General features: G+C 38.8%; 3 protein-coding genes across 4 annotated transcripts; 1 reads left to right on the top strand and 2 right to left on the bottom strand.

Annotated features, from left to right (window-relative positions):
* Positions 1-44,942: 44,942 nt before the first annotated feature.
* On the bottom strand, positions 44,943-45,980 carry ARF6 (ADP ribosylation factor 6). The gene has a single exon (XM_045069193.1). It carries the CDS (start codon positions 45,970-45,972, stop codon positions 45,445-45,447), a length of 528 nt encoding a protein of 175 aa, XP_044925128.1. The 5' UTR covers positions 45,973-45,980; the 3' UTR covers positions 44,943-45,444.
* Positions 45,981-78,161: 32,181 nt separating this feature from the next.
* On the top strand, positions 78,162-131,077 carry NEMF (nuclear export mediator factor). The gene is made up of 33 exons (XM_004738736.3): positions 78,162-78,461; positions 79,291-79,359; positions 79,502-79,604; positions 82,438-82,563; positions 90,691-90,839; positions 91,823-91,890; positions 92,817-92,903; positions 94,947-95,020; positions 96,139-96,209; positions 96,288-96,363; positions 96,801-96,863; positions 98,932-99,009; positions 99,166-99,374; positions 99,862-100,053; positions 100,344-100,407; positions 102,968-103,056; positions 108,626-108,729; positions 110,321-110,383; positions 116,622-116,734; positions 118,731-118,788; positions 119,269-119,327; positions 119,419-119,539; positions 120,654-120,933; positions 121,653-121,695; positions 121,838-121,887; positions 123,462-123,615; positions 124,821-124,898; positions 125,491-125,688; positions 127,167-127,199; positions 128,056-128,156; positions 128,256-128,299; positions 128,381-128,460; positions 128,734-131,077. Exons 1-33 carry the CDS (start codon positions 78,403-78,405, stop codon positions 128,809-128,811), a joined length of 3,234 nt encoding a protein of 1,077 aa, XP_004738793.2. The 5' UTR covers positions 78,162-78,402; the 3' UTR covers positions 128,812-131,077.
* On the bottom strand, positions 130,031-141,608 carry KLHDC2 (kelch domain containing 2). Of its 2 annotated transcripts, XM_045069187.1 has the most exons (14): positions 141,085-141,223; positions 138,413-138,492; positions 136,889-136,943; positions 135,991-136,108; positions 134,123-134,238; positions 133,734-133,815; positions 133,492-133,575; positions 132,907-132,987; positions 132,774-132,832; positions 132,287-132,396; positions 131,810-131,882; positions 130,689-130,776; positions 130,540-130,592; positions 130,031-130,341 (listed from the first exon to the last, which is right to left on the bottom strand). In XM_045069187.1, the coding sequence occupies exons 2-14, from the start codon at positions 138,468-138,470 to the stop codon at positions 130,218-130,220; spliced, it is 1,101 nt and encodes a 366-aa protein (XP_044925122.1). In that variant the 5' UTR covers positions 138,471-138,492; positions 141,085-141,223; the 3' UTR covers positions 130,031-130,217. The 2 variants fall into 2 exon arrangements, with proteins under 2 accessions (XP_044925122.1, XP_004738794.1); XM_004738737.2 differs by lacking the exon at positions 136,889-136,943 and having other exon boundaries at positions 141,085-141,608.
* Between the last annotated feature and the right edge of the window lie 654 nt (positions 141,609-142,262).

The following is a 142,262-nucleotide window of genomic DNA, read 5'->3' as shown; positions in this document are numbered from 1 at the left end:
ATTCATCATTGACCCCATCTCCTAAAGAAGCCACATTTCTAATAGTGCAGGGCCAAGAGAGAACCACCCTCCCCTGTCATCCCCAAAAGCAGTGCTGGAGAAAATACAATAAACCAGGCGTGACATTACTGAGCTGAGATGAGCGCACCCACAGGTGAGGGCGATTTCAGAGCAGGGTGTAGGAAGTGATGAGCAGAGCTCCCAGCGTGTAAGGAAACTTAAGTCACAGAACTGTTGTACTTCGGAAACTCCCAGACTGTCACCAAAGAGCTGATAATTATGTCAATGAACATTCTACCTTCTTTTTATTGCACTCCTCTGTTCACTTACAGAACTAAAACTTCTAGGATTTCTTCCCCGAAGCGGTAGGTTTCCAAAAAATGTGGAGAGTTTCACCAGAAAGAGAACACTGGGCTGCAGAAAAGCATTTTATTTTCATAATGTTTTTATTTATAGGTGTTCGTTCATCATCTTTAGGGGAAATGGGTTATTTGGTTCATTATTTTCATAAAATTAAAATGCGACATATAAGAGGGAGATTAAAGCAAAACTATAAATTGTGGTCCGAGTAGCTGTGATGACGGTGAACTTCAGCACACTAGGAAAGTCTCCTTTAATTCCCTTTAGCCAACCATTATCAAAAACACTATGTGCCAAACCAACACCATACTGGATACAAGAAGGCAACATAATAAATAGTCTATGCCCTCAAGGCATTTTTTTAGTTTAACTGGAGAAAGCAATGATATATAGATGTAAATATAAATATCAACTATTCTAGAGGCACCTGGGTGGTTCAGTCGGTTAAGCATTCGACTCTTGACTTCAGCTCAGGTCATGATCTCAGGATCATGGGCTCGAGCTCCACATCAGCCTCCACACCAGATGTGAAGTCTGCCTAAGATTCTCTCTCTCCCTCTCCCTCTGCTCATCCACCCCACCTTCTCTTAAAAAAAAAAAAAAATTGAGTTATAGGACATGAGTAGTGTAATGGTTAAGAATACAGACCTAGAACCAGACTGCCTTGGTTTGAATCCCAGTTCTGCCACCGAAGGCCAGGATGAGAGTGAGGCACTCACCTGGGGCACAGAATTTAAGAGGAAGCCCCCCAAAACAAAACAAAACCAAAAAACCCCTCTGTAATGAAGATAAATAATATTTTAATACACTATTTTAAAAATTCATGATGTACAAAATAGCAGAAGTGTAAATACAGACAGGCTCTAAAAATGCTATGCCAAGGAACACCTGGGTGGCTCAATGGGTTAAAGCCTCTGCCTTTGGCTCAGGTCATGATCTCAGGGTCCTGAGATCGAGTCCCGCATCGGGCTCTCTGCTCAGCAGGGAGCCTGCTTCCCTCTCTCTCTCTCTCTCTCTGCCTGCCTCTCCATCTACTTGTGATTTCTCTCTGTCAAATAAATAAATAAAATCTTTAAAAAAAAATTCATGATGTACAAAATAGCAGAAGTGTAAATACAGACAGTCTCTAAAAATGCTATGCCAAGGAACACCTGGGTGGCTCAATGGGTTAAAGCCTCTGCCTTTGGCTCAGGTCATGGTCCCAGGGTCCTGGGATGGAGCCCAGCATCGGGCTCTCTGCTCATCGGGAAGCCCACTTCCTCTTCGCTCTCTCTGCCTGCCTCTCCACCTACTTGAGATCTCTGTCTGTCAAATAAACAAATAAAATCTTAAAAAAAAAATGCTATGCTGAGTCATACTGGAGCTCAAGGCAAAAGAAAATATGTGCAACCACATATACATGTTTCAGTGTATTTTGTAATGGTTCATTTTGTCCCAGGACATCAGTATAGTTGAGAAAATATTGAAAATCAAAAAGCAGGTGTACTAAAACTCACATTATTTTAAGTTTAAACATTTTATTCTTGCCCCAAACAGTATTTGTTAAAATTTTTTACTTTCCTGGCTTTCAAGGAAGCAAACTCCTCACTTACTAGCTTTGAAAGCCCAGGTGAGTTTCTTCACCTCTCTAGGTCTTAGTTCCCTCTTCTGTAAAAAGAGTAAACGGTGCCCCCTCACAGGGGTACTGTGAAGAGTAAATGAGTTATTATGTGGTAAGCATGCAGAACGCCCTGCCTGTGTAGCAAATATTCAAGGTAAGCCTTTGTTCTACTGTATCTTCATTATGTAGGTGGTGTAAGTTCTAGAAGATCAGAGACAAGAGATGGGCTCCAGCTGAGATGACTCCTCACTCATATCCTTATATCCAGAAGCGCATGCTCCATGGGAGCTAGGACCTCACGGCTTGTCCACCACTCTATACCCAGCTCTGTAGCAGCTCAGGTCCCCTAACAGGCTCTCGATACATACAGTTATTGGATAAATGATAATCAGAAAGTGCTTATGGGTTTATGAAGATCCGTCCTTCCCTCTTCCAGGGATTTACCAATTCTACTGGAAGCTAGCCTTCCTCTGTGTGGAGTGAACTAGACCTCCAAATTCCCACAAATGTGGATTCTTTGCTTCTTGGAATCAGTGTCTACAACGAATTTTTAATTAGCATCTACTTATTTTATTTTAGTTTTCGTAAGTTTTTTGAATATAGCTAATATACAATATTACATTGTTTTCAGAGGTACAGCACAGTGCTTTAGCTTGTCTATACGTTGTGCTACTTCACTGTGGGTGTAGCCATGGTCCATCACCATCCAATGTTATTACAGTACCATCAACTGTGTTCCCCATGCTGTGTGTGCTCTTTGCTTCTCTGACTTATCCATTCCGTAACTGGAAGCCTCTAGCTCCCTCTCCATTTTACCCATTTTGCCCATCTTCCCACTTGTTCCCCTCGGGCAGCCATCAGTTTCTTCTCTGTCTGTACAGGTCTGATTCTGCTTTTCATGGACTTACCCATCTTGTTTTGGTTTTCTTTTTAGAGTCCACATATGAGCAAAATCAGGTGGGATTTGTCAGTCTTGATCTGACTTATTTCACTTAGCGTAATACCCTCCAGGTCCATTCATGTTGTCACAAATGGCAAGATCTCGTCCTTTTTATGGCTGTGTGATATTGCATGAAATCTACATTTTCCTTATCCATTCATCTGCGACTGGACACTTGGGTTGTTTCCATATCTTGGCTCTTATAAATAATGTTGCACTAAACATAGGGGTGCACACATCTTTTCAAATTAGAGTTTTTATTTTCTTTGGGTAAATACCCAGTGGTAGAATTATTGGATCATATGATATTTCTGTTTTTAATTTTTAGCATATACTTATTTTAAATGTGTCAGTGAATTACTAGGCTCTCATACCAGCAGAGACAGTTCACTTAAGCCACCTTATTACCCAAGACTGGAAAACCTATAGTAAGTGGATTCTATTCCAAGAAGCAGGAACATGGGACTCAATAGGAAACTTGATTATGGATTACACACTATTTCATTTGTAACATAAATATTTGCTTCCAGCTGGAGTGGAAGTCCCATATTAATTAGAGCTAGAATTGCTGACTTGGCTTACAGAATATAGACAAGAAATACTCCTCATTCCTGATGCTGAAAAGTTGAGATGGAAAGGGAGGGAGTGACATTATTCATACCAGAATAGCTCTGAATGAGACTGAATCTCTTATGAAACTTTTAGAAATCACAGAAGGTGGTGACACCAGATACAAATCCAATTAGCCCCTCTCTTCAACAGCTGATAGCATTCTAGCACTACTTTATTTTTCCCCTTATTAATTTTAAGTGTTGACAAGCCTTTTTTAAATCTATGAATGTGTTTTTATTCCACTCTCACACCGTAGTGACCCCTCTCTCTTCTCCTATTTGAGCGAAGAACAGATTCTGTACTTCCTTGTCTCAAAGGAGGTTTGTGGCAGAGCAGAAAGTACATGGTACCTATGAGATGTTTCCCTTCTTGCCTTTTGTTTTCAAAAGCTTAAGTCATTGATTAGTATATTGGGGCTGGGGGTCCCATAAGGGGAAACATGAAGAAAGTGGCATGTTCATCAGACTAAAACATTCTGGCAGATGACAGAGAAAGACAGAGGTCCATGCATTCCTCAAACATCAGGGACCAGATTGCTCCATACCAGTGCCCCAAGGAGGCAACCAAATCCTCAATGGCTTAGCTTCATGGCACCCCTCAGGAGACAGAACCCTAGGCAGCCGACTCGCCAAAGAACCCCATGCTTCAAGTGCCTCAGGGGAGAAAACAGAACCAACATAACTGAAGGGACTACACTGGCCAGAACGAGGGGTGTCTCAGCAGTCACTGGTACAATTCAGTGACTGACGGCCAGAGGGCCTCCCCCCATACCTGGTCTCTCTGAGAGCCTGGGCTTCCAAATGACCCTCGGGGTACAGGGGCTCTAGACAAAGTCAGCTCTGCCTGGGGATACATTTCTTTCTTGCTGCTTAGGAAAATGTGAAGTTGAAATTCAGTTGATTTAAGTACATGAAAAAACTCAGTATCTCTTCCCACCTAGATTTGTGGCCTGGGATTCCCACCTGCAAACCCATACTTGACGAATTTTCTCTCCACATTGAGTTAGGTGTGTCCACTCTGGGAATATACTCCAAACCCTTGATTCTAGGTCTGTCTTAAAATCTCTACATAAAGCTGCTTTCATGTGAAGGAGTATACCAGGCTTACTTCCAGACCATTCTAAACAGAGGCCAACTAGGAACAGAGGGACCATCTCTTGGGATTTGAAGACAGGAACATCAGATGGCCCAGTCCAACTCTTGGTAACAGGCAACAGAAGCAAACCCTATCTGACTTTATCTAAGCTAGAATGGAGTGGAAAGATGTTGAATAGTTCACAGGATGGACGGGAGGGCTAGAGAACAAGGTTCAGGAAATGCACTGGAGGTCAAGAGAGAAGGCACAGTACAGACCACAGCCAAGGTCATGCCACAGGACAGTGTGCATGCCCACGGCTGTCCACAGCATGACACTGTCCCCACAAGTGGCTTCTGGACTATCCTTGAATCTTTGCTTCACTCCTTTGATATTCAAATTCCCTGAGAGAAGGGTCTGACTGGCTGGGCCTAGGTCTTGTGTCATATCCTGGATATCTAAGCTAGGGAGAGTGGGATCACCCTTGATACAAGGTAGACCACTGCATCTCCCCAATACTACATGCAATTGGGAACTCCCTCCAGAGCAGAAAATAATGTGAATGAGTGCCCACCATGTTCCCAACCACTTACGGAAAATAAAAGCGTGTTAGAGTTCTGAAAGCTCCAGACTTAAATTAACTATCTTAGAAATGTATTCTCTTTATTTCCTGGAATCAAGTCCTATGAAAGCTTTATGGAGGCTCATAATTTCACTCCCAGATCAATTTGTAACTCATGACCCTGATTCCTGCCATGCACTTAGCCCTGCTCATTGGCCCTGGATTTCTTCTGTTGAATTTAGATTACTGTTGCAGTCCCCCAGGCTCAGGGACTGAAATGCTTGGCAGACACCTAAGTTTAGAACAGTCTTTTCACTTTACCTCTCACCTCTTACCACCACCCTGAAGCACAAGGGTCGTGTTGCATTCCTGGTGAAGCTGAAGAGGGAAGATAAACCTAAGTACAATAGATTTAGAAAGTGTTTTTATGTCCTTACATATAGAAGAACTAAATTCTCAGAAAAAATAGAAATATGGTCCGTTTTTTAAGCTCTTCAGAAGCAGGAAAATAATATCCTTGATATACCCAATGATAAGACCCAAGCTGTGCTTGAAGATTCAGTAGAAAACAGAGAACACTTTAAACAGGAAAAAAGATGCTCACAGACTATCAAATCCATTCACGTGCCCAGGAGGAGGATGTATAAAGGATCATGACAATGGCTGGGGACATTTCACTCCCACATCTGTGATGGCTCTGCTGCTTCTCCAGCTTTGGGCAATGGACAGAGTGAGCAGACAGAGCTGGTGTCATAGGTCAAGCCAGGAAAAGAGCCCTCTCTTCCATCTGACAGCATTGGAGGAAAAAAACTCGGGATCTGTGTCTGACAAAAAAATCTCCTTTTTTCCTAGAGGTTCCTCAGGATCTAGGACAGGACAGAGGAGATAAATGTTCTGAAAAGGGAAAAACTCGACGAGGTCTAAGGGGACATTCAAACCTTTGTTGTGCCACGATGAGTGTTATGAAGTCTTAGAAAGTATTTATAAGCCACAAATGATCAGTACGCAGCAAGTGCTTCTTAGCTGATTTCCTTTAAAAGAGAAAAAGTTTGGGGGCACCTGGGTCAGTTAAGCATCCAACTCTTGGTTTCGGCTCAGGCCATGATCTCAGGGTCATGAGATCAAGCCCTGAGGTAAGGTCTGTGCTGGGTGTGGAGCCTGCTTGAGAGTCTCTCCCTCCCACTGCCCCTCCCCTAGCCTGCTCATGCTCTCGAACACTCTGTCTCAAGAAATAAATAAATAATCTTTAAAGAAAAAGAAAAGAAGTTTGGAAATTTAATTAAAGACAAAATCTTTCCATTTCTTCTTGTTTGAACTTTCCTTAACTCTGTCACTTTGTTCAGTTCATATTCACGGTTCTCATGTTGTTGGCTTGGCCAGAGGAAGGGCAAAGTTCCCTCTAGGCTGTGCCTCCCTGCCCTGTCCCCAACTAGTGTGTAAGTGACTGTGTCAGTGAGCAGGACCTTGGGAGCCACAGCACCAGTGGCCCCGAGGTCGGCTACTGGCGGGGAAGAAACAGGTTCTGGCGGCTGTACTTGGGGTTTTGAAAAGCTACTTTGTACCCAACCCTGAGGTGCTGTGTGAAGCCTGGACAAGAAAAGGCATGCTTCTGCTGAGTTCTGTGGATGTGTGGGGTGAGCCTGCTCTGGGCTGACTCCAGGTGAGGCTCCGAAATGGGAAACCTGAATCAAAAGTAAGAAGCCTCAAAGAGAAAGGAGAAAATTTGAAAATTCTAAGGGCTTCCCTAAGCCTCAGGAGCCTATGTCTGCCTATCCCCCTCCCCAAGCCCAGTTCCCTTCCCTCATGGCTGAGCACTCTGCAAAAAAAGAAGCTTCCACCTCATGCAGCGGCAACAATCTTAAACCAGCGGAAGAAAGTGAAACGACATAATTGTCTCAATTACATATATAGCATTTATAAGTATTACAAAAATTTTAAAATATTGATGTTCTTCACAACGTTTTCGTAAATATGATTGACAAAGGCTAAAGGTCATAGCATGAGGCTTTTCTGTGACTCACATTTATACTGTTTCTTAGCTGTCACACTCATCCATAATAAAAGGCCTTCCAGCCTATTATTACTTCAGGAACACCAACATTTCTCAGAGGACCTCCCTACCCCAAGGAGTTTTTACTCTATCTCCAAAGAAGATCCAACATTCTCAAAGAGTGAGTCGGTTTATCGGGTGAGTTAAGGCATAAATTACTCAGCCTGCCATCCTCCCATCTCAGGTCTGCACGGCTCTGCAGAGCTTTTGCCCTATTACACCAGGTTGCATCTGAAGGCAAGCCCTGGGCTCGTCAGAAATTCCCGGGATGAGTTTCACAAGCCATGGAAGTTTTACATCACTTCCGTGGCTTTTGGTTTAAGTTACTGACCCTTGATCATGATGTTTTAGCTCTCAGAAAGAAGTGAAAAGTGGCTCAGGTTCCAAAATGGAAATGTCATCTATGAGTTTGGCAAAATCTAGGTGCATCCCATTTTAATTTAGAAAGATGCTCCAAACTGCACCAAGCCGCCTTTCGTGCTCAGCGGATGCACGTTGTGCCTCATTGAGAGGGGGAAGGGCACCAAGATCTATGACTCTCTCAATTCCTCTGTTTTCTACTTTCTAACTTACAGTCTCACTCTCCTCCAGCCTTCCAGCTGCAGGCGTGCGGGGCCTTCCTCCCCGCGTCGGGCTCTACCGTGGTCTTCCTGAGACTGCCCCCGCCATCCTGAAACCCCAAGCCACCAACAAGCCCATTCTCTTTGCTCCTCAGTTCCCCCCTTGCCACCGGTTCCCCCATTCCTCTTCTCCCTAAGGAACCGATCAACATGCTCTATCCTGGCGAACCGCTCCGTTCCCTCCTCATCTTCTCACACACGGCCGGTCTCCTTGAGGGTGCTGGCCTCTCTCTTTGCCATTCGCACCTCACCCAAGTGTGCTTAACACCAGCCTTTTGTCCCCCTTTGGATATTTACATCTATTCTCATGGTTTCACGTGTCACTTATAAACCGATTATTCCAAAGATCTATCTTTAGCCCTGAACTCTCTTCTGAATCCCAAACCGTTTCTAAGTGTTTGATGGCTCTGTCTGGCTGGGGGTACCAGAAGCAGCTAAGAAAACAGGACTCAATCCAAACTCACCGACTCTAACTGACACCCCCAACCCCACCTTCACCCCCAGCAAATGCCTGCATCTCATCAAGCTAAGAGTTAATTTTCAAATATCAGAAATCTATAAGCAAGGAAAGATTATGGTTACCATAAATAACCACAAAAATGCAGAGTAGTGAGGGGGGAGGAATCTGTGACACCCATAAAACAAACAAGCAAACACAGTCGAGAATAACCTAAAGGATTATTGAATAGAGAAACCCCGAAGAAGTAAAAAAATATATTGAAATAGGGAACTGAAGTGATGTCTTAGAGACAACTGGTGAAGACCAGACACGTCTAACAATTAAGAAGTCATTAGCTGATCGTACTTGCTTGGATTTAATTTGCTTTGGCCGACCATTTGCAATGGAAGAGATCAAAAGACATCATTACCTGGACTATGGGATTACTGCTGGCAAAGTGGATTTGCCTGTTGGGTCTGGCCCACACAGCAGGAAAGTCTGCTTCTAGAAGAAGAGGACATATGATTTACAGCTTTCCATTCTCATTTCCGGGAAGAACCGACACCACAATAAGCAAGCCCTCAAAGTACCAGAGGGAAAAGCCAGGAGAAGATACATGTCAAAAATCGGCACTGATTCCATGAGCTAAACAAAGTTGCACACATCACAAATTACAGTCACTTGCTACAAGTAACTCTGAGATATAAGAGAACTGGATTCCAATCAATATTCAGCAGTTCCCAGCTCTAATTTGTATATTATTCAGTGACCCTTGGCAAATGACTTACATTTTCTGAGCTGATTTCCAGATCTAAAAAAGGACCGTCTCCCAGTGAAAAAATCACTTGACAAAATCAAGCTCAAGAGTGATAGTTAAGTGCTCGAAATTCCCAGCCCTGCCAACTGACTTGTAGAACGCTCAAATAGAACTTTACAGTTGCCAAAAGAGGGAATAATGTTAGCTTATATTTCTAGGAAATGTCAGATGAGGCAATTTGGAAAATCCACCTGCTGTGCCGAAGCCTGAGTCTAAAACAATACACGGTCCATTTTTCTCTAGAAGTTGAGTTCTACTGAATTAATCTTGTTACAAGACGAACGCCTGAAAGTAAATATGATGATTCACTCCTCCTACCATGTTTTCCTCTCGTGGTGCTAGCAGCGGTTCCCTGCTCAAGATCTCTCCAGCAGCATTCTAGTAAGGAGCCAAACGTCTGAAAGCAAAGTGTGATCAACAGATGCTCGTTTCCATAATTGGCACTTTTCCCATAGCCAACCTCAAATTTAATTAGCCACTTATCTGAAGCAGAAAGGGCTTTCTAAAGCATTCTAGTAATCTGTGCTTGTCCTGGCCACTGGTGCCTGCCCTGGCCCTGTGTGTCTCCTCACCCAGGAGTTTTTGGAGCAGGCGTAGCAAACGCAGGATGGGTGCTGATTCCTACTGTAAATAAACAATTCTCTCAAAGTGTGCGTGAGATTTCTCTACGAGGGAGAAAGAAAGATATTCTGTTGAACTGAAGCCCACACACAGCACATGGGAAGGACGCTGGAAATGAATCTGTACGAGTAGCTCAATATAGCAGGTCAGCATGTTAGCGGAGTGAAGTCACAGCTCTTCCACTGGGACCGACCCAGTGTCAGACTCCATCTACAGCCAGATCCCAAATGTCCTGGCTGCTGCATTCATTTAATACTGCCTGGGAAATATTGTCACTCCACCCTTCACTTTGCTGACCTTGTACTCAATGAATTCTGTCATAGCTCCAAATCCCTTGGAACAAAGCAACTGTCTACATTCAGTCCTCTTGACAACTGACTGCTATAAGATGGGGTTTCCAGGAACTTGTGTGATCACATGGCTCCACTATCACCTCAGGGGGTCCTGTTGGCTCAGGGGGCTGGTGTCAAGCTGAAACAGAAGGCATGCATGCCCGTGAGGCGATGGCAGATGGAGTGGGAGGTTAGGCACCGCACTACCCGCTGCGGCTGGCTGTGTTCCTCTTGCCTACCCAGCATCCTTTGCCCTGTCTGCTGGGAGCAAAACTCCTCTTGGTGGTGGTGAACCCACCCCTGTGGTTCAGTCAGCTGACCCTTCCCCGTGCACCCCAATTTCTCCGAGACCCCAGCAACTGGGAGAGAGTTGGACCAGTGACCCACGTCAAGCCAGAGACTTCTTTGAAATCTGGGTTCTCAGAAAAGGCTTTCTCCTGAGTCCCTGAGCTTAAAGAGTGTGAATCCTGCTGACCACATGGAGAGAATCTGTCTACCAGGTAGAGGTAGGGGCTCTTCCATTCCACATCTTTTTGAGCCCTGGATCCAGCCCTGCCTGGAGCCAAGCAAAATTAGCATGGATTTCACTTCCATGAGCTAATCTAATCAAGTCCTACTTTTACTTACACTGCATAGAATGTGGTTCTTTCCCCTGAAAGCTTCCCTGCTAACATCTAACCTCATCCCCCTTCTCAGCTTCTGCCTAACTTATTTAGAGGATTATCTTCCTTCTTTTTGTGGTCTTTGTCTAAAATTTTCCAATTCTCCCCTCCAGCCCTCAAGTCAAAGCCTAACTTTTTTTTTTTTTTTTTAAGAGAGAGGGAACACAAGCAGGGGGAGTGGGAAAGGGAGAGAGAGAACAGGCTTCAGGCAGAGCAGGGAGCCTGATGTGGGGCTCGAAGGCAGATGGTTAATGACTAAGCCACCCAGCTGCCCCCAAAAACTAACTCTTAAAGGGACCCTTCCTATATCAACCCATAGCTTCCAAAGACCTAGAGTCTTTGATGTATGCATATGTGGATATCTTTCCTCCCATAATCACGTCTTACCCATTCCATAAGACCTATTCTTCCTATAACACTGCTCTTTAAACAGGAAGTTTTTAATTATTGGGGGAAAAAAAAGAGGATCCTCATTTTAAAATGTCCTACCTATAAAGAATGGGCTCCCAGGGGAAAATGCAGTGAGGCTCCAAGGTGTATGTATGTGTTTTTTAATAAATGCTAAGCTTGCGGGGCGCCTGGGTGGCTCAGTGGGTTGAAGCCTCTGCCTTCGGCTCGGGTCATGATCCCGGGGTCCTGGGATCGAGCCCCACATCGGGCTCTCTGCTCAGCGGGAGCCTGCTTCCCCTCCTTTCTCTCTCTGCCTACTTGTGATCTCTGTCTGTCAAATAAATAAATAAAATCTTAAGAAAAAAAAAATGCTAAGCTTGTAATCTTATTATATGCCAGGCAATATGCTAAGTACCTTATACACATTTTTCACTGATTCTTACAACAACCTTACATGCCATGTACTTTTATCTCCTGTTCTGAAGAAGTGTTATTAAGACTTCAAGAGGTTAAATCATCTGCTCAAGGTCACACAGCTGGTAAGCCAAAGCAACTGCACAGACTGCTTTCAAAGGCCCTACTTATCATCCTTGACCCCCATCTACACACTAGGGACCAGGCGTTTGCCCTCTTGGAAGGGCCCCCAGTGAGGCTCCCTTTGCTGTTCCTCTGCACAAGGAACTCAGAACTAGCAGCTCAGTTAGCTGGGTTAGCTCAGTTAGCTGCCCTGGGTTAGCGCACAGCTCTGCTACTCTGACCTACCCAGCCCTGGACTCCCTCCAACCCAGGTGGTCCCAGGGGCTGCCTGCACTGAATACTGCCTGAGCAGCCTTCAGTGTTTCATTTTGTTAATAGTATTAATACCCATTTTTACACTTACATCAAATACCTCTTGGCTCTTTTGCTTCCTGGTCCACAGCAATTCAAAAAGAATAAAAACTTTGAAGTGACAGGGAGATGGAAGCTGCGCCCAGGGAGTGGTGATCGATAACTGGTAAAGTTAGAAGGAGGCTAGACAACAGCTAAAGGAAGACATGGGAGCCCTAGAGGAGTCCAGAGCTCACCCCACCCCTGGCTCTTAATTGGCTGATTCACAGCCCTCCAAGTAAGGAGTTTTCCTTCTGGGGACTCTGCAGGGTGGTATCTTGACATGAATTGGGTCCTCCAGCCTCCTCCATAGAGTTGGCAAGTGTCAGTCTACAAAAAAGCTTACATGAGGACGAAGTAAGTATACTTTGAATGAATATGCAATCATCAAACTGTCTTTACAAATATCTAAATTCTCCTTGGCTCTTCCATAGATGGTGGTGTTGAGGCAGGAGTCACACATAATAAATCTAACTTCATAATGTGTCATATGAGTGCTTGATTCCCCACATGTCTTTATTACATAGATAATGAATTCTATTTCTTTCTGTGATGAACGAGTTGTACACCCTGATTTTAAGCCCAAGTCTAAGTTGTACATGTTTGGGGTTAAATATCATTCCACAGAAATCGTTCCCTGAAATTTAAATATTTTACTTAGAGAAGGGCACCTCAGTGCCTTCATCAGTACTCTATACTTTCATTTGCCTACAAATCCGAGTATACAAGAATGTGAGTTAATAGTAGGGAGAGCATCTTAGAAATAGGTACATGGAATGGGGCAGGCAGTGAAAAAAAGTGAAGAGAGAGGAAAAATCTATATCAAAAGGAAGCATACCCAGGGTGTCTGGATGGCTCAGTGGGTTAAGACTCTGCCTTCAGCTCGGGTCATGATCTCAGTGTCCTGGGATCAAGTCCCACATCGGGCTCTCTCTGCTCAGTGGGGAGCCTGCTTCCTCCTCTCTCTCTGCCTACTTGTGATCTCTGTCAAATAAATAAATAAAATCTTTTTTTAAAAAAAGTAAGCGTACCCCCCCAAAATAGCTAAAATTAAAAATTATTATCTCAGGGGCGCCTGGGTGGCTCTGTTGGCTGAGCATGCAACTCTTGGTTTTGGCTCAGGTCATAATCTCGAGTGATGGGATGGAGCCCCAAATTGGGCTCCAAGCCACAGCATGGAATCTACTTGGGTTTCTTTCCTTCCACCTGCTGCCCCTTCCTCTGCGCTCTTGTGCTCTCTCTATATGTATTCTTCTAAAATTAAAAAAAAAAAAAAAATTATCTCAGGAGAGAAGGAAATCTCCCCACCCAGTACCACCTCCTTCAACCCCACCTCTACTCCACAGATGTGAGAGATTTGTATGTGCGTGTATCAAACTTTGCAGAACTCTGGGAGCCAGTCTCCAAGGTGACCCTGAAAATTCTTGTGTGGTGTTGTCCCCTTCCACAGTGAATAGGTCTGACTTGTATCATCAATAGACCATTTTGTGAATTGTGACTTCCGAGGCTAGATCATAAAAGAAATTGCAGCTTCCATCCTGCTCAGTTGATCTGAGGGAGGCCAGTTGTCATGTGTGAAGATACAAGCAGGCCTCTGGAGAAGTCCACATGGTGAAGAACTGAGCCTCCCTGCCAAAAGACAGCACCAACTTGCCAACCAGGAGAATGAGCTACTCAGACAAGCCTTCAAAATGTCTGCGGCCATGACCAACACCTTGACTACAATCTCATGAAAAGCCCTGAAAGACCCCAGAACCACCAGAAGCTTGTCCCAAATTCTTGGCCTAATAATGAGATAATAAGTATTTGTCATTGTTTTAAGCCATTGAATTTTCAGGTAATTTGTTACACAGCAATAGACAACTGGCACAAAAGATGATTTAACTCTATACTCTATCCTCACATAACTCTGATTTTAAAAATCCGAATCTTCTGTGTGATATTATTTTCTGGCATCCTCAACTGACATCAAAATGTAAGATCATGGACAAAATGATGGCTCATAAGTTCAGCTTGTATATACAAGAACCAAACTTTTTCAGACCTGGCACTTCAGTACTTAAATCTCAGGAGAACAATAAAGCAAGGACACTTGGATTCAGTACTTAGTTCTATATTCAATGTTTGGTTCAGCTTCAGTCTAGCCAAGAATTCAGCTATAAAAGGGGGTATAGGTATTGGCGGGGGGCAGGGAGCAGATAGGGACCAACCCATGATCATATGGCCACAATTGGAGGGGAAAAATCAGGGTTTAAAAGTGTAAAAGTAGTACATTCGTTAAATCAAAACATAAGTAGAAAACACTTCCTTGAAGTCCAGGCGCGAATAGAACCACAGCTCACATTTTTTTACTTCTTCCCATCATTTTGCCTATCCAGCCTTGTTCATGTGTACAGCACTAGGAGTTCTTGACAACGAGAAAAGAGGAATCAATGTCCAAGCCCAGCCTTAGCAATCTGTGCCAAAGCTTTGCTTGACTACATTTTTTTCTTTTAAAATTCATTCTCAAGGGTACAGAAATGAGTTATAAAAATGTATGTGTCCATAAATATGTATAAAGTGCACTTTAATAAAATACTTAACAAGCATTTTTCAGCACTTCCTGTGTACCCCACACCAGAGCAGCTGTTTCCGGGAATCCTGAAGAAGATAGTTTCCGCCCACAGAGTCTAAATCTTACTTCATGCCACTATGAGGCTAACATCAGAATTCATCTGTTTCATTGTGAGCAAGTGACCATATTGCTAATCGTTTGCTAAAACGGATAATTTTCTAAAAATGTAGATCTTCCATTATTCTATAATGCATAGAGATCGTGATTAGAATCACTATATATATTTATTTTTTAAAGTTATTTCTAGTTTTCACCTCACTGTTGGAGACAGGAAATACCAAACTGGCTTAAATTTAATCAGGTCAGATGCTCTGTCTTCAGTTAATAATGAGAAAAAGAATGGTTAGATAATATTAAGATTAAGATAATATTAAGACAATATTAACCCCATTTTACAGATGAGGAAAATGTAGTTCAAAATGGTTAAGCAACTTGAGGGGCACCTGGCTGGATCAGTCAGTAGAGCATGTGATTCTTGATATCAGGGTGGTGAGTTCAAGCCCCACGTTGGGCATAGAGCTTACTTAATAAATAAATAAATATAAATTAAAAACATACATATATATACATATATATATGTATATATATATATATATATATATATTTTTTTTTTTAAGGGTTAAATAATTTGCCTGAAATCCCCAGCTTGTAAATCTTGAAGCCTGGATTGGAAGCTCAGTCTAGAACTCCAAAACCTTTGTTCTTCTCATAGCACCACCCAACCTATTAAACAGGGCTCTTATTTTCCATCTGATCCCCAGGCCACCTATTACTTACACCAACATAGCTTTACAGGTCTTTTTCCTCCCACAAGAAAACTGAAATATCTCATGAGGAGCCATGAGGTGAGGTCTGTGGGAGGGGCTGGGGAGATGGACGGTCACAACCACCATACCTCAGCCTTCTCCACACCGAACTTTAGCTGTTAAAAATTCGTAGATTTTTGAAACTAAGAGGAAAAGGTTTTACTCACAAGAGTTAAAATATTCACAGAACAGAGTAGATAGAGCAACTTAATCTTATTACTTCATCTCTTTCATCTTATCTGGTTGCTTATTTCTTAGGCTAACAATTTTTCTATGCTTACAGACTCACGATTTGATCTCTTTCCATTAGAAACTATTCATTCCTTGGTGTTCAGGACCTTACCCTTCCTTCTCTGTGGTTGGAGTGAGGGGCTTAAACTTTCCCACTCTGAATCAGGGTCATTAACTCTTCAGATTCCCCTGACAGTTACATTGTACAGCTGTCACGGCGCTCATGTACCAGACATTGTTCTTGGAGCTCTGAGGTGCTTTCCCTCTCGAATGCAACTTCCTGTCTGGCAGTTACTGAGGTAAGAACTCCAGCTTGGTGTCTCTCCTTCACACACAACTCCTCCAGTCAGTGCCTTGTTTCAACAGGGGTTTCTGAACACCTACTAATCTCTAGGCTAGTGACTGCCAGGGTAGTTAGCCACTACTCTCCTAGTATAGCTGTGGGTCCAGGGAGTAGATGAAGACAATAACTAGTGCTTATCTCGATAGCTAGCACTCATACAGTGCTCAAAGTGGGCCAGGCACAGTTCAAAGCTCTTTACTTATGCTAACCCATGTAATCCAACACCAACCTTCATTTTACAGGTGAAGAAACTGAGGCACAGAGAGGTTAAGAAACTTGCCCAAGTTCACACAGCTTTTATTTTATTTTATTTTATTTTTATTTATTTACTTGATAGAGATCACAAGTAGGCAGAGAGGCCAGCAGAGAGAGAGAAGGAAGCAGGCCCCCTGCCAAGCAGAGATCCCGACACGGGGCTCGATCCCAGGACCCTGGGATCATGACCCAAGCCGAAGGCAGAGGCTTTAACCCACTGAACCACCCAGGCACCCCTCACACAGCTTTTAGAGCCAAGATCTGAACCCTGGCAGTGGGATTCCAAGTCCACATACTTAAAACACTGTGCTACATTGGTTCTGATGTGATTAGGTTAATGGTAGGCCAGGAGTGTTGTTATTCAAAAAGCAAACATTTTCCCCAGAGGCCAACTCTGGTAAAAATAACTTGTGTAACTACATTATACCTTTCCAAGTCCCAAGCAGACAAATGGTTAAAATGAGCTGTTTTATGTTCTGTAATTGTGAGCAGTTCTGTTAAGTCGACGGCCTCTATTACTTAGCAGAAAGTAACTGCTGACTCTGCCATTCAGAAGAATCACACAAAGCTGAAGAGGTAATAATTCAAATGACAAGCTTGGAGAAACTTGAAAAGTCAGGCTTGTTATTAGCGTTTAATGGAAAAAGTATTTAGTAGACTTAGTAGAAAGTATTACAAGAATAAATCTCAATAAATCAGCAGATTCCAGGAATATTTTGGAGCTAAGAATCTTTAAAGTATTCTATATATAAAGAGTGAATGGCTATTCCTGGAAATGAATCCCTTAAGTTGACACAATAGTTTTATATTTCTTACAATGTTTATTTTTAGAAAGGTTCAACTGGAGTAAAAATAATTTAAACCTCATAAAAAACTTTCAACACTATATAGTTCTAAAGACACAATACAGACTTTCTATACACTGAGAAAAAGAAATATTAGCTTTTTAATTGGCTATCCTATAATTAAAGAAGTGTAACACTGTTATATAAAAGGAAAAAATAATGACAACTGCATATCAGCTCAATACGATCCTTATGAAATATTTTTAAGTCTTAACATAAGCAAATATTATTAATCCCTATCTATGAGGCAACATGGGTAGAATTGGCATGCTAGACTGAGAATAAAAGGCTATTTTGATGAAATGAGTACTAAAAATAGTGTACATTCCTTTGTTGTTCAATTCATTGTGTCACTGACCCCTAAAGAATGAGGGACACCCAAGGCATTTCCGGTTTGAAGATGTCACATAAAATTGGCATTTCCATCATCTTTCAGAAACCACCCGGCAACAACAACAAAAAACACAACCAAGGAAATGGGGATGGGAATAAAAACCCCATCTTCAATAAATAATTTAGAACAGGTGAGGCTCTTAACCACAAAATAGGTAGAAGGAATACCAAAAGCAGTGGAATTTGAGCAGAGGCGTTGAAGGGAGCTAAGAGAGGGCACCCAAGGCTTCCTATCTCATGAGATGCATATGCTGAGGTGAAAAATCAGTAGTTCTGTTTGTACAATAATGAGAGTGAGGTGGTATTTTATGAGTTGAATTGTGTCCCCTCAAAAGATACGTTGAAGTCTTAATTCCTGGTACTTCTGAATTTGACTTTGTTTGGAAATAGAGTTTGCAGATGGAATTAAGATAAAATGAGGTCATCCTGGATCAGGGTGGGGCTAATCAAATGACTGGTGTTTTCCTAAGAAGACAGAAATCTGACTCGGGAGATAGAGAGGAGAACGCCACGCAAGGTTGAAGACAGAGATCGCAGCCATGCATTTATTTAACTGACGAGAAACACCAGGGTTGCCAGCAGCCACCAGGTGCTAGGATGGAGGCAAGGAAAAGATTCTTCCTCAGAGCCCCTAGAAGGAACCAACCCTACCAACACCTTGCCTTCAGAATGGCGAAAGAATATATTTCTGTTTAAAGTCGCCTAGTCTGTGGTACTTCATTATGGCGGCCCTGCCTGTCTAATACAGATAGGTAGGCTGGTATCATGAGTTTCCCTGGACCAGGATTGGTTTTGAGTAGCAGAAGAGGTGGGACTAAAGTGGAATCCCACAAACAAGCCATAGTCACAGAAAAGAGACTACACTGAAAAGCTCTGCTGTGGCTTCTCTTCATTGGCTGGGGAGAAGAAAAAGCTAAAATGTCTCACATGCCAAATCCTGGGTCAAAAGAAACGTTTTTCACTGATGGAGAAGGTGTCCATGTCCCCTTCAGAACACAAACATCCTATAAATACAGTTAATCTAGGAAAAATTCTCAGAGGCGAGGAATAAAAAAGGAACCAACAAAGGCATAAAGACAAAAATGAAAAACAAACAGAAGAACAAATGCAGATGAAGAGTTACCTCAGAGCAGATGAAAATGTTGAACACATATTTTGTCTTAAGTGTTTAAAAAATGTAACAAAGCCATTGTTTCTAGAGAGAAGACCCAAAGAACAACTCAGAGAAGTGGGCGTGAGATGACTAAAAGAGATGAAGCATATGCTGACAGAGGAAAGACGAGAAAGAAAAAGAAAAAAAGAAAACCATAGTAGAGATGTATGCAGAACTGGCCTAAGGACAAGGGTAAAAAGACAGGGTATGGGGCACCTGGCTAGCCCAGTCATGGACCGTGTGGCTCTTGATCTCAGGGATGTGAGTTCAAACCCCACATTGGGTATAGAGATTACTCAAAAATAAAATCTTTAAAAAAAAAAAGAAAGACATCATATAGAACATAGGGCTCAGAAATGAGAAAAAGGTACAAAAACGAAATGTAAATACAGACAAAAGTATCCAGGGAGAAATTCATAAATACAAAAGCAAGAGTAAGCAACTCAGCATGTGAAAAATAAGAGGACCTGAAGAGAACAGCATAAATACTGGAAGAAAACAAACATTTAAAGATATACTTTTAAAAACTTTCCTGGAATAAAAGGCAACTTGAACCTACAGATTGAAAGGGCATACCCTATCGCACAACAATCTCGACTCACTATAGTCATAGACAGTTTACTGGACTTTGAAGATAAAAGATTACTTAAAAGTAAAGACGCTTTGGGCAGCCAAGGTGGAAGGGTAGGGGGAGGGAGGAATCAAGTCATTTATAACAGTGAAAATTCAGATTAGCCTCAGATTTCTCCACGATGACATTCATTATTAGAGAGTAGAGCAGTATCTCCCAGAAAGAAATACATACTCCAAACTGTTCTTCACTTCTAAAGGCAATCAGCAATTTTCAACATGCAAACACTCAGGGAATATTATTCCCATGAGCTCTTTCTGAGGAAACTATCAGAGGGCAAATTTCAGTCAACCAAGACAAATGGAAAACCTGCATAGCAGGGAGCTGCCTGTGAGCATTGAATCTATTTAATTGTTGGACTTGAACTAAAACAAAAATGGGAATTACAGTTACAGAACCAAGTGCAAATGCTGTGAACTCTGACAAAGTGAAAACAATTTTTCTAAGAAAGTTGAGAGGAGAATGATGAAAAGGTAGGAAGTTAAAGAATAATGATTTCTTTATTTTTTTATACCTGGGGCCAAAATTTTCTTTTAAACTGAGAAATTGGGGTACCTGGGTGGCTCTGCCTTTGGCTCGGGTCATGATCCCAGGGTCCTGGGATTGAGCCCCTCATCCGGTTCTCTACTCAACAGGGAACCTGCTTCCCCCTCTCTCTGTCTGCCTCTCTGCCTACTTGTGATCTCTGTCAAATAAATAAATAAATAAAATCTTTAAAAATAAATAAACTGAGAAATTAATTAATGAAAATATATGCATAATTAATAGTTACAGAAAAGGTAACAATTTTTATAATAATATGACATGGATAATAGATAATATCACTAAAATTATGTGGCAAAATAAAGAGAAGGGATATAAAGAGGAAATAAAATAATCTCATCATTGTTCCTAGTGGAGAATTAATAAACATCAGATAAAGAAATAGAGGATCCAGGATAATATTGACTATCCTTTTTAAAGTTTATTTAAATAATCTTTATCCCCAATACAGGGCTCAAACTCAAGATCCCAACAAGATCAAGAATCACACGCTCTTCTGACTACACCAGCCAGGCATCCCGTATCAACCATCCTAGACAACTCTTAGATCAAAAAATATCTGATCTATAAGAGCAATGAAACACTCCAAATCAGATCCTAAACACATCTAAACAGTGGTCCTGGGAGGCTCATAGCCTTGGGTAATAGTTATGTCTACGTAAAAAGGAAAGAAAAAAGAAAAACTTTAATTTCTGACAACTCCATATGTTACGTTTATTTATCCTTGTTTGTTTCTTTTCTAAGGAAAACAAAATAAAGCAATAAGGATAAAAGTAGACATTAATTAATTAAAAAACAAAGAAAAAATAGAACTAGTCCCAAAAGCTGGTGCTTTAAAGCAAAAAAAGGCAAATAAAACCTTATCTAACAAATCAAGGGGGAAAAGAGAAATCTTGAATATACAAAATAAATGAAACTTAAGGAAAAATCACCACAGATACAGAAGAAATTAAAACATTCATAAAAGTTGGCTTTTCTCAAGTCTTCCGAAGAAATCTGAAAAATCTCAATGATATAAATACTTACCTAAGGAAGTATAATTTAACTAAACTTCCCAAGAAGAGACAGAAAATCTAAGCAGATCAACTATAGAGAAGAAACAGAAAAAGTGGTCAAACAGCTTTCCCACTCAAAAAGCACAGAACCCAGATGGTTTCACTGGGAGAGTACTATTAAACCAATGGCTCTCAACTGTGGCTACACATTACAGTCACCTGGGAAGCTTTGGAATCATCCAGGAGTCCAGGCTGTGCCCCCAGCCAATTAAATTAGCACCTCTGGGGGGCACGTGGGTGGTTCAATGGATTAAGCCCCTGCCTTCAATTTAGGATCTGAGGGTCCTGCTTGGGACCTGCTCCATGGGGAGCCTGCTTCTCCTTCTTTCCCTGCTTGTGCCCTCTCTCACTATCTTTCTCTTTCTCTCAAATAAATAAATCTTTAAAAAAGATTTTTTTTAAGAAATTAACATCTCTGGGAGATATCGATAATTTTTAAGCTCCCCAGGTGATTCCAGCATGCAGTCAAGGTTCAGAACTACAATATCAAATTGTCAAAGATATTTATGATGCTATTTAAACTTCTCCTTTGTGTAGAAAATAAAGGAAATTATTAATTGTTAATAACTTACAAAGTAAATTCTTACTTTGTAATGTTACTATTAACAGTATTCCCTTGTATGTTTAGTGATAATAATTATAATTATTTATATTAAATAAGAATGAACTTATAATAATGTTATTAGTAGTGTCATTTTGTTATAATATCAATGACTAAAAAACTGACACCAAATATGATAAAGATAGCACCAAAAACCACTACAGACCAACAGCACTAATGATCATCAATGCCACAAAGCCTAGATTGACTGTCAGCAAACAGAATCCAACAGCACATTAAAATAATGATATACCAAGTAGGTTTCCTTCTAGGAATGTTGGCTTGTTTTAATGTTAGAAAATCTCTTCATGTGGGGTACCTGGGTGGCTCAGTTGGTTGGGCCTGACTCTTGATTTTAGTTCAGGCTCAGGTCACAATCTCACGGTCATGAGAGTCCGCTTCTCCCCCTCTTCTACTCTTTGTCCCCCCACCCCCACCCCACTCGTTCATGCTTGTGCATACACTCTCTCAAATAGATAAATCTTTATTTTCTTATTTTTATTATTTTTTAAGACTTTATCCATCTGACACAGAGAGAGAGAACATGCATGAGTGGGGGAAAGGGGAGGGAGAGGGAGAAGCAGGCTCCCCACTGAGCGGGGAGCCCCATGCGGGGCTGGATCCAGGATCCTGGGGTCATGACCTAAGCCAAAGGCAGATGCTTAACTGAGCCACTCAGACACCCCTCAAATAGATAAATCTTTTTTTAAAAAAGGAAAAATCGGGGCGCCTGGGTGGCTCAGTGGATTAAGCCGCTGCCTTCAGCTCAGGTCATGATCTCAGGGTCCTGGGATCGAGCCCGCATCGGGCCCTCTGCTCTGCAGGGAGCCTGCTTCCCCCACTGTCTCTGCCTGCCTCTCTGCCTACTTGTGATCTCTCTCTCTGTCAAATAAAATAAATAAAATCTTTAAAAAAAAAAAAAAAAGGAAAAATCGATTACTGTAACTTACCATAACAGATCTAGGGAGAAAAATCATATATATAGCCCTCTCTACAGATGCCATTAAAGGATTTGTCAAAAATACAATATCTTCTCTTTTTTAAAGATTTTATTTATTTATTTGACAGATCACAAATAGGCAGAGAGACAGGCAGAAAGAGAGGAGGGGAACCTGATGCGGGGGCTTGATCCCAAAACCCTGGGATCACGACCTGAGCTGAAAGCAGAGGCTTTAACCCACTGAGCCACTCAGGCACCCCATACAACATCATCTTTTGATTAAAAACTCTCACTGAAATAGAAGTAGATGGATATTTCCTTAATGTAAAAAAATGATCTCTCACCCAGTCCCAAAGCTGTACAATGGGGACACACTGGCTCTTCTTCCCACTCAGGATCTTTACACTTGTTGTGTTCTCATTAAACACTTTGCTCCCAGATCTTCTCAAGGCTGATTCCTCCTCCATGTTTGGGTTCCAGTTCCTCTGAAGGGCTTCCCATGACCATTCAGAGGAAGTGGTTCACTCTTCCAAAATATCCATTTATTCACTTCCTTATTCACTGTCTTCCCTCATTAGATTTTAAACTCTAGATAAGCAGGATTTGGCCTGCTTTAGCAGAGAAACTATCCTTTAGAGAGAAACTTATCCTTTAGAGAGAAACTATCCTTCTGGGATACTAACCCCAGAGCACAGGCTGTGGTGAGCAACACAAAGGCCTATTTATGAAAAATAAAATACCTGTGGTTTGTGAGGGTGTTTTTGAATATTTAAAATCAGACAATGCATTATCTACAACTCCTTTAAGTTGTAGAAATCCTTTATTTCCTTGTTATGCATTTCCTCTCTGTCACTCAAGGGTTCTTCTTCGGCTAAGTCCACCTGCTTTGAAGCATAGGATTTTCACCAGCTATTTTTATTCTTGAAAGTAGATATAACAGTAGATTTAAGTAGATAAATCTACTATAAAGTAGACAGTAGATTAACAGTAGATTTAAGTAGATAAATCTACTATAAAGTAGATTTAAGTAGAGCTTAAATTTGATTGGTTTAATTTTTTTAAATTTTATTTTTTCAAGAGAGAGAGAGCACATGGGGAGAGAAGCAGTTGGAGGGGGAGTGGGGGAAGGAAGAAGAAGGAGAAAATCTCAAGCAGACTCCACACCCAGCACAGAGCCCGACCTGAGGCTCCATCTCATGACCCTGAGATCATAACCTGAACAGAAGCCAAGAGTCCAATGCTTAACCAATTGAGCCACTCAGGTACCCCTTAAATTTGATTTAGGCAAGAGTCGGCCTTACTCACACCATCATCACCTTAGTTCTCTTCTCCACCCTCCATTTCCTCCTAGACACAGTCAGCAGGCACCTCAGCCATCCCAACCGACCCATCTTTCTCTCTTTGTTGACCTCGGTAGTCGGTATGTGCTAAATCAAAACTAAACCTCAGAGAGGAAACAAACTGGAATGGTTCTGGCTTAACTTGGCCTTTCCTGGGACAAAGATGTCCCACAACCTATACTCTTGACCTATTAGGCTATGGAATTCCAGACTAGTGAAGTGAAAAGAGTGCAGCCAGCTGGTGAAATGTGTATTGACACCAGTATTATCGATGTACCAAGTCTTCTAGAAGCTAACATAACAGGAACTTTTCTCAGTCTTTTAAAAAAAGTCGCTAAGGCTGAGTTTATTTAGAGACCATAAGAGATTTGGAAAATCTTGAATACCGCGTAGGGCATGCATCTAGCTTCATTCCTGATACCTCTAGGAACAGGTCTAGATGGCTTCCATAGCTCCCTTTTACTCCTAAGCTCTGTTGTTTTTTAGGGCTTTTGATAATCTTTAAAAAGAAAAATATGCCTAGCAAATTACCCATCATAACATTCAATACTGGAAAAAATGCAGAGAGGTTGGCATTCACATACAACTCTTGGGGCATACATTGGTTTAATACTCTTTGAAAACAACTTGGTATTATGTCAGTGGTCTTTTTTTTTTTTAAATTAATATTCTAACAAAAAAATAATGACATTGTAATCCTGAAAATGGATCATATAGTACCATTTAAAATTACATTTAAGAGTTTTTGATGTGGGAAAATAAAATTTTTCATGCTAAGAGAAAATCGAAAAAGAATAGAAATATCTATGATATAGTTTTCTTTGGGTGGTGGAATTACAAACTATTTTCCTCTTGCCTCCTGTTAGTTTTTGCATCTTCCAAATTTTTCACTTTCATAATTTTAAAACCTTAATGAAATACTAGAGGAGGTAAGATTCTAAGAGGAAAATTGTAAACGAATGAAGAAAATTAAGGAAAAAAATTCAAGTGGGTGACTTTGGATAAGCTAAATAAGCCAGGATCACTTGTGAGTAGCTTGGAGTTTGATCAAGAGCAGATGTTGGCAGTCAGATAGGCTATTGAAAGGGGAAGCAGTTTGGTGAGGCTATGACTTGGAAAATTGGATTAAGAAATAATCAAACATAATATTGCACAAACCCAAGAGGAATAGTTTAGAGAGTCCTAGGAGTCAAGGCCAATAGGAAGTTAAAAAATGAATCATAGGGGCACCTGGGTGGCTCAGTGGGTTAAAGCCTCTGCCTTTGGCTCAGGTCATGATCCCAGGGTCCTGGGATGGAGCCCTGATCAGGCTCTCTGCTCAGTGGGGAGCCTGCTTCCCTTCCTCTCTCTCTGCCTGCCTCTCTGCCTACTTGTGATCTCTGTCTGTCAAATAAATAAATAAAATCTCTTTAAATTTTTCAAAAAAATAAAAAATGAAACATAGAACAGAATATATGAGCACAGTGATCACCTAAAGAACAAGTGGGAGGGGAAGACTCATGTAAACACTCCGTTTAGGTGTTGCTACGGGAACCTATTTGGGACAGTCCACAGACCACAAAATACACATAGTGACGTATAAGTGCTAGGCTATAAATAATAGGAAATCAATATTTAGAACATAGTTGTTAGCTTTGCCTCTAATTAGATTTTATATGATAACATCACTTCTGTGGTTAGTGAACATAAAGAGGGATTGAATATCCTGCTTGATACTCACTTTCCCTCTGTGGGAGCTGAGTGTAGTCAAGAGACCAAAGATGAGCATAGGCAAAAACATTCATAGAAAGTGACAAAGGAAAAAAACGTGACAAAGGGACTGGGACTGTGTCAACTTGGCAAGTGTCTAGGAAGGAACTTACCCCTGGGACTCTTAGATTCAGGCGTTTTCCCTTTGTATGCCTCCTCACCAAATTAAAATTGATTTGTTCTTCAGTACAAAAACCTATAGGTTGAATAACTTTAAGAAAATACAATAGTACTTATAAGTACTTATATTTCTGTTCAGAAACTATAAGTCAGAGTATTAGAGAAAAGCTTGGCTTTAGATACCTGGACTGGATGTAACCGGGAGACAAGTTCAGCCAAAACAAATACATTACTAGCTTAACATACCAGCGTATTTCCTTATACCCAGTAGAGTGTCCTATAGGTTGCTAAGTGAATGATTCTTGCCTGGTCTCACTGATTACATTCTATTGTTGTTGTTTTTTTCCTCCACCCTCTAATTATGAGTGTCCCCTTGGATCAGTTGTGCTCCCCGTCCCAGTCTTTCCTCTGGGACAACTTAGCCACATTCTGGCAATGCACTGAACAGATACGGATTAAGGACCAACTCTGAACCAGGACACTCCAACACCACATTGTCCACGAACCAGAGGAAAACTCTTGAGTAATGACAATACAATGTGATAAGCCCTCAGTGTACATTACCACGGGAGAAAAAAGAAGGGTATGACGGACATCTGAGACGTCTTCGTAGAAGGAGATATTAGTAAAAGATGACCAAAATGTTGAAAAGACGGACATGACAATTTGAGGCTAAGGAAACATTAAGTGCAAAGGCATGGAATCGTGACATTTCCCTTTTTGGAAAAGGACAGGAAGTCTGGCATGGAGGAATTTAGGGGGGTTCAAGTGCATGTACAGAAGTGAAGCTGGAAATAAAGTGAGTGTTGTGGAGGGTGCTTCTAAGCCCTGGTAATAAGTTCCAATTTTATTCATTGTGTATTGAAAGCTAGTAAAAAGGGTTAAGCAAGAAAGAGACAAGGTCATATTTGCACCTTAAAATGGTCCCTTAGGTAGCAGTTTGGATGTTCGCCTGCAAAGAGCCAAGCAAGTAAGGGGGCATCTTCATGATCCAGAAGAGAAGAGATGGGACGAAGGACAGGAGAGGAGATGGAGAGGAAGGATGGATTCAAGAGGCAGAATTGATCAGGTGTATGAATAAGAGGATGGAGGGGGTAAAGAGAAGGACTGACCAAAGGCAAATTCAAAGTTTTTAGCATAGTCAGCAAGTTAGACGTTGATATCACTCAATGAAAACAAAAAATACGAGGCAAATATGAAAGAGATGAAGCAAAGGGAAGGAAGAAAAATGATACCTATTTTGACAAGATGAGTTGGAAGAGTCCATGGAATATCAGAAGGTAGAGCTCCAGTGAGCAGTTGAATATGAGAGTGTGGAGCTTACAAGTAAATGTGGGGTTAAAGCCGTTAGCAAGTGACAGCTTCAGCCTTGACAGGAAATGAAATCATTCAGGAAATATAGAATGGAAAGTACCTACTTTTATCTAGATACTCACATTTTTCTCTAATACTTTACTCTCAGAAAGTCTATGTCTTCCAGCTTCATGTACTTACCAGTCCTCTCCATTGGGACATCCTACCATCCATTCAAACGAGAATTAATCTAATGATGTTGCAGGTCAAAAGTGGTTGCCTATTGGAATTACATGTGATTCAGTTCTAGTAACTGGCATTTCACACTGCATCATCACAGCGATTTCCTGGCTTCTTTACCTTCCAGTGCACCTTCTTCTAATTCATATTGGCAAATATTTCTCATTCCCTTCTTCATATATTATTCTGCTCAAAACCCTTCAATAGGGTCCTATTAATTATTACAGCAATGTAAGCCCCACACTCAATTCTATCACCTTTTAAAATTATTATTAAAGATTTTATTTATTTGACAGAGAGAAACACAGCGAAAGGGAACACAAGCAGAGGGAATGGAGAAGGAGAAGCAGGCTTCCTGCCGAGCAGGGAGCCTGATGCAGAGGTCAAACCCAGGACCCTGGGATCATGACCTGAGCCAAAGGCAGACACTCAACGACTGAGCCACCCAGGAGCCCCAATTCTATCACTTTGCAACATTATTCTCCACCTAATAGGGCTGGGCTCCTCAGTGAACTGTGAACCAACCCACAGTGTTTGTTCAATTCTTGGTTCATGTTGTACTGCTAATTTTTAATTTCCTGCTCTAAACTTATCCAAATCCTGATGAACATTTAAAGCAGCACTTGTCAACTTTTTGACCATGATTACAATCAATAAAGCTAACTCAAAACCAATTCTTGACCCTTTTCATCCCTGTCCTGTTCTACCAGGAAGGTTGGAGAAGTTCAGTGCCCTTTTTCTGAGCCTCCTTTGGAACCAGGAGAGGCCATGGGGTACTGCTCTCTTTATCTCCCTGCCTTAAAAATGGGCACAGGTGGGGCACGTCAGCATCTGTCAGATCATGACCCCAGCGCCCTGGGATGAACCTAGTACCTGGCTCCCGCTCACTGGGGACTCTGCTTCTTCCTCTGCCACTCCCCCTGCTCATGCTCTCACTCACTCACCCTCCCATATTCTCTCTCAAATAAATGAAAAAATCCTTAAAAACAAAAACTGGGCACAGGTATGTAGAGCTTCAGCAACCATGGTGGGAGGATCAATCAACAAGTCGGCACACTAAGGATTACAAGTGGTGAAACACAGATTCCTGGGACCTTGAGTCTAGACCCAGGCTAGTCCAGGCCAGGACCACCTACCTCTGGACTTAAACCTTCAGAGAAAATAAGCCCTGAATTGTTTAAGCTACAGTCTTGTTTGTTTGTTTGTGTTTGTTTGTTGTTTGCTATTGCAGAAGATATTCCAAATTGATACACATGGCATGCTCACATTATATATTTTCAAACAGTAGCATGCTCTAATAGCCAATAAATTTGTGTAAATTTGTCTTTATGCACAAAATTAACATTCCCCTGATAGTTCAAACAAGTCTCTAATAAAAAGCCTGCAAAGATATGTAGTCACACATATTCCACCGATTATGGCTTTTTGCAGCAGCTACTCTCTCCTAAAATCACAGAAACTAGGAGAGGCAACAATTAAGCCCTTAATTTGCATTAAAGAGAGAGTTTCAGTTTGTCAAAGCTATATGTTGAGGTTAGTCTGTAAGCATTTAGTTTCCCTTTATTGCAACTGCAAAGGGAGTTCTAAATTTTCAGATTTATTTTTTTTAAGATTTTATTTATTTATTTGACAGACGGAGATCACAAGTAGGCAGAGAGGCAGGCAGAGAGAGAAGAGGAAGCAGGCTCCCCACTGAGCAGAGAGCCTGTTGCGGGGCTAGATACCAGGACCCTGGGATCATGACGCAAGCCCAAGGCAGAGGCTTTAACCCACTGAGCCACCCAGGCGCCCCTAAATTTTCAGATTTTTATATTTTAACACTCTGCATTCCCTCTGAAAAGAGATGAGCAACCCCTCAGAACGGGGTACTGCCAGTCCTCTGTCCTGACGTGGAGGGATGGCCGTTCCACGCTGTGGGAGACTTCCTCCGAAATGGCCTCGAGAGTCTGCGCCTCTCCATATTTCCGGTGTTTGATCTGCTGCCCTAGAGCATGGGCAGGATTAGTTGCCAGGTCATTTGATAACTTCATATTTACCATTTTTAGGAACTGTCAGGCAGTTTTTCTGAAGTGGTTGCAGAATTTTGTAATCTAAACTATTTTTTAATCTATACAATACGTGCAGATGATTTAACCTGAGTTTTCCATCACTGATGGGACAGGATAATTGCAAAAATAAAGACTAACATTTATTGAGCACTTACACATACCAGTACTGTTCAAGGCAATTTCTCAAATTTCCTTAATTTAATCCCCTGCAATAAGGATATCAGATAAAATAAAGGACACTCAGTTAAATTTAAATTTCAGATTAAAAAAAAAAGAAGAAGAACGATTATGTCCTATGCGATCTTTGCCCAAGGTCTCACATACCAGGATGGGAAACTAGGCTGTTTATTTCTGGAACAACTGCTCTTAATTTTTAGTAATGTCAAGCAGTTTTTGTAAGACAAATAAAGTACATGAAAGGATTTTGTACCCACAGTAGTGAATTTTCAATAGATGTTAGTTCTTTTCCAGGTCTCTTCTTTCCCTGTCTTCCTTCTTCCCTCTTTGCTTCTCAATCTTATTTTAATTTTATCCTTCCTTTGGGGGCCCACAGCACTTTGGGTACCCATACCTCCTTCATAGTAATATTCTACAGGTGAGTGTCATTGTTCAATGATCATGATTCCTGAACTGAGACTTTAATGAAAAGTTATTTAAATATTAATTTGCTATGTCAAGTTATGGTAAGGACATCCTTGAGGAAAGCTTTAAGAAATAAATAATTACTCTATAAACACAGACAGGGAAAGTGAAAGTCCCGGTTCTCTCTAAATTGACACATAACGTCTAATTTTGTTCTTTAAAAATAGGTAATTAATGATCAAGAACATCAAGTTTGATTGAAATACTGAATACATTAATTATATAGTCCTATATCATGAATGTTATCCCAATTGCTTAGGTGACTCTTTTTTCCCAGGAATGGTTTTCTCAAATGCATTAAGCTCTAGAATTCACCCCAACAAGATTTGCAGGGATTTTTTAAAAAGTAGATCTTTAGTTTTCTGCAGTTATCAATGTGCCTTCAATCAATCATGAAACACAAAACAGTCATACTTTTTTTCCTTCTACCTTTCAGTGCTGTATAAAACTATCATATCCCTGTGTGTAAGTAGTCCACATTTGTTTGATCTCTGGAATTTATTCAGTTATATTTGTAACTCAGTATAAATTCATTCTTAGAAAATTAATATGGTTTAGGGGAAAAAATGTTGGTTCGTCTATACTAAGATAACAGAGAAAATGTCAGTATATAAAGCTAGTTCCCATAGCATAGAGGTCATTTTGGTTACTATGTTTCTTGACCTAACTGGTCTTTCTCCTACTGAAAATTATGTTGGCTGTGAGCCATGCCCCAGCACCTCTACCCGAAGGAGTGACTCAGATAATTAGAAAAAAAGCACTTAAGCCTCTTCAGGATTTTTTCAGGCTTCCCTTTTGACATTTCTTCCTCTTAGTCAAAGAACTATTCATTTTGTGAGTTGTTTGTTGAGAGGGAAAAAACTACCACCATTCATAAACCAGCAGTGCCTATTCTCAATCATCATCTTCAAAAAGGTATAATCAACAAGTAGATGGCTCCTCATCACCTTGAGAAAGCCTTTGTTCACTGGATATTTTTTGTATACAGTACAATTTTTAGAACTTTTTTCCCAAGATTTATTTATTTATTTTGGAGAGAGAGTGCAAGAGCAGGGGGTGGGGGCAGAAGGAGAGGGAGAGAAAAAATCCTCAAGTAGACTCCCTGCTGAGCTTGGAGCCTGACATGGGGCTCCATCTCAGGACTCTGAGGCCATGACCTGAGCTGAAATCAAGAGTCAGTCACTTAACCAACTGAGCCACCCAGGTGCTGCTAAAGTTGTTTTTTGTTTGTTTGTTTGTTTAGCTTTTCATTGTGGATAATTTCAAACATATAAATGATGAGTACCCATGTACCTACACACTTGACTTGAACAATTGCAATTGTATAGATTTTCATCTGTGATCCCACTCCCAGATTATTTACTACAAATCCCAGTTGTATAATTTCATATTTAAATGTTTCAATGATACTAGCATAAATCTTGAATTTTATTTCTGCTTTAGGGTTTTTTAAATTATTAAACTAGAGGGGAAAAAGAGAAAAGAACTAACTTTTACTGAGTGCTTACCATGCTGGAGACTTTCTCTTAATTACTGCTTTTAGTGATCAAACCCAGCAAGGCGAACATTACCACTCCCATTTTTAGAAAAGAAAAAAGATAAAGAGGGGCTGCCTGGGTAGCTCAGTGGGTTAAGTGTCTGCCCTTAGCTCAGGTCATGATCCCAGGTTCCTGGGATAAAGCCCCACATCAGGCTCCCTGCTGGAATGGGGCTTTGCTTCTCCCTCTGCCTTCCCCCTTTGTATTCATGCTCTCTCTTACTCTGAAATAAGTAACTAAATAAGAAACTAGATAAAAGAGATAAATTTTGCGATGTCACTTAGCTATTGAGTAGCAGGCTGGGATGCAAATCTAAGTCAGCTTACTGGACACCCTATGCTCTTTCCCCACATCAACCCTGTCAGACAGGGAAGTAAAATGTGGTGAAAAGATTAAGTGTCTTATATGATGCTTTGAAGAAAGGGGGATCTCTTCTACCTTCAGTATTCCCTCCATGCTATGAATAGCATTCACAACATCATACATGGGATGTTTCCAGATCCTAATTTCTCTAATATTACTAGTATCGTAATTTGGAATCCAAAAGCCACATGGTTTCGAAACCCACTGTTTGGATACTCAGCAAAGCTACATGGAGTCTGAGGTGTACCAGCAGGCAACATACTTTAGGTTTTATTAGGATGGGACAGGCAGCAAGAAAAAAGGGAAAAGGAAAGAAACACCTAGCTATCACCAAAGGTATGCTCGGAGAAAAATTAACATGTCTAAGCGTATGCAAACAATAGCCCTGCCAACTTAATAATTAGGAAGAATAAGTTATTTAGAAGTTTTGTCATGCTAGTCTAAAATCTCCATTCAATGACATATCCCACAAATAATAAAAGAAGAGTACCTATTAACATTTATTTAAATATTTTCTCCAAGATGCCAGTAGCATATATTATACAAAGTAAAAAAAAAAAAAGAAAGAAAAGAAAAGAATCAAAAATGTAGTGTTTCATTGTCTATTTCTAGTTTGTCTTGATGACAAAAACAGGACTTAAGAAACCTCAAGTAGCTTTCTAAATACCAGGTTTTTACATGAAATTCATTCAGTACCTTAAACTAAGTGTTACTCATGAATTGGAAAGAATAAAAAATGCCATCCAACTGCATAAAAAGTTCAACTCAAACAACCAACCACAAAAAGCTGAAAGTTTCACATAATGGCACTAGTGTTTACTTCAAGATACCTAGTTGTCTTTACTCTTAAACCCGATAATTACAGTTCAGATTTTTAAGGTTTCAAAAAGAGGCCATAAAACAATGTGTTCATTTCAGTCATGGGCTCAAGGTTCCTAAGAAACAATTCATGGCTTAGGAAAAAACTCAAGGGTATCAGATAGAAATATGATGTGTCAATAAATGAGTCACCAGTTATTAACCTCAAAAATCTTGTTTTAAAAGCTGATTAAGAATCACTATTGGTTGGGGGCCTGGGTGGTTCAGTCAGTTAAGCAGCTGACTCTTGGTTTCGGCTCAGGTCATGATCTCTGGGTGCTGGTATCAAGCCCTGTGTTGAGCCCCCAACCACCTTCCCACCCTTGCCAAGCTCCAGCTCTGTGCTCAGCCGGGAGTCTGCTTGAGATTCTCTCGCTCTCCCTTTCCCTCTGACCCTCCCCTGCTCTCATGAATACATAAATCTTAAAAAAAAAAATCACTATTGGTTGCCTAGAGCCAAATGTATAACTACTGTTTTTAATATCCCTGTATTTCTACTAAATATTTGTTGAAAGAATGAATGAATCCCAAATACTAATTACCTTTAAATTTCTTTTAAAAAAATGTGTTTTCAATTTACCAATAGCAAGCAAGAAGATTTTTTAAAAAATAATTCAACGTTAAGCTCTCAAAGTCAAAGCCTCAGAAAAAGGAAAGTTATGGTTCATAGCCACTGACTCATTTCCTTAGATGATTCAACCTCTTGGCTTTAACACCGCCTTGCCTTCCTCTCCCCCTTCAAATTTTAAATCGGTCCTGGGGGGGATATAAACCACTGCTACTACAAATCCAGCTTTCCTGTACTACCACATCATGATCTTTTAAATAAACTGTTTTTGTATAAGCTTTGATACACTTTTGATAGTAGAGTCCTATTACATAATTCAGTTAACAGTAGATCAAACATATACACGCCACACGGATTTTTCTAAAAGGTACTGAAAACATTGAGGGATTTTATTTTTTTCCACCTCTTAAAAATGAATAGTTAACTTGTCACTGGCACAAAGACAATTTCATTAAAATATCTATTTTTCTGCTACCCTACATAAAACTTTGAAAATAAATAAGTCTGTGCTTCACCTTGTTTTCCCATATTCTTTCAATATTTATATACTTGGAGTTCTTTATGAATAAATTCATGAATTTACCTAATACAAAGTCCAGACCAAAAAAGAAATTAAGAGAATTAAACATAAATACACCAAAGGCATGTCTACACATGCCCATAATTCCTGGGCAAATGCACAACAGAAACAGAGTGCGTCTGTCTCCTCCTCTCCAAATAAAAGCAACACAAGATCTAGCCAGCTAGCAAGGGTTCAGAGATCAAGTGTCCTGATGCTGCTGTTGAAAAAGAGCAGCATGCAAATCATCCCCTAGTCGGGGAACACAGAGGTGTAGTTCAAACTAACTTGCTTTCACTTCATCTAACCTAGGACCTGAGAGAGAAGAATGCGTTGTCCTCGGGATCCATGTCCCACCCCCGACCCAAAGCCTTTCTTGTCAACCAGGCCCCCAGGTTCTAGGGGCGGTATGAAGAAGAATGTTTAGGAGTCCTTTAAAACTGCCAACTCTGTCACTCCTTGGATGGAAGCTCCTCCCTCACACATTTCAAATAAGTCTCTGTCCCACCAAAATGTTGCTTCCTCTCCAGGAGCACACACAAGAACTCCCGATAAACTCAATTGGCAGAAAACAGATCTGTGAGATACAGCCACCATGTCTTACTAGATTCAATTTGTGTTGTTGTTGTTTTTAAAGAATGTATTTATTTACTTGAGAGAGAGAGAGCAAGAGTGAAAGTGTGCATGAGTGGGGGGAAGAGGGAGAGAGAAAGAGAGAATCTCAAGCAGACTCCCCAGAGTCCACGTGGGGCTCAATTCCATGAGATCCGAGAGCACAACCTGAGTCCAAATCAAGAGTCAGATTTCAACCAACTTGGGCCACTCAGGCACGCCAGATTCAATGTTTAAAAAATTATTTTAAAAAGTATATTGCAGGGGCCCCTGGGTGGCTCAGTGGGTTAAAGCCTCTCCCTTCAGCTCAGGTCATGATCCCAGGGTCCTGGGATTGAGCCCTGCATTGGGCTCTCTGCTCAGTAGGGAACCTGCTTCCCTTCCACTCTCTGTGCCTGCCTTTCTGCCTGCCTGTGATCTCTGTCTGTCAAATAAATAAATAAATTTTTTTTAAAAAAGTATATTGCAGTTTATTAGATCTCCTTTCCTAAAGACTATTGCTTTGGAGTCAACAAGACTTGGGTTTGAGTATAGGCTCTCTGGTCGAATAGCTGTGGTACCATAAACAAATTACTTAAATTTTTGTGCATTAAGTTTCTGTCTGTAAAATGGGAGGGAATACCACCTATTTTGCTAGTCAGTTGTGAGGATTACATTTAAAACCAGTAGCCCACTAGCAGAAACACACTTAAGAATGTGTACTATTATTTAATTCATTAAATAAGAATGTGTACTATTATTTAATTCATTTTAAAATTCATTTTGTCATCCTAGCCCCATTTTTCCCTCTAACGCCACATCACTGTGGAAGAAAATATCCTAAGGTTCAGAACTCATGGTGACAGAAAGTATTAAACCTCAGTTTGCAAATCTTAAGAGAAGTTTCATAGTAAATCCATAACTCTGTATTTTAGTTAGACTAAGTTAATTGGCATGATGCTTACTGTTAGAAATTCTTTTAAATTTCACTCCATGACTATGTGAGTGATAAATACAGAGATATATTGAGTCTCAAGTTATATCACTAACTTCCATGATTGACTAGACAAGTCATAGCCACCCTGGCCTATCTTCTACGGTTGTGAGATAGGGATGCCACTATCTATATCTGTGATTGCAGTGGGACTGGAATTACATGCACATGATCATTGCAGGCATTTCCAGGAGGAGAACCCTAACTATGCAAAAAGAGCAGCTTTAAAGAATTAAGATTCACATTTTAAATGGATTCTTTTCCTAATTTTTCTTTATCTCTAGGAAATTGGTGGTAGGGAGCACATGTTCCTCCTTTCCTACTCTACCCTCAATAAGCAATACCTACCACATTTATCTGAACAATGTTTTGAGAACTAAATGACCTTTCTTTGTAAAGGTCTGCACACATCTCCCTCTGACTATCCCATTCTTAACATCTATTATCATCCCTTTATCTCCAGCTTTTTGGAACACTTCCTACTGCCTCTTGCCTCTTCGATTTGCAAACTAGTTTCTGGCCACTTCACTCAAACTTATCTAAGGAAAGTCCTGATGACTTTTTATTGTCAGTTCAAGAGAATTCATTTTGAACTTCAACCTTCATTTTGAACTTCAACCTTCTTGATCTCCCTGTAGGATATGACATCATTGATATTCTCTCCCATTTCTTCTTGGTCTTCTTTGTGAATACTCTCTTCTTCTGGCCACCCCTCGAACATTAGTGTTTCCTAGAGAGGTGTTGTGTCCTCTGCCCTTTATTCTTCTCACTCCCAGGAAATCTCACTACCATCTGTGGTTTCAAAAACCATTTATAAGCTCTCTCGTAAACCTCTATCTGTAGACTAGATGTCTCCTGACCTCTCTACTGCCTACCTCCATGTAGATGTCCTTGCCGTAGACACCTAAAATTTGCTAACAAACTGGGCCTCCTCCCTTTAAACTTGCTCTTTTCCCTCTAATTTTTGTCTTTATAAATGTAACCCTCATTAGTAGTCACTCATGCAGATTTTCCCCTTGTTCCCTCTCATTCAATTGGCCAAAACTTGCCAATTCTGCCTCCAAAATAGGATTTCTTGAACTATGGTCCTTGGCAACTATGTTTCATAGGATAGTTGTTTTGTATTTTATTTTATTTTATTTTTTAATTATTAGGGTTCTGTGAGCAAATAACCTGGGGAAATGCTGGGGATTAAAGCAAGACTTCTAAGAACCTTCAATATAATGCTGAGGTGACTTGTGACTCCCAAATGCAGATATAATATGAAGCATTTTGCAAATAGTGTGGGAGTTTTTTCCTAAGGAGTATCTTTGGTGATCAGTGTACTACAGAATATACTTTACAAAATGCCATTTAAGTTTCTCAGATGTGTTCTCCACTCCACCACCATGGCCATTGTTCTCTTACCTAGTCCACAATAGCCATCCTGCCTAACCTTTATTCATCCTTTACAGTAGTTGGTAAGCTCCCTAAAATATAAGTCTCATGCGGTTTTGTGCTTAAAAGTCTCACAAGGTTTTGGGACGCCTGGGTGGCGCAGTCGTTTGAGCATCTGACTCTTGGTTTTGCGATCTCAGTGTGGTGAGATGGAGCCCTGTGTTGGGCTCCGCACTCAGCAGGGAGTCTGCTTGTAATTCTCTCTTCCTCTGCCTCTGCCCCTCCGGCTTGTGCTCTCACACTCTCTCTCCAAAATAATAAATAATAATAAAATTGGCTTTTTAAAAAATCCCACAAGGTTTTCCCAGTACCCAAACTATAAAATCCAAAGTTTCTTTGAAAAACAAAGGCACTTCATACCCAGGCCCTGACCATCTTTCCATCTTCATCTCACGCCAGTCCACCTAATGCTCCAGGTATAATAAGCTAGTTGTCAATTGCTGACTGTGCTCTGCTAACACCTCCTGACTTTTGCTCGGAACTAACTGTTCTGCGACCTAAAATGTCATCCACCTCCTACCTGAATAGTTCTTGTTCATCTTTAAAATTCACCTTAGGGGCACCTGGGTAGCTCAGGCAATTGAGCAATGGACTCTTGATTTCTGCTCGGGTTATGATCTCAGGGTCCTAGGATCAAGCCTGGTTTCAGGCTCTGTGCTCAGCGGGGAGTTGGCTTGAGGATTCTCTCTCTCTCTCTCTCTCTCGCTTGCTTTGACCCTCCCCTGCTCATGCATGCTCTCTAAAATAAAATCTTAAAATAAAATAAAAATAAAATTCACCTCAGATGGACCTCTTCTTCTAGAGCCTTCCATTCCCCTAGATAACTCCCATTCCCCAACTAGAGGAAGGTGTCTCAGTGGTGGGCACTCAATGCACCATCTGTTACAGTCCATCTCTGTGATTATCTGTATATACATCTCTATTTTCAACTAGCTTGTGACCTTCTTAAAGATCTGGGACATTTATTTATTCCTGTGTATGGGGCCTATTATAGTGCCTAGAACCCAGTAAATAAATTCTTGGTAAATAAATGGATCAGTATATACATTACCTCTCAATGATTTCAATTCTATTTCTGAAAAACTCATCTAACTGTATAAAGTACATGTTTTATCCATGAAACTTTAGTTTGGGACCTAAAAAGGTGTTGGCAAATTTCTATAAAGGGCCACAGAAAGAGAGAGAGCATAAGCAGAGAGAGCAGTAGAGGGAGAGGGAGAAACAGACTCTCTGCTGAGCAGGGAGCCCAACAGCGGGCTAGATCCCAGGACCCTAGGATCACTACCTGAGCTGAAATCAGAAGCCTAACTGACTGAACCACAAGGTGCCTCAACAATAATTTTTTATACATAATTATAGGATATTACATGAGATATACTTGTACTAAAAACTATGAAATTGAAATTTCACTGGCACCATGTATTTTTTTATTTAAAATTATATTAGTTTTAGTTGTACAATATAGTGATTTGATAACTTCATATGTTATACTATGCTCACCACAAGTCTAGCTGCCATCTGTCACCATACAATGCTATTATAATATCATTAACTATAATCGCTACACTGCACTTTCCATCCCCATGACTTAGTCATTCCATAACTAGAAGCCTGTACGTCCTACTCTCCTTCATCCATGGTACGCTGTATTTTTATTTGCTAAATCTGGCAACCTTAGTCAGACAAGTCTTTTTCCTACCTCCCAAATACTTTATGTAGATTACTACCCATGCACCTTTACTCACATTTTAAGTGAGATAATGCAAGTAATGCACATAGAACAGTGCCTAGCACACAATGAGCATGCAATAAATACTGTGATTCTCCTGAATTTTTGGGTCCTACTCAATTCCTACTGGCCTTCTCTAGCCCATTCCAGCTCACAATATAATACTTCTTTGTGCTGTCCAGTATTTGTTAGAGCCCTTGATTACTGACTTTGAACATTTCATGTGTACATCTTACCTAGCCTTATATTTCTACCTCATATAGAAATTACTGACTAGGGGCACCTGGGTGGCTCACTTGGTCAAGCAACTGCCTTGAGCTCAGGTCATGATCTCAGGGTTCTGGGATTGAGTTCCGCATCAGGATCCCTGCGCAGTGGGGAGCCTGCTTCTCCCTCTCCCTCTGCTGCTCCCCTGCTTGTGCTCTCTCACTCTTTCCAATAAACAAATAAAATCTTTTAAAAAAAGAAAGAAATTACTGACAAAATAGGATTTTCAAATAATGCATTTTACATTTTACCAAAATTATCAACTTTTAGTCTTAAGTCCTGGCTTAAACACCAAAGTACATGATTAAAACACTCTTGCTGAACTTAGACTCCAGGTTCTTGCTGACAGGAGGATATAGCATTAAGTAAACCTCACTTACAAAAAGTAAGCTATAATAGGATCTAAAAAGCAAGAAATTCACTTATTAAACAACACCTGAAATGTCTTTAATTATGAATTTACCAGGTAGAAACACAATATAAGTTGTGCACTCTAAATTTCCTGAAAATTTGTCTTGTAAATAAGCGTGCAAATAATCAGTTTGGTGAAAACTTTAACTTTTCCTATTTCTTCAGCGTGATCTGTAAAATTCACAATGAAGTAGTTACATGTGATTTTTACAGAAAAAAACTAATTTTCAAACAGAGTCTAATACCATGCTCTCCATTATACAGAAGGCTCAAATTATACAGAGTCTCAAAATCAGGTGATAATCTTAAATAAAATTATGGGCTATTACTTAAACTGATCTTTTGTAAGCTAGACACACACAAAATATTAAGTACATGGTTAATCACTAGTTCACCTTAGCCGTACTCATAGTATAGTACAGACTACCCAAGTCCAAAGTCTGGCTCTTCTACTTATTAACATATTACCTCCTCAGCCTCAGTTTTCCCAACTATAAAATGGGGGCCTTTTCTCTCAAGTTTTTGTGAGGATGGAAAGAATTAATATGCATGAAATTCTTAGAACAAGGCGTGGCACATGGTAAACATTCAAAATATGCTCTTATATTCTCTTATTCTTAGAATGTTTCCCAATTTGGTATCTTTAGGCATAGCTCCAACTTAGGACTTATTCACAAAACTGATTTAGAAACCGATATGGAGAGAAAGCACTTCAGTTTGCCAAGTTAGAATAAATAAGATCTAAGTTCCTGCTGTTATTACACCCTTATATATGTTTTTATTTGTTTATTTGTTTTCCTCTCTCACAATGCTATGACCTTCTCAGGCCAGTCTATTTGGTTATAATGGGAAATAATTTTTACTGGTCATGAATATCCAGCTGCACAAAGATCTTTCTATGAACAAGTGCTTTTATTTTTTAAAGCCCATTAGTTAATGTCCTCCATAAAAATTTCTTCTGTTAATTCCTATTAAATTATTGTTTAGTATCTCTGTTAGGATATTTACAAATTCTCACGTTCTACCATGTAAATAGTATGGAACAACTCTCCATCCAAGAAATAACATGTGTGAATTTCCTAGTTTATATTGCTTAGAGGAATAACAGTACAAGACATCAAATAGCATGCAACATGTTAGTTTCCAAGTCAACAAAACACTTCCTCTTGTAAAGTTTCATAATATAAAATGCTGGACTCAGGACTTGATTACAGTAATACCAACTGAATAAAAGTCAATGATGTTATTTGAACCTATTCCAAACTAATCTAGGTTATCTGAAGAAAATGTTACAGAAACACTTTTAACTTATTCCCCAAAACCAGTATAACTACCATAAAGATATGGGAAATAATTTTAATGAAATGATTCATAAGATCTTAAAGAATGTTAAAGTTGAACTTGAAAAACTGCTGATTTCACATATTTAAACGTATTTGGTGAGGGTGGGGGAATCCAGGTTAAACTACTCAATAATAAGTTTCAAGGATCACTAAATGTTCAAATGTGGTAAATTGTATGAGCCAGTTTTCCTAAAGTTTTGATAAGATTCATTCATTAACCATGGTCTTTTACTTTGGATTTCCTATATATTTTGGTAATACTTTAAAACTGGGCCTTAGATTTGAGGTCAATGTTTTTCATAAAGGGGCAAATAGTAAATATTTAAGGCTTTTCAGGCTAAATACGCTCTGTCACAGTCATGTTTGTATTTTCATAGTCTTTAAAAATGTAGAAGACATTATTAGCTCATTCCCTATAAAAGCTGGTCAAAGCCAGATTTGCTCTAGGCCAGTTTCCCTGCCTGAGCTTTACAGTACACATATTATCTTTTTGTTACCATGTAAATTCCACTGATATTTTTCTTCAAGTATTTGTTCAAACATCACTTTATCTGGAAGTCCTCTGAGGACATTCCTACCAGTCCCCCTATATACAGAGCATACTATATGATACATAGTACATCACCTAACATATCTTTATTCATTATTTGGTCTTTGTCATTCCCCACACCCACATCCCCACCAGCATAAACTCCACGAAAGCAGACTTTTTATTTCACTTATGGATGGTCTCTACCTAGAATAGTGTCGGGTGTATCTTTAGGCTATCTGTAAAGAAATCTATTCTTGCAGTTATAAAACAAATACCATGGAGGAGAGATGGATCCAAATGAAATTATGTAACAAGTGTTAAAGTATTTAAAGAAGATTGACAAATACTTTCCTTTTAAAATTGCTTCAGGTAGTCATAAAACATTTTAAAGAGAAAAAATTACAGCATTTTCTTACTGTCCTACTGAGTGGTTTTTCTTAAAGATTAATTCCCAGGAAGATTACCATTACTTTGGCTTATTTAAAAACAAATTTCATTTGCCATTCCTAAACCTCTCTACAGAACTTGTTCTGCCTCTTTGATCTCACTTGTATGTATTCCCTGCCCATTAAACTCACTAATCTAGTCTGGCAACTTTATAGTTTAGCAGATCAGAAAAAAGTTACTTTACCTCTTATTCTGTGACTCCATGTCCCACCATTCCTTTTTATAAACTTCCTAACATTGTTATCTTTCCTACTTGTCTTGACCATTCAATATAAACAAGAAGCTAGATTCTATCGAATGTTCTACTCCAAATACATTCTGCTCAGTGATTAGTCAAACTTAAAAGTTCTTTTTGCTATATGTGGTTTTACAATCTTTAAGAGCCAAGATTTGCGTTACCACACCCTGATGTATACTTGGCAAGGTACTGGGGATTCCCAGGTAACTGGGAATTTAGGAAGCTCCACTACCATTCAGATTAAGGCTACTATATTTTTAAACATATGAAAAACACAAAAACCCACTAAAGAGTAAAGTTATCTTCTGCTGCTACCACTGATAAGTTGTTATTTGATAACCATTAGTAAATCACAGTACTAAGTATATTAACATTAATGTGAGGGTTAAATAATATATCATACTAGAGAACACAGTAAGATATTCTAAAATCAAGTTATAAAAATTGCTGATTCAAGGGGGAATGCTTACCAAAAAGGAAATGTGTTTAAAAAACCTTTTTGCCCAACAAGTTATTCTTCATCTACTATTTTCCTTTCTAAATGACTACAATTCTGCCTTTCTTATGACAAGCAGCTGGCTTTTGGAAGACAAACTTTAAAAATCTAAAAGTCAATTGTCAAGGCTAAGACCACTCTGCAGGCCAATTCTTTACAGACACAATTCTCTACTCCTAAAAACTGTAAGGCGGTGATTTTGGAAAAATGGTAGAATACACACTGCTTAGAACCTTAATTCTTAAAAAAGTTATTTTCAACTTCTTCTGTGTCCTAAATTATCATAAAATCAGATTAAGTTTGGTGGAACTAAATCAGTACAAAACCTTCTGTACACCCAGCATTATAAAAAGCAAATTGACTTTTTTGTTCTTATAAAAGCTAGGTGACTCCAAATCGAGTCACTTTATACCATACATCCCTGGAGAGTAACATGGCCCAACACACCACATGTCCCACTTCATCTAGTCCAAACGAGTAACATAACGTGAGAAACTGCACTGTGTAATTCCTTTATTTTCTGCATATTAGTGCTTTACCAACACTACAACCATATAGAACACAATTCCAAGTACTGTACTTTTTAGTTTGGGGAGATCACAGTCTACAGACTCATTTACTTATATTAGACAAGATTAACCTCATTCAAAACTTACTGCAGTTTATAAATTCACATAAATACAGAAATTGATGCAATTAAACAAAAACTTCAGGATCTTATTTTTTAAATTCCTAGATTATAACTTTTCCTGCAGGCTCAATTACCTGCCCCATGATCACCAATGGTTATGGCTCAATTTAACTACATCAATTATCAACCTTTTATATCCTTAAAGAAAATGTAAATGAAAATTACAATTTCTTACCAAGAAGTTTAGGGTTTTCCAAAATTTCAAGTATTTGCTTCCCTCCTCCCCCCTTCAGTTAGACATTTCAAATAAACTAAAAATAACCACATCTCACCTGCAACATTCAATAGCAATCACTTGATGTATAAAATTTTAACTATGCTCCCAGTTATTTTAAAACAAAAAAACGGCTGCCTATCAATCTGTCTGTCACAAGTTAGAAATACTACATTTAGGAATTAAGATGAGGGTTTCAAGTTTCCTCCAGTTTAGGCATTTATACCTTTGTGCTTGTCTTGTCTAAAGATGTTACTATAGCATCGGTATTTGTATAACCCATGTTTATGTACCTTAAAATGCAATCACTTAAAACACTAAGAATTAAATTTATGTGGAGCTTTGGGAATTTTAAAAGCAACTAAAATGTTCTCGGATGTGTCTGTCAGCTTCATTTCTGGAGATCCTTCTAAAGTAAAACTAAGAACTTTATACTTGAGTTGCATTTTGAATTCAAAAATCCCTCTGCACCATCAGGAGCCTACAACATAGCACCTTTTCTCATCTGCTTTAGGTAAATGTGTCAAGACTTTTACTTTCAATAGTTAACTTTTTATAGCCTTATGCTTCTCATACATCTTTGGTAAAAGCTCCATTATACAATATGGCCAAAACACGAAGGACCAATACTGTCCAACTATGTACCATGATATCCCGTTCCATTTGTTTTCAGACACCCTCATGAATAAAACCCACTCCACCTTTTCCTGTATACTGCCTTTGCAGTCTACGTTTCTTAAATTCCCTATGTTTAATTCCTTGAGGACCTCTAAAATTAATCCTTAAGGCTATATGAGAACCAGATGCTGCTCACAATTCTTTATCAAGCATTAACATTTGGTTCAAAGTATCATCATAGTGGTCTCAATAATCTAATTACCGGTCCTAACAAGCTAAGCAAGTAATCTTGCTAGGATCTGGTTATCACCAGTGAGCACACTGCTTACCCTTGAAGAAAAATAAGTTTACATTCATTGTCATCCGTAGGTTCTTTTTCTTCATCCTACTTCCCCTTTAATTGTCATTCCTCAAGTCTACACATCATTCATTCATTACATTTCCTTCCTTAGGGGAGATAGTGTATTAATGAACCAACAGGATATCGGACTATTTGTATGAGTTAATCCTACAATCAAACAGAATTAAATATCTTTTTTATAAAACATCTTTTCCAGTGTTCTAATTAATGGAGATGTGGATCACTCATCTACAAAAAAGACTTCTATCTTCAGCTTAATCAGTTGCTCTAATGTGAAAACAGGAATGTGTATTTTTCAAACTAGGTAGGTGTATATAATTTGAATTGTTAAATGCTTTATTAATGAACAAAGTAAACATTCTAGTAATTTTTAAACTATTGGTCTTAGACATTTGAAATGTAGTAGAAGTATATATTCCAGTTTTGCCCCAAAGTCACTTAAAATTATCTACAGATATCGCATCTGTGTGTGGCATATACCATTTATTGCTCCATATTCTGGAAAGAGTCTACTTTTAAAGTTAAAAAAGAGGGAAAAAACAGCAAAGTTGCTAACCTTGCAGTGGAAAAATCCGTGTTGACGGGTTACACTTTCAAATTTTTATGCAGTGTAAGTTAGCTATGTAATAAGGAACTTGAGTTTTATCCCTACTCATGCATGACGTATGTTTCAGAACTTAAGAGCTGACATTTCAAAGAACTTCTTACATTACCTGTTTAACATACTGATGTGCAACTGGAACATATTACAATGATATTACTCATTATGTGCCACTGTAGGCTAGGTTTACTATACTGGTCTTAGATATAAAAGGTCACATTTGAAATTACTAAATTAAAGGTAAAACTCATAAGGGAGGGGTAAAGGCCTTAAATATAAAAGACAAACGGCAGTTTGATTAAGCAATAATTTTCAGTTTACTAGATGAAACAGACTTGCAACATAGTCTGCATGAATGCAAAATAAGCCATCTACAGCAAGTGAAAAGGAAACGGGGCAAAAAGGAAAAAAAAGCATACATTGCAAAAAAGATTCTCTCGAAATAAAAAAATCAAACCATTATTATAAAGGACTTTACCAAATACTGCTGTATTTCCCCATCCCATTTGCTGGAAGTCAATAAGAGCATCTAGCACTTTGTGTTCATGTCAATTGTCAGATCAGAGCATCGTAACGCAAAGCAAAAAGAAAAAAGAGGGGGGAAAAAGGAAAAAAAACAACAACAGAGAAACAAAAAAAGGAAACCCCTAACCACCCCCCTCCCCAACCGTAGAACAGTTAACTCCAGAGTTCAAATTCAAAAGAAGAGAAAGTGGCAATTGAAAGAGGTGATGGTGGCGATAATCCTATGAATGGGTTTTTGATTTCTCTCCTTCCGGGGGATAAGTGGAGAATGCTCATTAGGATTTGTAGTTAGAGGTTAACCATGTGAGCCCCTCATAGAGTCCATCCCCTGAGGTGGCACAGGAGGGCTGCACATACCAGTTCCTGTCCCGAATCCGGGTCAGGCCCAGTTTCTCCTGGATCTCGTGGGGTTTCATGGCATCAGGCAGGTCCTGTTTGTTGGCGAAGATGAGGATTATGGCGTCCCTCATCTCCCGGTCATTGATAATGCGGTGCAGCTCCTGGCGGGCCTCGTCGATGCGGTCGCGGTCGGCGCAGTCCACTACGAAGATCAGACCCTGGGTCCCGGTGTAGTAATGCCGCCAGAGCGGGCGGATCTTGTCCTGGCCGCCCACATCCCACACGTTGAACTTGACGTTTTTGTAAGTCACCGTCTCCACGTTGAAACCCACTGTGGGAATGGTGGTCACCGACTGGCCCAGCTTCAACTTGTACAGGATTGTTGTCTTGCCGGCCGCGTCCAGGCCCAACATGAGGATCCGCATTTCCTTGTTCCCGAAGATCTTGGATAGCACCTTCCCCATCGCGTCGGAGGAGCCGGGGCCGGGGGCATTCAGGTGTCCCGGGTCCCCTCAGCCAAATACGCCGCAGCCGCCGCGAAACCGAAACGAAGCCTCCCGGCCGCGAGGGCGCCCGTGCGGCCTGCGTGGGAGTTGCCTCTTCGGGGCAGAGGCCCGGACTCGCCACTCACTCGGGCATCACCGACCGCACAACTTGATTCCTCCAGTCGCCGCTGCCGCCGGGGCCCTGAGTCTGCGCCGGGAGAGCCGCCGCCCTGCTGAGGCGCGGCCCGGCCCGGAACTGCCCTTCCCCCCGCAAGCGCCGCGCGAGCGCCGCCGCGTTTCCCGCTCCTCCGCCTTCTCCTCACTCCGCCGCGGGAGACCGAGGCCCTCCGGGCCGCCCGCCGGTCCACGAGCTCCGGGCTCACCACCGGCCCAAGCTACCCGAGAGTCAGCAAGGCTCCGGCGCCTCGTCAGGTCATTGAACCTCGCGGGAACTCGGTGCGCCGCCTGCAGAGACACGGAGAGGAAGAAGAGTTACTGGCGGAGTACCAGAGGGGAACGGAGGCCGAGGTGGCCCGCCTTTCCAGCTCAGTCCAAGAGGTTACCTCCAGCCGCCGCCCTGAGCGCGGGCTCCCTCTGGCCTCCACCTCCTCCTCCCAGCTCTGCCGCTGCCGCCGCCGCCGCCGCCGGAAAAGGCGCCGAAGAAACCGCCTCACTTCCCCTCCCGATCACGCAGGCGCAGCAAGGCCGACCGTTCGACGAGCGCGACCTCTGTAAGGGGCCGGGCCCGCGCGCCTAGCGTCATGGGCGCCACGCGCGAAGGGCGGAGCTACGGAGGCTCGGAGGCATCGAGGGTGTGGCCAGGCCCTAGACTTCGCGAAACTCGGACTCTGACCCGTGCCCACCTGTTACCACACTAGAGGCTCGGGTACTTTCTGCATTCCTCTTCCGCGCTTTCACCTCCACCCTCCCTCGAACCTGAGGAGCAAATCCTCTGGGGAGCTCCACAGGGTGGGGTCCGCGGGAAGGGCGCTCCCAGGATGAAAGCCTCCCCCATGCTGCTTTCAGACTTGTTCTCAGACGTCGGTGCCCGCCAGGTGCTCCGCGAGTTCCCTTCATCCCGCCCCAGATTTCGCGCGTCCCCAGTCACCCGGGAAAGCCCTACGTGCCCTTCCTACCTGTCCCAGCCTCTCCTTGGCCTCCTTTATCCCTCGTGTTCTGTGCATTTCCTGAAAGACACGTGGGAGGCCCGTGGTTTGTGTGGAATCTGCCAGGCAGTGCGGCGCTTTTACTAGGCTTGGGTTTGCTATGAAACCCTCCTTTTGAATGTTTGAGCTCCATCTTTAGACATCGCCTCAGGACCAGTCTACGTTACTTAAAAATGGCAGTGTGAACCAGAGTGCCGGTGCCTGGCCTCGTTTTCAACTGTATAAGGTGATAGAAAACCTTCCATATTTAAGTGTTACTTCCCTTTAATGTGATAAGCAATAACTTCTCACCCTTTCTTAACTTTTAGAAGGCTAGATGATAATCATCTTAGCATACGGTTTAGAATCAGACTAACTACTTTTGTGGCCGGGATCTAGGCATTTAACCTTGCTGCGTTTGTTATCTCCTGTGTAAACCCAGTGTCATGCCGACCTTGCTCTCTGTACTCTGTTTCAGGGTAAATAACAAAATGTTTGTGGAAGACTCTAGGAAACCTTTTTGTAGCAAATGGTTAGAGATCAAGTTAGACTTAAAAGTAAAGCGAAGCTTTAAATAAATGAACGAAGGGGAGGAAAAACAGGAAATAGGGTTTGTTATTTTTTAAGATCTAACAGCATGTGATAACTTACTTATTTCATAATACGAGAATATTTGATAATGGTAGATAGGTTAAAAGATAACCTTACAAGCTTCAGCTGAAATAAACCTACTAGAGTCACTAGTATTCTAACAATGATCCAATATACTTTCTGTCTGCCTTAATGGGCACAGTCATAAAACTTGAAGAATGATTTTGGAGATTAGGCTTCAAAGTGTTGCCTGTTTTATAGCTATGAATCCTTAGGCCTCAATCTTCCTAAACTTCATTTTCCTTATCTGTAAAATCAGACAAAGAATGATATTGCTCATAAAAAATAGTCACTATTTATTGCTTGTTATGGCAAACACTGTACTAAGTACTTTAAATATATTTTTTAATCCTGACAGCAATCATAGGAAGTAATTTTGAGTACTAAAATTTTACATATGAGGAAACTCAAGGACAAAGAGTTTAAGTTGTTTTTTGAGGGCCACAGAACTGAGATCAAATCAAATCTGCAGCTCCTCCTCTTAACCCCCTAATTATGCTCTCTCCCTGACTACCTCACACAGTTGTTTGGAATCTCAGTTACAGTATTTCTTAAAACACTTTGTAAAGTGTCATAGTACTTTTTATTATATTTGAGGGAGGAATTTTTTTATATGTGACAAATAGAGGATTTTGTTGCATTTCAACATAATAGTCTTCTCAGAGTAGATTCTAGTTTTTCCAAGCAAATGGAAGATTGATCTGCTGGAGTTGGATCTCTTTTTCAGTGGAAGGAGTAATATAATGGAAAACAGAAGCAGCTGGAAGCAGTAGCATCTACCTGGCACCGGCACTTGTTAGGGTTAAAAAGTTTATTTTTGAAAGCCATCTTCTGTTGATCTTCCACCAGAATACAAGCGTCATAAAGGCAGAGACTTGTTTTGTCAACGTAATGTCCGCAGTGATGTCATGTAGGTATCAGACATTATATCAATATTTGAATGAATGAATGCCATTTATACCACAAATAAGACCAAAGGAAAAGGATATACTATATTTACCTGGGGTTAGAGTACTGCATATCTAGAGTAGTTCCTCATAAAATAAATTATTTTAAGTAATAATTGTAAAACAAAATAATGGCCAGAAAATAGAGACAATGAAAATGTTAACTTTGTATATAATTATGGCAGTTGAGAAAATCACTAAGTGAATTTCAGTGAAACCAAAATCTGTAAAAAGTGACAATTTAGGCAACTACTAAATCATATCACTGATGAAACATTTTCTTTATTTCTTGAAACAGTTGACAATTCAAAAATAGTAAGTTTAAAAAATATTTCCATTCTCTGAAATATTTTACAGATAAACTAAAATATGCATTTATGAAACAAAATATTACATTTTTCAGTGTGTACCCTGTTTCTGTTTTAAGTTTCAAACACAAATGAAAGCTCCAAAACTGTAGAAAAATTACCCTGCTTTTTAATTTAAAGCCCAAGAATGAAGTTTTCTTTAGGTTCCCCTTTTAGAAAACACCATAATTTCTAATCTGCTGAACACCCACATTTATCATCTTATCTTGTGATATTCGTGACTAAAACACATAAGAAAAATACCAGGACGCTGGGATCATGACCTGAGCCAAAGGTAGCTGCTTAACCAACTAAGCCACCCAGGCATCCCATATATTTCTTTTTATCCCATGCAGTGCTAAGGACAATTCTGACCACTCAACAAGGGTGGTCAGACGTCATACCTGTTTAAGGAAGATACCATCCCTTGTTTATGGCTTCATTTTTGAGCCCTTAGTCCACTTACCCAGCATTGAGCTCTATCTAGTTTAACAAAGTCTAGAGCCCCAGAAAACCTAGTAGCAGTAGAAATAAAGAGCAAACAAGAGCTGTTATAAATTATATCTTTAGAAAATTTCTAATCTATTCCAACCAAAACACTGAGGCAGGAGAATTAGCCCTCCCTTCGTATTATACCTATCAGTTTATAAGCTCTCAAAGAAAGGTTTCATATTCTTTAAATTTTTGAATCCTTAGTCCCTAGCACAATATGGGCTATGTAGTAAAATAGAGTAGCAAACATTTTTTGACCATAATACAGTGAAGATCGAGACTCTTAAAAATAAAACTAAAAGATCTAATTGAGACAATAAAAACAAATAATTTTAATTTGTAAGTATTCTTGGTAACTTCTTTAAAAAGATTTATTTTTTTGACAGAGCACAAGCAAGGGGAGTGGCAGGCGCAGGGAGAGGCAGGCTCATCCCAGACCCTGGGATCATGACCTGAGCCAAAGGCCAAAGCTTCTTGACTGAGCCACCAGGCGCCCCTATTCTTGGTAACTTTAATGGATGCAGGGGCGCCTGGGTGGCTCAGTAGGTTAAGCCGCTGCCTTCGGCTCAGGTCATGATCTCAGGGTCCTGGGATGGAGTCCCGCATCGGGCTCTCTGCTCAGCAGGGAGCCTGCTTCCCTCTATCTCTCTCTCTGCCTGCCTCTCCATCTACTTGTGATCTCTCTCTGTCAAATAAGTAAATAAAATCTTTAAAAAAATAATAATAAAAAATAAAAAAATTTAAAAAAAAATAATGGATGCAGATACTTAAAAGGACACTGGGAACCAAAATAATAGTTCACTCTCTTCGCCTCTTCCTGTGTTTGCTAAGGAACCACTTTCTAATTCTTCCTGTTTAACCATTTAAAAAAAAGTCATATCCCAATCTAAACCTTAATAATTACTTTAGTTATGCCTGAATATGAAGATTTCATCTCATTTTTAAAAGTATTAAAAGTGGGAATGATAAAAATAAAAGTTAGATATAGTTGATATTTTAGCCAATTTTTTAATAGTTAAGGCTTCAGACCGTAAATACTAAGGCAACATGGTCTAGGGCACAAGTGAATAGGAAAAACTAAATGACATCCTTAAATTATTCCCAACACTTCATAATTAGCTTTGGGTAAGTTGTTCATCCTCATTGACCATCATTTTTTCCTATTCCTGCAATGGAGAAATCTCTCTTAATTGACTAAGACAGTATTTAGTATTTCCCTTTACAATTGAAAGACCTGAGCCACTGAGAGGATAAGCTGCTTTCTTAATAAAATTGTACAAAAGAGGTTCAAATTAAGATTTTTTTTTTATCCAAGTCTGTTCTTTTTTTGTACCAAATAATTGTGTGAACTCAGTAAGCTGGACTAGATCAATGGTTTTTAGCCCTGGCTGAACATTAAAATTACCTGGGGCATTTTAAAACCACATAAATGCTTGGGCCCCACCCCAAATCAATTAATTCCAAATGTCTAGGGTAGAAGTTCTACCTACCCATATTTTTTTAAGGTCTCCCTGAGTGATTCTAATGTGAAGCTAAAATTGAAAACCACTGAACTCATTGCTAACTTCCCTTCACATTAAAAATGAATTTTGGGGATGCTGGAGTGACTCATTTGGTTAAGCATCTGCCTTCAACTCAGGTCATGAACCCAGGATTCTGGGATCCAGTTCCTGATTGGGCTCCTTGCTCAGCAGAAAGCCTGCTTCTCTCTCTGCCTGCTGCTCCCCCTACTTGTGTTATCACTCTTTCTGACAAGTAAATAAATAAATCTTCATTTAAAAGTCAATGAATTCTAAGGTCTACTTATTTTTTTATTGCTCTTCCCCAAATACATACCTCGACACACAGTTTTTCGCAGAGTATAGTGCAGTCATAACTTAATCACTGGTATAACATTAGACCTGTCATAAATATTTCTGAGATTCTTGTAAAAGAGTATTTTTTAAAACATACTATAATTATACCTAAATTTATTGAATTATTAATAGAACCGCTATCAACTATTCAGCACCATTCAATGAAAAGAAAATAAGATGGAATGCTTGGCAGCCATAGGATGATCAAACTCGTAAACTGTAGATTAAAAGTTGTCTGTGGATACTTGACATTTGGTGCCCCGTATGCAAATACCTCTCCTTTTTGAGTTAATACCAAAATAGGTAGGAAGAAAGATGAAGGTGGGCAAATAGATATATTCCTTTTCCTATCTCCCTGGTAGCTAAGATCTGGGTAAGTGAACTGGGCTCAACCAACTAATTCATCAATGTCCTACTACATGCTTTGGATTTTGAGGGATTCAGAATTTCAGAGTTGCTGGAATGAGTGCCCAGAGTGACTGAGTTCAGCAGGATGGTGGCAGATATCTAGTGGCAAGAATGCCAATAGCAATAAATGTTATAGTAAAAGCACCAGCAAACTGCCCTGTGGCATAGGCCCAACAGTACCTTTCCTCCCATCTCTATAGGCTTCCTGACAATTCTGTGGGTCTTCTAATACACTTCCTATGAAATTATCTTCAGTTCAAGTTAACCGTGGTCAGTTTGATTATAAATAAAGACTCCAAATGGTACACATTTTAATTTAAAGAATACAAAATAAAATCTTGAACCAACATTGTACAAACTGGAGATCTGATTATGTTGGTAATTTTCCCATGAGGCGGTCATTCGGAACTGGAGTCAGGTAGAAGTCTAGAATCTTTCCAACCTGCTAAAATTATGTTCCTTCTCACAGAAATCCATGATTGTATCATTTTTATATCAACCATTTGAATCATTATAATTGTTGGAGTCAGAAACATTTCATGTTGTGGAGATAACCATAACATTTGCTGTTAAAAAGAAGCATATAATGTCAAATTTGGTTTTTAATATCAGAAAAATATTTTAAGCTAAAATAAGATTATTACTTATGTCTAAACTGACAAAAGATGAAATATTGATTTTTCTGAAAAAGAGTTTAGTTTCTTAAGAATGGAAAAGCTTAATCATTCAGACTGCTTAACAGAATCCTTCAAGCTTTGTAATTAAGTAATAAAAGAACCGTTTGTGTGAACTGTTTACAGTAAGAGTTGTCAGGCTCTGTTCTATCAGTTACTCAGATACGTTGTTATTATACAATAGCATACTTTATAGCTGTGGATTGGTGTGAATAGTGTACTCTTAGGAAGATTTTCAAGGGACACCAAACAGCTGAGGGCTAAAATTAACCTTGCTCTGTCTTTATAGGGTTCCAGCTTTAAATTTCTTAATTTGCAGGTTCTGTTGTTTGTTTTATCTTGTTTTGTTTCTCTTTTGTTTGTTTCCTCCTATGGTTAGAGATACATGAAGGAAATGGCATGTAAGCAAAATACATGCCTTCTGATTGATGAATGAGTCACAGTGGTACTAAACAAATAGATTACTCATTTAAATCATTATGCAATGTTAGCTCTTTATATTACCTGGTTTTTGTTTGTTTGTTTGTTTGCCTCTAGCATAGTATTCTGCATTTTATCTGCCTTATTTCCTAACTTGGCTGGTAGGGGATTCAGCTTCTCTAGGAGATCCTTCTAATGGCCAAGTTGGTGGTAAAAGCAAGGACTTTCTACGTTACAGAGCCCAGAGAAAAGAATTAATTTTCCAAATCTCAAGAATAGGTGGTAAACCAGTAAATTTAAAACTGTCTATGGATTAGAAATCAAATAAAATATTTTAAATGCCACACAGCGCTGCTTCAAAGACAGAGAATAAATAAATAAATTTAAAAATGAGTGGAGAGGCACCTGGGTGGCTCAGTGGTTTAAGCCTCTACCTTCGGCTCAGATCATGATCATGGGGTCCTGGGATCGAGCCCCGCACTGGGTTCTCTCCTCACCAGGGAGCCTGCTTCCCTCCCTCTCTCTACCTGCCTCTCTGCCCACTTGGGATCTCTGTCTGTGAAATAAATAAATAAAATCTTTTTTTTTTTTAAGATTTTATTTATTTATTTTTAAAGATTTATTTATTTATTTATTTCACAGACAGAGATCCCAAGTGGGCAGAGAGGCAGGCAGAGAGAGAGGGGGAGGCAGGCTCCCTACTGAGCAGAGAGCCCAATGTGGGGCTTGATCCAAGGACCCTGTGATCATGACCTGAGCACAAGGCAGAGGCTTTAACCCACTGAGCCACCTAGGTGCCCCAAATAGAAAAATCTTTAAAAAAAAAAAAAAAATGAGTGGAAAGAAGTGGCAGCAAGATGGAAAGGAAGAAAAGAAGGAAGGAATGAAGGAGAAAGGAGATAATTGTATTGAAAAATAGAGTGTGGCAATCTTGTAAACTGTAATCTTATACCCTAATCCAAAATCTAGCTTGGGGTTGGAAAGGAACGATTCCTTAGAAAAGTATAACCAGGTAGATTTATGTGGGATTTCCTCCACCATAGCCTTTTTAAATTTTGCTTTATGCACACATAGCATGTATACCAAGAACAAACAAGGGAGCAGTTTTGCTGTTGAATACCTTTGGACTATCAGTATATAATTGTATAATTGTCTGGAAAGGTCCTACTCCAACGTACAGTTTTGAGCACAGTATCCAAGATTTATAAGTGTGAAAATAGTTGTAAAATCCTAGGTAAATGTTACACTATAACCAATTTAACAATGGCTAAGTTGGGAAAATTTATGAGTTTGTTTCTATTTCAAGTAAGAAAGATTTATGTTCCAGTAGGCTGAGAAATACACCTACTAGATTGTATGTCCACAGTAATGGATAACATAAACCTGCTGAGCCAAAATCTAGTTTCAGGGATAAAATTACAATTTTACCACCTGGAGTCTATGGTGCTATGATCCTTTCTGGTGAACTAGGGCAACAGTTCCTGTGCTGTCTTCACTTGGAAGGAAGGTCAGCTACCTGTACGCCGACTTCCTAAACTAATGAGATTACTGCTGGAAAAAGAATGTTCTAGAGTCTTTAATTTCTGATGTCAGGCTTCATTTTTAAATGTTAACATGGGTCTTTCTGCTTCTTACTATATCTTTTTGAAATGTCAAAAAGTCATGAATTCAATGTGCTTTGCCAGTAGCAATTTTGATATGGACATATCCTGAACAGCATATCAAAGATTTTAGGGCAGCTTGGTGGCTTAGTCTGTTGAGCACCTGCCGTTAGTTCAAGTCATGTTCCCAGGGTCCTGGGATGGAGCCCCACATGGGACTCTCTGCTCAGCAGGGAGTCTGCTTTTTCCTCTCCTTCTGCTTGCCACTCTGCTTGCTTGTGTGCTTTCTCTCCCCCCACCCTCTGTCAAATAAATAAAACCTTTAAAAAAAATTTTAGCAGTAGAACAAGTCACCCAATGTATTTGACACCTTCAGGATGTCTTTGGAAACAGCTACCTCCCGCCCCCCCCCCCCATCCATGGAATACAGGAGTAGATTCCTGGCATTCATGTGACTCCTTAACACATACATCTCTGTTCATACCAGTTGGATCCCAGGTACACTCATTATTCTGATTGGCTAATCAAATTCTCATTCCTGAGAATTTAAAATCACATCTGAAGGAAGACCATGTTAGTCTGTCTTTTCCCAATGGATCCATATTCTACTAACTATTGACTATGTCATAGCCATACTCTGCTTTGAGTACTGGGTGGCAGACAGAAGTTACTCTTCAGGGAGAAAGAAAAAAAATAGATGTACAGAAAGGAGCAGAGACAGAGATTATTTCCTAGGCTTTATTGCACAGTTCCAGGCCCTTCTTGGGGTCTATCTGCATTCCAGTCTTTGAATTTCACGAGACATCTTATATCTTCAGATAAAATCACCTTTGTTTTTGCTAAAGCAAGCTCCAATGGGCTGTTGTTACTTATAAATAAAAGTGCTACCTTTACAAAAGATGACAATGTAAAATAGTGTGCAAACAAAACAAAATTTTAACTGTCAAAGTAAATGTATCAAAGTCACAGACGTGAATGCTTTAGGGAGAATTATATATGATATACAAATACCCAATACATAATAATTATATACTCCCATCACTGTTACAAAATAAAACCACCGTTAGAATTAGAGTGGGAAGGACTGGGAAGGAATAAATGAATCTAATTCATTATATAAAAAGCTCTAAACAGGTCTTCAACCTGTTTTTTTGACCTATCCTTGAATTGCTTTATAGAGTTCTTAGAATAATTTAATGCATTCCCTTATGTTGTAGCAATAATTATCTTAATGTGGGAGGAGAAAGAGGCATCACAGAATCACTCAATTAGCATCATAATCCTCAGTTAGCATCATCTGCCCTAAACAGAAAGTAATTATAAAATTTAATACTATACACTCCTGTTTCTGGGAAGATGGGATAGACATACTTTTTCCAATTCCATTGTCTAAGTGGAAACATCTAAAAACCTTGGATGTTAAATATTAAACAAGAATAAGAAAACTTTAACAGATGGAAAGAAGAAAGCAGACTGGCTGCACTAGAGCCCAAGGAGTAACATGGTAGCGAATTCCCTGGGTTTTCTTTTTGCCTCATATATCCCAGACTTTGAGCTTAAGAAGTTAGAAATGCCAAATACAAACAAACAAAGTTAACAAACAGACAAAAAACCTCTAACAAAAGAATGCTGTCTTTAGCCCAAAGGATTAGGAAAGGGACAACTTAGCAAGACAGAAACTTTTAGAAAATAACCACTGTAGGGGGCACCTGGGTGGCTCAGTGGGTTAAGGCCTCTGCCTTCGGCTCAGGTCATGATCTCAGGGTCCTAGGATCCAGCCCCACATCAGACTCTCTGCTCATCAGAGAGCCTGCTTCCTCCTCTCTCTCTGCCTGCCTCTCTGACTACGTGTGACCGCTCTCTCTGTCAAATAAATAAAAAATAAAATAAAATAAAATAACCACTGTAATCCAGCCAAACAACAACCAAAAAGTTGTGGCCCCATGTTCACCTATGGTGGCAAAAGCTGGGTGGGTAGCTTAGATTTCCACCCTTGTGAGACTCTTCTCTCTCTCTTTTTCTGAGATGTATTTGTTTATTTTAGAGATAGAGAGTGTGCAAGCAGAGGGAGAGGCAGAAGGAGAAAGAGAATCTTCAAGCAGACTTCCTGCTGAGTGTGGAGCTTGATGCAGGGCTTGATCCCAGGACCCTGAGATGAACTGAAATCAAGAACCAGCCACTTAACTGAGTCACCCAGCTGTTCCTCCACCTTTGCTGGATTCTTAATGATGTTCTTTCTCACTAGGTAGTGTAAGGAATAGGGACTTTCATCCCTACCAGGTGGTAATGAGCCCTACCCAAAACACTTGTTATCAATGGAGACCACAGGAGATCCTAGACTTTCACCTATGTTGACAGTTAGGAGGTACCCCTTTCCCTCTCTGCTGGGGTAGTATCAGAAGAGGCCTACTGGAGGGTCAGTATTTTCACTGTAAGTAGAGGCCCACACCTTCTCCCACCATGACCCCCCTCATCCCCAACAATCTTCAATCCTTGTGGTATGGTGTTGGTGAAAACCATGTGGGAAGCAGTAATGGAGATTACTGCTGCTTCCAATTGGAGGCCTAGTGGGGAGCCAGTACTCCCACCCCCACCCAGCAGTAACAAGGAGCCTCCCCTAAGGGTGTCAACAAATGCTCAATAAAGAATCTGGGCTTCTCCTCCTACCTGGTAGTAATTAGGTGGTGCTTCACTTTTCCTGTTGGAGAGGTATTAGAGGAAACGAGATAACACAGAAAGCTAAATAAGATCCAGAGTCATAATGTGCAAATATTCAAATCTCAACCATAATTCATTCATCATACTGAGATCTCAGACTGAATGAGACAGACAATAATAAATGCCAACACCACTGTGATAAAGATGTTCATATTGTCTGACAAAGATTTTACAGCAGCCACCATAACATTGCTTCAGTGAGCGATTGTGAACACACTTGAAGCAACCGAGAAAATAGAGTCTCAGCAAAGAAGTAGGAAGCCTCAGCATATATAGAGAAGATACAAAGAAAAACAAAATGGAAATTTTAGAACTGAAAATATAATAAAAAGCTCAGTGGATGGGCTCAACAGCAGAAGATACAGCAATTGAAATTACCCAATCTGAACAGAGAGAAAATAGAGTAAAAAAACAGAAGAGCCTCAGAGACCTGTGTGAATATAACAAAACTTCTACTGTTCATATCACTGGAGTCCCAGGAGAGGAGAGAGAGGGTAGTGCTGGGAAAGTCCCTTAAGAGGTAATGGCTAACCCCCTTCCCAAATTTGGCAAAAACCATATACCTACATATTTAAAAAGCTGAATGAACTTCCAAATAGGATAAATCTGATCTGAGGAGACTCCCATCAAAACACATTATGGTCAAACTTCTAAAAACTGAAGACAAATCTTGAAAACAACCAGAGAAAAATAGCACCTTACCTACAAGGGGAAAACAAAACAAAACAAAACAATTTAAACAATAATGGATTTCAGAGGGCGCCAGGGTGGCTCAGTCAGTTAAGCGTCTGCCTTCCACTCAGGTCATGATCTCAGGGTCCTGGGATCCAACCCTGTGTCAGGCTCCCTGCTCAGTGGGAAGTCTACTTCTCCCTCTCTTTCTACCCGTTAGCCCTGGTTGTGCTCTCTCTCTTGCTCACTCTACTTCCTGTCTCTCAAATAAATAAAATCTTGAAAAAAAAAATTAGTGGATTTCTTACCAGAAAACAAAAAGGCCAAAAGGAAATAACATTTTTTTAAGTGCTGAAAGAAAAAACTGTCAACCCAGAATTTGATATCCAGCAAAATATCCTTTGGGAAATCAAGACATTCTCAGATGAAGAAAAACTAAGAGAATCTCACCAGCAGACCTAGCCTAAAAAATGTCCAACAGAAGTTGGAAATTCTCTAAACAGAAAGCAAAGAATTTTTTAAGAAGGAATCTTGGAACAACAGGGGGGAAGAAAGAATATAGTTAAGCAAAAATAAAGGTAAGTTCAATAGATTTTCCTTCTTCAGTTTTATAAATTACTGTTGATGATTGAATCAAAAGTTTGTAATATTGTCTGATGCAGCTCCAAGTGTATATAGATGGATTGTATTAAAGGCAGTTATAGGGTGCCTGGGTGGCTCAGTTGGTTAAGTGACTGCCTTCAGCTCAGGTCATGATCCTGGAGTCCTAGGATCAAGTCCCGCATGGGACTCCCTACCTGACAGGGAGTCTGCTTCTCCATCTGACCCTCCCCCTTCTCATGCTCTCTCTCTCTCATTCTCTCTCAAATAAATAAAAATATTTTTTAAAGACAATTATAATATAAACTGAATAACCAAGGGACAAATACATGAAGCAAAAACTGGTAGGTCTGGAAAGGGAGATATCTAAATCTACAATTATAGTTGGAGATTTCAATACCTCTCTCTTAACAATTTATAGAACAAACTAGACAAAAAATCAGTCAGGACAGAGAAAAACTCAGCAGTGGCATCAACCAAGAGGATATAATCAACATTTATGGGATATTTCACCAAGTAATACAGAATACACATTCTTACCAAGTACCCATGCAATATACACTAAGATCATATCCTGGACAGTAAAACAAATTCAGCAAATTTTTTAAAATTGTCTCCATTAAGAGACTATTGCAACTAATGCGTGATGGTTTTGTCTTTTATTTCTTGCCACGTGCCTGGCTGGGCCTTCTTGGGAAATGAGCTATGCCATAAAATGAATTAAAGCTCTGTTATTGTACAGTGACAGGGTTCATTTAAACAGGCACAGGCAGCCAGTATTCTCTGTAAAAACAGGTACTTTCAGGGTACATTAGCCCTAAAAGCAGCCCCTAAGGAAGCCATGAATTACTTTGGTTGGAAATCATCATATACAGAAACCAGAGTGTAACAGGATAAATTTAAAGTATCGGTCATGTGAATGGTGAGAACAATTATTTTATGAAGTATCCCCTAGCAAACATGCCTAGTGCTATATATTCAACTATTGCATCATAAAATCTCAGTAAGGAATATTAATAAGTTCCCTAAACCACACAGAGAAAAGCTTAAAATTTCCCTCTGCAAAGTAAAAGTGAAAGTAGGTTGCCGTTAGAAGGACTCTGTGCTCTAACACCCATTCATGTAAAGGGAAGAGGTCTAGGGGAAGATATTACCCTCCTCACCACCTCCACATAGGAAAACTATAGAATTTTTATAATAGTCATATTTGGGGCCAGAAGTAATCCAAGAGTAGACATTTTTCCAGTTATTCCTCTCAGAAATTATGCCCTTTCCTCAGAGTCCAAGGGGAATAAACATAAACCCATCCATTAGACTTTCATGGCAAGCAGATTCATTGTTTCTGTTTACACTTTTTCTCAAAACGAACCTTTATCCCTAATATTAACTAATGGCTAACACTTCAGGACATCTAGCACATAACACGTGCTCAATAACTATTTACTGAATGAGAGTGGTTTAAGCAAAGAATGTTATCTTGATCCTCTCTCATCTTAGTGAAAGCTGTATGCAATTTAAAGTATTTGTTTTGCTACCAAAAGCCAGGCTGTTTTGATATATTAACCTGGGCAATAATCAGCCTTGAGAATAGAAGTCACGAAAAAGTAAACCAATTTGCAAATTACTCTGGTTTGAGGTGACATTAACTTAAGTCTACGGAGTCCCCCAAACAAAGGAAGCAACTCTTCTAAACGTTATCTGAAGAAAGCGAAACATTGTAATGCAATCTAATACTTTAAAGAGGAATAAATTAAATACAGCAAAAAGCTTTTACCACACCTGTGTAAAAAGATAGAATCAATATTTGCAATAAAATGTTAAATATCGGGTTTTTAGTGTATGAAGTTTTGGTTTGGGGATATGATTTATTGCACATCAGATCAGAATCAATGTAATAAATATCCATGCTCTGATGGAGTTCTATTAAGTTCTATAACGTTAAAAATATTCCCGCAGAATGTAGGATGAAAGTCAAAACGTATTCAAATTTTAAAAAATAGCCCCCCAAATTTAACTCCTGTTTATAAGCCCAGCTTATATGACACTGGGTAATTCTGGCATCTTAAAATCTGTCACAAGAAATGAGTTTCTGGAGGGATGAGATATTGTGTATTAACCACAATAAAGACTCTTCCTCCACGTAGGGTGCGGCCACGAAGTAAAGGATTACTATGTCAAAGTGCTAATTCTCGTTAATGCATTGTTCGTTTATTAAATGTCATAGAATCAGGGTCAGCCCACAGGGACATGACTCTGAAATGCAAATAACCTAGCGTGATGAAAATCCTGCCGGCAGCAACAAGTGATTCCCCCTGCGGTGAGCGGCGGCAAACGGGCTGCGTGTCAAAGGGCGGGGACCGGGGCCTCGGTGGGAGGATGCGGACCCGTACGGGACCGCGCGATCCGCGACCTAGGTCGTGGTGAGTACTTTATCTGCCCCGCCCCCTAGCGGCCTCATGCCTTCCCTTGCAGGCCCTGCCTCTCGGTCTTCTAGAGGCCCCGCCTCTCACCTCCTATTCCGCCCCTCGGCCTTCCCACCGTCCTCAGGAGCCTGGCGCCCTGACCGCTCACCTTTCCTCCCCTGCGGGTCTCTCCTCTCTCCCTCCCGCTCTCTCCCCTCCTCTCCCGTGAGGCTCCGCCTTTCCAGGGTGGCCCCGCCTCTCCCTCCCCCGGCGGCCCACCTTCACTCTCTGAGCGCCCCGCCCCCGCCCCGTCCCGGTTCTCCCCGTCCGAGTTCCTCTTCCCTTCCGCCGCGGCGGAATAGACTGACGTTTTTGGCGGGCAACAATCCCCAACGCGCACTGGTTTCTCTCTCTGTGACGGCTGAGCCTTCTTTTCTTTTGCCGCTTGGGGGTTCCTCGGGGGTTCTCTCTGGGGATAGCAGCTGGGGCCTCTGCTGCCCCGGCCAGCCTCAGGCTTGTCCGGTGCTCTTGCCAGATGGCTGCTGAGGATGTAAGCTAGAGCCCAATTTGCGCCCAATTTGGCATAAAGCCTTTTCTCCCCGACCTGGGCAGAGAGCCTCTTCGTCTGACCCCATGCCCTCCTTCGTTTAACGTTCCGGAAGGACTAATGTATAAAGGTCTTGAGCTCCATGGAATGGATTATTTCAGATTTGAGACATAATCATTTAGGATGAGTGCTTTAGCTATTCTAATGTTTTTGCGCCTCAAAATTAACTGCCATTCAGGTTACGTTTGGAAGAAGCAAAACTCACATAGCCAGACATGACCGAGTTTATTGAACTATTAAAAAGTAAACAATCTAAGGGCGCCTGGCTGGCTCAGTCGGAAAATTATGGACTGGATCTCAGAGTGGTGAATTGAGCCCCACTTTGGGTGTAGGGATTACTTACATAAATAAAAATAAACTTAAAAAAATGCACACATAGGTTAAAAAAAATAAACTAGATAATTAATGGTGGCCATAATGTAGAGAAAGGGGAACCCATGTGCACTGTTGGAGGGAATGTAAACTGGTTCAGCCTTTATGGAAAACAGTATGGAGATTCCTCAAGAAATTCAAAATAGAACTACCATGTGATCCAGCAATCCCGCTTCTGGGTGTGTATCCAAAGGAAACAGAACCGTTATCTAGAAGAGATAACTTGTAGTTCCATGTTCATTGCAGCATTATTTACAATAGTGAAGATATGGAAACAACCTAAGTATCAACAGTTGAATAGATAAAGAAAAAAATACAGATGGATGGATGGAATATGATGAAATATTATTCAGCCATTAAAAAGAAGGAAATCTTGTTTGTGACATGGATAAAACTGGAGGGCATAAGCTAAGTGAAATAAACTAGAGAAAAAAAATACTGCATGGTATCACTTATACATCAGATCTTTTTTTAAAAAAAAAAAGTCAAACTCATAAAAACAGAAAAGTGGTTGGAAGGGGCTGGGGGGCATGGAGAAAATTGGGAGAGGTTGGTAAAATGGTACAAACTCTAAGTTGTAAGATGAAAAATGTCTGCGGATCTAATGTATAATGCAGTGGATATAGTTGATAACACTGTATTGTACAATTGAAATTTACTAAAAGAATAGAACTTAAATGGTCTTACTGAAGAGGGAAAAAAGTAAATTTGTGAGGTGACGAATGGAAGGAATCCTTTCACAATGTATACAGGTATCAAATCATCATGCTGTACACTTTAGCTTACAATTTTACTTGTAAATTATACCTCAATAAAGCTGGAGAAAAAGTGACAAAACCTAAAAAAAAAAAAAAAAAGCAAACACTGATTCAAGCTTGTTAACTGGCTTAGCACTGGATATTATGCATATTACTAATTCACAAAACAATGCAGGTAGAATATGTAGCATGATGAAGAGCTGGTTAGTGTAACTGACAATAGTTGAATTTAAATCATCATTGGTTATGCATCACATTGAGAGGCTTATGCAACCACTAAAAATATAGTGACAAATGAGAAAAATGGAACATAAAAGTTTTATTTACAACATGATTATTATAAAAATGGATATGAATATGGAGATTGTAGGTGGACACAGCCTCAAAGAAAATCAGACTTCTTAAAGGAGGTTGAGTCTGATTCATCCAACTGGGGTGAGCTGGAGATGCCTGTAGCTCATTTGGTTTCTGCCCTTTCTGGGTTCTGGTTAGTCAGGGTTATCCTCTTTGAGCTTCCATGTCTAGCTTAGAGTACTGAGTATGCTATGGTAACAAAAGACTGCCACCCCCATACAGTAATTTAAATGAGATAGAAGTTATTTCTCATGTAACGGTCCAGAGGTAGGAGTGGCCTCAACTTTTCAGCTGAGCAGTGTGGCTCAGCTCCCTTAAGTCAATAATGGACTCTGATTTCTTTCCTCTTGGTGCTCTGCTCCAGCTTAGGATATTTTCTTCATTTGCATAGAGCTGGGACACTGCTGTGGGTTTGCCTTAGCGCCATCTAGCTCTGGGGAAGGGCAAAAGAGCAGAAATAGAGGACAAAGGATTTATTTTCAAGCAAGCGATGCAAAGGTTGCACCTATCACTTTCACTCATATTCCATTGGTGAGAACTTGAACGTATTTGGTTGTAAGAGAAACTGGGAAATGTGGTCTCTGACTTGGAGAACAAGGGCAAAAGGAAATGTAGATACAATTAAATTTCCTTAAACTTACAATCCATTGACGAATACTTGAGACAGGCAGAGTATGACATTCCTCCAGGAACTCCCAGGCATCTTAAAGTTAATGCTTTGTTAGTGGCAAAAAGCAACCTTAGCTTGACAAGAACTAGGCCTCCAGGATCCTGTAAGTCTTCTTTAAAATATGAAAATCCTTTTGGAAACTTCTGCCCCCACCAACTTAAAAGCATATAGCCAATCTCTCTTTACAATCCCAGTGCAGCTCTTTCTGCCCATGGGTCCTGTCCTCTGGGCTTTAATAAAACCACCATTTTTGCACCAAAAATATTTCACGAATTCTTTAACATTTGCTCTTAGACCCCACTTTAAATCACATCTGTCTCTAAGTGGGGCTTCATCTGTCCAGTTAAAAATTTATTAGGTAGTAAAAGGTGAGAACAGACAGGGACAGCTACCGTTCTGCCATATTTGCCCCACTGCCTTCCAAAGAATTCTTGCTTAAGAGGAGTTCTTTTACTTCAGTTTACACATAGCCCTTATTGCTGGTAATTGAAGTACCCTAACCGATGTCTCATTCTTCAGGCCCCATTTCAAATGACACCTTCTCAAGGAGGCTTACCTGACTACTTTCTCTAAACTATGTCCCTCCCCCATTCCTGCCATTGTTGTTTTTCTCCCAGCACTTGGTTTCCTGCATGGCCCTTATCAGAGCATATGTATATACTGCTGGGCTTTTTTTAAAAAAAGATTTCATTTATTTATTTGACAGACAGAGATCACAAGTAGGAAGAGAGGCAGGCAGAAAGAGAGAGAGGAAGAAGCAGATTCCCTGCCAAGCTGAGAGCCCAATGCAGGACTCGATTCCAGGACCCCAAGATCATGACCTGAGCTGAAGGTAGAGGCCTAACCCACTGAGCCACCCAGGCGCCCTATACTGCTGTGTTTTTTGTCTCCCCCAAGTATCTTTTTTCATCACCACCACATCTTTATCATCTAGCACAGAGCCTATCATTGGATAGGCAAGAAAAAAAATATCTGGTGGTAAATGAATAAAACAGTGGTCAAGGATGACTGAGAGAGCTCTGAAATGACAAACTAAATAATTATATTAGTAAAGAGTGAGAATATAGGAAATTGAGTGGGCAAGTTTAGAGGTAAGGATCAGAAGATGGTTAGGTTTGCTTGTGCAAGTTGAATTTGAAGTTTTGAATGATTTTAAGATGATATCCAGTAGCCTGATAAAACTATGGCTTTACAGAGCTTCAGACTGGAGCTATAGATTTGAAAGCCCTGAGAGATGATGAGATCACTTGTGAAAAGTATAGCAAGAAAATAAAGGTTTAGAAGGTTTAGAGTTGGCAGAGGAAAAACTGGCAAAGCTTGGGAGGACCTATCAGAGGCTGTCAGCAAGAACCAGCGAAAATAAAATTTCAAGGAGGAGGTGGTGGTCACAAATAATACAGATGGGGGGTGATAATTTATCATAAGGGGTGCCTGGGTGATTCAGTGGGTTAAAGCCTCTGCCTTTGGCTCAGGTCATAATCCCAGGGTCCTGGGATTGAGCCCTGCATCAGGCTCTCTGCTCATCGGGGAGCCTCCTTCCTCCTCTCTCTCTCTGCCTGCCTCTCTGCCTACTTGTGATCTCTGTCTGCCAAATAAAAAAATGAAATCTTTTTAAAAAATTATGTCACGTAAGTCTTAATGGGTCCCTAGATCTGCCAGTTAGGAGCGTAGGTTTGAGAACCTTAGTAGAATAGTTTCAGTGGGTCAGTGGACTGTGGACTGAAGATAGAATGTTAGGAGCTGAATGTAGTAATTGTAGAACAACTTTTCAAAAAGTGCAGCCATTAAAACAACACACATTTCATTTGGAAAAAGCAGCAAAGTCAAAGGAGAGTTCTTAAGATGAAAGAAAACTCAGCATCTCTTTAAACAAGTGAAAGAGATAGGATGAGTATGGAAATGACAGAAATTTTTACCTACTGGATTTGAGCTACAACAGAGCTGTACATTCTTGAAGATGTAAACACAGATTTGGAGGAGGGAGTAACAAGGACTTGATAAAGTTTTCTGATGGCCTTAATTTATCTATGAAAGTGGGAGTAAAGTTCTGTGATAAAATGAAGGTGGACGGGAAAGTTTGGATGGACTATTCTAGGAGAAAAGAGGAATGGGAAAGATTGTGACAGGGCAAATAAAAGGTCTGGTGGTTGCAGATCCACTATGGTTGGAAATCCTTTTTTCCTTCTTCCTCCTACCCCTTCCTAACTCAAACTTGGTCCAAAAAGGACTCCAGGCTGACAAATCCTAATCCGTGAGCTCGTCTACCCAGATAGACCTTTTTCCTACAATAGCCGGCAATGAACATGCGGGGGCTACGAAAGCAGACTATTCACTTAAACTCCCTTCATTTCAGTAATGAAAAGTGAGTGGGCCTCCGACATTTTTGCAGACCCCCCAGCCCCCTTGCTACGACAGGTTATACTTTGTACAGCTGTACAGCAAAGGGACCGGCTTGCTATGGACAATGAGACTTTTAGTGACAGATGGTTCCCTCGTAAGTAACTTCCCCCCAAAGTTGCAGGATGTGCGAAAGACTGGTTTAAGTACAAGATCACAGTGTTCGCAGCCAAACAGTCAGAGCCGAGGCCGGAACAGTGAAAGCGGCTTCACCCGCTCAGGGAGCCGTAGAGCCCGACCGCAAACCATCCCCGATGACGTCACACGGTCTCGGCTTCCGGCCCGCCTCATACTGGGCGTTCCCACTCTCGCGACAGCCGCAGCCCCGCCTCTGCTCCACCTCCAGGTAACGTCATCACACCACAGCTTCTAGTATCTTCTTTGCAAGCTTTCTGATCGCCGGGCGCGGTGGCGCGCGCCTGTAGTCCCAGCTACTCGGGAGGCTGAGGCAGGAGGATCGCTTGAGCCCAGGAGTTCTGGGCTGTAGTGCGCTATGCCGATCGGGTGTCCGCACTAAGTTCGGCATCAATATGGTGACCTCCCGGGAGCGGGGGACCACCAGGTTGCCTAAGGAGGGGTGAACCGGCCCAGGTCGGAAACGGAGCAGGTCAAAACTCCCGTGCTGATCAGTAGTGGGATCGCGCCTGTGAATAGCCACTGCACTCCAGCCTGGGCAACATAGCGAGACCCCGTCTCTTTTGCCTCCTCTCCAGAAGTAGTCCCTACCTCCTAAATAAACAGTAGGAGTTTGCCCCATTTATTTATGCATTTGGGAGTCTATAATCTGTATGTTAAAAATAAGTAAGATGTAACTGGTCTCTATTACTGGCTCCCTCTCCTCACCATTTGACGCTTGTCTTCCTATTTTCCGTCTCCCTTAGGGTCCAAGCTACCGGGTAACTTCGGATATTCGGCGGTCCAGAGCCGCCTCATCGCTGACCCCTACCGGACCATCGCCAAAAGTTCTTGGCGAAGGGCTGCTATCACCCTCGCAGCCAACAGGGGCTGCTCGTTTACTCGCCGCCCGTTGAAGAAGATCGCCTCGCGACAACACTACCAAAAATGCGTCCCGGTTCCCACGTTCTCCCGGCGGCGGTCCATCCAGCTTGCTGCTCTGTTACCACTGTTTTCCCGGACCTTGCCTCCCCACCTCCACCCACGGAATGTTACTTTCTTTCACCGCTGTTAACTCAAGGTTTTTGCTTTGAAATGTTGCAGACGAAAGATCTGGCAAATCAGCAGTCTTTCCCCCCACGAATCCTTAAGTTCTGTCAACGGGTAGGAGTGAGCTTCCGACTGGGTGCCCGGCTACTCCCTCCTTGTAACGGGAAAAAAAAAAAAATGAAGAGGCGCCCACACGCCTTTGTGAGAGCAGAGGTAAAGGGCCAGCATGGCAGAACGCCTCGCCCGGTCTCCCCCTTGATTCTTGGATTGCCGACAGCCGACGTTAGGGACGGAATTGAAGCGCAGGGAACCTGGAGCACCCTGTGCGCGGCTGAGTCTTGAACCCACTGTTGCAGAGAGCAAAACCTCAGCGCCCTGCTCCGAGCCGCACCGAACAAGTCTTGTGTCCCGATCTAATTTTTTTTTTTTTTAAGGAAATAAATGAGCACACGAAAAAAGAATAGAATGTTTCACATTGCCAGAAGTTCTTGGTTGTCTGTCATCGTAAATTTACCTTTGTGAAAGAACTATCTTAGAGGCTTCCCTTTTAAATTCAGGCATTTTAGGGGCAGCGGAAGTTGATCAAATGTTCATATCGATCTTAACATCAATCTGATAATCGTTTGGGAACTTTAAGACTCTAAGCACTAAACACAGACTTCACCACATGTAAAAGGACAAGGAAAGGGGACAATGTAGTAAGCTTTTCATAAAGCCAATTGTATTCGATTTCTTTGAGATGATTCATTCTGTTTGAACAAAGATAGCTGTCAGAAAAGGCCCTCCTTGAATTGCTGTTTCTGGGTTTCCCCTCTACAACTACATGGAATACTTCTATTCCAATTCTTCAGGACAACGTTTCAAGACTTTAGAAGTCACCTCCAAATGAATACATTTCCACAAAATGGAAATATACAGAAATGCTTTTTTATTTTTTTAATCTTTACCCTACTCCACCAAGAAAATAGGAGAAAAAATACTTTGGGCACATCTTATTTATTTTTCTTTTCTTTTCTTTTCTTTTCTTTTCTTTTCTTTTCTTTTCTTTCTGTCTTTCTTTCTTTCTACGTGGATCCCTGAATTTGGCTCAGAATGACTTAGCTATGACTATAAGGACTGCATTTCAGTTGCCACCTCTGCTAGCTTTGGGGTTTACAGTTTCCATTACCCTTCAGTCTTTTCCACCACTTCTAGAAGACCTTCTCAGCTTTCTGGAACTGAGGTGTTCTGGAACTAAGACAGAATAATGACCCCACCCCAAGGACGTGCACTTCCTAATACGTGGAACCTATGATTTGTTGCTTTACATGGTAAAAGGAATTTTACAGATATGAGTAAATTAAGGATCTTGAGATGGAGAGAATATCCCAGCAGGCCCAATGTAATTATAAGGATTCTTAGAACAGGGAAGGAGGCAAGAGGGTCAGAGTCAGAGAAGAATATGTAGCCTGAAAGCAGAGACTGGAGTCATGTAAGGTCACTAAGCAAGGAATGTGGGCAGCCTCTGGAAGCTGGAAAAAGCAAGGAAACCAATCTCCCCTAGAGCCTGCAGAAAGAATGCAGCCCTGCTGACCCATGTGGGACTTCTGACCTTAAGAACTGTAAGATGATAAGTGAGTGCTGCTTAAACCATTGAATTTGTGGCCATTTGTTACAGTAGCAACAGAAAACAAATGAGATTACTTGAGCTGTGTCAAGGTTAGCCTGTACCTGAAGAAAGCTCCTGAGGTCAGAAATGAATTATATAGTAGATAAGCAGAAACAATATTGACTAGTTGTTGCCTTTGTAGAGCTTCTGGTCTAGTTGAGTGTGAGAAGGAGACCATTTTTGAAAAATAAGCCATGTAAGTTGTATTCTAGTGTTCTCATGATGGTTTCCCAACCATATTTAAGTCATGAGCCTGCCTGCATGCCTGAAATCTCTAAGACCAAAAACTCTCCCCTGGGCTAAGTCATGGTTTTCAGTTACAAATGCACTTTGGCATTTACTCAACACCGTTAGAGAACATCTATGTCAACCACCCACCCACCTGGCACTTGGTTATACTTTACAATTTCCTACAATATTCATGAAAAAAGTTCAGTATATCATGAATTTGACCATACTTTTTAAGACTTTACATTAATGGTGTAATATTTTTAACAATGACTTAAAAAATTTATGTATTCAAAACTGTTAATCTTACCCTCTATGGTTTCTTTTTCATTGTTTTTTTTTTTAAGATTATTTATTTATTTAATTATGTGAGAGAGGGAGAGAGCACACAAGCAGGAGGAGGGGGAGAGGGAGAATAAGACTCCCCATTGGGCAGGGACCCCGATGTGGGCCTGATCCCAGGACCTCAAGATCTTGACCTGAGCCAAAGGCAGACATTCAACTGACTGAGTGACCCCGGCATGCTCCTTTATGGTTTCTGCTTTAGCGTTTGCTTTGAAGAGTCTCATGCATCTGAAAAGCATGTACATAGTCCCATTAATGTACATATGTGACTGATTTTAAAATAGCACTTTTGGGGTGCCTGGGTGGCTCAGCCAGTTAAGTGTTTGCCTGTGGCTCAGGCATGATCCCAGAGTCCTAGGATTGAGTTCCACATGGTCTGGCTCCCTGTTCAGTGGGGAGTCTGCTTCTCCCTCTCTCTCTGCACCCTCCTCCCACTCAAGCTACCCCCTTCTCAAATAAATAAATTTTTAAAAATCTTAAAAAATAAAATAAAATAATACTGTCTCCCCAAAATGATAGTTCTTTTGTTCTTAAATCTACTTTGTTGTTGTTGTTATTGTTGCTGTTGTTATTCACATTCCTGGTGCAAGGTGCTTGGCAGCAGCAGAAGCAGTACAGACATAATTCTCAAAAAATTATAGTTGTGTGTTTTGACCTGTCTGGCAGCTCTCTAAGGGATCAGTTTAAGAGTTCGCCTTTGTTTTGACTATAGAGGGGCTTTTCCAGGGTTGGAAAGGCTTATGGGCCATATTTGCTGAAAGCATTTAAAGGTAAATGTATTAGCTTCTGCCAGCTGGGGCAAGAAATAACAGGGCAAGAAATAGATTAAAAAGGCTCAGAAGAAAGAAGCTGAGGAAGGAGATACTTGGAGGAATATAGACTATGAAAGTTCTGGTATATTCCAGGAAATCTAGGAGGTCACATGCCTAGGCCAAGAATGCATGCCCAGAAGAGACCTGAGAAGACTAAGCTCTCACTTCTGCCTGACCTTCAGTCTCAGAACAAAAAGAAAATGAAGGTTAAGGCCGAGTCATAAACTGCCATGCTAAATGTGCCCTAACATAGCACACTCTGAAAAATTAGAGAGAATTCTTTGTTTGCTTGTTTGTTTGGTTGGTTGGTTAGAGCATTTAAGGAAATCTGTCAAACCATTAGTAGCCTATTATACTTTTTTTTTACATTAATATATTATGTATTATTAGCCCCAGGGGTACAGGTCTGTGAATCGCCAGGTTTACACACTTCACAGCACTCACCATAGCACATACCCTCCCCAATGTCCATAACCCCACCACCCTCTCCTGACCTCCTCACTCCAGCAACCCTCAGTTTGTTTTGTGAGATTAAGAATCTCTTATGGTTTGTCTCCCTCCCGACCCCATCGTGTTTCATCTATTCTTTTCCTACCCTCCAAACCCCCACGTTGCATCTCCACATCCTCATATCAGGGAGATCATATGATAGTTGTCTTTCTCTGATTGACTTATTTTGAGTAGCCTATTATTCTAATAGAATAGGAACTTCAGAGGCCACAAACAACAAAGAATAAAGACTTCACAAAATTAGGTCAGAAAGAGAGAATTCTGGAAAGATGGTAGAGTTGGAAGCACCAGGAATCTGTCTTTCCACCTAGACAGTAATTGCAGAATTGCAGACAACAACTAGCAGAACCTGTGTGGGGTACCTATTTTGGAACTCTGAGTCTACTGACTGTCTATAACTTCAGAAAAAATCTTGGATGGTAAGTTGTGGTTAGCTTTTGTCAATCTCCACTCCAAGCCCCACAGCAAGCAGTTGTGCACATGCTCCTAGAGCAGCTTGCACCTAGCTTTTGGCAGCCAGAATGGGCAAAAGGACCCTGTTTTCCAAATATTGAGCATCTATGCTCTGATTGATGATTGCAGTTTCTGGTCACAGAGGTGCAGACAAAGAGGCAGGTGGTCATTGTTGTAGTACCTCCCATCATTGGTGAAAGCCACTACTAATTTCCAGAGGATTAAAAAGGCCAGCACCCTTTTATTCTTGTCCCTTTTTTTTTTTCCTTTTTCCCCCTTTTGGGAGCCAGATATCAAAGACTAGGACATTCAAAAGCAACTGTATATATGTGGAAAATTAGAAGTTTCTGCTTTAAAGGACTTGAATAGACATTTATCCAAAGAAGCTATTCAAATGGCCAATAAGCACATGAAAATCTGCTCAACATCATTGATGATTAGGGAGATGGATACTAATACTATAATAAGATATCACTTCACACCCATCTAGAATGGCAAAAAAAATTGGAAAAATAACCCAGAAAATAAGAAGCATTAGTGAGGATGTAGAGAAGTTGGAATGCTTGTGCACTGTTGGTGGGAATGCCATTGTGGAAAATAGTATGGTGGCTCTTCAAAAAAAAATTTTTTTAAAGATTTTATTTATTTATTTGACAGAGAGAGAGAGAGAAAGAGACATCCAGAGAGAGAATACAAGCTGGGTGAGTAGGAGAGGGAGAAGCAGGATCCCCACTGAGCAGGGAGCCTGATGCAGGCCCCATCCCAAACCCTGAGATCACGACCCAAGCCTAAGGCAGACACCTAATGATTGAGCCACCCAGATGCCCTGCTCTTCCAAAAATTAAAAATAGAAATACCATATGATTTAGCAATTCTATTTCTGGGTATTTACTCAAAAGAATTTATAATAGAGTTTTAGAAGAGATATATGCACACTCCTGTTCGTAGCAACATTATTCACAACTGCTAAAATGTTATAGCAATTCAAGTGTCCATTGATAGATGAATGGATAAGCAAAGTATGGTCTATACATGCCGTGGAATATTATTCAACCTTAAAAAGGAAGGAAATTCCAACATGCTACAGCATGAAACTTGAGAACACTATGCTAAGTGAAATAAACCCATCATAAAAAGACAAATACTGCATGATTTCAGTTATAGAAGGTACTTAAATTAGTCAAAATTGAAAAGACGGTAGCCTGCAGGTTTTTTAGGGGCTGGGCATAGTGGAAATTGGGAGTTATTATTTAATGGGTATGGAGTTTCAGATTTACAGGACAAAAAGAGCTACAGAATTGAATGGTGGTGATGGTTTACAACATTATGTATTTAGTACATACTGTATTTTAATATCACTCAACAGTACCCTTAAAATAATTAAGATGGTAAATTTTCTATGGATCATATTTTACCACAATAAAAAAATGGAAAAAAAATAGTTTAGGAAAAAAAAAAGTGTTTAGTTCATTATACCAACAAACAACAATTACAATAATAGGAATGTTTGACCAAATATCTAGGCAGAGTGACCTAGCCAAGTTGACATACAAAATTAACCATCACAAGTCTACCCCTTGTCAATTAGATTCTCTTATATGGTTTCTTAAACCATACTTAACTTCTAAATAAAGGCAATAACAAGGTCATACTTCTGTCTAACATGATATAACTATCTTATGTGCAACCAAAAATTCATTAAGTCTTTCTCCAAAAAAGAAGGCCAAGTTGTTGGGAGATGTTTGCTCTTCTTGATATTGCATGCATGATTTGAATACTATGATGTACAGTAACTGTCCTGTAAATTTGTCCTGTAAATCTGAAACACTTAAATACTATGATATAAAGTCATTACGTCTTATGTTACATGATAAAGGGATAAGAAAGGGAAGAAAAAAAAGATATATAAAGATATATAAGATATATATAAGATATATATAAGAGATATATATATATATATATATATATATATATTATAGACACACACACACATACACACACAAAATAAGGAAGAAATATTCCTGACAATTACAATTCTCGTTTCTGTAACAGGTTATGTGGTCATAGCTGGTATTTGTAACTACTTTCTTCCACCTCAGCTGGTAATCATGGTTCTTCAACTGGTGGAGTTATCCAAACCTTTTTTCCTGAGGGGTCTAAGCTATTATTAGTCTTGTCTGGATCAGGTTGTTGTAGTTCTCTATTGACTTTAATCTCAAAACATGGTCATGCTAAGAGATTCCCTAAGGAATCTACTATGTTCCAGACATACTCCCTTATTCCATGTGGAGTAGCAATTTTCTCCCTGGTAGTCCCAACTAATTACCCCACTAAGCACAATAACTCCCTTCTGGCCTATAGATTCAGAGGTATGAGGAACCCAAAGTGACTAAGCAGCTGTCTAAACTTTCTGATCAATGGAATCATTATTGTATCTCAAAACTAGCAGCTTTTTGGGTCCTGTGGTAAATGGACCCAAGGAACACACATGCCAAAGAGGAATATGCTGTCTCCAAAATCCAAGAAAAGTCCAGGAGGCATTGTGGGTTCTTCTTTGTTCTAAGGCGGACCATATGCAACACTTGCCTTTCACATTAAAAGGGATATCTGACATATCCTGCATCACTGGATCCCCTAGAAATTTCACTGAAGTAGGTCTCTGAAATTTCATCAGATTTATTTCCTCATTCTGACACAAATGTTTTACCAATAAGTCTACAGTAGTTTCTACTTCTAGTTTGTTAGGTTTAGTCAGCACAATGCCATCAATATAATGAACCAATGTGATATTTTATGGAAGAGAAAGGCAATCAAAATCCCTGTGACCTAAATTATGATATAGGGTTAGAGAGTTGATACCCCTAAAATAGGACTGTGAAAGTGTCTTGCTGCCCTTTCCAGCTGAAAGAAAACTGCTCTGCGTGGTCTTTATTAACAAAGATGGAGAAAAAGACATTGCTAGACCAATAGCTGCATATCAGATATGAGGGGGTGTGTTGATTTGTTTAAGCAATAAAACCAAGTGTGGTATAGCGGCTCCAACTGAAGTAACCACTTGGTTGAGTTTACAATAATCCACCGTCATTCTCCATGATCCATCTGTCTTCTGCAGAGACCAAATAGGCAAGTTCAGCTGAACATGGTGGGAATTACCACCACTTCATCTTTCAAGTCCTTGATGGTGGCACTAATTTTTCTTAAAAGTTTTAAATATTTATTTTGGAGAGAGAGCAGGCCATGGGAGGGACAGAGGAAGAGAATCTACAAGCAGCCTCTGCCCTCAATGCAGAGCCCAATGCAGGGCAATCCCATGACCCACAAGACCATGACCTGAGTAGAAAACAAGAGTCCATTGCCCAACTGACTGAGTCACCCAGGTGCTCCATGGTGACACTGCTCTTTGCAACCCTTCCAGGAATGTGGTATTAACTTTTGTTTAATATTTCCCTAGGTAGAAGCAGTTTTAGTGGCTTGACCTTTCCCACCATAATAGCCTTACTCCATAGGCCAGAGAATCTGTGTGGGGATTCAGAAGCTGCTAAGTATGTCTATTTCAACCATATATTCCAGTATTGGGGAAATAACCACAAGATGGGTTTTGAGGGCATCTGGGTGGTTCAGTTGGTTAAGCTTCTGACTTTTGATTTCAGCTCAGGTCATGGCCTCCGGGGTCATAGGACTGAGCCCAGCATGGGGCTCTGCGCTCAGCGTGGAGTCTGCTTGTCCTGCTCCTTCCCCCTCTCCTCCTCTTCCTCCTAGTCTCTCTCTCTCTAAAATAAATGGTAAAATCTTAAAAAAAAAAAAAAAAAAAAAGGATGGGTTTAGAGATGCCCTGGGACCACTGTGAGGCAGATCTGAGCTAAAACTTCATTTATCACCTGACCTCCATAAGCCCCTACTTTGACTGGCGCACCAAAGTGACATTTAGAGTTTCTTAGAATTAGTGTCAGGTCAGAGTTAGGGTCCAGCAATCCCCATAAGGGATTTTTAAAAATTTTTATGATTTACCGACCATTTCCTTTTCCCCCCAAAGTATAGTTACCTTAGTAAATAGGTAGATAGGCCCATCGTTCCCTATGGGGTAGACTGGGAAAAAGAGTAACAGTAGAAATTTTTGGAAGTGTACTAGGGTTCTTCCTCAAGGAGACCTGGTCTCCCTTTCATTCAAGGGGCTCTGGGTCTATAAACTGGCTCAAGTCTGGAAATTGAAGGGCTATGACTCTTGTTTTTATGATTTAAATTAGATTTTGGTCCATTTGAGCTAGAACTCTTCTACTTATACAGATCAAATGAGAATTTAGTAGGCTTCCCATATGTTTTTCTTCTAGGAGCACCACGATCAAGAGCCAGCATCACACGTCTCCAGGAGTCAGAGTGTTGGATTGCTGTTTTGACTCTGCTGCCCACTATGGTAATGACACCCAGTTTGCCTTTGGTGATGGAGTGCTGTCATTTGGACCCTGCCACTTCACCATTCAATGCATTTAGGCTTCCCAATTCAGTGGCAGCAGTTCCTACTGTAAGTTCTGACCTACAGAGAAATCTGACCGTAGAACCCTTCAAGGATGCTGAGGCTTCCCTCACAAATTTATTTCTCACTGTTGTAGTGAAAGGTTTGTCCCCAGTGGAAACTTCTAAGGTAGGTGAATAGGTCTTAAATGACAAATGCACCCCAATTTTATGTTTTTTTTTTAAAATCTCCACTGTCTAGTGGAGATGGTTGCATAACATTGTAAACATTTTGAGAGTTATTGAAATGTATACTTCAAAATGGTTAAGATGAATTTTAAGGTGAATTTTATGTTATGTGAATTTTATGTTGTTGAATGTATATGAATTATATATTATTTTATGTTATGTAAATTTACCTGTTTTTTAAAAATCTCAAAGACTACATATAGAATATTTCCATGAGTTGAGTAGTAGAAAGTAAGATTAATGATATCTTATTTTGAATGAAACTACATTGGTTCCTATTGATCACCCCTTCATCTTCTAGAGATTAGTCAACTTTCAAGTATAGGCTGGAGGCCCCTTTCATCTTGGTAGTGTAGTGCCTAGGAATTTGCTTTAATTATGTCTATAGTAATTACTGAATGCACACTAAAATTTGAGAATCATAATTCTAGATGCCCATAAGTCACCCATTAATAATTTTCTCTAAATTTTTGGCTGCTCCAAACGTTGATAGCACCTCTCTATGGTTTCAAATAGTCACTTTTATCTTCTCTTTGAACATCAGATGATTTGCTCACCGGTTGCTTCTTATTTTTTCCACAAGTCCTCAAATAATCTTATCTCAGAATTTTCTCAAAATAGAGAAATTACTCCAAAAACTAGAAATAATAGAATTCAGCAGTAAATGATGCCGTTCTCTGGTAATTTTTGCACTTATCTTGATCTACCTCTTCCCTTAGGGATTTTCTAACATTTTCTTTCTGATGTCCACTTTCCTTGACAGACGAAGCAATGTCTGAGTTGTTCGATAGGCAGAGGGACCCCTATAGCTTAAATCAGTGTTCTGCTCTGTCTTATTGGTTCAGTGCCCCAAGGCGGGGGTTTTGCTATAAATACTTCAAATTTTGTTTTGAAGAAACATCCGAGTGTTGTCCCTTTCAATGTGGAGTTTTACTCGGGTGCTTTGATGCAATATACTTAAGCAATCTTTCGGGAATGGCTTCAGAGCCAACGTAATAATCTTCGTATTTTTTAGGCACAGCGGGACCTCTCATATTTGCGCTTTGGACCACAGACTACTTGGCTCCCACTCTTTCCTGACTCTCCAAATGGTTTATTTTACATTTTGAGCTATTCTGCATGGTTTATTGTGTCCTACGATGCAGTAATGAATGCTGTGTGCCCTTTGTCCCATAGCAGCGCCCCCCCCCCCCCCCCCGCTAGCACCTGTACAATTCCCTCTTTCTTCCGAAATGGCAAGCGCGTCCGTTCAAGGTAGAGTCGCCTTCTGCTGGTGGGAATTCTGACGACAGCCGCCGGCGGACTGGAGAATCCTCCCAAGCCCAGGATCCTCGCCGGACGCGGTGGCGCGCGCCTGTAGTCCCAGCTACTCGGGAGGCTGAGGCAGGAGGATCGCTTGAGCCCAGGAGTTCTGGGCTGTAGTGCGCTATGCCGATCGGGTGTCCGCACTAAGTTCGGCATCAATATGGTGACCTCCCGGGAGCGGGGGACCACCAGGTTGCCTAAGGAGGGGTGAACCGGCCCAGGTCGGAAACGGAGCAGGTCAAAACTCCCGTGCTGATCAGTAGTGGGATCGCGCCTGTGAATAGCCACTGCACTCCAGCCTGGGCAACATAGCGAGACCCCGTCTCTTTTGAGTTCTCACCTTAAAGTATCCTTTTTTCTCATGTATCTACCGAGCACAGCGAACAGTGGTTTCTTAAATTTTCTTACGTTTTCCTACTACCCTGTGAATCCCCTATAGCGGGGTGATCTCTTATTCTGTCTTACTTTTTTTTTATTATCTAGCGAAATACCTGAATACTCAGGTTGCCTAGCGTGTATGGAGTTAGTATTGCATACCAGATACTAGGCGGAGGCAAGGGGATGCCAAGACCTAGGTTAAATGAGAACCCCACAATTCATCTCAAAATACTCCAGAGAGCAGAGCCCATCAAAACAGGAACTCCTTTTTGAACGTTGCTTCACCTTTATCATTGAGTGTAATTGTAAGGCGAATGAAACAGTTCCGCTTCGTTACATTTCAAAATTCTACTGGTCCAAGTAACCGAATGGAAAGGGGCTGTGGCTCCGACATACCGAACCCTACCGCCCATTTAGGGGAAATCTTCCCAGTACGCTCTCATAAATTTCTACCACCAGCAGGGGTCACTAGGGAGACTCGCTTGAGTCCCGAGACAGAAGGGAGAAAGGTAGCCGGACTAGTCCGTCAGCTTTCTAGGAAGAAGTGCAGTTTCAAGAGAATAGTTTGGATTTATTTCGAATTGTTTCGGTATAACAAAAAGCCAGCTGACGGCGATTCGATAATCCAAATCTTCGGAGGAGTGACGCAAACACCTTCGCTTCAAGGAATTGTGGGTCTTCTGCGCGGCCGTAGATTTCGGCCGAGTGCGCCTGCGCACAAGAGTAGCGGCGTTGAGTCAGTGGAGAAAACTGCGGTAGCGACCCTCAGACCTCGCCATGAAGACTCGCTTTAGCACCATAGACCTCCGCGCGGTACTCGCGGAGCTGAATGCCAGGTACTGGGCGATAGGTGACCATGCTCGTGCGAGGAATGCAGAAGGCAGAGGCCAGTGTTCCAACGTGGAAGAAAGACCAGTCTGATGTTTCCCCTTAATCCTTTAGTGCTGACTTCTGCGGACTTGGCTAGGCCTGGGTGGGCGAGCGCGTGACATCTTTCCCGTGGCCTTCAGGGCACCGGGGGCACTTCAGCATCCGCATGCCCCACACCCCACTCTCACGGGTTGCTTGTCTCACCAGGTCTTGTGTCAGGCTTTGGCGGGGCCCTCGCCGAGCTCTCGCCTTGTTGGCCTCAGTTGCCCCGGTCTGGCAGCAAACATTAAGTAAAACGAGAGTCACCGGGTGAAAGCCAGAATGCCCCAGGAGTCTTTTGCCCCAGGGGTTTCCAGAATGGAGGCCTGATGAGATGCTCCTCCTAACTCGTAAGAGAGGGAATGTCGGCGTCCTAGCTACAAGTAACAGATTCTAGTCTGGTTTCTATTCAGCTGTGTGAGTTTTGTCATTTTTTCCAGGGTTTCATTTACCTTTTTTTTTCTTTTGTAATAAAGTGGATTAGATTGTACTATATTTCCTTTAAAATATTGGGTCATTTCAAGGACGCAGGGCATTGCCTGGTTTTCTTGGGGCTGGCGTACCACTTTTGTTCATAAAAAGTTACGGTTAAGTTTTGGGCCGAATGCCTGGGACTTTTAGACTCTGCTCCATGGTTGACTCCATATCCTTAGAATTGAAGATCCCCTCTTTCCAAGGCTCTGCTTCTGCCTGCCCCTTTAATTTCTGTGAAGTTCTATATTTCAAATGTTGTTACATGTTTCTTTCTCTTTGCAGCTTAATAGGAATGAGAGTAAACAATGTTTATGATGTGGATAATAAGACCTATCTTATTCGTCTTCAAAAGTAAGAGCATTTTACAGGCTTGTTTTATCTTTGGTAATTAAATATGAGATTATTAACTTTTTTAACTTGCATTTTTAGTCTTTTTTACTGAGTTAATATTGACAAATGCCCTAAAGAAAAATTTAACTTTTTTTTTCTACAGACCAGACTTCAAAGCTACACTTTTACTTGAATCTGGCATACGAATTCACACAACAGAATTTGAGTGGCCTAAGAATATGATGCCATCTAGTTTTGCCATGAAGGTAAACTTTACGTTATACTTGAAGCTAAATTATAAGGCCCTGAGATTGGTCACTAACGATTTAAGTTTTAAAACGTTTGACTTTCCTTTACTATTGTGAATAAAGTAGAGATAAAGTAGAATAGTTGATAGATACTGGGATAAACAAAGTAGCTATTTATTGACTTTTTCCTGTTACTCTTCCCACGCATTCTGGTCCAAATCTTTCTGTTCCCACAGTCACTATTCTAATTTGAGCTTTCATAACATTCCTTTAAAGTCCCTTAATTACAGTCTACTTCTTGCTATGAAAACAGTTGTGTCAGACCAGTGTTAACTTTCCTAAAGCCTCCTTTTCATCAGTTTTTCACCTTTATGTGATTCCCTAATTTATGAACTCATATCCTATCTATATCCTGTAATTCTTGTCTTTCTATGATACGCCTTACCTCCCCTTTCCTAGTTTTCTGCGGCTCACTTTTGAGCTACCAATCTGTATTTTGTTGGAATACTCAATGACATTAGTATGTTACCAATCATATCTTTTTACTTTTCACTTTTCTCTTTGCTTTTGTTTTTTATTAAAATTGAGATTCTGCATTTGTGGACGAGTTATCTATCCATTTGTTGACATAGCTGAAAGATTATGTGGTATAGAGGAGGAACATTAGAATCAAATATACCTAACTTAGAGTTAATGATTTTGCCGCTAAATAATTTTATAACCCAGAAAAGGTACTTAACCTCTTGAAACTTAGTTTCTTTAAATGTAAAATGTGGATAATACCTCCCTCATGGGATTATTGGTGAGGATTAATTGAAGTAACATGTAAAGCACCTAACACAATGCCTGACACATATTAGGGCTCCATATGTATTAATTTCCTTCTTCCTCTCCTCCTCACTTTCCTTCAGAAATTTATTTGTTTTGGCATTGTGTTATTTCATTAGAGGCTTTACAGAGAAGAATCTTATCCCCAGCAACTTAGAATCTGTTTTGGATTACAAGTTAGGTAAGTGTTTCCCAAATCACAAGGCCTGTCACAAAATTATCAAAACTTAAAAGTTTAATATACTTAATAGTAACCCTAAATGGTTTTTTGGGAATTATCCCTAATGGTGGCACTTGGTATTTGTATAGCACTTTTCAAAGTAAATGAATAATGTATATTTTAAGTTGTTTAATATATCAGTAGATATGAAGAACAGTTATTTTAGTTTTACAGATGATGTAACAGATGATAAGATTATATGATACTGGAATTGTGGGAAAATCCCCAAATTAGGCTATACCAATAGGAAGCCAAATACCCTAAAAAGAGTTAGAATTTTATGAGTTAGGTGGAGCAGACAATGTTAAGCACGTTACAAATAATTTAACTAATGCTACTGTTATATGGCATAGACATGCTCAGTTTGTGGTAAATCACAGTGATTGTTCCTCATTCTCATATTTGGGGATCCCAGTTAATGCTTTGTGGCACCGACAGTTGTTTTCATCAAGCTGCTAATAGGGAAATAAAATAAGCACTACATATGTACCATATGCCCATCTATACTCATGATAAATAATCTTCCCTTTTCTCCATTACATGATGTGGATTTCTGTTCCTTTCAAGAATGCCTTTTATCTCCATTTTGACTTTATTTTTCTTGAATAAAAACACTACTGGGGGACTCTGGAAGGATTGTGATTTTCCCCTGGGGATTTAAAAATAGCCCTATATGTAGGTCACTGTTTAAATCAAAATCATTATAGACCACTTGTAAGTCAGAACTATTGAATATAGGAAGGCGAGATTGTTAGAAGTTTGAAAAGTCTTATTACATCTGCCTGAATATATTAGTACATAAAATGAGAATTTTAGTCAATTTGAACTATCAGGTCTGGGGAAGAAGTCTTGGTTATCAAAGAGTTGGCATTCTGAAATTGATTATATATTTCTTTCTTTTGATTTTTTTTTTAAGGTGATTTTATATTAACATCTCTGTAAAATTTGTCTTGAATTTAAGTCTTGAAAGCATTCTATCTTACTGGTCTTGACTAAGGGGTCTTTCTAATTCAAGAATTAGAAACAATTGGAAAATTTTGGGGGGCACTACAGAGTAGTCTTATTTCTGGTCTGTATTATACTTAAACATTTGTACTAAAGGATAGTACATAAAATCTAAAGCAATAGGTGCTTACCAGGTAATTTGTGTTTGGGTTTAAAAATGTTAATTTTATTTTAACTGCTAATAAGAAAAGAACATCATGATTTAGGGATAGGAAGAATGGGATTTGATAAGGAATGGGAGTTAATACATTTGGATTTGAGCTAAGTTGATCAAAACCTTTGGAGACGGTACCAGAAAAAATCTGTCTGGGTTGGATTAATAGATTTTTGGGAATAGAAGGTAATTGGTTGTATGCAGAGGACTAACTTATAGAATACCAATAAGCTCATGGTTCAGAATTTGTATTTGAAGTAGAAGATTAGTGGAAACCACTAATTAATTTTGAACACAAAGGAAATTGGGGATACTTAAAAGATGGGACTAGAAAGAGGCTTAAAAGGTTATAGTTTTGAGTGAGGACATCAGGGTAAGAAAAAGGGATTTAACAGTGGTATAAACAAAATAAATTTCTCTGTAGGTCTGTCATTGTCTTCTTAAAAATATAAAATACTGTTTCAGAGTTAGTAGGGTCGTCTGAAATAAAGTGTTTTCCTTAGATTATCATCTGCAACTTTTGTTTACTACTTTTTAAATGTTATTACCGACGGTAATGAAAAGAGGAAACTTACTTACAAACCAGTATCAAACGATCAGAAATTGACTTCTGTTTAAATGACTTTTCTTCTGTTTTTCACTAGTGTCGAAAACATTTGAAGAGTCGGCGTTTGGTCAGTGCAAAACAACTTGGTGTGGATAGAATTGTAGACTTTCAATTTGGAAGTGATGAAGCTGCTTATCACTTAATCATTGAGCTCTATGATAGGGTAAGTTAAATTTGGGGAATGATAGCAAGGATAATTGATCATTATATTGTTACTTATTGGTGCAATGCTGTTGTACTGTAAGACATGGTCAGGGAATCTTCTGCCCCTTCCCTTACAGGCAACTGCAACTGCAGCCCATCTGAAGTTGATTTTTGTATGTGGTCTCAGGTAGTGGTCAATTAAAATTTGTATGATACCATCTTTTAAAATTTTTTTTTAAAACTTCTTTGTTTGGAAATGACTATAGATTCACAGGAAGTTGCAAAGACATGTCAGTGTCCCTCAGTTGCTACATTTTACATAATTAGAATACAGTATCAAAATCAGGACTAGTGTGCATCTAGTTCTGTGTAATTTACCACCTTTGTAGATCCATGTAACCACCACTATAGTCAAGATACAGAATTTTCCATTACCACAGAGATCTTGGTGATACCACTTTATGGTAATATCCACCCACCCTACTTCCTCCCACCATCCCTACTTCCTGACAACTACCAATCTGTTCTGTCTCTATAATTTTGTCATTATATTGGGCCTTCGACAACGAGGTCAGTTTCAGAACCTTGCTTGAGAGGACATACCAGATACTCTTAAACAGGAGTTGTTAAACTGCCTGTGTCTCCTTTTTATAAAGCTCGTGAGCTTAAGAATGGCTTTTATGTTTTAAAAGGGCTCTTAAAAAAAAGAAAAGAAGGTGCAATTGAGACCATATGTAGCCACAAATGCTAAAATGTTTACTATTTTGCCTTTTACAGAGTTAGCTTTTTTGGTATCTTGACCCCCTGCTCTTATAAAATATATTGACTCACATCCAAGCCAGTATTGCGTAGACAAATGCCAAAATATATCAGGGAACCAAATTAGAATTTGTGAGACTTAATTTAATCTAGAAGCAGATGCTTTTATGAAAATAGAGTGCCAACCTGTGATCTAGGATGATCAGAATTAATCACACAGGACTAAATAAGTTGGAGAGAACGTAATTGTGGTTAATTTTTTTTTTCCAGAATGTTGTTAGTGTTATTTTTGTGATGATTGTCTTACTGTAGTATATGATAAAGCCCTTTGTCTTTCTCTTGATCTTTAGTAGTTCCTACTTCTACAAATTGAAGTGATCTCTTCCTTATATGGTAATTTGCTCTCATTGGGGTTATATTTTATATGGAATAGTAGTGTCCACAAAGCTCTCCTGAGAAACTGGTTTTGTACCTTTTCGGTGGCACGTAAGGTCTTAGCTTATTTATTGTGAGGAAGATCACATCCGTGTAGGTTTGAGTAACTTTAAAGAGAAATTTACCTATGTTTATAGGTATACCACAGACATAGTGAGTAGTGGAGGTTTTTTTGTTTCTTTGTTTTTCTGTTTTGGTTTGGTTTCATAAGCTTTGAGTTATAACCAAGTACTAACTTTTAAATCTCTGGGATAACAAACTTTTGAAAATAAAATCCCAAATTTTTTATCAATTCTCCAGGCAGCAATAATTATTACGGCTTTAGTGACTGCTTCTTACCTTGTGGCTCTAGATTTGCTGACTGTAAGGAGATTTGTATATGTTAATTAACATTTCTTGCTGTACCTATATAAATAAATCAGGCCAAGATGCAATGAGAGTAGCTTATGTGTGTGTTTATTTGTCATCAGTAATTTTGGATGTTATGATCATGAGAGGGGACTGTAAAAAAAAAAAAAAGTATCCATTTGTTTCTTTGAAAAGAGACAAAAAGGACAAAATGTAATTTTAGTGTCCTACTGAGTGCTGTCTAGTAGGCATTCCTGGGCATTATCTTTTTCCTTAAGGATGTGTAGCTTTAATTTGGTATTTACTATTGGTTAGGTTTTTTTTTTTAAATGATTCTATAAAGGTAGATTTTAACTTGTAGAAAACTCATAGCAGTACAAATATTTCTTGCATCATAGCAATGAAAATAATTGCATCCAGTAGAGATTCAAATTGTATCTGTCCAGAGAAAAGATATCCCCAAAGGTTGGTCTATCTTACTGCCTTGAATTGGCAATCTTATACAATCATTCTCTTAGTTACTCTAAATATTTCACTTATTTCATTTCTCTTACAACCAGTTTTACCATCTAGTTGGTTCAATTGTTAATTAAATACTCTTTTTGCAGTTATAAAAATAGTTCATTGTCTATCTGTCTAATAGTTCATTGTCTGTCATCATTGTTCCTAATGAAATCAGTGTCAGTGCTTTTGAAGGTAACCTAGGCTTTTTACCTGGTGCTTTAAAATTTTTTCTCTTCATGTTCAGTTTTCAGTTTTGCTGTAGTATGCCTAGTTGAGTTTTTATTTGAAATTATCTTTTGGGGATTCATAGCACTTCTAGAAATGAGTTGATGTTTTTCATCAGTTTTGGGAAATTCAGCCATATTTTCTTTGACCTGTTTTTTTCCATCACTAATTTTATTGCTATTGGACAAGAATCATTTAGAATTGCTTTGTGTGTCTGTTTTTAGTTTCTGTTGTTTCTTTTTATTTTAATTACATTGTGTTGTCTCCTCACATGTCTGGTTATTGTATTGTGTTGCAGGCATTGAGTAGGAGAAACAATAGTTACATTGTGAGATCTGGAATGATGTTCTCTTCCTCTAAAGAAGATAATTGCTTTTTACAAGTAGCTAAGGACACAAATAATACCAGATTACCTCACTCCAGTTAAGAATTGAATTGATTAGAAGCTGGGCCTGGAGAATCTGGTATATTTCCGATTCATCTCTTCCCCTGAGACCTGAGATGCAGCCTTTATGACTCACTATTCAGAGTTGGATTTACAGGGTATCTTTCCCTCCCCAACTCATCTTTCACTTGGACTCTGAACTCCAGTTTTTATTCCCCTTAGTTGTCCTGTAAGTTTGTCAGAATTTATGCTCAGCTTCTCAGCCTATCAGCTACTTCTTAACAGTTAGACAAATGATCCTAGGGAAAAATTAGCCCCAAGAGTGGGACTTAACCTTTCTCAGTTTCCTTCCCCTAGGATTTGGTCCTGTAAATGTATACTGTCTTGGTTGCATTTTTTATTTCTTCTTCTTTTTTTTAAAGATTTTATTTATTTATTTGACAGAGAGAGACATAGCGAGAGAGGGAACACAAGCAGAAGGAGTGAGAGAGGGAAAGGCAGGCTTTCTGTGGAGATGGGAGCCCGATGCGGGGGCTCGATTCCAGGACCCTGGGATCATGCCCTGAGCTGAAGGCAGCCGCTTAACGACTGAGCCACCCAGGAACCCCTCATTTTTTATTTTTTAAAACACAGGCTTTGTGTATTTTGTCCAGCTTTTCTATTTCTCAGTAGAACAGTGGTTGGAATTAACCTAGTCTACCATTTAAATTAAACATGTTCTTACAAGTAGTATATGAAAACATTTTCCAGAATATAGAGAAGTACATAGAATTAAAGTGGAGGGTCTTATCATTCCTAGCCCAGACCATTTCCTCATCCCAGGGTAACCACTGTTGTGTTTGGTCTCCTATTTATGGTCTCTTTCCCTCTCCCCACCACCACAAAAAAATTTTTTTTTCATTTGGTGGGGGAAAATCTGTAGAATGTAACTAATGGCAGGCATGCTTCGGCTTCGGTCTCTCTAGGTGACCAGTCATATACCAGGTATGGGTCTTTGCAGGGTTTTTTTTTTTTTTTTCTTTTTCAGTTTGTTTGTTTGTTAGTTTAAGATTTATTTATTTGAGAGAGAGAGAATGAACATGTGGGCAGGAGTTGAGGTGATGGTGGGGCGGGACAAGGGAGACAGAATCCCAAGCAGACCCCCTGCTGAGCAGAGCCAGACACAGGGCTGATCTCATGACCCTGAGATCAAGACCTGAGATGGAGTCAAGAGTCAGACACTTAACTGACTGAGCCACCCAGGCGCCCCTTTTCTTTTTCAATTTAATTTAGACCTTAATGATGCATAAAAATTCTTTCTATACAATGACTTTGTGTAATCTTTACTGTAATTTAAAAAAATCTAAACAAGCTTTTTATTTTGTAATAATTTTAGATTTATAGAAAAGTTGAAAAGGTAATACAGAAAGTTATCATATGCCCTTCATGCAGTTTTTCTTAACATTAACATCTTACGTAATCATAGTCCATGTGTCAAAACCAAGAAATTAACATTGATGCATTACTGTTAATTAAACTGTATATTCTTTTCAGATTTTACCAGTTTTTCTAGTACATGTCTTTTTTTATTCTGGGACTCAATCCCGAATACCCCATTGCATTTAGGGCCTTTATATTTTGAAGGGTTTGAGCGATTGGCATGCATACTGCTAGGTTTCTGAGGCCCAGTTATTTATGAGTTGGAAATAGAAAATAAGGATTTTGTACATGGGAGTATGTGCTTGGGAATTTTCAGTAGTCACTGTGGTATCTAAGAGAGGTAGGTTGGTTGGTGGTTACAGTAAATCTTGAAGATTGCTCTTTCCTCAAACCAAGGTTTGATCTCCCAGCCTTCATGTCTGGAATTTTGATGCATGGTTTATCTAGAGTTGATCAGACCTTGGGTAAAGAGGTGATTACTACTCAGATTCATTTAAGAAAGTCAGCTTATTAATTTATAACAAAGTTTCAGTAAGAAAGACTCTGGAGAAAGTAAGTTAAGATCAGAAAGTAGTTTATCAGAGTCAAGCACAGCATTTCCCAAAGTATGTTTCTTAGATACCATCTTCCATAGCTAATAAGTGTACCTAGAAATATGGATCCCCTAGCCATTAAAATTTGAGGACCTTTGATAATAAAGTAAGATAAAATTTTTTTAACTCTAGGACTTACCAGTGCCTTTAATATAATAATGTGATGTGTATATCCCCTAGAGAAGGATTTGTTAACTTAGAATTTCCAACTAATTTGATCACAGAATTTTTTTAGAGGTGGGGGAACCATCTTACAGAAGAGTTTTGGGAAACCTTGATTTAAGGAAAAAAACACTTCCAGGGAAGTAACTGCCTTGGGATCTGTCAGATGGTCTTGATAACTGCACATTTTGATTCAACAAACATTTATTAAGTACCTTCTCTGTGGCAGGCTTTATGGCCGGGCTGGTTTTTCAAGTTGTATATTTCTGAACCAGACACTGTATGGCCATTTTCCAAGCTCCCAACTTTTCCTTCTTCAGTTAACTTTTATGTTAAGTTAAATGCATGAATGCTTTGAAGTCAGAACTTTCAGGAGTAGGTATTACTCTTTCAACACCTAGTAACTTCTGGGTAATCAAGGTTAATGGTGGTCCCATCTGTTGACGCCACTAATCTTGCAGCCTGTCTTCCCCAACATGAGACTCGGGCTATTCTTACTATCTTCTCTGACCAACTTCAAATTAGTTGCTAAAGCATTTGTGATTCCCTACATGGATGCTTCTTTGTATTTTTTTTTTTTAAGATTTTATTTATTTATTTGACAGAGGCACAGGGAGAAAGGGAACAGAAGCAGAGGAAGTGGGAGAAGCTGAGCAGGGAGCCTGATGCGAGGCTTGATCCCAGGACTCTGGGATCATGACCTGAGCTGAAGGCAGACACTTAATGACTGAGACACCCAGGCGCCCCAGGTATTTTAACTCTATGACAACCCGTGTCTTTGCTGCCTGTAATAAATTTAGAAGGCTGTATTCTTTGGGCAGTTTTATTTTCATTAAGTTTCTCCCTTCTTCGCCTGGGTGGCTGAGTTGGTTAAGCACTTGACTCTTGGTTTAGGCTGGGGTCATGGTTTTGAGGTTGTGGGATTCAGCTCCGTGTCTGGCTCTGTGCTTCGTGCAGAGTCTGCTTCAGATTCTCTCTACCTATCCCTCACCTGCACTCTCTCTCTCAAATAAATAAAATCTTTAAAAAAAAAAAAAGTTTGTTTTTGTTTTTGTTGTTTTTTTTTTAAACTGAGCCTTAACTTCTTTAAAAAACTGAGCCACTGGGTGGCTCAGTGGGTTAATAAACCTCTGCCTTCAGCTCAGTTCATGATCCCAGGGTCCTGGGATTGAGCCCCACATTGGGCTTTCTGCTCAGCAGGGAGCCTGCTTCCCCCTTCTCTCTGCCTTCCTCTCTGCTGCTTGTCATCTCTGTCAGATAAATAAAATCTTCAAAAAAAAAAGTTTCCCCATTTTTTTATTGAAAAGATTATGTAACAATATTAAATTTTAAAAAGTCTTTTTAATCTTTTAATATTTTCATTTTCCCATGTATTTGCTTTACACTTCCTAGGATACAGAGGTTTTTTTGTTTTTTTTTGTCTTGTTATTTTTTACTTAATCTAGATTATAAACATTCCCCTACTTTTTCAAGACATAGTTTTCATACGTTAACAGCTTTTAAATAGTTTGTTATGTTGATATATCATAATTCAGCAATTTCCCTAATTTTTACCTTTAGGCCATTGCTAGTTTTTTCCGTTGTAAATAAACTTCAATAAATATCTTTAATCATATAGCTTTTGGTTTTATTGAGTTATTATTACATTAGGCTACATTATAAGTGTGGAATTACTTGGATAAAGGGTATAACTATCTTTAGTCATTTTGCCACATAACTATTGCTATCAAAAGAAAAATATCTCTTCACTTAGCTCTGAAATACCTGTTCTGAATTGTTCTGAGTAAGATACAGTATTTGTAGACCTGCCTCACAAGGGCAGCAGTTAGTTCAACTGGTGGTCATCAAGGTGTTAATCGACTTCAGGTTTCCCCTACTGTCCAAAAGTAGAGACATTCTTGTGAAACCTTTTCTAAGCTGAAATAGTGTAAAGCAAAGACACAGTTGCCGGCAATTTACATGGAAAAATTTTTGAGCATTCCCAGACCCAAAAAATAACTTCTCTTAGGCTTTTCTTTTTTTCTTAAGACAATTTCTAAAATTATTTTTATTAACATATAATGTATTATGTGTTAATAAAAATATAAAACATAACATGTATTATATGTTAATAAAAATAATGTAATGTAATGTAATGTATTCAGGTCTGTGCATTGTCAGTCTTACACATTTCACAGCACTCACCATAGCAGGTTCCCTCCCTAATGTCCATAACGCATCCACCCTATTCCCACACCCCCACCCCCCAGCAACCCTCAGTTTGTTTTATGAGATTAAGAGTCTCCTATGGTTTGTTAAGAAAATTTTTTTAAATGATTTTATTTATTTATTTGAGAGAGAAGTAGCGAGAGAGAGCATGAGCTGGGAGGGAGGGAGAAACAGGCTCCCTGATGTGGGGCTCAATCCCAGGACCCTGCGATCATGATCTGAGCCAAAGGCAGACACTTAACTGACTGAGCCACCTAGGCACCCCAGGCTCTTCTGATATGTTAAATTGTGTCTTACTAATACTTGCACAAAATAAGTAGACATAAAGCACAGATAGTTCAAAGCTATGATTGCTTGATGCGGAGATGCTAAGAGTAATTCTGTGGAATCAGTGGTATCACCTTTTACTGCTTGGGATATGTGCTGATTCTGTAACAGATCACTGCAAAACACACTGAGTGCTTTTTTGTTTGTTTTTTGCCTTTTTTTCATAAAAGTGAAAATCCTTTTCGGATTTCTTTTGGTTAGTGAAAACAGATACTAATGTAGGTCTTTTATAAGAAAGCCAATTTCAAAAACTGGGAGTAACTCTGTTGTGCTTCTATTAGTGACTTCTGTTAGAACCACCAGACAATGAGTTTAAAGTTGCTGTGCATTCCTTCATTATGTTTCAAACTTGGGGTACTTTATTTGCTCATCTTACTTCACAGTCTGTGCTGTGCAAATGTAAAAGAGCAATGTTTAGATGTGACTTAAATGTTTTTTGTTTGTAACTTCACTTGTATAGCTTTAAGTTTTTAAGAGACTGCATTTTTTTCTCGCTTTTTTTTTTTTTAAAGGATTTTATTTACTTATTTGAGACAGAAAGATACAGAGAGAGAGAGAAGCGCACGAGCATCAACAAGGGGAAATGCAGAGGGAGAGGGAGAAGCAGACTCCCTGCCAGGAGCCTGATGTGGGGCTGGATCCCAGGACGCTGGGATCATGACCTGAGCTGAAGGCAGATGCTTAACCAACTGAGCCACCCAGGCGCCCTTTTTACTCTCTTTTTACGAAGTTTTAAGAATGATTTGGGAAAAGCAGTAAATTATATCTTATTCTATTACAGGGAAACATTGTTCTTACAGATTATGAGTACCTAATTTTGAATATCCTGAGATTTCGAACTGATGAGTCAGATGATGTTAAATTTGCTGTTCGTGAACGCTATCCAGTTGATCATGCTAGAGCTGCTGAGCCTTTGCTTACCTTGGAAAGGTAACATGTTATATTCAAGCTCATTTCATAATGTATTAGAAGGTAAAATAGGTCATAGGTCAGAATATGAATGAACTCTCACATCAGAAAAAATATTTTGTTTACTTGCATACAATAAGTACATTTGGATTGCTTGAACTACATAAATGCATATAAGCAATTAAGCTTCATCTGTAGGTAGCAAATGTAAGTCTTTTTTATCTAAGTCTGGCGTTAGTTCAGGTGTTTTTGATTTCTTGGTAAAGTGAGGGGACTTATTAGCTATTCTGTGAGAAGACAGATGTCTGTCTTGGGCAGAGTGCAAATGGAAATGGTTTAGCTAAGAAAAGGGAGTACTGTAGGATAAGGTGCTGATTTTAATTGTACTCTTCTGGCTGAAAGCTTTTGCTGGCTAATAGCTATAGAAGAGCTTCTGAAAGTATAGCATGCATCACATTTCACCTGGAGGGCTTAATAAAACATAATTGCTGCCCCTGCTTTTGGTGTTTGAATCAATGGATCTGAGATAGGCCCAGGAATTTACATTTCTAACAAGTGCTTGGGTTATGCTGATGCTGCTGATCTGGGGACCAGAGTGATCCACAGCATCGGTAAGAGTTCTCACCAAGTGCATAATTAGGTAAAGCCATTCCAGGTATTAAGATGTATCACCAGGTTCTACAAACATTTACCTGTTATTTGAAAACATCACTTACCTGTCATGTATGAACACACTGGCAGTAAGCAATATGACTTAGTTGAGAAAGTATTGATTTTTCTTAGAAAATTTGGTTTCACATCCCAGTCTGCTGCTCAGGAACCTACTACCCTTGGATAAATTACTTTTACAATTCATTTTCTTACCTACAAAGTGAACTAATTCCTCTTGTACTTAAGTACTCTGATGATCAGGCAATTTGATGTATATGAAAGTTTTATGAATATGAATATTGCTGTTTGTTAAATACAAAGTAGTAAGAGGCATGTCAATTTTGTTTTCACAGATTGACTGAAATAATAGCCAGTGCACCTAAGGGTGAACTACTGAAGAGAGTTCTTAACCCATTACTTCGTGAGTAATCCTAAATAGAGCAGTGAAATGGGCCCCCCCTATTTATTTATTTATTTTTATTTTTTATTATTTTTTTAATTAACATATAATGTATTATTAGAGCAGTGAAATGTTTGCATGAGAATGTAGTTTTCAGGATTCCCTTAAGAAATTAGAAGTCTGCAGCTTTCCAACAGTTAGTATAGCACACATAAAATTTGCAAGTTGGGATTTTTTATTAATTTAGTTTATTAACATTAGTCAGTTTTTGGATATTAAAACTATCTTTTCATTCCTGATTTATGTCCTTAATATGTGGCTCAATTCCATTAAATTTCTGTAACTTGGGCACTGACTTCTATAATTGTCTTAGTCTCAAATTTTTTAAGTACCTGAATTGTTATTACCTTTCAACTTTAGAATAATTTCTCTTCCTCTACCTAAATATTTGAAGTGGTTATCAAACAATAGTCTCTGGTACAGGCTTGAAGGAGTTGAATTATTCACCTTCTGACTAGGAAGTTAGAGTGCTTTTAGAAATAGCATTATGCATTTCTTTCTTTCTTTCTTTCTTCTTTTTTTTTTTTTTAAGATTTTATTTATTTGACAGACAGAGATCACAAGTAGGCAGAGAGGCAGGCAGAGAGAGGGGAGGGGAACCTGATGGAGGGCTCCATCCCAGGACCCTGGGATCATGACCTGAGCCAAAAGCAGAGGCTTTAGCCCACTGAGCTACCCAGGTGCCCCTTGAATTGTTATTTCTAATAACATTCAAAGTAAGTAAACTTAAAAAAAAAAAAATCTTAAAAAGCAAAATAAGTAAATTGTTATTTTCACTGCCCACTATTATTGAGTAGATATTTATATTGGGATAAAAATTTTGAATTATATTTTGAATTTTAAATTTTATAGGAAAATACTAAAGATGATACCCTCTGCTTTTACAGCCTATGGACCAGCTCTCATTGAACACTGTCTTATAGAAAATGGATTCTCTGGCAATGTCAAAGTGGATGAAAAATTTGAAAGCAAAGGTATCCCTGCATGCTACAAGTCCATTTTCATTTATTTCCTTTTTTAAAACTATGAAAATTCTGAGAAAATAATAAAAGTGAGCAGGTAGTTATAAACTTAAAAACATTTGACCTCTGAATGTTCTATCCGTATCGTATTCTCAGCTTCTTACACTGATGTAGCACTTTTATCATGTTATTTTTTTTCTTTTTGAGATTTTATTTATTTATTTGAGAGAAGGAGAAAGCACAAGCAGGAGGAGGGGCAGAGGAAGAAGTAGGCTTCCCACTGAACAGGTAGCCCAATGTGGGGCTCAATCCCAGGATCCTGGGATCATGACATGAGCCAAGGGCAGATTGTTAACTGACTGAGCCACCCAGGTGCCCCACTTTTATCCTTCTTAAAAATTTTATTTATTTGGACAGAGTGAGAGAACACAAGCTGGGCGTGATGGGTACAGAGGGAGAGGGAGAAGCAGACTCCTCACTGAGCAGGCTTGATCCCAGGGCCCTGGGATCATTACCTGAGCTGAAGGCAGTTGATTAATAGACTGAGCCAACCAGGTGCCACCCTAATGTGGTACTTTATCCCTAGTAACTCACAGTACAGTCTCTACCTTATTACCTTTCAAATTTAGAATAGTTTCTCTTCCTCTACCTAAATATTTGAAGTGGTTATCAAACAATAGTCTCTGGTACAGGCTTGAAGGAGTTGAATTATTCACCTTCTGACTAGGAAGTTAGAGTGCTTTTAGAAATAGCATTATGCATGCATTTTAATTCTGAAAGAACTGTAATGTAGCTATATGATGAATTAGGCTTTTGTAATTACTTAAGGGAACCTAACTAAATTGCCAGATTAGGATAGTAAAAATTAGAGGAAATACAAGGGAAATGGAAGACTTGGTCTTTGACAAATTTATCTGCAGATTCTGATGTAAAATTTTTAAAAAGCCCTTCTTCATGTTTATATTTTGGGATTATGTATATATAACTTAAGGTTTAGGGATAGTATTTTTTTTTAAGATTCTTTTTTTTTTTTTTTTTAAGATTTTATTTATTTATTTGACACAGAGAGAGAGATCACAAGTAGGCAGAGAGGCAGGCAAAGAGAGAGAGAGAGATGGAAAGCAAGCTCCCTGCTGAGCAGAGAGCCTGATGCAGAGTTTGATCCCAGGACCCTGAGATTATGACCTGAGCTGAAGGCAGAGGCTTTAACCCACTGAGCCACCCAGGCGACCCGGGATAGTAATTTTTACTGTAAATGTTTTTATGTTTAAAATTACAAGTTAAGGCTGCCTGGGCAACTCATTCAGTTAAGTGTCTGCCTTCAGCTCAGGTCACGGTCTCAGGATAGAGTCCCACATCGGGCTTCCTGCTCAGCAGGGAGTCCGCTTCTCCCTCTGACCTCCTTCCTTCTCATGCTTTCTCTCTATAATAAATAAAATTTTTTAAAAAATACAAGTTAAATGTTTTAGTGAATGCTTTAGTATTTAAAATGTGAATTCAGTACAATCCTGATCAAAATGCCAACAGGTGGTATTGTTTTTGCAATTGTAGTGTTTTGTTTCAAATCTGATATTCTTGTGGAATAAAAGCATGTGAAGTGTTGTGGAAAACTCTGGAAAATAATAGTATAGTTATAATATAATATATAATAATATAAAATAATAAATTATAATATAAAATTATAATAATAGTAGTAGTTATGGAGAATAACCATTTCATTCATTAAAATATATTAAGAATCTAACAGTTTTTGAAGAAATACAAAATAAAGAATTCAGAGACAGGCCCAAATACATAAGGGAATTTAGTATATGAACAGAATACCCTTAAGATCATGAGGGGGAAAAATGATTCAGTAAAAAGCTATTGGAATCACTAGCTGGCCAAAACACGTCCTTAATTATATCTACTGATTACAAACATGAAATAACTGTATCTGCTTTTCTCGAACATTTTTTATTATTCCATCAACACTTTTCTGTTTTATACATGGTTGTTTAATAGTTGTTAATTGACACTTGATTGGCACTCCTTTTTTCCATTTTTATTCTGTAGATATTGAAAAAATACTTGTTTGTCTGCAGCAAGCAGAAGACTATGTGAAAACAACAACCAACTTCAGTGGAAAGGTAGTACCACATATACTTACTGTATATTGTTGTGATTCTATTTATTTAGATTTTCAGAATTTAGGTTCATTAAGGATCACTACCTTTAAGTGTTTTGTTGTAACTTGGAAATTCAACATCTATAATATAGTTATTCTAGGTTTTGTTTTTTTTAAATTCATGTTGGTTTTATAATTTTTTTTGTTTCTTTTGTAGAAAGTACTAGGTCAAGTCATTACTGGTATACCAGGAAAGTTGAGGGATTTGAAAATATATCCTTTTAGGTTGATTTTTAGATAGAGAAGCATATTTTAATTTGCTAGTGCTTTTTTAAAAATTAATGCTTTACATCACTATTTTTTATATTTAAAATTTCTTTTAATTTACATTCAGTTAGCCAACATAGAGAACATCATTAGTTTCAGGTGTAGAATTCAGTAATTCATTAGTTGCGTATAACACCCAATGCTCATCACACCATGTGCCCTTCTTAAAGCCCATCCCCCACTTACCCCATCCCCGACCCACATCCCCTCCAGCAACCCTCAGTTTCTTTCCTCAGTTAAGAGTCTCTCCTGGTTTGTCTCCCTCTCTGATTTCTACCCATTACTTTACATCACCCTAATAGGCAAATACCCTCTGAATTATCTCATACCTTCTTTTTCTTCCGTATTTGAAGTATAACTTTATTTATAACAGAAGTTCAGAAAAAGTTCTGTGCAAATTCCGTGCAAATATACTTGCTCAGTTTTTTAAATGAATTAAAATTTCTTACCAACAAAGTGAATCTAAGACTTTCTACTGGAAGTAAAATGCTTCTGGTTGTTTCAAAGTTGCAGAACATCTAAAAGTGGAAAGAAAAAGGTGTAGTGTACATGTATAATCCCACCATTTTATCAAATCATTAGTGTTCATTTTCTTCCTTATTTTTTCTTGACCATATGAAAAAGACAGTATTATTTAATAATACTTAGTCTAGAAACATCATTTAAGAATTGATACAATCAGTAGAAAAATGCAGCAGATTATTTAAAACTGGAATAATCTTATAAGTTAAATTAATAAAATTTGTATCAGTCGTGGAAAGTAAATCTTTGTTAACTATGAAGAGAAAGAGTTTTAATATTGAATTTTTGTAGGGGTACATCATTCAGAAAAGAGAAATAAAACCAAGCTTGGAAGTAGATAAACCGACTGAAGACATATTCACGTAAGCATGTAGGCATGAGTCAATTTGCTTTGGATGTTTATTAATGTTCTTGAATGATATAATAAATATGTTTTACAGGTATGAGGAATTTCATCCTTTCTTGTTTTCTCAACATTCACAATGTCCATATATAGAATTTGAATCATTTGACAAGGTGGGTTTTCCAATTCTGTTTTTTGACCAGTTAGCACGATATGAGTTATTAAATTAATACCAACTTGCTTTGATTGCTAAATTGAAAATATTTTGGAGTTTACAGTCTCTGTGAATCTGGGCATTAAAAATCAATGCAGTACTCCTGGGGATAAAAATATATGTTTATAAAAAATAAAAAATTTTTAAAAAAATCAATGCAGTCAACAAGTAAAAACTATTGAAAAGTTTTGTTGCCCTCTTATTTCAAGATGAAGGACCAAAGATTTTAACTTAAGTTGATTCTATTTATCTGTATGATACATTTACTGGGAATCTGTTCAAGTTCTTTGAGTAGTGTTATAAAATGGACTCTAAAATTCTATGTATGTAAGTTGAAGTAGAGACCATGGTTTTTTAAAAAACTAGTCATTATCTTTTCTTTTTTCTCCTAATAAGGCTGTGGATGAATTTTATTCCAAGATAGAAGGTCAGAAAATAGATTTAAAAGCTTTACAACAGGTATGGTATTGCTGAAGACATTTATATTAAACCAGCTAGCCTTAGTGTGGTTTGCTGTGTAAATGATGCTTTCATAATAGGAATGGGCAGCCTTTCAGAAGTGGTATGGGAATGCCCTGATCCCTTGGTTTATTGATAAAGGTCCAGGGGAGGTCTCATTGTTGAAAAGCATTCCCTCATTTGTTCCATCAGTATGTCAGATATTCTGCAAAATGCAAAATACAGTGGGAAGGTGGGCCCATTATTTATTCCTTAGTATAATTTGCATAATTACAGCAACCCAAAGCTTCTCAAACTTTACTGTTAAGGGAATACTATTCCAAGGAGATTTTTTAATAGGCCAAAAGATAGGAAAACGTCCTTTCTGTACAATTTAATCATATTTATCATTAAAATGTTTTTTTCTAAGTGGGCTAACTCTGCAGGAGAGTTTAATATACTGTTTCCCCAGCACATTTGACCACATTTTTGGAGCATTGCTGCAGAACAGCTTCAGAAATTAGCCACATTCACTCCTGATTTGAAGGGGATTTGATTTTTCAAAAATATTAAGTAGGGACACCTGGGTGGCTCAGTCATTAAGTGTCTGCCTTCGGCTCAGGTCATGATCCCAGAGTCCTGGGATCAAGCTCCGAATCAGACCCCATGCTCAGCCTGCTTCTCCCTCTCCCCTGGCTCTGTTCCCCCTTCGCTGTCTCTCTGTCAAATAAATAAGTAAAATCTTAAAAAATATATTAACAGGTAAAGTCTTGAAATATGTGTGCAAAAATTTGAAATTATGTGAATCCCTGTACCCTCTCTCTATCGAATAAAATTAAACACAATTTCAAAGCAGGTGGGTTGAATGAATTAAATAAGTGTTACCGCCACACGGTGGCAGTACATGAACCAGTACAGTTATTTCATGGAACCATTGAATGGCATGTTTTTATGTGCATCAGAATATCCATGAATTATTTTAGTGATCACTGCTTACTTCTAATAGTCACTGTTGTGTTTTTAAATTTTTTTAAAGATTTTATTTATCAGAGAGAGAGCGAGAGAGCACAGGCAGGGGGAGGGGCAGAGGGAGAGGGAGAAGCAAACTCCCCTCTGAGCAGGGGCCCAATTTGGGACTTGATCCCAGGACCCTAGGACTATGACCTTAGCCAAAGGCAGATACTTAACCGACTGAGCCACCCAGGTATCCTCCACCCCCCTTTTTCTTAAAAAATGTTTTCTTAAAATTTTACTTATAGTCCCCATTCTTAAAATTCAGATTTTTAACTAACTTATTTTAAAGATTTTATTTATTTATTTGTCAGGGAGAGCAGGAAACCGAGCGAGCATAAACAGGGAAGCAGAAGGCAGAGGGAGAAGCAGGCTCCCTCCTGAGCAAGGAACCCAATGCAGGACTCTATCCCAGAACCCTGAGATCATGACCTGAGCCAAAGGCAGAGCTTAACTGACTGAACCACCCAGGTGTCCCAATTCAAATTTTTAAAATATTACATTCAACATTCAAACATTCACTAATTGGTGATGTTATTACTGGTGTTAGAAAACTTGCTCCAAATCAGTAAATTTGAAATGTAAGTGATACATGATAAAATGAACTACCATGAGCCTTTGTGGCATTAATTTAGGAAAAAGAGTACTCTGTAGAGATGATGATGAGAAAATTAAAGGGGCAATAAAATAAAAAGAAGCTATTTTGGTAATTAATGTTCTTTAAGAATGCATTTCCCCAAAACTTCACTTTTATGTGTTAGGAAGACAGTGTCTTGAATTTTGCCTTGAATAATGCAAGGGCATTAGGGGCATATATTACATACAGTGTTACCAGTAATCAAAATACCTTCTTATATAGGGAAGGGGAAGTGGGTAGTCAGGAGAGGTAATTTGAGAGCTTGAAACACTTTGGGGTAGGATAGACCTGGGAGGTGGGTTATAAGAACCTTCGCTAGCAAGGTGACAATATTTAGGGGGCTGAAGTGGAGGTGGGATAGCGAGTTTCAGGACAGAAGAGAGAAAAGGTACAAAAGGCACGAGAAATCTAATTTTTAAAAATCTGTTTTGTCTACAAAAGGAAAAACAAGCATTGAAGAAATTAGATAATGTCCGAAAGGATCATGAAAACCGATTAGAAGCTCTTCAGCAGGCTCAGGTATTATGTTTAGCTTTTTCAGTTTTCAAAAATGGTAACTTTAAAAAAAATGATGACTTTAAATACAACACTGTGTGTTAACTAAGTGGAATTAAAAACTGAAAAAATGGTTACTTTAACTGGCATTATAGTAAACATTTTTGTTTATTTCTTAAGGAAATAGACAAACTTAAAGGAGAGCTCATAGAAATGAATCTACAAATAGTTGACAGAGCCATTCAGGTTGTTCGAAGTGCTTTAGCCAACCAGATAGATTGGACAGAAATTGGGTTAATTGTGAAAGAAGCCCAAGCTCAAGGAGACCCAGTTGCAAATGCAATTAAAGAATTAAAACTACAAACAAATCATGTAACAATGCTACTGAGGTAAGTTTGATTCTTAGTTAAGCAGTTCATGTTTGTTTTCAGTTTGCTTTTTAAGTGTTCACTGTATTCATTTAAAATTTTTTTCTCTTTTATTTGGAAATTTTTCCTCAAAGATAAAGGAAAAACAATTTACATTGAGATGAGACACCTATTTAATTTTTTAAAAGATTTTATTTAGAGAGTGAGAGAGTGTGAGCGTGTGCATGAACACACGTGGGGTTGGACGGAGAAGGGGAGAGAGGGAATCCGAAGCAGCCTCCATGCTGAGTGTAGAGCCCATCACAGGGCTCAGTATCATGACCCTGAGATCATGACCTGAGCCAAAACCAACAGTTAGGCACTTAACTGACTGTGCCACTTAGTGTCCCCCCGCCAAATGCACTTATTTAAATATTGTAAACCATCTATAATGTAATTGAGGAAAAAAAACTTGAAAACAAAGTGATGTCATTGACATTAGTGAAATACTATTGAATATTTTTAATAGAAATCCATACTTATTATCAGAGGAGGAAGATGACGATGTTGATGGTGACATCAGTGTTGAAAAAAATGAAACTGAACCACCAAAAGGAAAAAAGAAAAAGCAGAAGAATAAACAGCTGCAGAAGCCTCAGAAAAATAGGCCATTACTTGTTGATGTTGATCTCAGCTTGTCGGCATATGCCAATGCCAAAAAGTAAGTGTTAAATATAAGTATGAATTGTAGGTAAAATACTACTCAACAAATCATTTAGGATATTAAGGATAATATATGTATGTATGTTGTGTATGTATGTGCTTTTGGGTGAAAACACTTTCAGATCTTATTTTTTGCGTTATACAACTTTGTTTTTATTTATATAAAATAAAGATGGGTAATGCACAAAACTTGTTTCGTGTGATTTGAGAATCTAAAATAAGATAAAATAAATAGAAAGCTAAAGAATAAAGATTTTACTTAAAATTAAGAGAAATATATTTTTCTAGATACTATGATCACAAGAGGTATGCTGCTAAGAAAACACAAAAGACCGTTGAAGCTGCTGAAAAGGTACTTAGTATTTCTTAGAGTGAATGTGAATTGTTTTTCTCTGCTTTAACTTAATGGCCCTAATTATTTCTTCTATTTAAATGAGGTTTTCTAATTCAGAAATATCTTTCAAATTTGATTTTGCTTTAAATATGTGTATTTCCAGTATTTATTTTCTTCCCCAAACCTCCTTCCCAGTCTATCCTGTCTCAGTAAATAGAGCTTTCTTTTTTCCCTTTACTTGGCTTAAAAATGTTGGACTCATCCTAGACCCTTTGCTCATAAACCATATCCATTCCCTCATCAGCATATCCGTGTAGCTTTTCTTAAAGGGTGTAACCAGAATCTGGCCACTAATTAGTCCAGGCCCCCATCATCTCTGTTCACATGGTCTTTAATAATAGCCTCTTCCTGGGTCTCTCTCATTCTACCCTTCTCCCCCTGTAGTTTGTTCCTCACACAGCAGCCATAGTGATCTTTTTAAAATTATTTCTGTCTGTTCAAAAGCCAGTTGCTTCCCATCTTACTTAAGACAGTTCAGGGGTGCCTGGGTGGTATAGTCTGTTAAGCATCAGACTCCTGGTTTGGGCTCAGGTCATGATCTTAGAGTTGTGAGATCGAACCCTATGTCAGGCTCTGTGCTCAGCCTGGAGTTCGCTTGGGTTTCTCTCTCCCTCTCCTACTGCTGTCCGCCCTCACCCCTTGGCCACTCTCTCAAATAAAAACAAGACAAAACAAGACCGTTCAAAGCCCTTCTGTCCTAAAGGCCCTACATGATCTGTTCCCCTCCCATCTAATCACCTGTACTCCTTTTGCTACACTCTTTCCAGCTACACTGGGAACTTAGCTGTCCCTGCAACAGTGATCCACGCTGCCTTCTCAGGGCATATGTGCTTGCTGCTCTTTCTTTTGAGAATGTTCTTCCCTCAGAATTTCCATGGTTTGATCCCTCCATTCATTGGCATGTTTTCTAAAATGAGACTTGATGAGACCTTTCTTGACCACTACTACTAAAAGTAGTACTGTCCTCAATCACTCCCTCTCTGCTTTATTTTTCTTCTTAAAAAACACCCCTTCCAGGGACCCTGGGTGTCTCAGTTGTTAAGCATCTGCCTTCAGCTCAGGTCATGATCCCAGAGTCCTGGGATTGAGCCCCGCATCAGGCCCCCTACTCAGCAGGAAGCCTGCTTCTCCCTCGCCCGCTCCCCCTGCTTGAGTTTCCCTTCTTGCTGTGTCTCTCTCTGTCAAATAAATAATCTTAAGAAAAAACAACAACAAAAAACCCTCCCAGCATATGTTTTTTTGTCTTCCCTCTAGAATACAGGTTGTATGAAAGTAGGATCTTTGTTTTACTCATTACGTTGTCCCAGCCCCTGGAATATTGCCTGGAACATAGTAACATTAATATCTGTTAAATGAGTGGCCTTCATGACTTGGCCCTCTGTTTGCCTCTCCAGCCTCATTTCTTGACATTTTTACCTTGAGCACTACTTTCTGGTCAAGCTGGCCTTTTCTTTTTTTGCTTACAGTGCTCTTCTTCCTATTTTTGCCTTGATAGTTCTATTAACCTTTCAGGCTTCAGCCCAAATGCCATTTTCTCAGAAGTACCTTGTTTGACCTAAGCAGTTATAAATTAGTTTCCCTTGTTTACTCTCACAGCATCCCTAGAAGTGATTAACCTATGTTTTATTTGAATAATTATGTATTTTATATTTGTATCTTCCCTAGACCCCTGGTGGGGTGGTAGTGAGAACTTTGTCTTGTTCACTTGTGTGTCTCAGCACCAAGTCCAGAACCTATTTATTACATGGTAGATACTCAATATCTGGTAAACAAATGATACTTTCTGTAATTTGTAGGTCTTGAGCAAATATTTGTATGTGGCAAATCTTTGACTTAAATTATTTTAATTTTTTTTTTTTTAAAGATTTTATTTTATTATTTATTTGACAGGGAGAGATTACAAGTAGGCAGAGAGGCAGGCAGAGAGAGAGGAGGAAGCAGGCTCCCTGCTGAGCAGAGAGCCTGATGCGGGACTCGATCCCAGGACCCTGAGATCATGACCTGAGCCGAAGGCAGCGGCTTAACCCACTGAGCCAACCAGGCGCCCTATTTTAATATTTAAGACAAAAAAATCTGCTTTCATGTGTGTATGGGATGTGTGTGTAAATAGTGCCATTTTGTGACATTTAAAAGTGATTTCTTGCCCTGTCATTTATTGGTGTTTTGTATATATATAACATATATATATATATGTTATTTAATTTATCTATCTATCTATCTATCTATTTATTTTTGAGAGAGAGAGAGAGAATGCATATGTTCCTGTGCATGTGGCTGCGGTGGGGGGTGGGGAGAGGAGCAGAGAGAGAGGGAGAGAGAATCAAGCAGGCTCCATGCTCAATGCTGAACCCAGTGCGGGACTTGAGCTCACAACCCTGAGATCATGACCTGAGCTGAAATTAAGAGTCAGATGCTTACCCAACTGAGCCACCCAGGAGCTCCTTACTTGCTGTTATTTAAATATGTTCTTAACAAAAATTTTTAACAAATTATTTAAAAACTCTCTTCTTATAAATAGGCATTCAAATCAGCAGAAAAGAAAACAAAGCAAACCTTAAAAGAAGTCCAGACAGTTACCTCTATTCAGAAAGCGAGAAAAGTGTATTGGTAAGTGTTTAACCTTTTAAAAATATAGTTTTTTGTTTTTATTAAAATTATACATGCACATTGTTTAGAAAATCAAGCAGTTCTATAAAGCTTGTTGCAAAAACCAGTAGCCCTGCAACATTTTACCCCTACTCCTGTTGCCTCCTCTCTATAGAAACTATTGTTAGCTCTTTCAGCTGATTACTTTTGGTATATCCCTCCCTTTCTCTTAGTAATATGTTTATATTGCTGCTTCTTAATTTTTCAGTTTTATACTCTATTAATGACTTCCACTGTATAAGATGAAGATTTTTTCTTTCCGCTTGTGTTGCATCACACACATACACACCACTCAGCCTCCTAGTAAAGGTATAGCCTAATTTGCCACAGTTGATATTCAGCATTAATATTATATTAATATTTTAGTTGCAGTTACAGCTGAGTCATATGACATTTTTTCTTTTCTTTCCCTGCTCAGCTTTTTGTCTCCCCTAAAGGTAAAAATTACTGTTTCATTTACCTTTCTCTTCCAAGTGTGTTCAGGCACATTGGAATTCTATCAGCATCATCTTGCAGAAATCTCTCATGAGCTTTTTGACCTACTTTGTTCTAGATCAGTTACTCTTAACATCTTAAGATCTTTTATTCTTAACCTGGAAATTCTCTTTACCCCTCTCTGTTTTGGATTCTCTGTCCTGCATCTCATAATTCCTTTTTCTTCACTGATGGAATATGTGTTCTAGAGGCTACATGAGAAGGGGGTATAAGATGTAAAATTTTTGAGGTCTTCTATATATATAAAAAAAATTATTTTTTTGGCTGGGTGTATATTCTGGTTTGAAAATGTTTTCTTCAGACTTTTAAAGTTATTGTTTATTGTGTTAACTTTCAGATTTGACCTTCAAAAGTCTGATGTCATTTTGATACTACTTTATTGAAAATTTGTGTTTTTTTTAATGCTCAGAAAGAAACCAAACCCAAAATGCAAAAAACAAACAAACAAAAAAAAACTTAGTTTTTGTCTTTCTGTAAACTTGTAGATCTTTTTTCTCTGTTTTCTAAAATTTCATAATGGTACAGGTTGGTGAAGATATTTTAATCCATTATGCTAGATTCTCTGTGACACTTTTTAATTTAGAAACTTTCAGTTCTGAGAAATTTTCTGGAAATATTTCTTAGCACTGTAGATTGTGTTTTCCTTTTTGTTTTGTTATTTTTTTTCTTTTTGTCTGGAAGTCTTATTTATTAAATATGGAACTCCTTGGATGGTCCTCCAGTTTTCTTGCATTTTCTGTTTTTCGACTGTTTATCGTTTTGTTCTTTATTCTGAGAGATTTCTGTATCTTTCAGTTCTTCCCCTGAATTTTTAAATGTTTTATTCCTTCCTGTCAAGTTTTTATTTTAATCTATTTTTTTTTTGTAAATCTTTTAAAACTTCCTTCTTCACTTTCTTAATACTGAGAATAGTTTTGATATATTAATTTTATTTAAAAGTATTCTTTTCTTGCAGGTCTTCTCTAAGGTTTTTGGTTTGGGTTTTGTTTTGTTTTGTTTTGTTTTAATTTGTTGGGTTTGTCTTCAACTTTTGTTAAAGACTTTTATTAATGTCTGGTAATTCTGAATTGTCTATTTACATTATTGTCTGTTCACATTTTTACTAGACTATTAAAATGCTGATTGGAAGTTCTCTCTGGGTGGCTGGGCTTATAAAATGATGTACATGGGCCATGTTGTGTGGAACTCTCAGTGTCTTTAGCTTTTTGACTGGTCTCAATTTTCAGGAAAGACTTTTTACCCTGCTTGCATAGTGAAGACCTGGCTGTCATAATTTTGGACGCCCAGTGGGAATAGATTGGGGAAGTTTAGTATCCCGTAATTCATACATTCACTTAATTGCCCTCTTTTATTTATGTTACCTCTACTTAGCAACTATGCCACTTTTCCCCTAATTCAGAGATACTCTTTGTACACTTTATAGAGAATTCTGGCCTTCTGTTAGGATATGGAAGATACAGCTTACTACCATGTTCAGAGCTGAAAAAAAGATCTAGGGAAGTAACTGCTTCTTGATCAGATTTTTGGCCAGTTTTCCTGTTTTTAACCCCATCTTAAACCCTATGTCTAACAGTACCATGTACTGCTATTTTAAGCTTTTTATGGGTTACACAGTGACTTGTTTCTTTGCTTTTTCCATTGTCAGCCTAGATTTCAGGTCCTTAAATCCAGTCGTTTTTCCATTTCTCGGTATGCTGTTGCATTTTTCTTCTCTCTTTCTCTTTTCTTTTCCTCACATCCCTGTTGATGAATAGAATAGACCTGTAATTTTCACATCTCATGTTTTTCTTAGGTATTGGTCTCAAGGTAATATTACTTCATAAAACAGATTGGGAAGTGTTCCTTTATTTTTTTTAAGATTTTATTTATTTGAGAGCGAGGTGGGGGGAGAATGAACGGGGGGGGGGGAGTGGCAAAGAGGGCGAGAGAGAGAGAGAGAGAGAGAGAGAAGCAGACTCCCTGCTGAGCAGAGAGCCCAATGTGGGACTCCATCCCAGGACCTGGAGATTATGACCTAAGCTGAAGGCAGATACTTAACTGACAGAGCCACTTAGATGCCTCTGGGAAGTGTTCCTTTATCAGTTGTCCTGGGTTATTTGACAAAATTCCACCTGTGAGGCTGAGTAGTCTTGAAGTTTTCTTTTTGGGAAACTTTTTCACTACAGATTAAAATTCTTTAGTACTTCTCAGATTGTTTGATTTTGGTTAGTAGTATTTTCCCAAGACTTTGTCTATTTCTACAGTTTGGAATGTACTGGCCTAAAGTTTTGATGTTCTGCTAACCTGTTAACATCTGTATAGTCTTTAATACCTTCCTTTGTCATTTATGATAATTGTCATTGTCCCGTCTCTTTTTCTTGGTTAGTCTGGCCAGAGGATTTTCAGTTGTATTAATACCTTTCAAGAACAAGTTTTGACTGTTGATCTCCACTATTATATATGTGCTCTCTATTTTATTATTTTCCTCTTTCTACCTTCCTTCAGGTTTCATTTGCATTTCCCTTTCTGATTTCTTGAGATGGAAACTTAGTTCATTGATTTTTTTGTTCTCCCAGACTCTTATCTTTTCTAATACATATTTCAGGCAGTAAATTTCCCTCTGAGCTTGGCTTTAACTATATTCCGTATTGTATTTTCATTGTCTTTCATGTGAAAATATGTTCTAATTTACATTGTGATTTCTTTACCCATGTGTTAATTAGAGTTACGTTTATTAATTTTCGAACCTATGGAGCTCTTTTGGTTCTCTTTTTGCCATTGATTTCTAACTTAAGTTGCATAATGTTCATTGATGGTATTCTGAGTTAACTCAACCCTTTGACATTTGTTATTGAAGCTTGCTTTATGGTCCAACATATTTGGAGTGTACTTTATTTACAAATGTTTCATAAGTAGTTGAGAAGAATGTTCTATAGTTGTTAAATGTATTTCTCTAAATATCAGTTAGGTCACATTCATTAATCAAATCTTTGGAATCTGTACTAATTCTTTTTTTAATTATTGTTTTCTCAATTACTGAGAGTTGTGTTAAGAATCACGTAATTGTGCATTTGTTTCTCCTTTTACTTCTGCTAGTTTTTGCTTTATAAGGTGATAAAAATATAGAGCTGTTATCTGTCCAGTAAATTGAGCCTTTTGTTAACTGTAATCAAATGTTCTTCTAACTTGTAACTTCTTTTTTTCTTCTGTGAGAGATATTAAAACTAAATCAACTTTATTTTGGTTAGTGTTTGCAGGATTTATCTTTTTCCATCATTATATTTCAACCTTTTTATATTTTAAAGCTGTATATATTATTTTCCAGTCTGCATTTTACATGGAGAATTGACTACATTTACATTTAATGTAATTTCTGATATATATGGGTTTAAGTCTAACCATTTTACTGTTTGCTTTCTATTTGTCCCAATTTTTCTTTACTCTTTTTTGTCTTTTTCCCTCCTTTTGATTTTTTTTCCCCTTTTAGTTATATGCTCCTTTACTAAGATAATTACAAAATTTTTACATATTTATGATTCTCATTTTCTGTCCTTGTGGGTTTATGTCATTTTAGAAACCTCTTTACCATCAATAAGGCAGTTGTTAAATAAGTATAGTACATACATTCAGCAGTGAAGACTTTTTTTTTTTTTAAGACTATATTTTTAGGTAATCCCTACACCTAACATGGGGCTCAGACCCACAAACCTGAGATTAAGAGTCACATGCTTCACCAGCTGAGCCAGCCAGGTGCCCCAAGAAGACATATATATATATATTTATTTATTTATATTTAAATTTTTATTTTTTTTAAGAAGATATTTTTAAATGAAAAAAGAAAGTATTTTCAGAATAGTTTGTGTTGTGTCCAAAAGAAAAGGTTTAGAATAGCATTTTATTTTAGCTTTTGTATGTATAAGGAAACTCCAGGGAGGCATACACAGAAAGCTAATAACAATGGATTACTGTTTGATAGTGGTAATAGGAACTGAAGGTGGATGCAGGATCTCTCTATACCTTTTTGTATAATTTTAAAAATTTCTAAACTGTGTATATGTATCAATAAAAAATCAAATTAGAAGACGGGAATAATATTGGGACATATAAAGGAGTTTAGTGTAATGCCTGTGCTTAATCTATCATTTTTAACCAGAAGTTTTTAAATTGTAGATTAAGTCATAAAGATTATTATCTTGGTGGTCAGGTGTAATATAGGAAATATTTCTGTTCATCTCTATTTTATGTCATTTTCTAAATGCCAAGCAAGTATACAATCTTTACTTTTTATCATGATGGTACATATTAATCATGAAAACCCAAATTACTTTGTTGAGAGAAGTTATAATTTTATATTTCTAAAGGTAATTTTTGCTCTATAAGTGTAAAGAATATCATGTCTGTAAACATTCAGTTGAAGACAGGATGGAAAAACTTTTCTTTTTTACCAATAGCCCCAAAACCTAGCCAGTGCCCCATTGGAAGAAAGATAAACCTAGGGACCATGTGACGTTTTATGCTTTTGCTTTATGTAACTCATCGTTAAGTCATCCTTAAGTTTAAGAAGGATCTGTTTGCAAGTGAGATAAGGAGAGAACATACTTTTTTTAAACATAGAATTTGGACACCTGGGTGGCTCACTTGTTAAGCGTCTGCATTTGGCTCAGGTCAGGATCCCAGCATCCTGGGATTGAGCCCCATATATGAGGCTCCGTGCCCAGCGGGGAGCCTGCTTCTCCTCTCCCCTCCCCCATACTTGTGTTCCCTCTCTCACTATCTCTGTCATAAGTAAATAAAATCTTAAAAAAAAATTAAACATAGAATTTAATTACCTTCTAAAGAATATCCTAAGGTAATTTGTATTGCAAGATTTCAATAAAAATTCAGTTTGATGCTTTAAGAAATTAAATCATCAAATTAAAAAAAATTAAATTATCAGTCTTAACATATGAAGGTAGGATAGCTTCACTGGGTTTTTTTTGTTTGTTTGAGAAAAGGATGTGAATTCAGGTGACTATAAAGGGAAAGAATGTTAACTTTTTTTCTTTCAATTTGATAGGTTTGAGAAATTTCTGTGGTTCATTAGCTCAGAGAACTATCTAATTATAGGTGGACGAGATCAGCAACAGAATGAAATGATTGTGAAAAGATATTTGACAACAGGTAAGTATGATTAAAATTTTAAAGAATTTTCTCCTAAGTAATTGGATCAGTTATCTCAGTATGAGAACAGGTTTTCATCTTCTACTCCTTTGCCTGACAGGTTTAATTGATAGAGTTTCATTGTGGTGGCTTATGTTTGTTGAATATGTGTTTTGACACTTAAAATGAGAATCTTAAAATGAGATTCTCATTTTAAGTGAATAGTCCTAAAGTAGTAGTGCTGAGCTAATCTGTAGTATTGGACTTTTTTTTTTTTTTTTTGAAGATTTTATTTATTTGACAAAGATCACAAACAGGCGGAAAAGCGGGCGGGGGCAGAGAAGCAGGCTCCCTACTGAGCAGAGAGCCCACACAGGACTCAATCTCAGGACCCTGAGATCATGACCTGAGCTGAAGGCAGAGGTTTAACCCACTGAACCACCCAGGTGCCCCAGTATTGGACTTTTGATTCCCTGCTGCATTAACAAAATAGCTTTCAGTCCTCCTGAATTATTGTACATCAAAATTTTAAAGGCTTGATTTTTTTAGTGCTGAAGTTCTTGACTTTTTTTTTTTCACATTTAGAAACAGGACTTAAGCCCTGTAGTGTAAGGCTTCTCATTTATTTTTGTTGGCTGATAACCACCACCTCACTGTGGTTGAACCCTCAGTGTGGGGTGTCTGAAATCAATAATCAGAACTAATTCGATGTCCACTGAAGATCCCAAACCAGAAACGGAAGAAACAGGGATCAGGTGATTACATGGGGCTTAGGGCTTGGTCTCTTGTTTTCTGTAGCTCTATTAATTGGGAGCTGAGCCTTTCTTGGAGCACTATGAGTTTTCCTCTTTGAATTTCAAATCCCAGACAAACTGTCATGGCAAACAGTGGCTGCTCATTTTACCTTTTAGGAACTGTGCACTTTCTTTTTCCCTTAAAAAAAGAGGAAAGATCTGACTTTTGCATTTGTTTGTTCATTTGGTTATTCATTGGTATCAAATACTTAGAATATAACTTGAAACCATCATTGTGGCTTACAAACCTTCTGGCTTCTTCTCCAGCCTCATTTCTTACCACTCTGGCCTTAGTGGTCTGGCCTTCTGACTCCTCTTCATATATGTCAAACATCCATGGTCCTCAGGACCTTTACATTTGCTAAGATAACTCATCTCCATGTGTCTCTCACCCTCTAGTCTAGATTGGCTTACATGGTAACTCAGCAAGTTTGTGAGAAAAATAGGAAACACACAAGGACTATTAAGTGCTAGGCTGAGAATTGGCACTTGGTCCCAAGGCCACATTCCGCCAAGGCAGATCATGGGACAGACCCAGACACAAGGGATGGGGAAGTGACTCCACCTCTTGAAGAGAAGCTTCAGGGTCACAGAGCAAAGAGGTATGGATAGCAGAGGAGAGAGGAACTGACCATTTTTGTAATCTATCATATTAGCATTGCTTTCCTATAAGGAAGCCTGTGAGAGCTCTCCTAGGGGTGGGAAATGAACTTTTCTTTATAGGCCCTCTTATACCCTTTGGATTTTGAACCCATTAAACCCATTAAAAAAAAAAAAAGAAGCAGGACTTAAAGTATTATTTCTCATTTGTTTTTAAGGGGACATTTATGTACATGCTGATCTTCATGGAGCTACTAGCTGTGTAATTAAGAATCCAACAGGTAATGTATTTCTCTTTATTCAGAACTTTAATTTCTTTCTTTAAAAAATTTTTAGTATAACTATAAGACAAAAATTGTTAATTGTTATTTTAAAGGACACTTTATAATGATAAAAGTGTCAATTCGTCAATAAGATATAACTATTATATATATTTTAAGGGTTTTTTCATTATTTATTTATTTGTCAGAGAGTAAGAGAGGGAAACACACACAACACAAGCAGGGGTAGTAGCAGGCAGAGGGAGAAACAGTCTCCCTGCTGAGCAAGGAGCCCGATGCAGGACTTAGTCCCAGGACCTGGGATCATGACCTGAGCCAAAGACAGACACCCAACCAACTGAGCCACTCAGGCGTCCCAGTCACTAAGACATAACTATTATAAACATTTATGCACCCAACAACAGAGCCCTAGAATTAGCCATGAAGCAAAATCTGTTAGAATCGAATCAATAGTAGATCAACAGTATTAACTGTTGAATAGATTAACAGTAATAATTCAGGACTTTAATACCTCACTTTCAGTCATGGGGAGAATAACTAGGTGTAAGATCAACAAGGAAATAGAAGATTCTGACAATACTGTAAGTTAACTAGACCTAACACATATATCTGGTATCCTCACCTAATAATAATAGACTGCTCAAGTGCATCTGGTATGTGCTCTAGGTTAGATCATGTAATAGTCTATAAGACAAGTCTTTAGAGCTACTGAAATCATACAGAGTAATCTTTCTGACCATAATGGAGTGAATTTAGAAAATTTCAAAAATTCACAAATGTGTGGAAATTAAACACATTCAAAAGTAACCAATGTCAAAGAGAAAATGATAGGGGAGTGTTTAGAAAATACTTTGAGATGACTGAAATGAAACACAATTTATCAAAATGATATGAGTTGCAGCTTAAACAGTGCTTACTGAGAAGTTTATAGCTGTAATGTTTATATTTAAAAAAGAAAAGGTCTAAGAAATGACAATGTATACATAAGCTCTAGAAAAAGAAAAGCAAATAACCTATAGTAAGGAAAAGAACTAATAAAGTTTAGAGCAGAAATGGGGTGCCTGGGTGGTTCCGTGGGTTAAGCCTCTGCCTTTCGCTTGGGTTGTGATGTTGGGATCCTGGGATTGAGCCCCATATCGGGCTTTCTGCTCAGTGGTGAGCCTGCTCCCCCCTCATTCTCTGCCTACTTGTGATCTCTCTGTGTCAAATAAATAAAATTAAAAAAAAAAAAAAAGTTTAGAGCAGAAATAAGTGAAACAGAATAGATAAAATCACAGATAAAATCAGTGAAACCAAAGTTGGTTCTTTGAAAAATGTCAACAAAATTAATAAAACTTTAGCTGGACTGACCAAAAAAAAAAAAGAGAGAATATTCAAATTCCTAACATTAGGAACACAAAGGGGAATATTAATACCAACTTTACAGAAATGAAAAGGATTTTTAAAAAATTCACTAGCTTCCTCTTAGAAAACACCATTTTAGAAATAATTGTATGGTATTCCATGTGGTAGATGTGTAGTAAGACAGCAGAACTCTGTTTTCTCATAAGTGGCTTCTTGAACCAAAGAAGGAACTTTTCACTGTGATAAAAATTAGATCTATAGTCTATATCTGGAACATGTATTAAATACCTTTGGAAGCTGCATTTGCTGAGGGGAAAAAAGATTGTGAGGGCATGCTACATACAATTGTATAGCAACAAATTAAATGATCTAAATGAGACCGGCTCGTTCCTAGAAAGACACAGACTACCAAAAACTGACTCAAGGAGAACTAGAAAATGAAAACAAACCTATAACAAGTAAAGAGATTGAAATAGTAATTTAAAAACAACAACAACAACAACAACAGTGGGGTGCCTGGGTGGCTCAGTGGGCTAAGCCTCTGCCTTTGGCTCAGGTCATGATCTCAGGTTGCTGGGATTGAGCCCTGCATTCGGCTCTCTGCTCAGCAGAGAGCCTGCTTCCCCCCACCCTCTCTCTGCCTGCCTCTCTGCCTACTTGTGATCTCTCTCTGTCAAATAAATAAATAAAATCTGTAATAATTAAAAAAATAAACTTAAAAAAACCCCAAAAACAAAAAAAGCAAAAACAAAAACCTAGGGTTGCCTGGGTGGTTCAGTGAGTTAAGTGTCTGCATTCATCTCAGATCATGATCCCAGAGTCCTGCTTCTCCTTCTCTCTCCGCCTGCTGCTCCCCCTGCTTGTGTTCTGTCTATCAAATAAATGAATAAAATCTTAAAAAAAAAAAAAAAAGACCCCAAACAAAAAACGTGCTCACAAAGAAAATTCTAGGCCCAGGTAGCTTCACTAGTGAATTCTGCCAAACTTTTTTAAAGAAGATTGAATACAAATCTTTTACAAACTTCCAAAAAAAATTGAAGAGATGGGAAAACTTCCTAACTCATGCTATAAGACCAGGATTAGCCTAATAACAAAACCAGACAAAGACATCACAAGAATTGGAAATTAATAGACTAGTATTGCTTATGAATAGACAAAAAAATCTTCAATGAAATACTAGAAAGCCGAATTCAGTAGCATATTAAAAGGATTGTACTCCATGACCAAGTGGGATTTATCCCAGGAATGCAAGGTTGGTTTAATGTATGAAAATTGATACAGTACAGTGTTAATAGAGTAAAGGACAAGAAGCACATGATCATCTCAATCGATGCAAGAAAAGCCTTTGGCAATAATGCAACACCCCTTTATGATAGAAAACACTCAGCAAACTTAACAGAAGGGAGCTTCCTTATCTTGGTAAAGAACATTTATCAAAACAAAACAAAAGAACATTTATAAAAACCCACCGCTAACATCAGACTTAATGGTGAAAGACTGAAAACTTTTCCCTTAAGATCAGGAAAAAGATAAAAATGTCTGTTCTTGTCATTTCTATTCAACCTTGTATGGAGGTTCTAAGTAGGCCCTTAGGTAATAAAAAGAAATAAAAAATATCCACATTGGTAAAGAACAAGTAAAGCTGTTCCTGTTTAGAGATGGCATGATCATATATATTTAAAACCTTAAGGAATCCACCAAAGATTATTAATTAGTAAACAAGTTTAGAATGTTTGGAATACTAGGTCATTATATATAAAACACTTGTATTTCTTTTTTTCTTTTTTTTTTAATTTATTTTTTTGAGAGAGATTGCACACACACGAGTTGGGGGACAGGCAGAGAAAGAGAATCTCCAAACCAACTCGTAACACATAGAGTGTTATGTAAGCCTAAGCTGGGCTCCATCTCACAACCAGTAAGATCAAGACTTGAACTGAACCAAGAGTCAGATGTTTAACCAACTGAGCCACATAGGCACCTCAAGTCAGTTGTATTTTTATATACTTGCAGTGAACAGTACTAAAGTAAATTAATAAAACATTCATTTATAATAGCATTAAAAAGAATAAAATATTTAATAAATTTACCAAAAAGAAATATAAGACATACACCCCAAACTATAAAGCATCATTGAAAGAAATTAAAGAAGACAAATAAATGGAAAAACTTCTAGTGTAAGGATTGGAAGTCCTAATGTTTTCTGATGACAGTACTTTGCATATTAATCTATAGATCTGATGTAATGCCTCAGAATTCCAGCTGACTTTTTTTTTGCAGAGATGGATAAGTTGATTCTAAAACTCACACAGAAATGCAAAGGACCCAGGTCAGCCAAATCATTTCTAAAAATGAAGAACAAAATTGGAAGACTCCCACTTCCTGATTTCAAAACCTCCTACAAAGCAACAGTAATACAGATAGTGAAGTATTGGTATGAGGATGGACAAATAGATCACTGAAGAGAATTGAGATTCCTCATTTATAGTCCATTGACTTTGGACAAGTGTATGAAAGCCTTCAGTGGGGATAGAGTAATCTTGTCAACAAATGGTGGTTGGTCAGTTAATATCCATATACAGAAGAATAAAACTTAGATCACTGCTTCACATCATTTATAAAAATTAACTTAAATACATCAAAAACCTAAACCTAAAAGCTAAAACTATAAAACTGTTAGAAGAAAATGAGGCATAAATTTCATAGTGAATCAGAAAGTCATTTCTTAGATAAGACATCAAAAGCATAAGCAACAAACAGGTAAATTGGACTGAAACACCTTAGTTCAAAGGACACTATCAAGAAAATAAAAAGACAACCAACAGAATGAGAGAAAATATTGGCAAGTCATTAATCCGGTAAAGAACCAGTATCCAAAAAACTCTTAAGTCTCAACACTAGAAAGGAAAAAAAAAAAAACCAGAAACAATTTAAAAATGACAAAGCATCCAAATAGGTTATTTCTCCAAAGATATAAGAATGGCTAACAGGCACATGATAAGAGCTTTGGCATCGTTCATCATTAGGGAAATGCAAATAAAAACCACACTGAGATACCACTTCACACCCAGTAGAATAGTTACAATGAAAAAATGGGCAAAACAAGTGTTGGTGAGGATATAGAGATTGGAACGCTTGCTATGCTGCTGGTGGGAATGGAACATGATGCAGCTGCTATAGAATAGAGTTTGGTGGTTCCTCAAAACATCGAACATCAAATTTACCATGTGACCTAGCAGTTCCACTCCTAGGTCTGTGGACGGACATACTAAATTTGTTTGCAGATATACTTCACAGCATTATTTATAATAGCCATAAAATGGAAACAACCTATGTGTTCATCAGTTGATGACTAATCAAGATGTAGTATATTGATATAATGGAATATTATTCAGTCTTAAAGAGACACTGGTAATTAACAAGGAAGAACCTTGAACACATGATGCTAAGTGAAAGAAGCCAGACACATTTGATTCCATCAACATGAAATTCCAAAATAAGCAAATCCATAGAGACAGAGTATATTTGTGATTGTCAGGGGCTGGGAAAGTGGAGAATGACTATTAATGGATATAGGATTTCCTTGGGGATGATGAAAATGTTCTGGAATTAGTGGTAATGGTTATATAGGTTTATGAATATACAAAAACCCACTGGATTATATACTTTAAAAGGGCAAATATGGTATGTGAATGATATCCCATTAAAAGATATTTGAAATTAACTAGGGATATATTATTAATATGCTTTTCATTTTGATGATTTAGGTGATTTGTACAAATTCTGGAAGTCTTCAGACTTTGAATAGACTTCTGAATTCTATCTGGAATGAAATTCTATCTGGAATGAAATTCTATCTGGAATGAATTCTATCTCACTTATTAGTATAAGTGAGAGGGCATTTCTTCTCTGATATGTTAGAACAATTGAAAGCCTGCTTTGTAAATATGTTTTTGTTGTTATTTATTTTTTATCTTACTTTAATACCATTATAGCTAACATAGAGTTTTATGTAAGTTTCAGGTGTACAATTAGTGATTCAACAATTCTGTGTATTACTCATTAGTGCTCAGTAAGATAAGTGTATTCTTAATCCTCTTCACCTCTTTCACCCGACTCCCCTCTGATAATCATGTTTGTTCTCTAGTTAAGAGTTTGTTTTTTGGTTTGTCTCTTTTTTTGTTTGTTTGTTTTGTTTCTTAAATTCCACATATGAGTGAGATCAGATGGTATTTGTCTTTCTCTGGCTTATTTTTCTTAGCATTACATTTTTTAGATGCATCCATGCTGTTGTTGCAAATGGTAAGATTTCATTCTTTTTCGTGGTTGAATAATATTCCACTGTGTGGACTCTTTATCCATTCATCTTTTGACAGACGCTTGGGCTGCTTCTATAATTTGACTGTTGTAAGTAATGCTGCAGAAACATGGGGTGCATATATCCCTCCAAATTAGTGTCTTCATATCCTTTGGGTAAATACCCAGTAGTGTGATTCCTAGATCATAGCGTAGTTCTATTAGTTTTTTGAGGGACCTCCATACTGTTCTCCATGGTGGCTGCCCCAGTTTGTATTCCACCAACAGTGCACAAGGCTTCCTTTTTCTCCATGTCCTCGCCAAAACTTGTTGTTTCTTGTGTTTTTTTATTTTAGCCATCCTAACAGGTGTAAAGTGATAATAACTTATGGTTTTGATTTGCATTTCCCTGATGGTGAGTGATACTGTAAATACATTGTTAATAAAAAACAGTAACTTCATGTAATATTGAAATTTAAATGTATCATTATTTAAGATGTAAGAGAATCAGATCTGTCATGCTGCATGTAATTTTCATATGTTGCTGTGTATAAAGTCTGTATGTGGGTACTGAAGCATTGCAGTGTTGTTCCTACAGGAGAACCAATTCCCCCTCGGACCTTGACTGAAGCAGGCACAATGGCACTTTGCTACAGCGCTGCTTGGGATGCACGAGTGATCACTAGTGCTTGGTGGGTGTACCATCATCAGGTAATAAGGGCTGTGGTCCTTTTTCTTAATTTATTAAGAGCTACTGTGTACCAGGACACGTGGGTGGCTTAGTAGGTTAAGCGTCTGACTCTTGATCTCAGCCCAGGTCTTGATCTCAGGGTCCTGGGTTCAGGTCCCACATTGGGTCCCCAAAATACAAGAAATAAAAAAGCTATTGTGTTCCAAATTTTGAGGGTATAGACATGAACAGGTGATTTTGTGAACAGCTGACATTTTGGTGCTGGGGAAGAATACATAAACAATGTCTGGTAACAAATGCTGTGAAAATTTTTTCTTAAAGCTGAGTAGGCAATAGAGAGTGATAAGGGCTACCATTTTGAATGAAGCATCAGGGAAAAGTAAGATGTGAGAAGACACCTAAATGAAGAGAGCGAATGATTCATGCAGTTACACAGATATGATTAGTGTTTCAGTTATGACTGGCGTACTGACCTAAAAGATCTTTCTGCTCTTCATCTTTGTTGGAATTTTTTGATCTCTCTTTGCCCTTCCCAAAAAATAGCTATATCTGGTGTTTTAGTTATTCTCCTTCTTAAATGCCATTTTATTTGATGATACTTTAACTCCAATTTTGACTTCACATCGCTGTTTCACATTTTCAATAATTAAAGTTGATAACAATGTACTTTTACAAGGTCCTAAAGCTATGCAGTAAGATAAAGAATTCAGTATTATTATCCTACCATAGTTTCATTTTACATCTATTTATATTCATTATTGTCTGCTGTGCTGTGATATTGTGTTTTCAGGAAATTAGTATCACTTCTGAGATGATATTTTCTGCCTCAGTACTGCTATAAGTGGCTTTAATTGTTTTATTGAATTTTTGAAAAGATTTTATTTATGTGACAGAGAGCGAGAGAGGGAACACAAGCAGGGGGAGTGGGAGAGGGAGAAGCAGGCTTCTTGCTGAGCAGGGAGCCTGATGTGGGGCTTGATCCTAGGACTCTGGGATCATGACCTGAGCTGAAGGCAGATACTTAATGACTGAGCCACCAAAGTGCATTTGAACTGGTTTTTTAAGGTTGAAATTAGTGTGCTTTTAACCCCTCCAGTATTTATGACAAAGATACTCTCAGATCTGGGGGTTTCACAGATAATATAAAATTTCATTTTTTTATTTTTTAAAGATTTTATTTATTTGACACATAGAGCATGCACAAGCAGGGGGAGTGGCAGGCTCCCCACTGAGCAGGGAGCCCAATGTGGGGCTCAATTCCAGGACCGTGGAATTATGACCTGAGCCAAAGGCAGACGCTTAACTGACTGAGCCACCCAGGCGCCCTGATAATGTGAAAATTTTAAAATATTGTGCAATTATCTCATTTTGCCAAATTAGAATATATTTTTTAAAAAATCTACTCTCATCTATATTTCCTAAAATGAAAGGTTATTTAAGTACCCCAACAACAGTACCTCAGGAAAGGATTTTATTTAATAAATACAGTTTTAGGGGCGCCTGGGTGGCTCAGTGCATTAAAGCCTCTGCCTTCCGCTCAGGTCATGATCCTGGGGTCCTGGGATCGAGCCCCGTATCGGGCTTTCTGCTCAGTGGGGAGCCTGCTTCCTCCTCTCTCTCTGCCTGCCTCTCTGCCTACTTGTGATCTCTCTGTCAAATAAATAAATAAAATCTTTAAAAAATAAATAAATACAGTTTTAGTAAATATAGCTTTATGATATAAGCTTATTAAACTGTCCTTATTTTTCTCATTATATCTCAAACTAGAGGAAACATGTGGACAAGGTCTGACTCTAACCCATGGCATTTGAAAATTATTGGTGTAGTGTATCCTTCATTATTTCTTTTCTGTTACTGCCAAAGGTATATCTGCCTTGAAGAGATATTTAGCATTGAGAATTTTTATACTAAATTATAAACTTTTTAGGAGACAGTGCTGTTTACTTGTCTATGACATTATTGAGTGAAAATTTTAAAAATATATTTCTTATGACAACAGTATAATGTGTTCCTCAGGTGTCTAAAACAGCACCAACTGGAGAATATTTGACAACAGGAAGCTTCATGATAAGAGGTAATGACTTGTTGGTGGATTATGGAGATGGTTTGAGGACCATTGCTAATAATATTTTCAAAACAGACTATTCTGATTTCATATATGAAATATCTTTATTTCATATATGAAATTTGTTATGAAATAAGGAATATTTTGTGCTTGCTGTGGCAAATTTAGCGTTTGTCATGTTATCTTCATATGTACTTTTCTTGATGAGAATGTGCTTTCACATAAAGTTATAAGGGTAAAAATGTATAGCATGACCTTTTTTCTAAAAACAGATCATTCAGGGCTTGACTAACTCAAAGATGAGAGCAAGTATTCATATTTTTTCTTTCTTAATTCTTATTCCTATACATAATACCAAATTCTGTGAATGCAAAATGTTCCTTCATGACAGATACAATACAAATTAAATATCATCACCAGTGTCAGGTGATTTGCAAACATAAAATGGAAAAAAGGATTTTTAACATTTATGTTTATTGTCTTTTATAGGAAAAAAGAATTTCCTTCCTCCCTCATATCTAATGATGGGGTTTAGTTTCCTCTTTAAGGTATTCCTCAGTTTCTTTGTTATTTTTTTTTTTTCTGATTTTCATGAGTCTTACCTAAAGTTCTGTCAGTGAAAAAGAACTATTTCCATAGGTAGATGAGTCTTGTGTTTGGAGACATCGAGGTGAACGAAAAGTCAGAGTGCAGGATGAAGACATGGAAACACTGGCAAGTTGTGCAAGTGAACTCATATCGGAAGACATGGATCAACTAGGTAGTTTACAGATTTTAATGAAGTAGTTTATAGTGCTCCCTGTTGTCTAGTTTATCTTCTAAGATCTTAGAAGATCATATTGACTTTGGGATCATTGAAATGTCAAAATACAACTTGCTGTTCAATTTTACTGAATTTAGTTTTTGGAAATGTTAAATATACTTGTTCTAGTGAACTATGAAGTATTTAATTAGATCTGTAACAAACGTAAATATATGAAGTAAAACTTTAGTATTTAATGGGTCAAACATAAATGTGTTCAGCAGAGATAGAGCTCAGTTACTTACAAATGAGCATTTACTTTTGGATTTAAGTATCAGAAGTGATACAAAGATGAGTTTATAACAAGTGTAATTTCTCACATGAGAATTTGGCTTGATTTAATAATACATTGGCTTCAAGCTGTGGTTGCTGGAATGAATTTACTCACCTACATAAAAGAACGAGGGAACGTACCCCCTCTATTATTTTTACAATTATTCTCATAGGGTTATTCCTTTTTAGGACTAATATTGCATTGTTTCGTTTATAACTACTGTTGCATTACAAGATTTTTAAAAATTTTCACCATGTTCCTGACACTGTACAAAGTTCTCTATTTACATTATTTTTTAATGGAATTCTCAGAACCATCTTTGTCAGATGGTGATGGCATCTCCTTTTATAGGGGAAGCAACTAAAGAATATTTTACTACTAAACGGTGTTTCTTTTGCGAAAGTGTGACCACCTTCTGTGTGCCAGTTGTATTACATGTATCGTTTCATTTCACTTCTCATGTGCAAGTTACAATAACAGCAGCAGAACTTACAGAATTACTTCTCTTGTCTTCCTTTTTGGAAATACCTAACCAAGAAAAGTTAAAGTTTTCATTGAAGAAATGGTTGCAATGTCCAAGAACTTTATTAAGTGTCTTGGAGAGCATTTATTCCAACCAGTTCATGATACAAGAGTATCCTTTTGTCTGACTGTCCTTTAGAGATGATCAGGCTTTTTTTTTTTTTTTGATCTTTTGGAGAAACGGAGTCAACAGAATGCCTTTTTGAAGTTTTTAAGGTAATCACCTAGCTTTGTTATGTTGGTATCACTCTGACTTTGTTTACGATAACTCTGCAGATGGAGGTGACAGTAGCAGTGAAGAAGATAAAGAGGAATCACACGAAACTCCTGTGGAAGTAGAACTTATGACTCAGGTTGACCAAGAGGATATCACTATTCAGAGTGGTGGGGATGAGCTAAATGATGAACTAATTCAGGAAGAAAGCTCTGACGATGAAGGAGAATCTGAAGATATAGCAAAAGATCAGGAACCTGTTGGTGAAATGAAGGATGAAGAGGAAGAGACATTAAATTATCCTGATACTACCATTGACTTGTCCCACCTTCAATCCCAAAGGTAATTAAAAACGGTTATTTTATAGCTGGCAATGATAGAAGAAATAATCCTTCTAAAACAATACCAAGGTTGACTTTAGTACTTTTACCTTCTATTGTCCTATAGTCTTACTATGTTTTTACCATTTGATTGGGGGATAGATTTCACTAAAGAAATTTCCAGGACCCAGGTAGAAAAATACAGTAAACGTAAAAGTGGCCAAAGTAGGTCAAAATAGAAACAAGTATATGAGTATAAATGCTGATAATGTAAGGAAATTCCATAAAAAATTTGAAGCATTTTAATCTTTAAAGTCTTACTGATCACCAAGTAAAGAATATCATTGTTTTACAAGCTTTATCACTAAGATAGTTAAGAAGAGCTTAGGAATCAGGCCAGAATTGAGTCTTAGGGTATGTGCCTGAGCAAGTTACTCTGTGTCTGAGCTTCAGTTTCTTCCTCTGTGAAAATGGCATATTACTGACCCCCCATAGGGTTTTGGTGAAGATTATATAAAGCATTGGGCAGTGCCTGGCACGTTGTAAGTGTTCAATACATGTCCGCTATTTAAGAATTTATTTAAAAGTGTGAGACGAGCAATATCGTTCTTAAAAATTTTATCAGGTGTGAAGATTTTTAGATTGCCAGTAATTAAGGGTGTGATATGGGAATGTTTGCGGACTTTGTAAATGAATGCCTTTTATAGGCTAGTAGATGCCTCTTTCTGCTTATTCTCATAGGTCCCTTCAGAAATTGGCTTCAAAAGATGAATCTTCTAATATGGTAAGCTATTTTCAAAGTTTTGTGAAGAATATCATGTCTTTCTCATTAAATCATTTTTTATTTTTAATTTTACTTTCTGGAAGATTAATAGCAGTGATGTTATTTTTTATATTTGCTTGTGTTTTTTGTTTTGTTTTAATAGAGTGACAGTAAGTTACAGAGTCGGAGACATTTGTCAGCCAAGGAAAGAAGGTAAACAAATTTGTGTTATCTAACTGGAAAGCATGTAAATTTTTATTTTTGGTTACTGATGATTCAGTTACGATAGGTAACTTAGAGGTTCTAAAGACCTCCCTTATTAAAATTACCAAGATTTAGCATAAAACTTGTTTAGTTCTTAATATTCAGCTCTAATAGGTTTTTCTGTTTTAGGTCCCTAATTTGTCGCTACAGTCAGTGAGATAGGTCAAGTAACATGAGACAGACCCTTTGTTACATAAATATGTGCATTAAATAGGCTGGTTCTAGGATAATATTGGCAGGAATAAGCAGGAATACTTCAAAATGATTAGGAAAGTTTCATTTAATAGAGAAGACTTTTTTTTTTTTTTTTTTTTTTTAACATAGAAGGTCTCAGGAGGCAAACAGAAAGGCAGAAGCAGAAGGAAAGGGACAACTGAGATAATCACTATAGGGTAAGAAGGCTATATAAAGCTAGTAACACAGTCCTTGAAGAGACTCTAGAGTGGAATGGATAATAAACCCTTTTGCTTGAAAAAGATAGTTATTAAACAGTTTCAGCGAACTCTCTGAGGACACAGCACTATGCTAGATACTGAGTACAAAGAGGTAAAATATAATAAAGTTTGTGCCTTTAAGGAGTTTTTGAGTCCTGGATTCAGGAAAAAGCCATACAAATAGGGATACAGTAGTTCAAGAGTAAGAAACGGCTGTGAGTCCAGGTGTGTTGAGAATGCCATCAGAAGTATACCATGAAGATATATCAGGATGTAGGTAAATGAAGATAATAAGGTCAAAGATTTCAAGGAGAATTAGCATGAACAAAGCAGGGCAGGGATTTGGAAGTAATATGCATAGTGCTTTGGGGAAATGGTAAGTAGACTGAGGTGAGAGGGGAAGAAAATTCATGTTTGTGAACTGGTAGATGATAAGACTGACAAAGTAAACTTGGATCAAAAGTGGAGAACTGATTATCAGAAGCTACCTATTTTTAGACTTGATCCTGAAAATGATGGGAAGAACACTTTTGGAAGATTTTAAATGGGAATGTGAGATAGGTAATCTAGAAGTTCATCCAGAACAGTTTATGGGGGAAATGCTGGAGAAAGGCCTGGGTAGGAAGTGATGAAGACCAGGGCTAGCACAGTGGCACTGGGAATAGAGATTACACAGAGAAAGTATCATAGTAATAGGATTTCCCATTCCTCCTTAATCTGTAACATTATCCATTTATTTATTCAGCTAACCTAGCAACATATTTTATTGAATACCTAAGATCTGCCAAGGCCATGCTGTCACAAAAACTACAAATCCCAGTGCCTGGCCATCAAGGGTGTTGAGGCTACTGAGTAAGGATAAGTCCAAGGTGACAGTGTGTGAAGCCTGGATGACAGAAAGAATGATAAATCCATGAAAGAAGAATATTCAGCTTTTCCTATATGCTGATTTGTGCTGCTTTTATACTACAGCCGGTGGTTATGAAGTTAACCAGACACCAAGATCTTTTATATATTGTACATGTTCCCCTTCCCGTGCAGTATTTTAGGACACTAAGAATTAGATGTTCCCATTCCATTTCTATTTAGGGAAATGAAGAAGAAAAAGCTTCCAAGTGACTCAGGGGATTTAGAAGTGATAGAGGTAAAGGACAAAGAAAAAGAAAATACTCTACACATTGAAGCTCATCAGAACACAAACAAAAGTGTCCCAGCTGTGCAGCCAATGAAACGAGGACAGAAGGTAATAAAACTTTGGGGTGTGAACTTAACGTTAAGGTGAGTCTGTGGTTCACAAATGAAGCTGTGAGTTCTTCTTAATTTTTTAAAGTTTAAGTGAAACAAAAGATGTAGTTTAAAAAAATAATCCTATGAGACTTCCTTTAAGTGGAAATTAAAGAGGTAAGATTCAAGGAACATAGAGCTCATTGTTCTGTGTCCCTTTAAGATCATCTAGATGGAAGCTCTCATTTTATGTAGAATAAGAATTAGAAGTATAGACTTTTAGAAGTCTGAATTATCAATCTTTTATAGTTAAGAGTTCTTTGTGTCCTATTTAAAGAAATCTTCAAAAATTAATAAATTTGTTATTTGGGCCCCAGCTAAGATTAATAAGGATAGAAATCTAGGTGAGGCCTAGAGGTCTATAGTTTTAAAAAATTACTAGGTAATTTGGATCTAATTTTATGTAGCCACATAAAAGAATCACCAGTTTAGTGAGAAAATTCAGTTTTAAGAGCCTTTATCCAGCTTAGCTTTGCTGCCTTGTTTCTTATTCCTCTTTATGTAGGTCCTGGCTCCAACCACATGCAAGGACCTGACTATTACCACACTGTCCTGTCTTTCTCTTTTAATCCTGCTTTTCCTGTATTCCCTGATACTATAAAATTTACTTCAGACTTTCAAGTTGTACTTTCATTTCTTCCCCACAGTTCTTGCTTAAGCTGAAAAAAATCTTTCTCTGAATTACCTTAGAAATGTTTTCATTTAGAGTATGTTGCATTTTTTTAGCACTTTTTCGTTTTATTTTCAGTGTTCCAAAATTCATTGTTCATGCACCACACCCAGTGCTCCATGCAATACGTGCCCTCCTTAATACCCACCACCAGGCTCAACCCACCCCACACCCTTCTCCCCTCCAAAACCGTCAGTTTGTCTCTCAGAGTCCACAGTCTGTCATGGTTTGCCTCCCCCTCTGATTCCCCCAAACTCACTTCTCTCCATCTTCCAATGTATGTTACATTAATTTATCCTTACTCTTACATGTGTCGTCTTCTACCAGATGGTAATTTGAGCCTGAGGACGTGGTTTATCCATCATTTTAGCCTCCACATTATTTATTATAATGGTACCTTCTCAGCAGTTTTGACAAGAGCACCTTTTCTTTATAAACATGTTGACATTTTTTAGCTGCTGAATTTTTCCAAGTAAAGTCTTTTGATTTTGTAGAGTAAAATGAAAAAAATGAAGGAAAAATACAAAGACCAAGATGAAGAAGAACGTGAACTCATCATGAAATTGCTGGGGGTAAGTAACATCCAAACCCATTTTCTTTTTTGTTTTTTATTCATTTTTAGATTTCATTTACTTGATAGTAAGAGAGAAAGAGAGCGAGCGAACGATCAGGTTGGTGCAAGCTAGGGAAGCGTCAGGGAGAAGCAGAAGCAGACTTCCCGCTGAGCAGGGAACCCAATGCAGGGCTTGATCCCAGGACGCTGGGATCATGATCTGACCGAAGGCAGACATTTAAAACCAACTGAGCCACTCACTTACCCATTTCTTTTGCTTTCAAGGGGCATCCAGACCACTGCCTATCCTATGCTAGGATTTAGTACATTTTGTTAAAATAATTGACAATATTGAACATACTGACTTTTTTTTTGTCATAGTGCTCACAGAAGCAGGGTGAACAGCAAGCAGAGGGAGAAGCAAGCTCCCCACTGAGCAGGGAGCCCAGTGCATTACTTGATTCTAGAATCCTGGGATCATGTTCTGAGTGGAAGGCAGATGCTTAACTGACTGAGCCACCCAGGCACCGTCCCCCCAACTTGTTTTTTTTCTTTTAGGTTTTTTTTTTTTTATTAGAGCAAGCTGACTGTTTTAACTCTGTAAATTGAAGTCTGCAGGTTCAAACAAAGAAGAAAAAGGGAAGAAGGGGAAGAAAGGAAAAACAAAGGATGAACCTGTGAAGAAACAGCCCCAGAAACCTAGAGGTGGACCAAGGGCTTCAGACAGCATAAAGAAAGAAACTCCATCCCTTGACGTTGCAACTCATGAGTTACAAGACTTGACCGTAGATGATCCACATGATGATAAGGTAGGGCCACCACACATATGGATATGGGCTTTCACTCCATTAATTCACTAACCACTTCAGGGTTCCCAAGACACAAGGCTTACGTAAGTGCTAAAACCAGGACAAGTGGGAGCCTTATTCTTAATGGAAAGTCATCTTAGAAATATAACCTAAGACTAAATTTCCAAGATGTAAGTATAAAAATGGTCATGTTCATATGATAAAAAGTTTTTTACCTTTAGAAAATTTTATGGAGAGGCTTTATCTGATTCTAGTGGGAACTTAGTTACAATAAGACAAATAATTTGGATTGTCTTGAAGATGAGTAGAAAGTAAATTTGCACTACTCTAGATTTTTCTATAGGAAAAATGCTGTATTATCTTATATAATGTTCAGTGCCTGTACAGCTCAAGTTCCCTAGTGGAAAAACCAGCGAAAAGTGAACATTTATCCAGTTAAGAGGGTTGCCTGATCATTCTATCAACTGAACACAACAAGCCCAGCTTTAAGTGTATCTTGAAATCCTGAGCAAAGGATTTATTACGTTATACAATTGAAAAAAAAAGTGGTTTCACTGAAATTTGTATTAATAGCAGTTAAAAATTTGGTTAGAATCGTGTGCTCTGTTCAGTGCAGATAATGCTTATAGGGATTCTTAATGTACTACTATTTTCTTCTTGCCCTGAACAGTGTTACTGTTTTATAATGTGACAACTCATTTTGATCCTCAGATTTTTATACTATTCTCATATTTGTAATTTATTCTCTAAACTGAAGACTCCTAAATATTGAGGTGTTATGAATTATACATGAGAAATCTGGAGATAATCTAAGAAGAGCAAATGAAAGTAAGCTTACCTTAATATGTGAAAAATTTATCTTAGAACTAATGAACGGAGCATAAAAAATAAAAGTTCTGTTCACCAGGATTCTCCATTTTCCTTTGGCAGACATCAAATTTAGTTGTCATTGTAATTTATCACTTTAACATTGAAAATTGTCATTTTATTTATTTTTTTTTTTAAAAGATTTTATTTATTCATTTTACAGAGAGAGATCACAAGTAGACTGAGAGGCAGGCAGAGAGAGAGAGAGGGAAGCAGGCTCCCTGCTGAGCAGAGAGCCCGATGCGGGACTCGATCCCAGGACCCCGAGATCATGACCCAAGCCGAAGGCAGCAGCTCAACCCACTGAGCCACCCAGGCGCCCCAAAAATTGTCATTTTAAATTTAATTTCCCTATTTTAGCATGCACCCCCATGTGAAAGTCTTTTTTTTTTTTTAAGCTTACAGAGAACAGTGTTTTTTCTCCTTGAATGGCTTTACTCTCTGAAATAGATGTACAACAGAGTTTTGGGACACTGAAGAACTCAGGCTTGGGATCCATAACCTATTGTTTAGATGGGATAGTCTTGTTATATTACTGTTTTTTTCTCCTCATAATCATGTGAAATTTCAATTTAAGTTATAGCTGACTTTTAACATTTTGTTTGGAACAGGAAGAGCAAGATCTGGATCCACAGGGTAATGAGGTATGATTTTTGTGTTGGGGTTCCTGTTATGACACTCAGACTACAGTCTAGTTCCCAGAATATGTGATACACAATTTCTAACTAGTTAAAACTTCTAAGGCTAAGACAAGGTTATAGGCTCTGGAGTCCAGCATTCTGGGGTTGAAGCCCAACGTTGCTACATGTAACTGCAACCTTGAAGCATTATTTTTTGTTCTTCTGTTTCCTCATCTGAAGCATGGGGATGATTGGTCCCTACCAGGAGAGTGTTTGGAGAATATACATAAAGCATTTAGAAAAATCCATGGCACACAGTAAACACTACTTCAGCACCAAACATCTTGTCCAAGTTTTATTCATGTTGCTAAATAAATATGGTTAATCTTGTAGGCAGGCAGCCCACAAAATGGCAACTCTAAGAAGCCTGTAAGAATAGGCAAAAGTTGTTTTGGTGGGGGAGGGGTAATGGCTAGAAAATCCCCCCAGTCAAGAACTGGTGGTGTAGCCAAAGTATCAGTCCCGTTTCCAGGCAATGGATTTAAATCTATTTGTAGTCATTATTATACATCATTTTAATCCATAGTAGTTTTCTGCAACAGATAACATCCAGCAAGTTTTTTCTCCCTTAAATGTATTTACAAATTTACGGGTATTATTTTTGAAAATCATTCTTCTCATTTCTCATTATGCTAGACAAAAATTTTAGTAGTAAAGAATATAAACACCATTGGCCTTAAATTCTTTGGACCTAGAAATAGAAAGCAGAGCTTAAGACTTAAGTCTATCAGAAAAAAATAAAAATATATTGAGATATTGGACTTTTCCTTCTTTAGGACTGGTTAAGAATTTTATAATTGTTTTTGTTTTCCCTTTTTAGGAAAATCTCTTTGACTCTTTGACTGGACAGCCACATCCTGAAGATGTATTACTGTTTGCCATTCCAATATGTGCCCCTTACACCACCATGACAAACTATAAGTAAGTGATCTATAGTTTACTCAAAACTATTGACACAACAGTGACTTATGAATGGTTTTGTAATCTCTGTTCAGTAACACACATAATTCCTTTTTAAAGATACAAAGTGAAACTTACTCCTGGAGTTCAGAAAAAGGGAAAAGGTATTTAAAAATTTTTTTGAATTACGATTTTGAACATGTTTTCACAAAACAGAAAGAGATTACTCTGTCTTCTACTTACAGCTGCAAAAACAGCCTTGAATAATTTCATGCATTCCAAAGAAGCAACAGCAAGAGAAAAAGACTTATTTCGCAGTGTAAAGGTAAAGTATTCCTCCTGAAGTCTGGAGATCGGTGGTGCAGATACAAATGTTAGCAGTTATAGTTTCCTACTTTCCGTTGTTTATTCAGTAGACGCAAGCAGCAGTTATTGTTTTGGTATACAATGTCTTACTAGAAGCAGTGTAAAGTAAAATCATTTCAGTTGAAAATTTTCGAAATGCCTTTCTTTTGACAGCAGAGAACACATAACTGTCATAAAAGAAATCTGACCACCATATAGAATATGAAGATATTCAGCAATTCTCTTTTTTTAGGACACGGATTTATCAAGAAACATTCCTGGCAAAGTCAAAGTGTCTGCACCTAATCTTCTGAATGTAAAAAGGAAATAGCTGAAATGAAATCCTAAAATATTTGAGAAGAGCCAATTTTATAGCCTTTTGGAAGTTCACAGATGAAAACACCGTGCAACAAGACTTCCGCATTTAAAACAAATGAACTAAATATTGCCTTGCTATATTCACCAAAAGGACTTTGGGGTTTTTTTTTTCCAGTTTTTTAGAGAGGAAACACTATGATAGGATTTCCTAAAATATTTGTGGACAGTTAAATGCTAATTGTATATATCTGTAGTTATCCTACAGGTTCTTGAAATTTGGGAGGTTAATACTAAGTTTTCATTTCATGTTATAAAGAAGTCAAGTGAAGTGGCTCAGTTGCTTAGACTATTGACTTGTTAGTCTGCCATATAGAACATCTAATACATCTTTTCCGCACAGGCCAGTCACAAGATTTTTTTTGTTTTGTGTTTTTCTGGTGGTATGGTGTCGGGGGGTTAAATATTTAGGATTAAGTCTTGGAAACCTTCTGCCTTTACTTATCCTTGTCAAAAAATATATTAGACCATATTTAAAATACACATAACGCCTAGAAAAAATTGGCATTGTTCATTTCCATGCATTTACATAATTTCAGTTTTCATCCTGATTTCTTTCTCGTACTCTCAGTTTTATACCAATTTATTTTCTACCTCTAGTAATTATCAGCATGTTACAGATTATCTTAACCTATGATATCATAAGTGCACTTTTAGGCTTATCACTAAAGACTCCTGACCCAGCTCCTCTTATCTCCTAACAGAAGAGAGAACTAAGTCCTATATCATTCCCATTCTTTGATGAGCTAAAAAACTGTTAATTATTAAATGATTAGACAATAGCTACCTACAGTCAATATGACCACTGGCCCCACCCCTATACCAAAGCATTAATAAGGTCAAGTACTAAACAGCTGTTGGACCTTCCAGAATTTCTTTAACCAGCTTAGTCCTGTTGGGAATATTTCTTCATTTGAAATTAATGTTAAAAAAAAAAAAACCAAACCTTTGTAATTATATAGCCTAGTATTGTAAGTACCAAGACTACTCTTGCCATTAAAGAAAAATACTAATTTTAAAAAATAACATCACCATTTTGATAGTGGTAATAATAATTAGTATCATGTTTCTATAGCTATATATCCTGAAGTTACCAAAAAGTAAGTATAACAACCATTCCTTGGGGTAAAAAGCCCAAGTATTAATTTTCTTTTGCTTTAACAGAAGACAGTTACTGGTGTTAAATACATTTATTGTAAACTTTAGACACAAAAATAGGTTCTCTAGGCCATTCACATGCACATTAAAACCAAAAAGCTGCAAACTACAACAATGCATATAATTATACAAATGATGCCACTCTTTGATGTTTACAGAATTGCTGTCCATGCAAGGGGATCAGAGGCATGATCTATGAAGCCTTTAAGATCCAGAAGTGTTGTTACTACCAAACCTCTGATTAACACTGTGAAGTAAGTGTTTTGGAAGGCAGTTCCATGAGTTGGCTAACATTTCCTTAAAGCAAATGACTGCTTCTAAGCTTAGCCTGAAAGGGGACAAGAAAAAAATAATTTGAAAACTTAAGAAAAAACAGCATGCCCCTCTCCCCCAGAAAAAACACTTTAAAGATTTTCGCAGGAACTGGTTAATTATATCATTGAAAGCTTGTTATTGCCCTTAATCTATAAACCTGGTTTTTCAAAAGCACAATTTAAAATGAAGTACGAAGTAAGAAGTTACTCACCTTACAAGAGATTTTGGTTGAACTGAAAATATAAGTATTTCATTACTGTGTGCCTGAAAAATAGAAAGAAAACATATAAAACTAAGTACTCCACAAGTAAGTTTCAGAAATATTATAAAGTGTCCTTTTAACTAGGGTAGTATACTTACAGCTCTGTGATGGACAAGAAGGTTATTGGCGCATCCACCAAAAACAATTACTTCTCCTTCGTCACTGGCACAAGCTGTATGCCATAACCTGTATTTAAAACAAAAGCTTGAGTTTGAAGTTACCCAAACACCAAAATGACAATTTATACTACAGAAGAGAATGATGAAATAAAGACTAGAGATCTTTAATACAGACCAGAAACATGGTGAGAAGCAATTATCTTAAGCAGCAAACGCCAGGGGAAAAAACCAATTAATGTCTGTTTTATCTGATGTTATCATTTTATCTCTCTGGTCCAGTCCTAATTTATGCAATGAGAGGTTTGAACTGAATGATCTGTTCTCTAGGTCTTTGTTAGCAATAAAAATCTTACGGGAGATGTGTGGTATATGCCCTCTCGATCTTTTCACAGCAGGGCCAGTCGACCTTACACAAAACATCTGAAGAATGCAGAGTCTGCCTGAGATACTCCCAAGAATCAGGCCTGGTAATTCTATGGAAAAATTTTTTGTGCCAAATGAAGCCTTTGTACATAAGTGTACTTAAATTAGAGGCTTGGGGGGAAAATGCAGGCTGACCTACTTAAATGTGCTTTGAATACCAGTTGTGACTAGATCATATCCTCTGGCAATTCTTTGTAACAATTCTGACATTAACAGAAAGAACTCTTCTTTTGGGGTGATTTGACTTAATATTTGTTAGTGCTACTGCAAATCTGATGGAAGTTTTTTCCCACTGACATTGTTCAAGGTTCTGGAATTCTCTTCTTTCCAGTTACTTTTCTTAAATGGCAATCATAGAAACAGTTGAATTTACTTGAGAAAAGAGCTTGACTATAAATTTTAGCTACATCAATTTTATGAAAAAAGCAGCAGCAAAAGTCAAAGTCCAGCTCTGTTTTTTATGCATAGTGACAGAAGAGAAAGTATTCGATAGTAGGATAACAGTGTTGTTTTTTTTTTTCTTTCAAGAGGTATGATGTGAACCTTAGTGAGTGCTAGGATTTTTATAAGAACGAGGGATTTAATGCAGCCATAATTTCCTCTCTCATTACCAGTCTTGTACATCTTTATCGACCTCAAGTATTCAGTATAAGAATTACTTTTTAAATAGTTCATACCTTGGTTTTTCAGTATAGGGATGATTAAACTGTATCCATTCATTTTTACTGATGCAGTAAGTCCAGGCATCACCTGATGAAAGCAAAGAGAGAACAGCCATGAAGTATGTTATTTTGTCAATAGGACACTGGTAATTAAAGGGCACAGCTTTAGCAAGAAACGTAATAAATCAGATTGTGAGTACAAACAGGAAGTATATATCCTTTATTTTTTCCCCCTCTGCAATTAACCAAATAGGCCAGCCCTTTGCCTGTTACAATCCTTCAGTAGGGCTTTTAAGTGTTGCACTGGACAGAATCAATTGATGTCCTAATATAAAAACAATTACAGGTTTGTTATAGAATCAAAATTAATAGCAAACCTTCCAACCAACCCTATAGCCCTCTGATACATCTAAAATAAACTAATCTCTCTAGCTATTCACAGATCACATATGAATGATATTTAATGATTTCTTGTATTTTTAAAAGACTTACTTAGTGGCTGTTTATCAGTGGTAAATCCTCCAAAAAGAAAGAGATGATCTGAAGAAACTGGTGTTAGTGAGTGCCAAGATCGGCCCACTGGGCATATGCCTTGTGGAATTCTGAAAACAGCAGCTAAGTTATAATCTGTGTTTAAAAGCAGCCATTTAATAGAAATACTGAAGAAGTTTTCTTTTAAAGCTTATATAGAATTATGAAAAAAAGACTTGAAATTTAAAAAACCTCTTGGTATTAATAGCTACATGCTTTGGAATTAACTATGTTCTTAGAAGATAAAGTCAACTTCAGACTTATCAACAATGAGCATATGCTGTGTGCCAGGTACAGTATGGGAATGGGAAATTAAAAAAAATTCCTTTAAGGATCTAGTCATCATGTTTAAGTTTTCCGTTACAGAAAATTTAAGGAAATACATTATATACTGATAACAGAAGAAAAATTAAATATCTTAAAAATAATTATCTAAAGTGATACATACAATTCGTTCCACTCCCACGTATCCAGATTAAGATAGTGAAGATCATTCATTCTAGCGTCCTGAAAAAGGATAATTAAGTAACTATCATTTTGAATGACTTAAAAACAATCCTTGAAACTATTCCTACACTTACTCGATATCTGCCTCCAAACACAAAGCCTTTGTTTCCAACAGTTGCACAGGCGTGGGCAGCACGAGGTGAAGGTGCTTTACCCTATAAAAATCAAAAGAAATTTTTAAAAATAAGTACAAGTCTTCTCTGGATATGGGATGAGGATATGCAAGACACCTGGGCTTTCAAGCTAAGGTGCACGTGTCTGTACTACAGCTTCGAACTGTAATTCTGCATTTGAGTCTATTACTGAATGCGCTAGCTAACAGAACACTTATTTCTATCTTTTAAAATTAAAGGTAGCATATTATATGACACCTGTGTCAGATGAAAAAGAAATCTAGTATTTTGAGTAAATTACAGTCTAGTGCTAGGTCATTTATCTAGTTACAAACAATACCCCTTAACATCTATTAGATAATGGATACTGGGTTAGTTTATATATTCCCTAAACTTTTCTGAGGTGTGGACTCCTCCTTGGAGAAAAATGAAAGCAGTGGACCTTCTCCAGGAAAACAGGAATGAACTGTCCATTTTTGCCACCTCCCAACCCTTTCTCCTCCAAGAACCCTTGCTTTAATAATTCATTATTCTTCAGTAACTCACAGTAGTGATAGGCTGACTCCAGATAAATGTTTCAGTGTCTAAAATATGTACATGATCATTCCATCCTCTTGGGTGGCTTGAATTCTACAGAAAATGAATAAGAATCTGAGTTATTTTACAAATGTTTATAAAATTATATAGCTTTGTCTGGTTTATGAATAAGGCAAAATGAGTAAGACTAGCAGACATACATTATTTCAACATACCAAGAAGGCCATATCCAAAGACAAAACTTCACTTACCCAAAAAGATGTTTCATCAAATTCAAAAGTTCCCAAAACTTTATCTTCAGGTAAATATCCATAACCTCCAAAAAATATTAACCTGTTTGATAGAAAGCCAAGACACTAAAAATTCATCCACAGGTTAGGAAGATTCAAGAAGTTTTTCTTTTGTCATGCTACTGAAGAGGCACACTTACATATATAAAACACTTACTCACATAATAGTGGCTACTAGGGCTGATTACGTCTTAGGTGCTATGTTAAGCACTTTGGTGTATTAATTCACTTAACCCTCATATGGGCCCTAGAAGGTATGTTCTAAGGTTATAGTGGTTATTGTCTAAGGATACTTGAATGGCAAACCATTTTGCACATAAAAACTCAAACCTATGGGGCTGCTAACTCACTTGTTTTTATATACCCAGACGCCAAGTTTGTCCTTTGATGATGGAGGAATTCCTTGGCAATCAATCCTTTCCCACTGTAATACTCTGTCAGTAGACCTTGAATCCAGCATGTAGAACTGTTAGAAGCAATGATTTCAGTTAGATTTGGTTATGCGCAAGAAATTCAACTTGGCATTTAATTTTATTGTGATTTAACAATAACAGGAATGTCATCAATTCAGTTCTCCTAAAAGTGTGACTATAGACTGTTACAGGTCTGAGTCTACATAAGGAGCTTATGCCAGAATGTAAATTACCTAAGTCACCAGGACCCTGTTTAGCTCATTTTTTCTGCCAGTAGCCTCATGGATTTGTATTCTGTGCCTTATTACATAGGTACTTTGAGTCATACTGATCTAATTTATGGGTATGAAGATGGTATTACCAAAAAATTTCAACTCAGCACTTTCACCTTCAATTTGAATTTAACAAACACATCATGTAAGTGCCTACTTAATCCTTTAAGATTTATCCTTAGCTGCTACAGTTAAGTATTGGTCTTTCTTTCAGAGGGTTCCCATCCAGGCACTTGAATAAATGATCATTGTGTGTGTGTGTGTGTGTGTGTGTGTGTGTGTGTGTGTGTATCCCCAGCTTCTTGATACATTAACTACTCCCATTTTTCTGTCCAGCTCTAAAGCCACAGCTTGTTTCCCAAGCTGCTTCAGGTTGTGTCAAAGTTACCTTTCTCTGCCTTGGTCCTGAAAAACACATGGTTCTGCTATAGCCTACGGGTGCGCCTCACAAAATCTTCGAGGCACAGAACCCTTTCTGCAAACAAAATCTTCAGCAAGGGCCTCACTGAAGTGAAGCTACACTTTTTAAAATGCAGTCGGGAAGGGTGGTCTGGAGCCTGCCCGACACCAGTATGCTTGCCCCACAAGTGTCCCAAGACCTGTCAAGGTAATCTGTAGAGCACCTAGGAGTACACTTTACAACTATGTCAGCTGAATGTTCCAACCACACCAAACCACCTGGCATTTCCATGAACAAGACATACTGCTTATACCTCTGCCTCTTTGACATCTGTATCTTGGCTACCCCCTCCAGTTATGATTCAGTTCAACCCTCCTGGGTGAAGATTTTCCTTATTCTGTTCCTCCATCCTGCCAAACACAGTGTCAAGGTTTCTTTTCAGATTTAACAATATTTACTGAGCTATTACACTGTGAGCCAGGCTCTGTCTATCTCCTTATATGCTACTGAAATCATCTATTTCTTGTATGTGTCCCTTTTAGAATGTGAGTTCCTAGGGTGGGGACTGTATCATTCATCTCTGTGTCTCCAGTATCTAACCGAGTGCTCAGAGTATAAGGTGATAAGTTGCTAAATAAATTTATGAGTCTCCCTAAATCATACGCACCTTTCTGACTGACATTTGTGTCTTACTGGCTTGAGAGAACAACTATTATCTTTTTCCTATTTGGAAAAAAACACCAACAAAGTCTGAACAATAGTATTTTATGGTGCCATATTAGAGGAATGTTCTGGTCTGCTATTTTTTACCCTGCCCCTCATGACTGCATCTCATTTTCAACTGGTTTATTAATACTCTTCTAATACCCGAGGGTTCTCCAGAGAGCACAAACAAAACCACTTAGGAAATCACTGCAAATAAGTATCAACCAAAGTTGATTTTACCAAAGGCCTAGAAAAATACCAAAGGTACCAAAAGGTACACAAAAATACTAAAATGCACATTCATACCATTATCACATACATGTATTAAGCTGGGACAGGATTAAGTGTGGGCTAACCTTAGAAATCTCAAGTTGTCTGAGAGTAAAAGAGTAAAATTGCCTTAAACCATAATCCTTAGAAACACTAACCTTATTCGTATTGCCTCTTGAATGGTGTCCTCCAAACAAGTAGAGCACCCTGTCTACGCACACAGCACAGCTTCCTGACATGGAAGGAGGAACATCTCCCTCCGTGTTAATTTTTTTCCTGAGGGCAGAAAAAACAATGTGAACGTTTTGCAAAAGGAAAGAAATGCAAGAGTTACTCATTTCTCTTCTATCCCCACCACAAAGGGGAAAAATAAAATAGGCTGGCCAACTAGATGACACCCAGGGTCTCTTGTAGCTCTAAATTTAATCCTGAAGTTCTTCCTCCTCACCGGCCCTCCAGGCAACGCCAGCTGCTGCTACGCCTGGGCCGCCTGGGCCGCTGCTGCTACACAAGGGCTGCGGGAGCTAAGGAACATAGTGGCTCAAACTAAATTCTTTATTGACTTAACCAGTGGCTCTTTTGTTTTCGATTTTGAGGGAGCCAGGAACCCCAAAGGAAAACTTCATCCCACTCCTGGCCGATTAATTCAAGTTATGTTTTATTCAGTCACCTTTTAGCCATTCAAATGACTAGACCTTATGTAAAATTACAGGCAGTTAGTACTTACTGTAGGCCAGGCACTCCTCTGAGTGCTTTGCATGCCTTAAATCATTCTCAACCTAAAAATGAATCTGTATCAAAAAGTCCTAAGAAATCTAGGATTCAGAATATTAACAGAATGGTTAAGGTCTTCTCATTTTATCACTTTATGCTAAGCTTTAAATTTTGGTAGGGTTATTTTTACAAATCCTTTATGGGGCTGAATGTTTTAAGAAGTTTGTAGAACTCCCCTCTTAAGGAATACTATTATAAATTTCCAATTCTCCTTAAAAAAAAAAAAAAAAGACCAAACAGCTCACATCAACACTGATTTGCTAGGTACAGAAATAATCTTGCCTTTTTAGTTGAACTCTTAAATCAGGCGGGACCACTACTCTCCTAGTTCTGTGATCTAGAATATGCAAAATATGTAAAGGGCACAGAGTTCTTAACAGAGCAAACCATGGAGAAGACTACTTTATAAATCCCCAAACATGGCTGACCCAGCATTTTAAGAACCACGTTAATTCTGCCAAGAACATACTCTTGAGTACCACTGTTAGGAGACTGGCAAAAGATCTTTTCAGAATGGTTTGTTTTTTGTTTTTTAAGTATTAAAGATACCTGCATTGAAATTTTAATGTTAGGGCTCATTAGAATACCACCTTTATTTCTAGCAGATAAAATCTAGAAATCCTTTTCTCATTTACCATATAACAGAAGATATAACATCTTGAAAAAAAATATATGGAACTTTTACCGTATATCCGTTCCAGGACCTGAAGCCTCTACTTCTTTAATATTACAAGGATACTTTATAGAGCTCTGAACAGAAGTGTCTTCCAAAGTCATGAAAGTACCAAATTACTGAACTACTGAAGAACTGCTAATGTATCGAAGCTTAGCAGCTAAGCTGAACTAGCAGAACACTGTTTTTAGAACAGTTTTGTATCTTTAAATAAGATCTTTTTACTCTAATAGAATGGGCTTTACAGAGGTTTTTTTTGTTGGTTGTTTTTTTTTTTTTTTAAGATTTTATTTATTTGCCAGAGATAGAGAGTACACACAAGCAGGCAGAGAGGCAGGCAGAGGCAGCGAGAGAAGCAGGCTCCCCGCAGAGCAAGGAGCCCGATGTGGGACTCGATCCCAGGACCTTGGAATCATGACCTGAGCCGAAGGCAGCGGCTTAACCAACTGAGCCACCCAGGCGTCCCTGTTGGTTTTTTTTTAAGGTTTATTTTATTTTTTAAAGATTTTATTTATTTGTCAGAGAGAGGGAGCGAGAGCGAGCACAGGCAGACAGAATGGCAGACAGAGACAGAGGGAGAAGCAGGCTCCCTGCCGAGCAAGGAGCCCGATGTGGGACTCGAACCCAGGACGCTGGGATCATGACCTGAGCCGAAGGCAGCTACTTAACCAACTGAGCCACCCAGGCGTCCCTTAAGGTTTATTTTATTGAGAGAGAGGGGAGAGGGAGAGAATGTCCAAGCAGATTCCCTGCTGAACATAGAGCTTAAGTTGGGGCTCAATCTCACAACCCTGAGATCATGACCTGAGCCAAAACCAAGAGTCAGACACTTAACTGACAAGAGCCACCCAGACACCCCTAGAGTTTCTTTTTTTTTTTTTTTTAAGATTTTATTTATTTATTTGACAGACAGATCACAAGTAGGCAGAGAGGCAGGCAGAGAGAGAGAGGAGGAAGCAGGCTCCCTGCTGAGCAGAGCGCCTGTTGCGGGGCTCGATCCCAGGTCCTGGGACCATGACCTGAGCCGAAGGCAGAGACTTTAACCCACTGAGCCACCCAGGCGCCCCTAGAGTTTCTTTTTACTTGCAATCTTATTTGAACTTTTTAGTCTCCCTCATAATATCCACAGTTACCATCTTCCGGTCTCCATGTTGTAGATCCATAGTTCTTCTCTAGGCAGATAAAAGTCATATAGTCCTCTGACTTGATTACTCTAAGAATAAAAAAATAGCAAATATAAAAAATAATTGGTATTCTAAAGAGGCACTATTATGTACTTTTCATATCTATCTTGAGATATTAATGAGAGTTATGAGAAGTTAAATAGGTCTTACAATTCGATTCCATCAAATGGACAACCATCCCTACCTCATGCCACATACTCAAGGTAATATGGACAACCCAACCCTGAGTTCAAGCTTTTGATAGAGCAGTTGCGATAACGCAGACAGTTGAGAGATCTCTGGGAAATCTCCAAGGCCACTTCATGCTGAACAGACAACGCTCCAACTTTCAGCTGCATGTCTTTAGGAGAGGTTGCCTGTGCCGTACCTTGCATGCTACAAACTCGTCTACTGGGTAAGTGCCTGACCCACTAATGCACCACGTCACTTTCTAGCCATTTTCTCCTTGCATCCATTTGTTCTCTACCAAGAAACGGGGCAGAACTGCACATGTGCAATTAAGTCCATATGCAAAATTTTAAGTTCCTTCTTCTGCTCCAGTTCCCTTCAGGCAATAATTCTTAACAAAATGTTCTTACCGTATGTCAGAACTAGCTGAGCTCTTTCAGTAGATTACTTCATTTAATCCTCTCAACAACCCTCAAAAGCAGTTACTCCAAGAAAACAGGCTTTTTGGGTTTTTTCTTTAGAGAGGTAAGTAATTTGCCCAAAGTTACTTGTAAGTAACAGTGGAACCAGGATTCAACTCTCCTTTCCTTGAATTTGCAACTGCAATTGAGGTCCAATCTCCACAACCTTTGAAGCTCCCTGGTCACTTTTTGAACAATGTCAACATGTGCATGAACAATAGCAGTTCATGGAGAATGGGTGTCAGAGTCCAATAAGCTTGTATAGTAAGCAGTATACAGAAATCAAGGAGGTGGCCATGTAAATATTTTCTATTCCACCACTTACAAGTGAAGAGAAGGCTGGAAGCAAGATAGCAGACTGAGCGGGGACAGACCAGCCTCACCCGAAGAGGAGAACACACTACTGTCCAGGAAGCTAAGGTTTATTGCCTTCAAAACAATCTCCAAAGGCTTCTCAGGGTTCTAGCCAAAATACTGGGGACAACCCATTTTGGAACCACCTGCTGACTTCATTGATCATGCCTCCCTCCTGCTTAAGTCCTAGGCATCCAGGCCCTCAAAAATTCACCAAAAATCTTCCTGACCACCCCCCTAGTAGCCCCACTCCCCGAAGTCAAGTCCTATTCCCTCAACGCTAATTTCTACAAACAGAATTATGAATAAGTAGCTTAGACCAAAATGTGACTAAACAGGCTGACTTCTCCAACAGAATTATTTACAGTTTAATAAGTGTCTCTACATACCTGCCCCCCTTCCTCCTACCAAGTACCTGCCTCTAAACACACATATTCTTTGGACCCTAAGTTAAACACTGCAGATTAATTAGGACTGGCCAAAAAAAAAAAAAAAATGCTCTTGTTAAACTAAATGAATTCATCAGGACAGCCATAGCAGCTTATTCCATCTGCCTTTTTTGACAGTTATCAGCTATGATCAGGTCAGCTGTGCCAGAAGTTTTATTTTACCAGAGTCAAAATAAATAATCAAAGGCACAGCTGTAGTGGACCAGATTTCAAGCATATGGGGGTGGGAAGATCAATTTTAAGACCAAAACGGACTAAAAAAGTATTTTTGGTAGGAATGGATCAGAGCCACGCCAGTAGTAAATGCAATGAGCAAATTCTAGAACGCGGTTACTGGGAAGCTCTAACAGCAGAAAGGCAGAAGTAGTAGTGAACAAGGTTTAAATAGGAGACATCTGGGGAGGATTCCCCAGCCAGAGGCAGCAAGAAATGCAACTGGCTCTCAACTGGTAACCAATCCCATTGCTTATGATTAGGAGTAAAAGAACTGATTTGGTGGTTACACTTGTTGCTGGTTTTTGTTTTGTTTTGTTTTGGCGGAGCCCTTTCCGATACTTTTGACAAGGGTTTTTTCTGAAAAATGTTCAGCTGAAACTGAAAGGAAACCAGCCCTACAATGTTCACACAACAGGTGACGGCCATCTGCACAGGTGTAGCTCGGACTCCTGAGCAGAAGGGAAGGTGGAATTAGGCGATTCCTGCGGCCTTCGGGAATTCCAGGGAGTTTTCCCAGACCTGAGTTACCCCATAAGCGGGCAACAGAATCCGTGGGCCAAATGACCTCAGCTCCAGAGGGTGAAGTGCTCCCCAGCGGGCCAGATAAACGGTTACGGGTGACATCACACGTCACCTCTTACACTGGTCCCCCCCAACCTTTTAAAATAAAACACGCTCGGGGCCGTGCGCCACCCAATGCGCCCTCCCCCAAATAACGCTCCAACTTCCACCAGCGCCCGGGGGCCGGGCCCGGGGGCGGCGCGGGCTTTGGAAGCGGCGGGCTAGCGTGACAACAGCCCAGGCGCGTCGGGACGGGCTGGGGGACTGGCGAGGAGACCCCCGATCGCGCGAAAAATGCACGGACGGGCAGAGTCGCGTCGCGGGGGGCACCGGGCGGCCGCTCTGGCCTGCCCGCGGACCCGGACTCGGGGACCAGCCGAACGACGGCCGCCGCGGCCGCCCGCCCACTGACCTTGTAGCCGCCCCAGACGAACATGTGGCGCCCGTCGCCCACCGCTACGTGGCCGCTGCGCTCGGCCGGGCAGGCGAGCTCCATGGACTCGTAGCCCTCGTAGGCTGGCCCCGGCAAGTCATCCGCCCGCAGATCCTCGTTGCCATCAGCCATCTTGAGGCTGCACTTTTGTTCACCAACAATCCTCACACGCGCGAGGGGGGAAGAGACAAAGGAAAAAGAAGAAATGCACGGCGGCGAGAGGCGAGCAGAAGGCGGCGGCGAAAGGGACGGCGTCAAGGCCGCTCGCTGGCCGCCCGCTCGCCGCCCGCGCCCTCCCAGCCCTCCTCAGCGAGGACAGCCTCTCCGCCGCCTGGGCTGCGCCGCGGGGTCGCGGGCCGGGGGCGGCGGCGGCGGCGGCGGTGGGGTCCCGCCGGGAGCACGACGCAAAGAGGGTCCACTCGGGGCCAAGCCTAGCTTCCAGCCCGCCCGCCCCGCCTCCAGCTCGCCTCCCGCCGCCGCCGGCCCTTGTTTACGGTGCGGCCGGAACCGCCCGTTCCGCTGACGCCACCCGCCGGCCTCCGGAAGCGCGGCCGGCGCTCAGCGCCCCCAGCGCCGGGTCCTCCCGCCGCCGCCGCCGCCGCCGCCGCCGCTCGCTGGCCTGCTGCGGGCCGAGCTCCGAAGCGGTGTGTGACCGAGCTCCAGACACGCTCCGAGCCTCCTCTCACTGCGGGCGCGGCGAGGATGCGGAGAACTGTAGCCGCATTCTCGCAAAAAAAAAAAAAAAAAAAAAAATCATATATATATACATACATACATATATATGTATGTATGTATATATATATGATTTTTTAATATGTATATAAATATATGTATGTATATGTATTTTTATATATGTATATATGTTTTATATATGTATGTATGTATATATATGATTTTTATATACATACATATGTATGTATGTATATATATATATGATTTTTTTTTTAACCGAGAAGTCGTCATGTGATTGAGGAATGTTCTCAAAGGGCTTACAGTCCGAAAAGGGGTAGTGACATTGCTCAGTAAGTTTCTGGTCTCAGTTTCTCCAAAAGAAGAGTCCGTGCCCTGTTTTCTTGTGGCCACCACGCGTAGCGCGTGGCCCTCCCGTCTGCTGCCAGCTGGCTTGCTGGCGCGCGGGGGCGCCGGGGGCTCCCCAT

Source organism: Mustela putorius, unplaced genomic scaffold, assembly GCF_011764305.1.
Source record: "Mustela putorius furo isolate JIRA1106 unplaced genomic scaffold, ASM1176430v1.1 tig00000129_pilon_pilon_pilon, whole genome shotgun sequence".
Taxonomy (NCBI): domain Eukaryota; kingdom Metazoa; phylum Chordata; class Mammalia; order Carnivora; family Mustelidae; genus Mustela; species Mustela putorius.
This window is presented reverse-complemented; position numbering and strand designations above follow the sequence as displayed.

Bases quoted from the DNA above. Each gene is read 5' to 3' on its own strand.
- NEMF (XM_004738736.3), top strand. From the start codon at position 78,403: ATGAAGACTCGCTTTAGCACCATAGACCTCCGCGCGGTACTCGCGGAG. The intron at 79,605-82,437 runs GTAAACTTTACG...GTTTTTCACTAG, and splicing joins CATCTAGTTTTGCCATGAAG to TGTCGAAAACATTTGAAGAG. The intron at 118,789-119,268 runs GTAATGACTTGT...TGTCTTTTATAG, and splicing joins AGGAAGCTTCATGATAAGAG to GAAAAAAGAATTTCCTTCCT.
- KLHDC2 (XM_004738737.2), bottom strand. From the start codon at position 141,237: ATGGCTGATGGCAACGAGGATCTGCGGGCGGATGACTTGCCGGGGCCA. The intron at 130,593-130,688 runs GTAAGTATACTA...TCTATTTTTCAG, and splicing joins TTCTTGTCCATCACAGAGCT to GCACACAGTAATGAAATACT. The intron at 130,342-130,539 runs GTGAGTAACTTC...GTCCCCTTTCAG, and splicing joins CAACCAAAATCTCTTGTAAG to GCTAAGCTTAGAAGCAGTCA.
- ARF6 (XM_045069193.1), bottom strand. From the start codon at position 45,972: ATGGGGAAGGTGCTATCCAAGATCTTCGGGAACAAGGAAATGCGGATC.